The 144,179-nt window shown below is 39.7% G+C and overlaps 2 pseudogenes; both read left to right on the top strand.

Moving 5' to 3' along the window:
* The first annotated feature begins 12,120 nt into the window (after positions 1-12,120).
* On the top strand, positions 12,121-13,250 carry LOC133754924 (protein GOLM2-like; annotated as a pseudogene).
* A 3,882-nt stretch (positions 13,251-17,132) lies between these two features.
* LOC133754925 (zinc finger protein 658B-like) lies at positions 17,133-114,746 on the top strand (annotated as a pseudogene).
* The last annotated feature ends 29,433 nt before the right edge of the window (positions 114,747-144,179 follow it).

A 144,179-nucleotide genomic window follows, 5' to 3' on the forward strand; every position in this document is an offset into this window, starting at 1 on the left:
TTTTTTTATCGGGGAACATTTAATTTTGTGCTTGGAAACACTAATTGGTTCTACATGGAGACACCAGCTCTACACATTCGTATTTCCTAGGGAGAAAGCTAGAGGAACTGCGACAAACAAACATGATATTTCTGTTTGTGTCGATGACATTTTATGCACTTGCCTAATGAAAAGACTTTGCTTTTCTCCAAAACCATTTTCACTGTGATTTTCTCGGTCCATTGCATACGAATTCTAAACCACTTTGTCCGGATATAACTGGATGAAACCGGAAATATGCGGTATTGTTTTGGATTATTCAATCCCAGATATTGTTACAGCCCCTGTGTTTCTGTTTTCTGGATATTATCAACGGACTTTTTTGTTTTGAATGTTTTTTATCGGGGAACATTTTATTTTGAGCTTGGATATAGTAATTGGTTCCACATGGAGACACCAGCTCTACATATTCATATTTTCTAGGGAGAAATCTAGAGGAACTGCGGCAAAGAAACATGATATTTCTCTTTGTATAGATGACATTTTATGCACTTGCCTAAAGAAAAGACTGCTTTTCTCCAAAACCATTTTTACTGTTATTCTCTCAGTCCATTGCATACGAATTCCTCACCAGTTTGTCCAGATACGACTGGATGAAACCAGAAATATCCGGTTGTGTTTTGGCTAACTCAATTCGAAATATTGTGAAAGCCGCTGTGTTTGTGTTTTCTGGATATTATCAATGGACTTTATTGTTTTTAATATTTTTATCAGGGAACATTTAATTTAGTACCGTAGAAACACTGATTGGTTCATCAAGGAGACTCCAGCTCTACAGATTCATATTTTGTAGGGAGAATGCTATACGATCTGCTGCGAACAAACATGATATTTCTGTTTGTATAGATGAGATTTTATGCACTGGCCGAAGGAAAAGACTTTGCTTTTCTTCAAAACCATTTTTACTGTGATTTTCTCGGTCCATTGCATACGAATTCCACAGCAGTTTGTCCGGATATGACTGGATGCAACCGGAAATATCCGGTTTTGTTTTGGCTAACTCAATCCCAGATATTGCTACAGCCTCTCTGTTTGTGTATTCCTGATATTATCCATGGACTTTATTGTTTTGAATGTTTTTATCAGGGAACATTTAATTTTGTACTGTTGAAACACTAATTGGTTCATCATGGGAACACCAGCTCTACACATTCGTATTTTCTATGGAGAAAGCTAGAGGAAGTGCGGCAGACAAACATGATATTTCTGTTTGTATAGATGACATTTCATGCACTTGCAAAACGAATATACGTTGCTTTTCTCCAAAACCATTATTACTGTGATTTTCTCGGACCATTGCATACGAATTTGACACCATTTTGTCCAGATATGACTGGATGAAACCGGAAATATCCGGTTTTGTGTTGGCTAACTCAATCCCAGATATAGCTACAGCCTCTGTGTTTGTGTTTTCTGGATATTATCCATGGACTTTATTTTTTTCAATGTTTTTTATCAGGGAACATTTAATTTTTTGCTTGGAAACACTAATTGGTTCCACATGAAGACACCAGCTCTGCACATTCGTATTTTCTAGGGTGAAAGCTAGAGGAACTGCGACAAAGAAACATGATATTTCTGTTTGTATCGATGACATTTTATGCACTTGCCTAACGAAAAGACATTGCTTTTCTCCAAAACCATTTTTACTCTGATTTTCTCGGTCCACTGCATATGAATTCCACTACATTTTTTCCGGATATGACTGGATGAAACCAGAAATATCCGGTGGTGTTTTGGCTAACTCAATCCAAATATGGTGAAATACTCTGTGTTTGTGTTTTCTGGATATTATCGATGGACTTTATTGTTTTGAATGTTTTTATCAGGAAACACTTAATTTTGTACCGTTGAAACACTAATTGGTTCATCAAGGGGACACCAGCTCTACACATTCGTATTTTCTAGAGAGAAAATGAAAGGAACTGCGGCAAACAAACATGATATTTCTGTTTGTATAGATGACATTTTACACACTTGCGTAATGAAAATACGTTGCTTTTCTTCAAAAGCAACGTAACTGTGATTTTCTCGGTCCATTGCATGCGAATTCCACACCGGTTTGTCCGGATATGACTGGATGAAACCGGAAATATCCGGTTTTGTTTTGGCTAACTCAATCCCAGATATTGCTACAGCCTCTGTGTTTGTGTTTTCTGGATATTATCAACGGACTTTATTGCTTTTAATGTATTTTATCGGGGAACATTTAATTTTGAGCTTGGATACAGTAATTGGTTCCACATGGGACACCAGCTCTATATATTCATATTTTCTAGGAAGAAACATCAGGAAATGCGGCAAACAAAGATGATATTTCTGTTTGTATACATGAGATTGTATGCACTTGCCTAAGGAAAAGACTGCTTTTCTCCAAAACCATTTTTACTCTGATTTTCTCGGTCCACTGCATATGAATTCCACTGCATTTTTTCCGGATATGACTGGTTGAAAACAGAAATATACGGTTGTGTTTTGGCTAACTCAATCCAAATATGGTGAAATACTCTGTGTTTGTGTTTTCTGGATATTATCGATGGACTTTATTGTTTTGAATATTTTTATCAGGAAACACTTAATTTTGTACCGTTGAAACACTAATTGGATCGTCAAGGGGACAGCAGCTCTACACATTCGTATTTTCTAGGGAGAAAGCTAGAGGAACTGCGGCAAACAAACATGATATTTCTGTTTGTATCAATGACATTTTATGCACTTGCCTAACGAAAAGACATTGCTTTTCTCCAAAACCATTTTTACTCTGATTTTCTCGGTCCACTGCATATGAATTCCACTCCATTTTTTCCGGATATGACTGGATGAAAACAGAAATATACGGTTGTGTTTTGGCTAACTCAATCCAAATATGGTGAAATACTCTGTGTTTGTGTTTTCTGGATATTATCGATGGACTTTATTGTTTTGAATGTTTTTATCAGGAACCACTTAATTTTGTACCGTTGAAACACTAATTGGTTCGTCAAGGGGACACCTCCTCTACACATTCGTATTTTCTAGGGAGAAAGCTAGAGGAACTGCGGCAAACAAACATGATATTTCTGTTTGTATAGATGACATTTTACACACTTGCGTAACTAAAATACGTTGCTTTTCTTCAAAAGCAACGTAACTGTGATTTTCTCGGTCCATTGCATACGAATTCCACACCAGTTTGTCCAGATATGACTGGATGTAACCGGAAATATCCGGTTTTTTTTTTTTTGCTAACTCAATCCCAGATATAGCTAAAGCATCTGTGTTTGTGCTTTCTGGATATTATCGACGGACTTTTTTGTTTTGAATGTTTTTATCAGGGAACATTTCATTTTGTACCGTAGAAACACTAATTGGTTCATCATGGAGACACCACCTCTACATATTCGTATTTTCTAGGGAGAAAGCTAGAAGAACTGTGGCAAACAAACATGATATTTCTGTTTGTATAGATTACAATTTTTGCACTTGCCTAAAGAAAAGACTTTGCTTTTCTCCAAAACAATTTTTACTGTGATTTTCTGGGTCCATTGCATATGAATTCCAACCCACTTTCTCCGGATATGACTGGATGATACCAGAAATATCCGGTTGTGTTTCGGCTTAGTATATCCCAGATATTGCTACAGCCTCTGTGTTTGTGTTTTCTGGATATTATCAACGGAGTTTATGGTTTTGAATATTTTTCATCAGGGAACATTTAATTTTGTACCGTAGATTCACTAATTGGTTTCATATGGATATACCAGTCTACACATTCGTATTTTCTAGGGAGAAAGCTAGAGGAACTGCGACAAACAAACATGATATTTCTGTTTGTATAGATGACATTTTATGCACTTGCCTAACCTAAAGATGTTGCTTTTCTAAAAAATCATTTTGACTGGGATTTTCTCAGTCCATTGCATGGAATTCAACCCCATTTTGTGCAGATATGACAGGGCCTAGAACAAAGGACAGAGTCATTATTAGAGGAGCTAAGAAAGGTGCTGTCTAAGCTACAATTAAGTTTTCTGATTGAGAGGCAAATAGAACCTGATAGAAGGGGCTTGATAATAATCTGTTGGGCTTCAGGCCTTGAAAGTTAATAGGCCCAGACATATCTATCTCTTCACATGGGGTATATCCTAAGGGAGGTGTGAACCTCCTAGGGGAAGGCACTCTGTTGACTTTCATTACTTGGCTGGCCTGGGAGGAGAGCTGGCCAGGTAAATGCAGGTGGCATCTCTAACAAGCAATTTACAGTTCTGCCTGCAATGTTGCTTACCCTACTTGACCATACCCTCAGCTGCAGTGGTCACTTTGGAAGTTGGGCTGAGTGAAGGGCTTTTCAGCTTAGAGCCAATAAGTTCTGTGGCTCTGACCTGGGCATCCTTCGACTCCAGGGCAGGTCCATTTCCAGTGATCCAACTCTTGGCAGAGCTGCCAGTGCTCTTCGCAAGCTGACTTCTGCTGAAGCCCAGGCTTACCACACTGAAAGCCACTGCAGTGGACTGGCCTGTTGGGTCTCCTTGAGGGCAGATCACTGTACAGATCAGCCATTAATAGGCCTGCCACCCATTGCTTCTGATGCCTAGCTTTATTTTCCTCCTGGTTTGTGTTAAAGCAGACCAGAGGATGCAAGTCAAGGGAGTGCCCAAGTCCCATCTCTAATCTTTGGTGGCCTGAACTACAAGTCTATAGTCACAGGCATGTTCTGTAGTAGTTTTTCCAAGGTAGACAATGCCCATGAGGAAAATTATATTCTCACTTTAAAACTTTCTTTCCCTTTGGTCTGAAAGGGAGGTTTTTTTCTACTTACTGCTTACTTCGCTGATGGCGAAGTGAATCTAGCTATGAGATTATTATTTAAATTCTTATTTTGGCTATGCTATTACAGAAAAATGTTAGCCATCTCTTTTATAAGGTCTAAAGATTAAATTGTGCATCCTACAGATTCCTTCATAATAGAATTAGTTTCCTAGCTTGAAGAGAATAGAGAAATGAAAGAATAAGTTGGGCTTATTAGTTTCATTAAAGACAAAGGATCATATCTTGTGTACCTAAACTTGTTCAGCCAGTTCTCTATTTTGTTTTTATGTGTTTGTCAGAAGAGAACAAACTGTTAGTGTATCACCAAAAACCAATATACTTAGTGTAAATGAAAGCTTAACCCCAAACAATCTTATCAGAGATGCTCATGTTCAAGCACTATTCCTTCTGCATGGTCCTTCCTGTCCCTTTTCAAGAGTCAAAGGAACATGCCCTCCTTTGAAAGTTGTTTTTGTATCTGAAGTGATGAGAGTTTTAGGCAGGTAAATATAGGATTATAAGGACCAGTTATCTCATGATCCCTTTTCTCTTTCCTTCCTCCAGCTGAATCTTCACACTTATGTATATTCTTCTAGGGGAAAAAAATGAGCACATACCAGGTGAGTTCACGTTTTAATAACCAGTGTGTTTTACAGTAAATTTCATAAGAGTTTCTATGTCAGTATATTTACATGGACAAGTAGAATAGAAATGGACCAGACACATACATAGAAGATACTCTTATAGAAACACACAGGTGACTAGAAGAGCAAGGGTGGCATGCAAGTAGATGCAGGGTTTTATATCTGCATTACAAATTTTACCAAATCAAACTCCAAATTATTTCTGACATTTTTGATAGTCTTAGCAGAATGGCAGACTGGAAATGATATGGGAAAAAGTTAAAAGGTTTACATTGATGAGAAAGATAAAGCAAACCTCTTCCTCATGAGATATAATCATGAACACAAATGTGTTTGTTGTTCTTCAAGTGGTTGTTTAAATTAACTTGCTGAAATAACAGAATGTAACATCTACTTGTTCTTCATAGAAATAGAAAATGTAATGTTAAATGCAAACTTGCTCAGTACTGTTTTTCAAGAACTGAAACACAGTAATTAAATTAGATTTGTTTCCTTCGAATCAACTGACTGTCCTGAAAATTACTCTCCATAAACATTTTTCTTTTTGACAGGCAGAGTGGACAGTGAGAGAGAGAGAGACAGAGAAAAAGGTCTCCCTTTGCCGTTGGTTCACCCTCCAATGGCCGCCGTGGCTGGCGCACTGCGGCCGGCGCAGCACGCCGATCCGATGGCAGGAGCCAGGTGCTTCTCCTGGTCTCCCATGGGGTGCAGGGCCCAAGGACTTGGGCCATCCTCCACTGCACTCCCTGGCCATAGCAGAGAGCTGGCCTGGAAGAAGGGCAACCGGGACAGAATCCAGCGCCCCGACCGGGACTAGAACCTGGTGTGCCGGCGCCACTAGGCAGAGGATTAGCCTAGTGAGCCGCAGTGCCGGCCATAAACATTTTGAGTACCCATGATACTCAGACTGTTTAGCAGATGATTTATAATTCTGGCTTTTTCAAATGTTCCCACAATTTTCATTCAACTTCAAATATCTCTGATGCCTTGGTGTCTTTTCACACTTGCCTAGAATCTCCAGTGACCCAAACTAGATTACAATCAAATCAAGTGAATGTTGTCTTGTCCTTTCTTTACTTGACTTTACTATAACACTAGCCTGTACTTCTCACTCTGCCCTTCTGGAAAGTTCTCTGAGAGTGACACTATCAGCCCTTATCTTCTTTTATCATTTCACTTAAATCATCCTGTTTTCATCCTTGGCCCTTTGTCTTCTTTACTTTGACTGATTTCATCCTCTCACTTTTTTTTTCTACAGCTTTATTGGGTTTCAATTCACCCATTTAAAGTATAAAGTTCAGTGATATTTTTTAGTAAATTCACAAATATGGGCAAAAATCATCAGAGTCAAATCTAGAACATTTTTATTTCCTTAAAAAGAAACTATATACTTTAACTAACATTCCATTGTGTTGTATCTCCAAGAAGTCAATAAACTCCTTTCTTTAGATTTGCTGAACCATTTCATTAGTTCTTGTAGGACAGTTTTCTTGTGATTAATTCTCTATTTTGTAATTCTCTATTAATTTCTCTGTTCTTGCTGAATATAGAGGATTGTGGGCTAATAATCCTTTTCTTTCAGCACTTTGAATATGTCATCCCGCTGCCTTCTACTTTCTATGCTTTTTCATTAGAAACCATTTTTTTATTTTTATTTTATTTTTTTAACTTTTATTTAATGAATAAAAATTTCCAGTGTACAGCTTATGGATTACAATGGCTTCCCCCTCCCATAACTTCCTTCCCACCCGCAACCCTCCCCTCTCCCTCTCCTTCTCCGCTTCCATTCACATCAAGATTCATTTTTAATTCTCTTTATATACAGAAGATCAATTTAGTATAAAGATTTCAACAGTTTGCACCCACATAGAAACACAAAGTGAAACATACTGTTTGAGTACTAGTTATAGCATTAAATCACAATGTACAGCACATTAAGGACAGAAATCCCACATGAGGAGCAAGTGCACAGTGGCTCTTGTTGTTGACCCAACAAATTGACACTCTAGTTTATGGCTCCAGTAACCACCCTAGGGTGTCGTCATGAGTTGCCAAGGCTATGGAAGCCTTCCAAGTTTGCTGACTCTGATCATATTTAGACAAGGTCATAAAAGACAGGGTGAGGATAGTAACCAATGATCCTAAGAGTGGCATTTACCAGGTTTGAACAATTATACAGCATTAAGTGGGGAAGAGGACCATCAGTACACACAGGTTGGGAGTAGAGCCATTGGTGGTAGAGTAGAGGTTATGATTACAAAGGAATGAGGCCCAAGTGCACTAGACAGGGCCTAGAACAAAGGACAGAGTCATTATTAGAGGAGCTAAGAACGGTGCTGTCTAAGCTACAATTAAGTTTTCTGATTGAGAGGCAAATAGAACCTGATAGAAGGGCTTGATAATAATCTGTTGGGCTTTAGGCCTTGTAAGTGAAGAGGCCCAGACCTATCTATCTCTTCACATGGGGTATATCCTAAGGGAGGTGTGAACCTCCTAGGGGAAGGCACTCTGTTGACTTTCATTACTTGGCTGTCCTGGGAGGAGAGCTGGCCAGGTAAAGGCAGGTGGCATCTCTAGCAAGAAATTTACAGTTCTGCCTGCAATGTTGCTTACCCTACTTGACCATACCCTCAGCTGCAGTGGTCACTTTGGAAGTTGGGCTGAGTGTAGGGCTTTTCAGCTTAGAGCCAATAAGTTCTGTGGCTCTGACCTGGGCATCCTTCGACTCCAGGGCAGGTCCATTTCCAGTGATCCAACTCTTGGCAGAGCTGCCAGCGCTCTTCACAAACTGACTTCTGCTGAAGCCCAGGCTTACCACATTGAAAGCACTGCAGTGGACTGGCCTGTTGGATCTCCTTGAGGGCAGATCACTGTACAGAACAGCCATTAATAGGCCTGCCACCCATTGCTTCTGATGCCTAGCTTTATTTTCCTCCTGGTTTGTGTTAAAGCAGACCAGAGGATGCAAGTCAAGGGAGTGCCCAAGTCCCATCTCTAATCTTTGGTGGCCTGAACTACAAGTCTATAGTCACAGGCATGTTCTGTAGTAGTTTTTCTAAGGCAGACAATGCCCTTGAGGAAAATTATATTCTCACTTTAAAATTTTCTTTCCCTTTGGTCTGAAAGGGAGGTTTTTTCTACTTACTGTATACTTCACTGATGGCGAAATGAATCTAGCTATGAGATTATTAGTTAAGTTCTTATTTTGGCTATGCTATTACAGAAAAATGTTAGCCATCTCTTTTGTAAGGTCTAAAGATTAAATTGTGCGTCCTACAGATTCCTTCATAATAGAATTAGTTTCCTAGCTTGAAGAGAATAGAGAAATGAAAGAACAAGTTGGGCTTAGAATAGAGAAATGAGGGAGCAAGTCCTAGATCGCTTGCTGAAAATAGCAATATGACATGAATACTTAGCAAACAATTAGAAACCATTTTTTAAAAATTTGATGTCATTTCTCTCTTGCTGCTTTTAAGAGTATCTGTTTGTCTTTGACTTTTTAACACTTTATCATGTGCCTAATTGTAGTTATCTTAACTCCAAGATTATCCCACTAGAGATTTATTGAGCTTTGTGAGTATATAATCATGTTCATCAAATTTAGGAACTTCTTTTTTTTAATCTAAAGATTTTTTTAAAACTTTTATTTAGTACATATAAATTTCCAAAGTACAGTTTATGGATTACAATGGCTGTCCCCCCTCCCCATAACTTCCCTCCCACTTGTACCCCTTCCATCTCCCGCTCCCTCTCCCATTCCATTTACATCAAGATTCATTTTCAATTATCTTTATATACAGAAGATCGATTTAGTATATATTAAGTAAAGATTTCATCAGTTTGCACCCACACAGAACATAAAGTGTAAAATACTATTTCAGTACTAGTTATAGCATTAATTCACATTGGACAAATAATTAAGGACAGAGATCCCACATGAGGAGTAAGTGCACAGTGACTCCTGTTGTTGACTTAACAATTTGACACTCTTGTTTATGGTGTCTGTAATCTCCCTAGGCTCTAGTCATGAGTTGCCAAAGCTATGGAAGCCTTTAGGGTTCACCGACTTCGATCATATTCAGACAAGGTCACAGTCAAAGTGGAAGTTCTCTCCTCCCTTCAGAGAAAGCTACCTCCTTCTTTCATGGCCCCATTCTTTCTACTGGGATCTCACTCACAGAGATCTTTCATTTATGCCCTCTTCCTTTTTTTGCCAGAGTTTCTTGACTTTCCATGCCTAAAATACTCTCATGGGATCTTCAGCCAGATCCAAATGCCTTAAGGGCTGATTCTGAGGCCAGAGTGCTGTTTAGGACATCTGCCATTCTATGAGTCTGCTGTGTATCCCGCTTCCCATGTTGGATCATTCTCTCCCTTTTTAATTCTATCAGTATTAGCAGACACTAGTCATGTTTGTGTGATCTCTTTGACTCTTAGACCTATCAGTGTGATCAATTCTTAACCATTATTTGCCCACTGCCAGACCTTTTATCACTCCCTCTCCGATGTGCTCATTATTCTATCCACAGCTCTTTTTTTTTACCTTTTTTTCCCAATCTGTTTCTCAGGCTGCATAATCTCACTGACTGTTTTATCTAGTTATTCATCCTTTTAGTACTCAAACCTGTTGACAGATTTTTTTGTTGTATGAGATTTTTTTTGTTTCAGTTATTATCCTTTTCAACTCTAAATTTTCTGTTTAGTTCCTTTTTATAATTTCTGTCTGCTAATTGATACCTTTATTGAATGAAATACTGATCTCATACTGTGCTTTAGCCCTGACATATCATTTCCTCTAAGTCTTTGAGCAATATAAAAGAGCTGAATTAAAGTCCTTGTATAGTTAAGTCTATTGTCTGCTTCTTCAGAAGCAGTGTCTATTGATTACCCTTTCTTTTCCTGCATGTAGGTTATAATTACTTATTTACTTTTAAAATAATTTTTGTTGCAAACTAGATATTTTAAATAAAATCATGTGGCTATAGTCACCATACTGTGCAACAGAATATCAGAACTTATTTATTCTTTTTAATTTTCTTAGATTTATTTTATTTATTTGAAAGACAGCAAGACAGAGAGAAGGAGAGACAGAGAGAAGAGATCTTCCTTCTGCTGGTTCACTCTCCAAATGACTGCAATGCCCAGGTGGGCTAGATCAAGGCCAGGAGCCAAGAATTCTATCCAGGTCTCCCATGTGGGTGGCAGGGGCCCAAGTGCTTAGGCTATCCTCTTTCCCAGCTGTATTAGCAGGGAGCTGGATTGAAAATGAAGCAACCAGGACTCAAACTGTTACTCTTATATGGGATGCTGGCATCGCAGGTTGCGATGTAACCTGTTGTGCCACAATGCCTGACTTTATTTCCCTTTTCCAACTGTAACAGTATCCTCATTGACCAGAAAGGTTGTTGTTGAATAATTTTTAAAACTAACTCTGTAGAACCTATATTTCTTGTTATTTTTAGTAGCTGAAGTCTCTATAGAAATTTCCTGAAATGCTTGAACCAGTAAGTCTCCTAGTCTATGTTAGGGGGCTTTCTGCAAGTTGGGCATTCCTTCAGCAGTCATCCAGGCAATTTACTACTTTGCTGGCCTTGATTTCCTGCTTACTTCAAACCTTGAGGTCACCCAGAGGTGACAGCTTCAAGCTTTCTCACATCTTTCCTGAGCAAGCTGACAGCTCTGGGCGTTATGTTCAGTGCTGTTCATTTAGGTGGCCATCTACAGTCTCAGGAGTGTATCAGAACTATTCAGAACCTTTATGAATATCTCACTCCTCAGATTTTCCTTTTAGTTTTTTTTTTTTTGGACAGGCAGAGTGGATAGAGAGACAGAGAGAAAGGTCTTCCTTTTCGCCATTGGTTCACCCTCCAATGGCCGCTGCAGCCGGCGCATCGTGCTGATCCGAAGCCAGGAGCCAGGTGCTTTTCCTGGTCTCTCATGTGGGTGCAGGGCCCAAGGACTTGGGCCATCCTCCACTGCCTTCCCGGGCCATAGCAGAGAACTGGCCTGGAAGAGGGGCAACTGGGATAGAATCCAGTGCCCCAACCGGGACTAGAACCCTGTGTGCCGGTGCTGCAAGGTGGAGGATTAGCCTGTTAAGCCACGGCACCGGCCCCTTTTAGTTTTTGATGAGCTGTTTTTTGTTATCCACCACCTCAGGTTGCTGGTTGCTCAGTTAAACAATTACCTTTAAATGTTTTGAACAAATGCCTCTAAGGAATGGGCCTCTTCATACCAAGTGAGCTCTGATTAGTTCAAATAGTCTTATAGGTAAAGTCCTCCAAAGAACCATCATCCACGTCAGATAATGACAGTGTTCTGGGGCTAAAGCTTTGACAGAACCATAACCCAGTTGACTTATTTCACAGTGTGGTTTTTCAAAGCTACCATGCAGTTGGAGAGAGAGGGATGGGTATAGGACAATTTAAAATGCCATTGAGGCACTTTGACCATTTTGAGTAGCTATTTTTCTGGTGTATATATGTTCCATAGATTGTACAGGCCTTTAGTTAGCTTCATGTGTTCTGAAAAAGTTGATTCTATAATTATTGTAAATTTTTCACTGATATGTGGGACAGAGAATTTTCTCAGAGACCTGAGCTTCTGCTTGCAAATTGCTGTGAAGCCTTAGGGTACAGCCCAGTTTGACCCCATGCTGGGTTTTGAGGCCAACCCAAGGGCTGGCTGTCCGCCCTCCTTTATGCTGCTGGTGCTTCTGGTAGTGATTGTTTTCCTGGCCTTTACTACTAGAGCACTTCTTCCTGACACATCTTGCTTCCAGAGAAGGAGATGGAGCCGCAGGGCCAGGTTCAGTGCACAGAGATGGCCCGCAGGCATCTGAAGAAGTATATCTGAATATCTCTTGCTCTTGGTGGGCAGGCATAAGAAACAGATGTACCAGAGGGGCCAAATTATGGTCACCTCACCAGCAACCTACTGGCTGGGAGGGTCTGGGGAAGAGATGCGAAGATGACAAGGTTAAACTACAGAACAGCATTTCATATCAGGTAGCAGACCTACATCATTTAAAGGGGTAACTTGTTGAGCTTAATCAGGAGTTTCTTCCACAAGAAGATCAGCTTCAGCACTACAGACAGAAAAGTACTTTCCTTGTGCAGTGGTTAGCATATGAGACTTTTCAGTGTGGACAGCAGGTCAAGGAATTAAGAGCATGATATGAAGAAAAATTAGCAGACCAATTTTTTCAACAAAATCAAGAGACTCACAAAGTTCAAGCAAATGATGGAGAATAATCAGGTGTGAATGATCATGTAGTAGCTAAAAATATTCCAAAAGTAGCTGAGAATGAAGAACCCCCAAGTTATACTACATATGGGAAAGAACAAATCAAAGAGGTGGTGATGTGGGATGGCTGGAATAGAAGAGAATGACCTAGTGATGATCTTCCCACTGCTTTAAAGAGGACTTCTATTTCAGTTTCTGAACATGGAACTCATCAAACAATTTCCCATCTTCCAAGTAGACAACCTCTGTCCACAAATTTGGCTGAAGATGCACAGGTGAACCACAATGCAAACCTTGGTACTCAAAACAGAACCCTTCTAACATTCTTCAGCATTTAACTAGAGGCCCAAACTTGGAGAGTGAACCCAGAATTCTAACAGCTGTACTAAACAGACTTCCAAGGATAAATTTGGTGTCTTCCATAAATTGAAGCAAAACAATGAAGAATGAGAGCTTCAGGTGGACTTTGCAAACTGTGAAAAGCAGCATTTCAATGATGTCCTTTCAATCCTAAGGAAAAACTTAAAAAAAACATAAAGTACTGTAAAATGAAATTTGTACTCCATCATGTTTACTTTTTCTTAAATAAAGATCAGTTCTATGGGTTGTAAAGATACATTGAGATAGATTTAAGGAATATTTTAATGAATCAATATATCCATGTATATATGTGAACCTTTTCCTATTATATTCTCTAAGTAGACACTTTATTTGTTATGTTACGGTTGAGCCAAAACAGTTAATCTTTGCATTTAAAGCAAACTACTGTGTTTTTCACATTTTATTGAGCCCAATAATTCTTTTCACAAGTAGACAAGCAAGGAAAAATTGTTGTACATTTTATGTTTCACATAGTTTAATCAGAGTGAGAACAGTTACTCAGTTGAAAACTTTTTATGTAGTAATGTATTGTTAGCCCAACAGATGTTCTATATCTATCCCTTATTTCATGATCTTCAAGGAGTTATACCTATAATAATTACATAAAAAAGGGGAAATGGAAAATAAACACTGGACAACATGTGTACAAAATTCCCTCCCTACTCCTGTTATTTTACATGAGTGCTAATGTGTTTTGGCAAATAAGTTTTCAGTTGGGGCCTGCTAAGACATGACACTATTTATGAGTTATATCTTATATCTTACTTGGTTCTTGAACTTGTGGAATGCAGGATTCATATGTATTTTCAGTTTTTATTTTTTCCTCAAGTAACACCAGTACTGCTTCACTATGGCCATCACTAGCTAATTTTTTTATATTTTCATAGTTCAGACTGGTGAAGATATTTGTGATTGAAATGTCAGATCCTGAAAGGGGCTAAATCTACTTTGAAATGAATCTGCAATCAGGATTTCAAAGCTTTTCTGATCATTTTAGTGATCTTTTATGACTAGACTTTTTCAGAAGTACTACATAAAGAATTTTAGCATGTTTTTATAAATGCACAAATAAATGTAAGTACAGTGAGGTCCCCTACTATTTTATTAAAATAGCTTAAAATTTATAACAAAAATGAATCATTGTCATTAATATGTTAGTTAAGAACACATAAAGCTCATATTTGTTAGACTTACAAAATTATTTAAATGTATTTGCCTTTTATTTAACTCTATTTAATAAAATGTATAAGCTAGCTAATCCCTGTTCTCTGATTTAAATCATTTTAAAAATCTTATCCCACCTCCTAAAACAAAAAGTTTTAATCATAAATAGAAATTTAAGATTGTCAACCCTGTTTTTCAGAAGGATGACTGTTAATTGCACACAAACAACATGAAATGCATTTCCCCCTAGTACTAATATTTCAGTCAAAATTCAGACTAACAGTGGCTAAGAGATAGGTCATTCACTTGCTGAGGTGCTCCAATTCTTAAACTTCAGCTTCAAATTAATTAATGACCATGAAAAGATGCAATAATCTACTGTTTTTCCCACATTGTCAAACAATCCATGACTTTATCGTAATTAGAATCAGGCCATATTTAAGAAGTATTATGGTTCACAGAATTTTTTAAATGTAATTAAAGGGAAGTGACATACATCTTTTGGGCCTTAGTGTGAGGAGATGAATCTAAAAATACTCCTAGTTGTACTTCTTTCTATTTAATTTTGTAAAATCTGTACAAAAGAAAATCATGAAATTACCTTAGTTGCTTTGTCATAAAAACCATTTGGTTGTATGGTAGCTATTACATAGCAAAATTTCTTCAATTAACAACTAAGAATTTTTTTAAGTTTTATTTATTTATTTGAAAGGCAGAGTTACAGAGAGAATGGAAGAGACAGAGAGAGAGAGAGGTCTTCCATTTACTGGTTCACTCCCCAAATGGCCACAATGGCCAGAGCAAGGCTGAGCCAGGCTAAAGCTAGGAGCCAGGAGCTTCATCCTGCACTACCATTTGGCTGTCAAGGGCCCAAGTACGTGAGCCCTCTTATGTTGCATTTCACAGACCATTAGCAAGGAGTTAGATTGGAGCTAGAGCTGCTGCCAGGGGGTTGAATTGGTGGCCATGTGGGTGCTGGTGTCACAGGTGGCAGCTTTACTACACTACAACACCAGCACCAGCAGCCTAGATATTTCATAACTGGAGAAATCCCAGACTAATTGATAATATTTTTGACCGTATTAACTATGTGAATCTTTTAAAAATATTTGTTTATTTGAAAAGCAGAGTTAGAGATGGAGGAGGCAGAGAAAGATCTTCCATCTGTTCACTCCCCATTTGGCCACAACCACTGGGGCTGGGCCAGGCCAAAGCCAAGAGCTTCTTCTAGGTCTCCCATATGGGTGTCAGGGGCCTGGATCAGAAGTAGAGCAGCTGGGACACTTACTGGCACCCATATGGGATGCCAGTGTCACAGAGGATTGCTTAATCTCCTATGCGACAACAACTACCCTATGTGAATGAACATTCTACAATCTGTTTTAGACATACTGTTTTTATGTTTTACTTCTGCCTTAAGCTTTCAGGTTTTCTTGATGTATTTTTTTGCCCTAATTTAGTGTTAAGTTGATGGAAATCATCTCTTGCTGGGTTCTGATAAATTAAAAATTGAAAAAAGAGGCTATTTATCTCTTTATGAAAGACAGAATCTTCCATCCACTGGTTCATTCCTCAAATGGTTGCAACAGCCAGGAGCCAGGAACTCCATCCTGGTTGCCCACATGGATGGCAGGGACCCAAGTGCTTGAGCCATTGTCTTCTCTCTTCTAGGTGCATTAGCAGGAAGCTGGATCAGAAGCAGAATACCCAGCACTCAAACCTGAACTCCAGTATGGAGTGTAGGCATCCTAAGTAGCGGCTTAACCTGATGGACCACAACATCCACCCCTGAAGTCATCTGGAATCTTTTCCTTTTATCAGTTTCCAAGTCTACTAGTTTTCATAGAATTTTTCTTTAATTTGTGGCTTGTAATTTTTTCTTCCAGCGTCTTTAATATTCATGATTCCTTGAATGGTGTTTTGCTACTTTTCTTTTCTCAATCCCCTTGTGTTCAAGGAAGTTTCTGTCTCTAATAACTTCAATTTCCACCCAGATGGGCAATGATTCTCAAATTCTGTCCTCATCCTAGAGCTTCCTTCTGCATTCTGAAATAATGTTTCCTGGCAATTCTGCCTTATTTTCCAGAGAATCTTAATGTTTCCACATGAACAGTTCTGTCTCACTAAAACTTTTTTTTAAAAAAAATGTAAAATGTCATCCTACTTTAAAACATATTTTATTTACTTAAAAGGCAGGGTGACAAAGAGAAAGGGAGAGACAAAGAGAGAAAGAGATCTTCCGTTCACTGGTTCACTCTCTCAAATGGCCGCTACAGCCAGGGATAGGCCAGGCTGAAGCCAGGAGCCTCAGACTGAGTCTCCCGTGTCGGTGGCAAGAGTCCAACCAAGTATGTGGGCCATCATCTAGTGCTTTTCCAGGCACATTAGTAGGGAGCTGGATTAGAAGCAGAACTAGGCCAGCACCGTGGCTTAACAGGCTAATCCTCCACCTTGCGGTACCAGCACACCAGGTTCTAGTCCCGGTTGGGGCGCCGGATTCTATCCCGGTTGCCCCTCTTCCAGGCCAGCTCTCTGCTATGGCCCGGGAAGGCCTTGGAGGATGGCCCAAGTCCTTGGGCCCTGCACCCGCATGGGAGACCAGGAGAAGCACCTGGCTCCTGGCTTCGGATAAGCGAGATGCGCCGGCCTCAGCAGCCATTGGAGGGTGAACCAACGGTAAAGGAAGACCTTTCTCCCTCCCTCTCTCTCTCTCTCACTGTCTAACTCTGCCTGTCAAAAAAAAAGAGTACATAGGAAAAGTAGTGATTTTTCAAAGATTTCTAATTCTAAATGTTTGAAATAAATTTGTTGTCACAGGGATTGGTGTCATTTGAGGATGTGAGTGTGGACTTCAGTCAGGAAGAATGGCATAAAATGAACCCTGCTCAGAAGACCCTGTACAGAGATTTCATGCTGGACACCTACAGCCATCTCGTCTCAGTAGGTAAGCAGACCTTATTACGTGTCTCCTTGTAGAATATATATCCTTTCTTTTTCTGTTAACTTTTTTTAAAAAATATTATTTATTTATTCGAAAGGTAAAATTGGAGAGAGGGAGAGGCAGAGGCAGAGAGCAAGAAGTCTTCCATCTGCTGATTCACTCCTAAAATGGCCACAAAGGCCAGGGCTGGGCCAGTGCAAAGCCAGGAGTCAAGATCTTTGTCCTAGCATCACACATGTGTGCAGGGGCCTAAGCACTTTTCCAGGCACATTAACACAGAGCTGTATCAGAAGTGGAGCAGCCAGGACTAGTTCTAGTACCCATATGGGATGCCAGCACTTTAAGCGACAGCTTAACCTGCTATGCCACAATGTTGGCCCCAATATACATCCTTTTTAAAAATTATCATGACATATGGGCCCTTATAGAGATGAATATTGTACTGGCTTTGAATTAAGAGGTCTAAGGTTAAGAGACAAAAATGATGGTTTTATCCCATTGAAAACTTTGCCATGTTTTTGAATCTTCAGAATCCCAAAAGCCCATGAATCTCATCTATATATATTCTCAATTATTCTGTTTATAGGATATTGTGTTACCAAACCTGATGTGATATTCAAATTGGAACAAGGTGAAAAGCTGTGGTCCTTGGAGGACAAATTGCTAAACCAGCAGGAACCAGGTGAGTGAACACTGACAGAAAGAGATCTGGGGTTGTTTGACCTTAGAAGAACACTTTTGTTAGTTTATTTTTTTAATTATTGAAATAGTTATTGAAATATAATGCATGTATCATATACTTCCTTATTTAAAGTGCAAAGTTCAGTGACTTGGCATATGCACAAATTTATACAAACATCACCACAGTCAATTTTCATCACTTCCGAAAGAAACCTGTATCTTTCAGTTATCACCCTTCTAACCCCTAGCCTCTCTGGTCCTAAGCAATTACTAATGTCCTTCTGTCTCTACATTTGCCTATTCTGGACATTTCATATAAATGGAATTATATAACATTTGATCATTTATTACTGGTTTCTTTTGCTTAGTTTACAAGATTGATATGTATCAGTACTTCATCCTTTTGTGGCCAGATAATATAACACTGTATGGACATACCACATTTTGTTTGCCTATTCATTAGTGATTTGCCTTTGGGCTGTTGTGAATAAAGCTGATATAAACATTCATTTACATGTTTCTATATGGATATATGTTTTTATTTTTCTTAAGTATATACTTAGGATGAAACTGCTGGGTGATACAGCACCTCTTTGCTTATATCTTTGAGGACCTAATTTTTCTGATTTATACACATCCTCACCATAGTAGGAGATTTTATTCTAACCATTCTTATGGATATGAAGTGGTCCCCTTGTGGTTTTGATTTATATTTCTGTTAGTCTGCTGGAGCTTTCATAATAAAATACCATAAGCTGAGTGGCTTAAACAACAAAAATGTATTTCTTACAGTTGTATAGGCTGAAATTCCAAGATTAAGGTGCCAGTAGGTTGATTTCTGATAAGGCCTCTCTTTTTCTTTTCTTTTTGAAAGATTTTATTTATATATTTGAGAGGCAGAGTTACAGATGGTGAGAGGGAGAGACAGAGAGGAAGGTCCTCCATCCATTGGTTCACTCCCCAAGGGGCTGCAATGGCCAGAGCTGAGCCAATCCAAAGCCAAGAACCAGGATCTTCCTCCAGGTTTCCCATGTAGGTGCAAGGGCCCAAGTGCTTGGGCCATCTCCCACTGCTTTTCCAGGCCATAGCAGGGAGCTGGATCAGAAGAGGAGCAGCTGGGACTAGATCCGGCGCCCATATGGGATGCTGATGCTGCAGGTGGAGGATTAACCTACTGTACCATAGCACCAGCCCCAGGCCTCTTTTTCAATTCTACAGTCACCTTCAGACTGTGCCTTCATATGGCCTTTTCCTTATGCACATGCAGTTGAAGAGAAAGAATATCCTAGTGTTTCTTCCTTTACTTACAAGAACTCCTGTCCTGTAAGATAAAGCCCCACGCTTATGACCTCATTTAAAACCATACTTCCTCATTACACATGAGGGTTAGGGCAATAACATGAAATTGGGGAGGAGACATAGTTCAGTCCATAAAAATCTACTGGATCAGCCAGTGCCATGGCTCACTTGGCTAGTCCTCTGCCTGCGACACTGGCACCCTGGGTTCTAGTCCCGGTTGGGGCGCCAGATTCTGTCCTGGTTGCTCCTCTTCCAGTCCAGCTCTCTGCTATGGCCCAGGAAGGCAGTGGAGGATGGCCCAAGTGCTTGGGCCCTGCACCTGCATGGGAGACCAGGAGGAAGCACCTGGCTCCTGGCTCGGATCAGCGCAGCACATTGGCCGTAATGGCCATTTGGGGAGTGAACCAACGGAAGGAAGACCTTTTTCTCTGTCTCTCTCTCTCTCACTGTCTAACTCTGCCTGTCAAAAAAAAATCTACCTGATCACTTAGGACAGCAGTGACCTTTTTATATGCATATTAGCCTTTGTCTATGCTATTAAGCAATCTTGGGAATTTTCAAGTTACATTTTTAAATTATTTATTAAAAGAAAGTAAAATTATCAGAATTATTAGGAATAAAGCATACTTACGGAACATTTTTGTTATGGAGAAATATAAATAAAGGGCATAACATAAAGGTTGACATAATTTACATCAAGTCTATCTTCCAGTCAATGCAAATAATTGGATTAGTTGAAAACAATATCTCTAAATAAGTGACTTAGAAAAATTGTAATGAAAGATGTTGAATTAATAAAATAATTTAGGACTCATGTCCTGTTATTAAGATTTTAACTTAGGGAATAAGTGCATTAAATGAAAAGAGTCCCTTTTAGCTCAAGAGCACAGATTATAGAAAACCTTTAAGTATTTTAATGACTAAACCGAAAAGTATGTCAGTGTTCATAAAATAATGGAAAGAGAATTGGAATGAAAAAAAAAAACTGGTGTTAAATTGGAAATGGCATATAAAATTAATTAATTAAAAAAATTATGTAGGATCTCTGTCTTTAATGTGCTGCACACTGTTATTTAATGCTATAACTAGTACTCCAACAGTATTTTTTAAATTTTGTGTTGCTATATGGGAGCAAACTGTTGAAATCTTTACCTAATATATACTAAACTGATCTTCTTTATATAAAGAGAATTGAAAGTGAATCTTGATGTGAATGGAAGGGGAGAGGGAGCTGGACAGGGGAGGGTTGCCAGTGGGAGGGAAGTTATGGGAGGGGGGAAGCCATTGTAACCCATAAGCTGTACTTTGGAAATTTGTATTCATTAAATAAAAGTTTAATAAATAAAAAAAAATAATGGAATTCTAACGACCTAAAACTCAGTAGAATTAGGAACTCATACTGTCTCCTCAAATAAGGAACTCATAACTCTGTCTCACCTGAACATTAAATAAACACCCCTACAGAAGGTATTAGTGACATTTTTATTAAAGTGGACCATACATTCCATTGTATGCCATCTGCAAAAAACAAACCTTTCAAGTTCCTACAAAATAATCATACAATATTGAAAATATAAATTTTAAAGAGAGAATCACCACAAATATTACTTGAACATAGTTTGTAAAATCTAGAAATTAATAATTGAGTAAACAAAAACACATAAATAATTTTCTAAGTTATCTTTTAAACATTGTATAAAAGGAAATCAAAACCAAATTTATGTAATACTTAAGAAATTATAAATGTAACTGCAAATTAGAAACCTTCAAATGCAGCTAAATTAGTGAGCATTGATTAAGCAGGAACAGTAATAAAAGTACATTGATGAAAACAGAAGACTTTGGAAGTAGAATCAGAAATTATTACATTGTAAACTGAGAAACAGAATGTTCTTAGAATAAAAAATGAGCTGACATTGTTGTGCAGCAGTAAAAGCCACCACCTGCAACACTGGCATCCCATACAGGTGCTGGTTCATTTCTCAGCTGCTCCTCTTCCAAACCAACTCCCTACTGATAGCTTGGGAAAAGCAGTGGAAGATGGCCCAAGTGTTTGAGCCTCTGCTACCCATCCAGGTGGGAAACCCAGATGAACCTCCTGGCTCTGAGCTTCCACCTGGCCCAGCCGTCACCACTGAAAACATCTGGGGAGTGAGCCAGCAGATGGAACATGTCTCTTTCTCTGTCTCTCCCCCTTTCCTTGTAATTCTGAATTTCAAATCAGTAAATGTGCTCAAAAAAGAATAAAAAACAAAAAATAGATGACAGACAAAAAAGGAATCATCTACATATCTATCCTTAAACTATAATCTTGATTAACTTATTAATTAGAATTAGGTTTTGGAATTAGGCAGTTTTCTTATCTTCTTTATTGATTTTAAAATGACCTTTTTAATCCTCACAAAACAAGTATTGAAGCATTTTAAGGGACTATGTTGAATTTATAAATGAAATTAAGGAGAATTGTCATCTTAGAATTTAGAATTTAGTTTCCCAGTCCATAAACAAAATATACCTCCCACTTATTTAGGATTTCTTTCATTAATGTCTTGTGGTTTTCAGTATACTATACCAAGGCTTTGGTGCTATGATAAATGATACTGTTTCTCTCATTTCAGATTCCAGTTGATTTGTTCACAGGTGTAAGATTGTTTGTAGACCACATATTCTGCCCTTGTTAAAAATTCTTACTAGGGAGTAAGCATTTGACATAGCAGACCATATTAGAGACTGCTTCTGATTCCAGCCTCCTACTCATGTATACCTGGGAAGCACCAAGTGATGCCTCAAGTAGTTGAGTCTCTGCTTCCTTTATGGCAGACCTGAGTTGAGTTCTAGGCCCTTGGCTTCAGCCTGGGCCAGTCCTCGGAGCACATCAGAGAATTCACACTGGAGAGAAACCCTTTGAGTGTAATGAATGTGGGAGACCTTTTGACCATATTTCTGTACTTAGAGCACATCAAAGAATTCACACAGAGGAGAAACCATACAAATGTAATGAGTGTGGGAGATCTTTTACATATAATTCAGCCTTCAGAGCACATCTGAGAACTCACACAGGTGAGAAGCCTTATGAATGCAATAGCTGTGAGAAAACTTTTGCCCACAATTCAGCCCTAAGAGTACATCAGTGAAAACACACAGGACAGAAGCCCTATGAATGTAATGACTGTGAGAAAACATTTGCACATAATTCAACCCTCAGAGCACATCAGAAAATTCACACTAGAGAGAAACTCTATGAATGTGGTGAATGTGGAAAAACATTTTCCCAGAAGACACACATCAAAGAATTCACACAGGGGAGAAACCCTGTAAATGTAATTAAAGTGTGGGAAAACTTTCTCACAGAAGTCATACCTCACTGGACATGAGAGAATTCATGCAGGGGGAAAAAACCTTATGAATGTAACATATGTGGGAAAACTTGTGTCTGTAAGTCTGCTCTCATAGTGCATCAAAGAATTCACAAAGGGCAGAAACCCTATGAATGTAATGCATGTGGGGAAAGTTTCTCCCAAAGAATATACCTTTGTGCACATCAGAGAATTCATTCAGGGGAGAAACCCTATGAATGTAATGTCTGTGGGAAAACTTGAACAGATAATTTGGCCCTCAGGGGACATCACAGAATTCACACAGGGGAGAAACTGTATGAATGTAATGAATGTGGAAAGACTTTCTCAAAGACATCACATCTCAGCGCATCTGAGAACTCGCAGAGGGGAGAAAACCTACAAATGTAATCAATGTGGCAAAACTTTCTCAGAAAAGTCATATATTAGTGCACATCAAAGAATTCACACAGGGGAGAAACCCTATGAGTGTACTATATTTGGAAAAACATTTGCCCATAATTCAACACTCAGAGTACATCAGCGAATTCACACAGGTGTAAAGTCCTATGAATGTAGCGATTGTGGAAAAACATTCTTCCAGAATTCACACCTTAGTGCACACCAGAGAATTCACACAGGGGAGAAACCTTATGACTGTATGAATGCAGGAAAGCTTTTGCTCAAAATTCAACTCTCAGAATAAACCAGAGAAATCACACAGGAGAGAAAGCTTATGAATGTGACAGATGTGGGAAAGCCTTTGTCCATAAGGCAGCTCTCAGAATACATCGCACCAGGATGCACACCAGAGAGAAAACTAATGTGTAAAGAATTTGGGAAGTCCTGAATTAGTTCAAGTGTTATTAGGTAACAGAGAGTGGGGGAACTCATGTCATGAAGATGGATAAATGGTGCTACATAACAAACATGGTAGAATGCACAGTGAAAGAAGCTTGAGCATGGAACTGGATTCTCCATTTTACATCTTTACAAGTTGGTTTTCTTTTTTCCCATGCATTAAGTTTGTAGTCTGTTGAGCTCTTACAGCTGTAGTCTATTAAATGCATATATTTGATCAATTCTTTGTCCAAGTGGGTTGAAATCTTATGCATATATGTCCAAAAACTAGAAGGGATCAACTTACTGTATGTCAGAGACTTAATATGAGGAGAAAACTTTGTATTAACATCTTGAATAGTCAGAAGCCTTCTTTAAAAATCAGGGAGGTCTAGGGGTAGGCCTTGTCATGCAGTGGGTTAAGCACCCCATATAATAGCCTGCTCAAGTCCTGTCTGCTTGCAATCCTGCTCCCTGCTAAATCTCCTGGGAAAGCAGCAGAAGATGGCCCAAGTGTTGGGCTGCTTTCTCCTACACAGGAGACCCAGATGGAGTTCCCAGCTCCTGCCTTTGGCCTTGCCTATCCCTGGCCATTGCAGCCATCTGGGGAGTAATCCAGTGGATGGAAAAAATGTTCAATAAATATATCTTTTAAAGAATCAGGTAGGACTCAGGGAGAACAGAAGACTTTATAAAAGTGAGCTGCATTAAACATCAAGTAATTATAGTAAAATTCTATATGTTGTATAAATGACTTTTTTTCCACCTGTTTTCAGAAAATAATTTTCTGAGAAGATTTGTCAATCTCAGAATCAAGGATAAAATTACTAAGAACTGATGTACTAAAACAAGTACTTTCATATGATATCAAAAATTACAAGAAAATACTTACAGACAAATTCACTGTAAAAAGTCTTTAAAGTGAAAAAAAATCACTTGAGGGGGTGGAGCCAAGATGGCGGATAGTGAGGACGTGCGCCTTAGTTTGGGAAAATAAAGTTTCATAAAAGTGGAATTACTGTAGCCTCAGGAAAAGACTCAAGAAAAAAACTGCAGAGGAAACACTTCCGGATCTAGTGGATGTGGAACAGAGGACTTACAGGGAGCCCACCGCGTGGAAAACCAACCAAGACGAGCCGAGCAGCGGGAGACGAGCCAGAGCCACAGAATCTCACCAGCGCGGGAACCGGAGGGGGGTAAGACAAAGACCTCAGAAACCCGAGACATTGGGGGGGGGCAGAGGCCTCTCCCTTCACTCACCAAGCAAAACAAAGAGCACCGCAATGTTACATACGTAAAGCGCAGCCAAACTCAGTAACTTTAGCGAAACTCCAGAACACATTGAGGGCTGCATAAACTCTTTGTGTGGTCCCAGGGGTAGATCAAACGAATACTCACAGAGGCCAGATTTCAACTACCCTCAACTCCACTCCCAACTGAGTCAAAAAAACAAAAAGAGAGAGAGCGAGCCAGCAAGGAGCAAGTGAGTGAGCAATCTGGGAGAGTGTCTCTTTACACAGCCTTAAACCTGAAGAATCAAGCATAGCTCTCTGGCCACACCCATCACAGCCCCGAAGGCTCCAACAAAGCAGACAGATCACTTAGAGGAATAGTATAGCGAGAAAAAAAACAACACAGCAAAAAAAAAAAAACACCATAAATTATCTCCAACATGCCAAACAACAAACATAGAAGCTGAGGTAACAAGAGCAAGGAAGACACTATGACGCCCTCAAGTGAACAAGGCACGCCAATGCAAGATTATGAAGATGAAGAGATAGAGGAAATGCAAGAAGCAGATCACAAAAAATTGATAAGAACATTAAGAAGTTCTCAAAAACAAATTCTTGAACTACAGAAATCCTTAATGGACAAGATAGAAAATCTCTCGTGAAAATGAAATATTAAGGAGGAATCAAAATGAAATGAAACAACTAATGGAACAGGAAACTGAGATAGTGACAAAAAACCACAATGAAATGAAGAACTCAATAGATCAAATGGCATACACATTAGAGAGCCTTAAAAACAGAATGGGTGAGGCAGAAAAGAGAATATCAGAATTAGAAGACAGAGAACAGGAAAGGAAACAGTCAAATCAAAGAAAAGAAGAAGAAATCAGAAATCTAAAAAATACTGTCAGGAATCTACAGGATACTATTAAAAAACCCAACATTTGGGTTCTAGGAGTTCGTGAAGGCATGGAGAGGGAGAAAGGATTAGAAGGCCTTTTTAGTGAGATACTAGCAGAAAATTTCCCAGGTTTGGAGAAGGACAGAGACATCCTAGTACAGGAAGCTCATAGAACCCCTAATAAACATGATCAAAAGAGATCCTCACCACGGCACGTCGTAATCAAACTCACCACAGTGAAACACAAAGAAAAGATCCTAAAATGTGCAAGAGAGAAACGCCAGATTACTCTCAGAGGATCTCCAATTAGACTCACAGCTGACTTCTCATCAGAAACCCTACAAGCCAGGAGAGAATGGCGAGATATAGCCCAGGTACTAAGAGAGAAAAACTGCCAGCCCAGAATATTATATCCTGCAAAGCTCTCATTTGTGAATGAAGGTGAAATAAAGACCTTTCACAGCAAACAGAAACTGAAATAATTTGTCACCACTCGTCCAGCCCTGCAAAAGATGCTTAAAGATGTGTTACATACAGAAACACAGAAACACGGTAACCAATATGAAAGAAGGAAAAGGAAGGAAACCTCACAGCAAAAGATCACAGGAATCTCAAACCATATGTTAGAAAATATGTTTGGCAAATGGCAGGGCAAATTTACTCCTTCTCAATAGTCACATTGAATGTTAATGTCTTGAACTGTCCAGTTAAAAGACACTGATTGGCTGATTGGGTTAAGGAACAAAACCCATCTTTTTGCTGCTTACAAGAAACTCATCTTTCCAACAATGATCCATACAGGCTGAAAGTGAAAGGCTGGAAAAAGATATACCATTCCAACAGAAATGAAAAAAGAGCGGGCGTAGCCATCTTAATATCGGACAACATAAACTTTACCACAAAAACTGTCAGGAGAGAAAAAGAAGGGCACTATATAATGATTAAGGGATCCATTCAACAGGAAGATATAACAATTATCAATGTATAGGCACCTAATCACAGGGCACCAGCTTATTTAAAAGACTTGTTAATGGACTTAAAGGGAGACTTAGACCCCAATACAATAGTACTGGGGGACATCAATACTCCACTCTCAGAGATAGACAGATCAACAGGACAGAAGATCAAAAAGGAGACAACAGATTTAAATGACACTATAGCCCAAATGGATCTAACAGATATCTGCAGAACTTTTCATTCTACACATAAAGAATTTACATTCTTCTCAGCAGTATATGGAACCTTCTCTAGGATTGACCACATACTAGGCCATAAAGCAAGTCTCAGCAAATTCAAAAGAATTAGAATCATACCATGCAGCTTCTCAGACCACAAAGGAATGAAATTGGAAATTGGCAACTCAGGAATCCCTAGAGCACGTGCAAACACATGGAGATTGAACAACATGCTCCTGAATGAACAATGGGTCATAGAAGAAATTAAAAGAGAAATCAAAAATTTTCTGGAAGTAAATCAGGATAACAGCACAACATACCAAAACCTATGGGATACAACAAAAGCAGTGTTAAGAGGAAAGTTTATATCAATAGGTGCCTACATGAAGTAATTGGAAAGGCACCAAATAGATGAGCTTTCAAGTCATCTCAAGGATCTAGAAAATCTGCAGCAAACCAAACCCAAACCCAGTAGGAGAAGAGAAATAATTAAAATCAGAGAAGAAATTAACAGGATTGAATCCAAAAAAACATTACAAAAAATCAGCCAAACGAGGAGCTGATTTTTTGAAAAAATAAACAAAATTGACACCCCATTGGCTCAACTAACTAAAAAAAGAAAAGACCCAAATCAATAGGATCAGAGATGAAAATGGAAATATAACTACAGACACCACAGAAATAAAAAGAATCATCAGAAATTACTACAAGGACTTGTATGCCAGCAAACAGGGAAATCTATCAGAAATGGACAGATTCTTGGACACATACAACCTACCTAAATTGAGCCAGGAAGACATAGAAAACCTAAACAGACCCATAACTGACACAGAAATTGAAACAGTAATAAAGGCCCTCCCAACAAAGAAAAGCCCAGGACCAGATGGATTCACTGCTGAGTTCTACCAGACATTTAGAGAAGAACTAACTCCAATTCTTCTCAAACTATTCAGAGCAATCGAAAAAGAGGGAATCCTCCCAAATTCTTTCTATGAAGCCAGCATCACCTTAATTCCTAAGCCGGAAAAAGATGCAGCATTCAAAGAGAATTACAGACCAATATCCCTGATGAACATAGATGCAAAAATACTCAATAAAATTCTGGCCAATAGAATGCAACAACACATCAGAAAGATCATCCACCCAGACCAAGTGGGATTTATCCCTGGTATGCAAGGATGGTTCAACGTCCGCAAAACAATCAACGTAATACACTACATTAACAGGCTGCAGAAGAAAAACCATATGATTCTCTCAATAGATGCAGAGAAAGCATTTGATAAAATACAACACCCTTTCATGATGAAAACTCTAAGCAAACTGGGTATGGAAGGAACATTCCTCAATACAATCAAAGCAATATATGAAAAACCCACGGCCAACATCCTATTGAATGGGGAAAAGTTGGAAGCATTTCCACTGAAATCTGGTACCAGACAGGGATGCCCTCTCTCACCACTGCTATTCAATATAGTTCTGGAAGTTTTGGCCAGAGCTATTAGGCAAGAAAAAGAAATTAAAGGGATACAAATCGGGAAGGACGAACTCAAACTATCCCTCTTTGCAGATGATATGATTCTTTACTTAGGGGACCCAAAGAACTCTACTAAGAGACTGCTGGAACTCATTGAAGAGTTTGGCAAAGTAGCAGGATATAAAATCAATGCACGAAAATCAACAGCCTTTGTATACACAGGCAATGCCACGGCTGAGGAAGAACTTCTAAAATGAATCCCATTCACAATAGCTACAAAAACAATCAAATACCTTGGAATAAACTTAACCAAAGACGTTAAAGATATCTACAATGAAAACTACAAAACCTTACAGAAAGAAATAGAAGAGGATACCAAAAAATGGAGAAATCTTCCATGCTCATGGATTGGAAGAATCAATATCATCAAAATGTCTATTCTCCCAAAAGCAATTTATACATTCAATGCAATACCAATCAAGATCCCAAAGACCTTCTTCTCAGATCTGGAAAAAATGATGCTGAAATTCATATGGAGACACAGAAGACCTCGAATAGCCAAAGCAATCCTGTACAACAAAAACAAAGCTGGAGGCATCACAATACCTGATTTCAGAACATACTACAGGGCAGTTGTTATCAAAACAGCATGGTACTGGTACAGAAACAGGTGGATAGACCAATGGAACAGAATAGAAACACCAGAAATCAATCCAAACATCTACAGCCAACTTATAGTTTACCAAAGATCCAAATCTAATCCCTGGAATAAGGACAGTCTATTCAATAAATGGTGCTGGGAAAATTGGATATCCACGTGCAGAAGCTTGAAGCAAGACCCATACCTATCACGTTACACAAAAATTCACTCAACGTGGATTAAAGACTAAAATCTACGACCCGAAACCATCAAATTATTAGAGAGCATTGGAGAAACCCTGCAAGATATATGCACGGGCAAAGACTTCCTGGAAAATACTCCAACAGCACAGTCAGTCAAAACCAAAATTAACATTTGGGATTGCATCAAATTGAGAAGTTTCTGTACTTCAAAAGAAACAGTCAGGAAAGTGAAGAGGCAACCAACAGAATGGGGGAAAATATTCGCAAACTATACTACAGATAAAGGATTGATAACCAGAATCTACAAAGAAATCAAGAAAATCCACAACAACAAAACAAACAACCCACTGAAGAGATGGGCCAAGGACCTCAAGAGACATTTTTCGAAAGAGGAAATCCAAATGGCCAACAGACACATGAAAAAATGTTCAAGATCACTAGCAATCAGAGAAATGCAAATCAAAACCACAATGAGGTTCCATCTCACCCCGGTGAGAATGGCTCACATTCAGAAATCTACCAACAACAGATGCTGGAGAGGATGTGGGGAAAAAGGGACACTAACCCACTGTTGGTGGGAATGCAAACTGGTTAAGCCACTATGGAAGTCAGTCTGGAGATTCCTCAGAAACCTGCACATAACCCTACCATACAACCCAGCCATCCCACTCCTTGGAATTTACCCAAAGGAAATTAATTTGGCTAATAAAAAAGCCATCTGCACATTAATGTTTATTGCAGCTCAATTCACAATAGCTAAGACCTGGAACCAACCCAAATGCCCATCAACAGTAGACTGGATAAAGAAATTATGGGACATGTACTCCATAGAATACTATACAGCAGTAAGAAACAACGAAACCCAGTCATTTGCAACAAGATGGAGCAATCTGGAAAACATCATGCTGAGTGAATTAAGCCAGTCCCAAAGAGACAAATATCATTTGTTTTCCCTGATCGGTGACAACTGAGCGCCAACGGGGAAACCTGTTGAAGTGAAATGGACACTATAAGCAACAATGAACTGATCAGCTCCTGTCCTGACTTTAGATGTACAATGTAATACTTTATCCTTTTTAGTATTTGTTGTTTTTGTTGTTGTTCTAGTACTATTGGTTGAACTCAGTAATTAACACACAATTATTCTTAGGTGTTTAAATTTTAACTGAAAAGTGATCCCTGTTAAATCTAAGAGTGGAAAAAGAGAGGGAGGAGATGAACAATTTGGAACATGCTCAATCGGACTGGCCGCAAATGGTGGAGTTAGAAATGTGCCAGGGGATTCCAACACAATCCCATCAAGATGGCATGTACCAATGCCATTGCACTAGTCCAAGTGATCAATTTCAGCTCACAATTGATAGCTCTGATAGGTCTAAGAGTCAAAGAGATCACACAAACAAGACAAGTATCTGCTAATACTAACTGATAGAATCAAAAAGGGAGAGCAAGATCCAGCATGGGAAGCGGGATACACAGCAGACTCATAGAATGGCAGATGTCCTAAACAACACTCTGGCCTCAGAATCAGCCCTCAAGGCATTCGGATCTGGCGGAAGAGCCCATGAGAGTATAGCAGGCATGGAAAGCCAAGATATCATGGAAAAAAAAGACCTAAATGAATGATCTCTGTGAGTGAGATCCCAGTGGAAAGAACGGGGCCATCAAAGAAGGAGGTACCCTTCTCTGAAGGGAGGAGAGAACTTCCACTTTGACATTGACCCTATCGGAATAAGATCAAAGTCAGCGAACTCTAAAGGCTTCCATAGCCCTGGAATTGGAAATGAAAAAAAAATCCCGGTGTTAAAATGGAATTGGCATAGAAAATTAATTGATTTGAAAAAAAATTATGTGGGATCTCTGTCTTTAATGTGCTGTACATTGCTATTTAATGCTATAATTAGTAATACAATGGTAGATTTTTCACTTTATGTTGCTATATGGGCAAAATCTTGAAATCTTTATCTAATATATACTAAACTGATCTTCTGTATATAAAGAGAATTGAAAATGAATCTTTACATGAATGGAAGGGAAAAGGGAGCGGGAAAGGGGAGGGTTGTGGGCGGGAGGGAAGTTATGGGAGGGGGGAAGCCATTGTCACCCATAAGCTATACTTTGGAAATTTATGTTCATTAAATAAAAGTTTAATAACAAAAAAAAAGAAACCGGAAATATACGGCTTTGTTTTGGCTAACTCAATCCCAGATATTGATACAGCCTCTGTGTTTGTGTTTTCTGGATATTATCAATGGAGTTTATTAGTTTGAATGTTTTTTATGGGGGAATATTTTATTTTGAGCTTAGATTCACTAATGGTTCCACATAGAGACACCAGCTCTACATATTGTATTTTCTAGCGAGTAAGCTAGAGAAACTGTGGCAAACAAACATGATATTTCTGTTTGTATAGATGACATTTTATGCACTTGGCTAACGAAAATACTTTGTTTTTCTCCAAAACCATTTTTACTCTGATTTTCTCGGTATATTGCATACGAATTCCACACCACTTTGTCCAGATATGACTGGATGTAACGGGAAATATCCGGTGGTGTTTTGGCTAACTCAATCCAAAATATTGTGAGAGCCTCTGTGTTTGTGTTTTCCAGATATTAGTGATGGACTTTATTGTTTTGGATGTTTTCATCAGGGAAGATTTAATTTTGTACCGTTGAAACACTAATTGGTTCATCATGGGGACACCAGCTCTACACATTTGTATTTTCTAGGGAGAAATCTAGAGGAACTGCGGAATAAAACAAGATATTACTGTTTGTATAGATGACATTTTATGCAGTTGCCTAATGAAAAGACTTTGCTTTTCTCCAAAACCATTTTTACTCTGATTTTCTCGGTCTATTGCATACGAATTCCACACCACTTTGTCCGGATATGACTGGATTAAACCAGAAATATCCAGTTGTGTTTCGGCTAACTCAATCCGAAATATTATGAAAGCCTCTGTGTTTGTGTTTTCAGGATATTATCGATGGACTTTATTATTTTGAATATTTTTATCAGGGAACATTTAATTTTGTACCATTGAAACACTAAGTGGTTCATCATGGGGACACCAGCTCTACACATTCGTATTTTCTAGGAAGAAAGCTAGAGGCACTGCGGCAAACAAACATGATATTTCTGTTTGTATAGATGACATTTTATGCACTTGCCTAATGAAAAGACTTTGCTTTTCTCCAAAATCATTTTTACTTTGATGTTCTGGGTCCATTGCATACGAATTCCACACCAGTTTGTCCAGATATGACTGGATGAAACCATAAATATCCGGTTGTGTTTGGCTAACTCAATCCCAGACATTGCTACAGCCTCTGTGTTTGTGTATTCCTGATATTATCCTACGGACTTTATTGTTTTGAAAGTTTTTTATCGGGGAACATTTAATTTTGTGCTTGGAATCACTAAGTGGTTCCACATGAAGACAGCAGCTATACACATTCGTATAGATGACATTTTATGCACTTGCCTAATGAAAAGACTTTGCTTTTCTCCAAAACCATTTTCACTCTGACTTTCTCAGTCCATTGCATACATTCCACAACAGTTTTTCCAGATATGACTGGATGAAACCATAAGTATCCGGTTGTGTTTGGCTAACTCAATCCCAGACATTGCTACAGCCTCTGTGTTTGTGTATTCCTGATATTATCCTACGGACTTTATTGTTTTGAAAGTTTTTTATCGGGGAACATTTAATTTTGTGCTTGGAATCACTAAGTGGTTCCACATGAAGACAGCAGCTATACACATTCGTATAGATGACATTTTATGCACTTGCGTAACGAAAAGACTTTGCTTTTCTCCAAAACCATTTTCACTCTGATTTTCTCAGTCCATTGCATACGAATTCCACACCAGTTTGTCCGGATATGACTGGATGAAACTGCAAATATCCGGTTTTGTTTTGGCTAACTCAATCCCAGCTATTGCTACAGCCTCTGTGTTTGTGTTTTTATTTGGATATTATCAACGGACTTTATTGCTTTGAATGTTTTTTATCGGGGAACATTTTATTTTGAGTTTGGATACAGTAATTGGTTCCACATGGAGACACCAGCTCTACACATTCGTATTTTCTAGGGAGAAAGCTAGAGGAACTGCGGCAAACAAACATGATATTTCTGTTTGTATAGATAACATTTTATGCACTTTCCTAACTAAAAGACTTTGCTTTTCGGCAAAACCATTTTTACTGTGATTTTCTCGGTGCATTGCATACGAATTCCACACCAGTTTGTCTGGATATGACTGGATGTAAACAGAAATATCCGGTTGTGTTTTGGCTAACTCAATTCAAAATATTGTGAAAGCCGCTGTGTTTGTGTTTTCTGGATATTATCGATGGAATTTATTGTTTTGAATATTTTTGTCAGGGAAAATTTCATTTTGTACCGTTGAAGCACTAATTGGTTCATCATGGGTACATCAGCTCCAAACATTTGTATTATCTAGGGAGAAATCTAGAGGAACTACAGCAAACAAACATGATATTTCTGTTTGTATAGATGATATTTTATGCACTTACCTAATGAAAAGAATTTGCTTTTCTCCGAAACCATTTTTACTGTGATTTTCTCGGTCCATTGCATACGAATTCCACACCACTTTGTCCGGATATGAGTGGATGAAACTGAAAAACTATCCGGATTTGTTTTCGCTAACTTAATCCCAGATATTGCTACAGCCTCTGTGTTTGTGTTTTCTGGATATTATCAACGGACTTTATTGGTTTGAATGTTTTTTATCGGGGAACATTTTATTTTGAGCTGGGAAACACTAATTGGTTCCACATGGAGACACCAGCTCTACAAATTCATATTTGCTAGGGAGAATGCTAGAGAAACTGTGACAAACAAACATGATATTTCTGTTTGTATAGAGGACATTTTATGCACTTGCCTAATGAAAAGACTTTGCTTTTCTCCAAAATCACTTTTACTGTTATTCTCTTAGTCCATTGCGTATGAATTCCACAACACTTTTTCGTTATATGACTGGATGAAACCAGAAATATCTGGTTGTGATTTGGCTAACTCAATCCCAGATATTGCTACAGCCTCTGTGTTTGTGTATTCTGGATATTATCAACAGACATTATTGGTTTGAAAGTTTTTTATCGGGGAACATTTTATTTTGAGCTTGGATACAGTAATTGGTTCTACATGGAGACACCAGCTCTACACATTCGTATTTTCTAGGGAGAATGCTAGAGGACCTGCGACAAACAAACATGATATTTCTGTTTGTTTGGATGACATTTTATGCACTTGCCTAACGAAATGACTTTGCTTTTCTCCAAAACCATTTTTAATGTGATTTTCTCGGTCAATTGCTTATGAATTCAACACCACTTTGTCCGGATATGACTGGATGAAACCAGATATATCCGGTTGTGATTTGGCTAACTCAATCCCAGATATTGCTACTGCCTATGAGTTTGTGTATTCCTGATATTACCCAGGGACTTTTTGTTTTGAAATTTTTTTGTCGGGGAACATTTAATTTTGTGCTTGGAATCAATAATCGGTTCCACATGGAGACACCAACTCTACACATTCGTATTTTCTAGGGAGAAAGCTAGGGGAACTGCGGCAAACAAACATGATATTTCTGTTTGTATAGATGACATTTTATGCACTTGCCTAACGAAAAGACTTTGCTTTTCTCCAAAACAATTTTTACTGTGATTTTCTCATTCCATTGCATATGAATTCCACACCAGTTTGTCCAGATATGACTGGATGAAACCAGAATTATCCGGATGTGTTTTGGCTAACTCAATCCCAGATATTGCTACAGCTTCTGTGTTTGTGTATTCCTGACATAATCCACGGACTTTATTGGTTTGAAAGTTTTTTGTCGGGGAAAATTTAATTTTGTGCTTGGAATCACTAATTGGTTCTACATGGAGACACCAGCTCTACACATTCGTATTTTCTAAGGAGAAACCTAGAGGAACTGTGGCAAACAAACATGATATTTCTGTTTGTATAGAGGACATTTTATGCACTTCCCTAACGAAAAGACTTTGCTTTTTTCCAAAACCATTTTTACTGTGATTTTCTCGGTCCATTGCATACGAATTCCACACCAGTTTGTCCAGATATGACTGGATGAAACCAGAAATATTTGGTTTTGTTTTGGCTAACTCAATCCCAGATATTGCTACAGCCTCTGTGTTTGTGTTTTCTGGATATTATGGATGGACTGTATTGTTTTGAATGTTTTTATCAGTTAATATTTAATTTTGTACAATAGAAACACTAATTGATTACACATGGGGACACCAGCTCTACACATTCTTATTTTCTAGTGAGAAAGCTAGAGGAACTGCAGCAAACAAACATGATATTTCTATTTGTATAGAGGACATTTTATGCACTTGCCTAAGGAAAAGACTTTACTTTTCTCCAAAACCATTTTTACTCTGGTTTTCTCAGTCCATTACATACGAATTCCACACCAGTTTGTCCGGATATGACTGGATGAAACTGAGAAACTATCCGGATTTGTTTTGGCTAACTCAATCGCAGCTATTGCTACAGCCTCTGTGTTTGTGTTTTCTTGATATTATCCACGGACTTTATTGTTTTGAATGTTTTTTATCGGGGAACATTTTATTTTGAGCTTGGATACAGTAATTGGTTCCACATGGAGACACCAGCTCTACACATTTGTATTTTCTAGGGAGAAAGCTAGAGGAACTGCGGCAAACAAACATGATATTTCTGTTTGTATCGATGACATTTTATGCACTTGCCTAACTAAAAGACTTTGCTTTTCTCCAAAACCATTTTTACTGTGATTTTCTCAGTCCATTGCATACGAATTCCAAGCAAGTTTGTCCGGAAATGACTGGATGAAACCAGAAATATCCGGTTGTGTTTTGGGTAACTCAATCCGAAATATTGTGAAAGCCTCTGTGTTTGTGTATTCCTGATATTATCCACGGACTTCATTGCTTTGAAATTTTTTTATCGGGGAGTATTTAATTTTGTGCTTGGAATCACTAATTGGTTCCACATGCTGACACCAGCTCTACACATTCGTATTTTTTAGGAAGAAAGCTAGAGGCACTGCGGCAAACAAACATGATATTTCTGTCTGTATAGATGACATTTTATGCACTTGCCTAATGAAAAGACTTTGCTTTTCTCCAAAATCATTTTTACTTTGATGTTCTGGGTCCATTGCATACGAATTCCACACCAGTTTGTCCAGATATGACTGGATGAAACCGTAAATATCCGGTTGTGTTTGGCTAACTCAATCCCAGATATTGCTACAGTCTCTGTGTTTGTGTATTCCTGATATTATCCTACGGACTTTATTGTTTTGAAAGTTTTTTATCGGGGAACATTTAATTTTGTGCTTGGAATCACTAAGTGGTTCCACATGAAGACAGCAGCTATACACATTCGTATAGATGACATTTTATGCACTTGCGTAACGAAAAGACTTTGCTTTTCTCCAAAACCATTTTCACTCTGATTTTCTCAGTCCATTGCGTACATTCCACACCAGTTTTTCCAGATATGACTGGATGAAACCATAAGTATCCGGTTGTGTTTGGCTAACTCAATCCCAGATATTGCTACAGCCTCTGTGTTTGTGTATTCCTGATATTATCCTACGGACTTTATTGTTTTGAAAGTTTTTTATCGGGGAACATTTAATTTTGTGCTTGGAATCACTAAGTGGTTCCACATGAAGACAGCAGCTATACACATTCGTATAGATGACATTTTATGCACTTGCGTAACGAAAAGACTTTGCTTTTCTCCAAAACCATTTTCACTCTGATTTTCTCAGTCCATTGCATACGAATTCCACACCAGTTTGTCTGGATATGACTGGATGAAACTGCAAATATCCGGTTTTGTTTTGGCTAACTCAATCCCAGCTATTGCTACAGCCTCTGTGTTTGTGTTTTTATTTGGATATTATCAACGGACTTTATTGCTTTGAATGTTTTTTATCGGGGAACATTTTATTTTGAGTTTGGATACACTAATTGGTTCCACATGGAGACACCAGCTCTACACATTCGTATTTTCTAGGGAGAAAGCTAGAGGAACTATGGCAAACAAACATGATATTTCTGTTTGTATAGATAACATTTTATGCACTTTCCTAACTAAAAGACTTTGCTTTTCAGCAAAACCATTTTTACTGTGATTTTCTCGGTGCATTGCATACGAATTCCACACCAGTTTGTCTTGATATGACTGGATGTAAACAGAAATATCCGGTTGTGTTTTGGCTAACTCAATTCAAAATATTGTGAAAGCCGCTGTGTTTGTGTTTTCTGGATATTATCGATGGAATTTATTGTTTTGAATATTTTTGTCAGGGAAAATTTCATTTTGTACCGTTGAAGCACTAATTGGTTCATCATGGGTACATCAGCTCCAAACATTTGTATTATCTAGGGAGAAATCTAGAGGAACTACAGCAAACAAACATGATATTTCTGTTTGTATAGATGATATTTTATGCACTTACCTAATGAAAAGAATTCGCTTTTCTCCGAAACCATTTTTACTGTGATTTTCTCGGTCCATTGCATACGAATTCCACACCACTTTGTCCGGATATGAGTGGATGAAACTGAAAAACTATCCGGATTTGTTTTCGCTAACTTAATCCCAGATATTGCTACAGCCTCTGTGTTTGTGTTTTCTGGATATTATCAACGGACTTTATTGGTTTGAATGTTTTTTATCGGGGAACATTTTATTTTGAGCTGGGAAACACTAATTGGTTCCACATGGAGACACCAGCTCTACAAATTCATATTTGCTAGGGAGAATGCTAGAGAAACTGTGACAAACAAACATGATATTTCTGTTTGTATAGAGGACATTTTATGCACTTGCCTAATGAAAAGACTTTGCTTTTCTCCAAAATCACTTTTACTGTTATTCTCTTAGTCCATTGCGTATGAATTCCACAACACTTTTTCGTTATATGACTGGATGAAACCAGAAATATCCGGTTGTGATTTGGCTAACTCAATCCCAGATATTGCTACAGCCTCTGTGTTTGTGTATTCTGGATATTATCAACAGACATTATTGGTTTGAAAGTTTTTTATCGGGGAACATTTTATTTTGAGCTTGGATACAGTAATTGGTTCTACATGGAGACACCAGCTCTACACATTCGTATTTTCTAGGGAGAATGCTAGAGGACCTGCGACAAACAAACATGATATTTCTGTTTGTTTGGATGACATTTTATGCACTTGCCTAACGAAATGACTTTGCTTTTCTCCAAAACCATTTTTAATGTGATTTTCTCGGTCAATTGCTTATGAATTCAACACCACTTTGTCCGGATATGACTGGATGAAACCAGATATATCCGGTTGTGATTTGGCTAACTCAATCCCAGATATTGCTACTGCCTATGAGTTTGTGTATTCCTGATATTACCCAGGGACTTTTTGTTTTGAAATTTTTTTGTCGGGGAACATTTAATTTTGTGCTTGGAATCAATAATCGGTTCCACATGGAGACACCAACTCTACACATTCGTATTTTCTAGGGAGAAAGCTAGGGGAACTGCGGCAAACAAACATGATATTTCTGTTTGTATAGATGACATTTTATGCACTTGCCTAACGAAAAGACTTTGCTTTTCTCCAAAACAATTTTTACTGTGATTTTCTCGTTCCATTGCATATGAATTCCACACCAGTTTGTCCAGATATGACTGGATGAAACCAGAATTATCCGGATGTGTTTTGGCTAACTCAATCCCAGATATTGCTACAGCTTCTGTGTTTGTGTATTCCTGACATAATCCACGGACTTTATTGGTTTGAAAGTTTTTTGTCGGGGAACATTTAATTTTGTGCTTGGAATCACTAATTGGTTCTACATGGAGACACCAGCTCTACACATTCGTATTTTCTAAGGAGAAACCTAGAGGAACTGTGGCAAACAAACATGATATTTCTGTTTGTATAGAGGACATTTTATGCACTTCCCTAACGAAAAGACTTTGCTTTTTTCCAAAACCATTTTTACTGTGATTTTCTCGGTCCATTGCATACGAATTCCACACCAGTTTGTCCAGATATGACTGGATGAAACCAGAAATATCCGGTTTTGTTTTGGCTAACTCAATCCCAGATATTGCTACAGCCTCTGTGTTTGTGTTTTCTGGATATTATGGATGGACTATATTGTTTTGAATGTTTTTATCAGTTAATATTTAATTTTGTACAATAGAAACACTAATTGATTACACATGGGGACACCAGCTCTACACATTCTTATTTTCTAGGGAGAAAGCTAGAGGAACTGCAGCAAACAAACATGATATTTCTGTTTGTATAGAGGACATTTTATGCACTTGCCTAAGGAAAAGACTTTACTTTTCTCCAAAACCATTTTTACTCTGGTTTTCTCAGTCCATTACATATGAATTCCACACCAGTTTGTCCGGATATGACTGGATGAAACTGAGAAACTATCCGGATTTGTTTTGGCTAACTCAATCGCAGCTATTGCTACAGCCTCTGTGTTTGTGTTTTCTCGATATTATCCACGGACTTTATTGTTTTGAATGTTTTTTATCGGGGAACATTTTATTTTGAGCTTGGATACAGTAATTGGTTCCACATGGAGACACCAGCTCTACACATTTGTATTTTCTAGGGAGAAAGCTAGAGGAACTGCGGCAAACAAACATGATATTTCTGTTTGTATCGATGACATTTTATGCACTTGCCTAACGAAAAGACTTTGCTTTTCTCCAAAACCATTTTTACTGTGATTTTCTCAGTCCATTGCATACGAATTCCAAGCAAGTTTGTCCGGAAATGACTGGATGAAACCAGAAATATCCGGTTGTGTTTTGGGTAACTCAATCCGAAATATTGTGAAAGCCTCTGTGTTTGTGTATTCCTGATATTAACCACGGACTTCATTGCTTTGAAATTTTTTTATCGGGGAGTATTTAATTTTGTGCTTGGAATCACTAATTGGTTCCACATGCTGACACCAGCTCTACACATTCGTATTTTTTAGGAAGAAAGCTAGAGGCACTGCAGCAAACAAACATGATATTTCTGTTTGTATAGATGACATTTTATGCACTTGCCTAATGAAAAGACTTTGCTTTTCTCCAAAATCATTTTTACTTTGATGTTCTGGGTCCATTGCATACGAATTCCACACCAGTTTGTCCAGATATGACTGGATGAAACTGTAAATATCCGGTTGTGTTTGGTTAACTCAATCCCAGATATTGCTACAGCCTCTGTGTTTGTGTATTCCTGATATTATCCTACGGACTTTATTGTTTTGAAAGTTTTTTATCGGGGAACATTTAATTTTGTGCTTGGAATCACTAAGTGGTTCCACATGAAGACAGCAGCTATACACATTCGTATAGATGACATTTTATGCACTTGCGTAACGAAAAGACTTTGCTTTTCTCCAAAACCATTTTCACTCTGATTTTCTCAGTCCATTGCGTACATTCCACACCAGTTTTTCCAGATATGACTGGATGAAACTGCAAATATCCGGTTTTGTTTTGGCTAACTCAATCCCAGCTATTGCTACAGCCTCTGTGTTTGTGTTTTTATTTGGATATTATCAACGGATTTTATTGCTTTGAATGTTTTTTATCGGGGAACATTTTATTTTGAGTTTGGATACACTAATTGGTTCCACATGGAGACACCAGCTCTACACATTCGTATTTTCTAGGGAGAAAGCTAGAGGAACTGCGGCAAACAAACATGGTATTTCTGTTTGTATAGATAACATTTTATGCACTTTCCTAACTAAAAGACTTTGCTTTTCGGCAAAACCATTTTTACTGTGATTTTCTCGGTGCATTGCATACGAATTCCACACCAGTTTGTCTGGATATGACTGGATGTAAACAGAAATATCCGGTTGTGTTTTGGCTAACTCAATTCAAAATATTGTGAAAGCCGCTGTGTTTGTGTTTTCTGGATATTATCGATGGAATTTATTGTTTTGAATATTTTTGTCAGGGAAAATTTCATTTTGTACCGTTGAAGCACTAATTGGTTCATCATGGGTACATCAGCTCCAAACATTTGTATTATCTAGGGAGAAATCTAGAGGAACTACAGCAAACAAACATGATATTTCTGTTTGTATAGATGATATTTTATGCACTTACCTAATGAAAAGAATTCGCTTTTCTCCGAAACCATTTTTACTGTGATTTTCTCGGTCCATTGCATACGAATTCCACACCACTTTGTCCGGATATGAGTGGATGAAACTGAAAAACTATCCGGATTTGTTTTCGCTAACTTAATCCCAGATATTGCTACAGCCTCTGTGTTTGTGTTTTCTGGATATTATCAACGGACTTTATTGGTTTGAATGTTTTTTATCGGGGAACATTTTATTTTGAGCTGGGAAACACTAATTGGTTCCACATGGAGACACCAGCTCTACAAATTCATATTTGCTAGGGAGAATGCTAGAGAAACTGTGACAAACAAACATGATATTTCTGTTTGTATAGAGGACATTTTATGCACTTGCCTAATGAAAAGACTTTGCTTTTCTCCAAAATCACTTTTACTGTTATTCTCTTAGTCCATTGCGTATGAATTCCACAACACTTTTTTGTTATATGACTGGATGAAACCAGAAATATCTGGTTGTGATTTGGCTAACTCAATCCCAGATATTGCTACAGCATCTGTGTTTGTGTATTCTGGATATTATCAACAGACATTATTGGTTTGAAAGTTTTTTATCGGGGAACATTTTATTTTGAGCTTGGATACAGTAATTGGTTCTACATGGAGACACCAGCTCTACACATTCGTATTTTCTAGGGAGAATGCTAGAGGACCTGCGACAAACAAACATGATATTTCTGTTTGTTTGGATGACATTTTATGCACTTGCCTAACGAAATGACTTTGCTTTTCTCCAAAACCATTTTTACTGTGATTTTCTCAGTCCATTGCATACGAATTCCAAGCAAGTTTGTCCGGAAATGACTGGATGAAACCAGAAATATCCGGTTGTGTTTTGGGTAACTCAATCCGAAATATTGTGAAAGCCTCTGTGTTTGTGTATTCCTGATATTATCCACGGACTTCATTGCTTTGAAATTTTTTTATCGGGGAGTATTTAATTTTGTGCTTGGAATCACTAATTGGTTCCACATGCTGACACCAGCTCTACACATTCGTATTTTTTAGGAAGAAAGCTAGAGGCACTGCGGCAAACAAACATGATATTTCTGTTTGTATAGATGACATTTTATGCACTTGCCTAATGAAAAGACTTTGCTTTTCTCCAAAATCATTTTTACTGTGATGTTCTCGTTCCATTGCATACGAATTCCACACCAGTTTGTCCAGATATGACTGGATGAAACCGTAAATATCCGGTTGTGTTTGGCTAACTCAATCCCAGATATTGCTACAGCCTCTGTGTTTGTGTATTCCTGATATTATCCTACGGACTTTATTGTTTTGAAAGTTTTTTATCGGGGAACATTTAATTTTGTGCTTGGAATCACTAAGTGGTTCCACATGAAGACAGCAGCTATACACATTCGTATAGATGACATTTTATGCACTTGCGTAACGAAAAGACTTTGCTTTTCTCCAAAACCATTTTCACTCTGATTTTCTCAGTCCATTGCATACATTCCACACCAGTTTTTCCAGATATGACTGGATGAAACCATAAGTATCCGGTTGTGTTTGGCTAACTCAATCCCAGATATTGCTACAGCCTCTGTGTTTGTGTATTGCTGATATTATCCTACGGACTTTATTGTTTTGAAAGTTTTTTATCGGGGAACATTTAATTTTGTGCTTGGAATCACTAAGTGGTTCCACATGAAGACAGCAGCTATACACATTCGTATAGATGACATTTTATGCACTTGCGTAACGAAAAGACTTTGCTTTTCTCCAAAACCATTTTCACTCTGATTTTCTCAGTCCATTGCATACGAATTCCACACCAGTTTGTCCGGATATGACTGGATGAAACTGCAAATATCCGGTTTTGTTTTGGCTAACTCAATCCCAGCTATTGCTACAGCTTCTGTGTTTGTGTTTTTATTTGGATATTACAACGGACTTTATTGCTTTGAATGTTTTTTATCGGGGAACATTTTATTTTGAGTTTGGATACACTAATTGGTTCCACATGGAGACACCAGCTCTACACATTCGTATTTTCTAGGGAGAAAGCTAGAGGAACTGCGGCAAACAAACATGGTATTTCTGTTTGTATAGATAACATTTTATGCACTTTCCTAACTAAAAGACTTTGCTTTTCGGCAAAACCATTTTTACTGTGATTTTCTCGGTGCATTGCATACGAATTCCACACCAGTTTGTCTGGATATGACTGGATGTAAACAGAAATATCCGGTTGTGTTTTGGCTAACTCAATTCAAAATATTGTGAAAGCCGCTGTGTTTGTGTTTTCTGGATATTATCGATGGAATTTATTGTTTTGAATATTTTTGTCAGGGAAAAAATTTCATTTTGTACCGTTGAAGCACTAATTGGTTCATCATGGGTACATCAGCTCCAAACATTTGTATTATCTAGGGAGAAATCTAGAGGAACTACAGCAAACAAACATGATATTTCTGTTTGTATAGATGATATTTTATGCACTTACCTAATGAAAAGAATTCGCTTTTCTCTGAAACCATTTTTACTGTGATTTTCTCGGTCCATTGCATACGAATTCCACACCACTTTGTCCGGATATGAGTGGATGAAACTGAAAAACTATCCGGATTTGTTTTCGCTAACTTAATCCCAGATATTGCTACAGCCTCTGTGTTTGTGTTTTCTGGATATTATCAACGGACTTTATTGGTTTGAATGTTTTTTATCGGGGAACATTTTATTTTGAGCTGGGAAACACTAATTGGTTCCACATGGAGACACCAGCTCTACAAATTCATATTTGCTAGGGAGAATGCTAGAGAAACTGTGACAAACAAACATGATATTTCTGTTTGTATAGAGGACATTTTATGCACTTGCCTAATGAAAAGACTTTGCTATTCTCCAAAATCACTTTTACTGTTATTCTCTTAGTCCATTGCGTATGAATTCCACAACACTTTTTCGTTATATGACTGGATGAAACCAGAAATATCTGGTTGTGATTTGGCTAACTCAATCCCAGATATTGCTACAGCCTCTGTGTTTGTGTATTCTGGATATTATCAACAGACATTATTGGTTTGAAAGTTTTTTATCGGGGAACATTTTATTTTGAGCTTGGGTACAGTAATTGGTTCTACATGGAGACACCAGCTCTACACATTCGTATTTTCTAGGGAGAATGCTAGAGGACCTGCGACAAACAAACATGATATTTCTGTTTGTTTGGATGACATTTTATGCACTTGCCTAACGAAATGACTTGGCTTTTCTCCAAAACCATTTTTAATGTGATTTTCTCGGTCCATTGCTTATGAATTCAACACCACTTTGTCCGGATATGACTGGATGAAACCAGATATATCCGGTTGTGATTTGGCTAACTCAATCCCAGATATTGCTACTGCCTATGAGTTTGTGTATTCCTGATATTACCCAGGGACTTTTTGTTTTGAAATTTTTTTGTCGGGGAACATTTAATTTTGTGCTTGGAATCAATAATCGGTTCCACATGGAGACACCAACTCTACACATTCGTATTTTCTAGGGAGAAAGCTAGGGGAACTGCGGCAAACAAACATGATATTTCTGTTTGTATAGATGACATTTTATGCACTTGCCTAACGAAAAGACTTTGCTTTTCTCCAAAACAATTTTTACTGTGATTTTCTCGTTCCATTGCATATGAATTCCACACCAGTTTGTCCAGATATGACTGGATGAAACCAGAATTATCCGGATGTGTTTTGGCTAACTCAATCCCAGATATTGCTACAGCTTCTGTGCTTGTGTATTCCTGACATAATCCACGGACTTTATTGGTTTGAAAGTTTTTTGTCGGGGAACATTTAATTTTGTGCTTGGAATCACTAATTGGTTCTACATGGAGACACCAGCTCTACACATTCGTATTTTCTAAGGAGAAACCTAGAGGAACTGTGGCAAACAAACATGATATTTCTGTTTGTATAGAGGACATTTTATGCACTTCCCTAACGAAAAGACTTTGCTTTTTTCCAAAACCATTTTTACTGTGATTTTCTCGGTCCATTGCATACGAATTCCACACCAGTTTGTCCAGATATGACTGGATGAAACCAGAAATATTTGGTTTTGTTTTGGCTAACTCAATCCCAGATATTGCTACAGCCTCTGTGTTTGTGTTTTCTGGATATTATGGATGGACTGTATTGTTTTGAATGTTTTTATCAGTTAATATTTAATTTTGTACAATAGAAACACTAATTGATTACACATGGGGACACCAGCTCTACACATTCTTATTTTCTAGGGAGAAAGCTAGAGGAACTGCAGCAAACAAACATGATATTTCTGTTTGTATAGAGGACATTTTATGCACTTGCCTAAGGAAAAGACTTTACTTTTCTCCAAAACCATTTTTACTCTGGTTTTCTCAGTCCATTACATACGAATTCCACACCAGTTTGTCCGGATATGACTGGATGAAACTGAGAAACTATCCGGATTTGTTTTGGCTAACTCAATCGCAGCTATTGCTACAGCCTCTGTGTTTGTGTTTTCTCGATATTATCCACGGACTTTATTGGTTTGAATGTTTTTTATCGGGGAACATTTTATTTTGAGCTTGGATACAGTAATTGGTTCCACATGGAGACACCAGCTCTACACATTTGTATTTTCTAGGGAGAAAGCTAGAGGAACTGCGGCAAACAAACATGATATTTCTGTTTGTATCGATGACATTTTATGCACTTGCCTAACGAAAAGACTTGGCTTTTCTCCAAAACCATTTTTACTGTGATTTTCTCAGTCCATTGCATACGAATTCCAAGCAAGTTTGTCCGGAAATGACTGGATGAAACCAGAAATATCCGGTTGTGTTTTGGGTAACTCAATCCGAAATATTGTGAAAGCCTCTGTGTTTGTGTATTCCTGATATTACACACGGACTTTATTGTTTTGAATGTTTTTCATCAGGAAACATTTATTTTTGTGCTTGGAATCACTGATTGGTTCCACATGGGGACACCAGCTCTACACATTCGTATTTTCTAAGGAGAAAGCTAGAGGAACTGCGGCAAACAAACATGATATTTCTTTTTGTATCGATGACATTTTATGCACTTGCCTAACGAAATGACTTTGCTTTTTTCCAAAACCTTATTTACTGTGATTTTCTCAGTCCATTGCATACGAATTCCACACCACTTTGTCCGGATATCACTGGATGAAACCGGAAATATCCGGTTTTGTTTCGGCTAACTCAATCGCAGATATTGCTACAGCCTCTGTGTTTGTGTATTCCTGATGTTACACAAGGACTTTATTGTTTTGAATGTTTTTCATCAGGTAACATTTATTTTTGTGCCTGGAATCACTGATTGGTTCCACATGGAGACACCAGCTCTACACATTCGTATTTTCTAAGGAGAAAGCTAGAGGAACAGCGACAACCAAACATGATATTTCTGTTTGTATCGATGACATTTTATGCACTTGCCTAACGAAATGACTTTGCTTTTCTCCAAAACCTTATTTACTGTGATTTTCTCAGTCCATTGCATACGAATTCCACAGCACTTTGTCAGGATATGACTGGATGAAACCGGAAATGTCCGGTTTTCTTTTGGCTAACACAATCCCAGATATTGGTACAGCCTCTGTGTGTGTGTTTTCTGCATATTATCAATTGACTTTATTGTTTTAAATGTTTTTTATCGGGGAACATTTTATTTTGAGCTTGGATACAGTAATTGATTCCACATGGCGTCACCAGCTGTACATACTCTTATTGTCTAGTTAGCAAGCAAGAGGAACTGCAACAAACAAACATGATATTTCTGTTTGTATAGATGACATTTTATCCACTTGCCTAACTAAAAGACTTTGCTTTTCTCCAAAACCATTTTTACTGTGATTTTCTCGGTCAATTGCATACGAATTCCACACCACTTTGTCCATATGTGACTGGATGAAACCGGAAATGTCCGGTTTTGTTTTGGCTAACTCAATCTGAAATATTGATACAGTCTCTGTGTTTGTGTTTTCCGGATATTATCCAGGGATTTTATTGTTTTGAATGTTTTTATCAGGGAACATTTCATTTTCTTTTTTTTTTTTTTTTTTTTTTGACAGGCAGAGTGGACAGTGAGAGAAAGGCAGAGCGAAAGGTCTTCCTTTTGCCGTTGGTTCACCCTCCAATGGCCGCCGCGGTAGCGTGCTGCGGCCGGCGCACCGCGCTGTTCCGATGGCAGGAGCCAGGTGTTTATCCTGGTCTCCCATGGGGTGCAGAGCCCAAGCACTTGGGCCATCCTCCACTGCACTCCCGGGCCACAGCAGAGAGCTGGCCTGGAAGAGGGGCAACCGGGACAGGATCGGTGCCCCGACCGGGACTAGAACCCGGTGTGCCGGCGCCGCAAGGCGGAGGATTAGCCTGTTGAGCCACGGCGCCGGCGAAACATTTCATTTTCTACCGTAGAAACACTAATTGGTTCATCATGGGGACACCAGCTCTACATATTCGTATTTTCTAGGGAATAAGCTAGAGGAACTGCAGCAAACAAACATGATATTTCTGTTTCTATAGATGACATTTTATGCACTTGCCTAACGAAAAGACTTGGCTTTTCTCCAAAACCATTTTTACTGTGATTTTCTCCATCCATTGCATACGAATTCCACACTACTTTCTCCGGATGTGATTGGATGAAACCAGAAATGTCCGGTTTTGTTTTGGCTAACTCAATCCCAGATATTGGTACAGCCTCCGTGTTTGTGTATTCCTGATATTATCCTCGGACTTTATTGTTTTGAATGTTTGTTATCAGGAAACATTTAATTTTGGGCTTGGATACAGTAATTGGCTCCACATGGAGACACCAGCTCTACATATTCGTATTTTCTAGGGACAAAGCTAGAGGGACTGCAACAAACAAACATGATATTTCTGTTAGTATAGATGACATTTTATGCAGTTTTCTAACAAAAAGACGTTGCTTTTCTCCAAAACGACTTTTACTGTGAGTTTCTTGGTCCAGTGCATACGAATTCCAGAGCAGTTTGTACGGATATGAGTGGATGAAAGCAGAAATATCTGGTTGTGTTTTGGCTAACTCAATCCCAGATATTGCTACAGCCTCTGTGTTTCTGTTTTCTGGATATTATCAATGGATTTTATGGTTTTGAATGTTTGTTATCTGGGAACATTTAATTTTGGGCTTAGATACAGTAATTGGTTCCACATGGAGACACCAGCTCTACACATTCGTATTTTCTAGGGAGAAAGCTAGAGGAACTGCGGCAAACAAACATGATATTTCTGTTTGTATCGATGACATTTTATGCACTTGCCTAACGAAAAGACTTTGCTTTTCTCCAAAACCATTTTTACTGTGAGTTTCTCGGTCCATTGCATATGAATTCCACACCAGTTTGTCCAGATATGACTGGATGAAACCAGAAATATCCGGTTGTGTTTTTGCTAACTCACTCCGAAATATTGTGAAAGAATCTGTGTTTGTGTTTTCTGGATATTATCGATGGACTTTTGTTTTGAATGTTTTGCTCGGGGAACATTTTATTTTGAGCTTGGATAAAGTAATTGGTTCCACATGGATACACCAGCTCCACATATTCGTATTTTCTAGGTAGAAAATAAGTAGAACTGTGACAAACAAACATGATATTTCTGTTTGTATAGATGACATTTTATGCACTTGCCTAACGAAAAGACTTTGCTTTTCTCCAATACCATTTGTACTGTGATTTTCTCGGTCCATTGCATACGAATTCCACTCACTTTGTCCGTATATGACTGGAAGTAACCATGAATATCCGGTTGTGTTTTGGCTAACTCAATCCCAGATATTGCTGCAGCCTCTGTGTTTGTGTATTCCTCATATTATCTACGGACTTCATTATTTTGAATGTTCGATATCGGGGAACATTTAATTTTGGGCTTGGAATCAGTAATTGGTTCCACATGGATACACCAGCTCTACATATTCGTATTTTGTAGGGAGAAAGCTAGAGGAACTGCGGCAAACATGATATTTCTGTTTGTATAGATGACATTTTATGCACTTGCCTAACAAAAATACGTTGCTTTTCTCCAAAACCACTTTTACTGTGATTTTCTTGGTCCAGTGCATACGAATTCCAGAGCAGTTTTTACGGATATGACTGGATGAAACCAGAAATATCCGGTTGTGTTTTGGCTAACTCAATCCCAGATATTACTACAGCATCTGTGTATGTGTTTTCCGGATATTATCAATGGACTTTATGGTTTTGAATGTTTGTTATCGGGGAACATTTAATTTTGGGCTTGGATACAGTAATTGGTTCCATATGGAGACACCAGCTCTATACATTCGTATTTTCTAGGGAGAAAGCTAGAGGAACTGCGACACACAAACATGATATTTCTGTTTCTATAGATGACATTATATGCACTTGCCTAACAGAAACACTTTGCTTTTCTCCAAAACTATTTTTACTCTGATTTTCTCATCCCATTGCATACGAATTCCACACCACTTTGTCCGGATTTGACTGGATGTAACCAGAAATATCCGGTTGTGTTTTGGCTAACTCAATCAGAAATATTGTGATAACTTCTGGGTTTGTGTTTTCTGGATATTATCGATGGACTTTATTGTTTTGAATGTTTTTTTTTAACTTTTATTTAATGAATATAAATTTCCAGTGTATAGTTTATGGATTACAATGCCTTCCCCTTCCCATAACTTCCCTCCCACCCACAACCCTCCCCTCTCCCGCTCCCTCTCCCCTTCCATTCACATCAAGATACTTTTGCAATTCTCTTTATATACAGAAGATCAATTTAGTATAAAGATTTCAATAGTTTGCACCCACAGAAACACAAAGTGAAACATACTGTTTGAGAACTAGTTATAGCATTAAATCAAGATGTACAGCACATTATGGATAGAGATCCCACATGAGGAGCAAGTGCACAGTGACACCTGTTGTTAACCCAACAAATTGACACTCTAGTTTATGGCTCCAGTAACCACCCTAGGGTGTCGTCATGAGTTGCCAAGGCTATGGAAGCCTTCCAAGTTTGCTGACTCTGATCATATTTAGACAAGGTCATAAAAGACAGGGTGAGCATAGTAACCAATGATCCTAACAGTGGCATTTACCAGGTTTGAACAATTATACAGCATTAAGTGGGGAAGAGGACCATCAGTACACACAGGTTGGGAGTAGAGCCATTGGTAGTAGAGTAGAGGTTATGATTACAAAGGAATGAGGCCCAAGTATGCTAGACAGGGTCTAGAACAAAGGACAGAGTCATTATTAGAGGAGCTAAGAAAGGTGCTGTCTAAGCTACAATTAAGTTTTCTGATTGAGAGGCAAGTAGAACCTGATAGAAGGGGCTTGATAATAATCTGGTGGGCTTTAGGCTTTGTAAGTTAAGAGGCCCAGACCTATCTATCTCTTCACTTGGGGTATATCCTAAGGGAGGTGTGAACCTCCTAGGGGAAGGCACTCTGTTGACTTTCATTACTTGGCTGGCCTGGGAGGAGAGCTGGCCAGGTAAAGGCAGGTGGCATCTCTAACAGGAAATTTACAGTTCTGCCTGCAATGTTGCTGACCCTACTTGGCTGTCCCCTCAGCTGCAGTGGTCACGTTGGAAGTTGGGCTGAGTGAAGGGCTTTTCAGCTTAGAGCCAATAAGATCTGTGGCTCTGACCTGGGCATCCTTCGACTCCAGGGCAGGTCCATTTCCAGTGATCCAACTCTTGGCAGAGCTGCCAGGGCTCTTCACAAGCTGATTTCTGCTGAAGCCCAGGCTTACCACCTTGAAATCCACTGCAGTGGACTGGCCTGTTGGGTCTCCTTGAGGGCAGATCACTGTACAGATCAGCCATTTATATGCCTGCCACCCATTGCTTCTGATGCCTAGCTTTCTTTTCCTCTTGGTTTGTGTTAAAGCAGACCAGAGGATGCAAGTCAAGGGAGTGCCCGTATCCCATCTCTAATCTTCGGTGGCCTGAACTAAAGTCTATAGTCACAGGCATGTGCTGTAGTAGTTTTTCTAAGGTAGACAATGCCCATGAGGAAAATTATATTCTCACTTTAAAACTTTCTTTCCCTTTGGTCTGAAAGGGAGGTTTTTTTTCTACTTACTGTATACCTCAGTGATGGCGAAGTAAATCTAGCTATGAGATTATTATTTAAATTCTTATTTTGGCTATGCTATTACAGAAAAATGTAAGCCATCTCTTTTATAAGGTCTAAAGATTAAATTGTGCATCCTACAGATTCCTTCATAATAGAATTAGTTTCCTACCTTGAGAATAGAGAAATGAAAGAACAAGTTGGGCTTAGAATAGAGAAATGAGGGAGCAAGTCCTAGATCACTTGCTGACATTAGCAATATCACATGAATACTTAGCAGTTTCAACCATTAGATAACAACTTAAGAAAACATTTACCATAAAGTCCAATGCATTCTATAAATTTTAAGAATCATGTATTTGAAAACACCTCTTAAATATCTAACATGGTGTAGTTTGTTTAACCAGTAAACTTAAGCACACTCATCTAAAATGTTTTTAGTTTCTTTCTACCAACAAGTTTAAAACATATGATACACAGATTCAGGTCACAGAAATTCAAATGTATCTTTGATTGATTTTAGCAGCTTAAATTTATGGACAATCTTATCTATAAGTCATTTAAAATAAAACTCAATAAAATTTCCCCATGTGGACATACAATATGTACACACATATAACATAGCATAGTAGTCCAATATAGCAATTTTAATAATAGCTTTTAAAATCTTTAACTCTTTTTGTAGATTGCCAATTGATTTGAATTGCTTTTTGTTTTTAGTAACTTCAGTTAACCATACTTTCTCTCAGTTGGTACTGTCAATAAATTATTGGCTTCATCTGTTTACAGAGCCATCCCAAAGTACTGAATACAATAGAAGTGGCTGGAAAAAGTCCATAGGAACCTATAGGAGGACAGCTAAACACAGAACCAACAAGGCTTTAGTTTTATGAGCAGCAAATCATATATAACTGTGGATGACAAAAAACTTTAAGTCGCCATGTTTAAAATTATAAACTCATCAACCAACAAGAGGCACTTGCTTACTTCACAGTATTTTTGAAAGCACCTGTAGGATTTTACAAGTATTTAACCCTTTAAGCCTCTGGGGCTTTCTCATTAAGATAACTATCATGTCTAGTAACACAAGATCATTAGACTTTTTAATTCTCAATCATTTGTATTAATAGCATTTTCCATTATAGAAACTTAAAATTTGGTACCATGTCACATCTTGACAGTACTTCTAATATAATCCAAATAGCCTGATTAGTTGGTGTCTCTATAAGATGAGAGACATAGGTCCTTCGATTTTTTCAGTTGGGCCCAAACTGGAAAAACCAAAGTCCAAGATTTACTGGAAATTTTAGAGTCCAGATTGTTTGGAACTTTCATTTTTTGAATGCCTGTCAAGAATGCCAAGAAGGCTCAAAATCCAAAATATCTGGTTGAAATAAGATTCCTTAAAATCATGACATAACATAGACCAAATTTGATCATTGTTACAAGGTGATTATTCAAATCTTTGAAAAGAAGCACATATTTAAATAACCCATAGCTCTTAATAAAAATTCTGCTGTTTTTGAACAATTAGAATTGAACAGACATCAAGAGAACATAATAGATTACTATAACACATTGCTGTAACAGAGCATCAGAGTTTAATTCTATGTCAAAGAGAAATTGAGCTTCCTGTGATCTTTTGCTGTGAGGTTTCCTTCCTTTACCTTCTTTCATATTGATGACCATGTTTCTGTGTTTCTGTGTGTAACACATCTTTAAGCATCTTTTGCAGGGCAGGACGAGTGGCGACAAATTCTTTCAGTTTCTGTTTGCTATGAAAAGTCTTAATTTCACCTTCATTCACAAATGAGAGCTTTGCAGGATATAATATTCTGGGCTGACAGTTTTTCTCTCTTAGTACCTGGGCTATGTCTCACCATTCCCTTCTAGCTTGTAGGGTTTCTGATGAGAAGTCTGCTGTGAGTCTAATTGGAGATCCTCTAAGAGTTATCTGACGTTTCTCTCTTGCACCTTTTAGAATCTTTTCTTTATGTTTCACTGTGGTGAGTTTGATTACAACATGTCGTGGTGAGGATCTCTTTTGGTCATGTTTATTAGGGATTCTATAAGCTTCCTGTACTAAGATGCCTCTGTCCTTCTCCAAACCTGGGAAATTTTCTGCTAGTATCTCACTGAAAATGCCTTCTAATCCTTTCTCCCTCTCCATGCCTTCAGGAACTCCTAGAACCCAGATGTTAGGTTTTTTAATAGTATCCTGTAGATTCCCAACAATATTTTTTAGATTTCTAATTTCCTCTTCTTTTCTTTCGTTTGCCTGTTTCCTTTCCTGTTCTCTGTCTTCTAAGTCTGATATTCTCTCTTCTGCTTCACCCATTCTGTTTTTAAGGCTTTCTAATGTGTTTGTCATTTGATCTATTGAATTCTTCATTTCATTATGATTTCTCATCACTATCAGAGTTTCTTGTTCTACTAGTTGTTTCATTTCATTTTGATTCCTCCTTAATATTTCATTTTCACGAGAGAGATTTTCTATCTTGTCCATTAAGGATTTCTGTAGTTCAAGAATTTGTTTTTGAGAACTTCTTAATGTTCTTATCAATTTTTTGAGATCCGCTTCTTGCATTTCTTCTATCTCATCATCTTCATAATCTTGAATTGGGGTGTCTTTTTCATTTGGGAGCGTCATAGTGTCTTGCTTGTTCTTGTTACCTTGGTTTTTGCGTTTGTTGTTTGGCATGTTGGAGATATTTGGTTTCTTCACTGTGGTGTTTTTTCTTGTTACACTATGGCTCTATATTAAGTGGACTGTCTGCTTTCAGTGGAGCCTTAGAGGCTTGAAATGAGTGTGGCCTGAGAGCTGTGTTTGGTTCCTCAGGGTTGAGGGTGTGTCAAAGAGGACACTCCCAGGTTAGGCGTGGTAAATCTCTCTTTCTTTCTTTCTTTTTTTTTTTGCTTCAAAAGGGAAGTAATTCCACACAGCTGAACGTAATTGGAGGTAGTTAGCAGGTGAATGATATACCCACAGGAGCCAGAGATCAGAAGCTCTTTCCCAAGAACCACACAGGGAATCTCTGCTGCCCTCAGTGTGGGCTCAACTCTCCTGCAGTATCCCACTGGATTGCCAAGCCAGATGCCAATCTCCTGTTATTTCACCCCTCCCCCCAGAGTCAGGCTTCTCTGCTAGGCTCAGGGCTGGCGCAGACCCGAGGTCGCCCTGCTTATGACGTATGTCCAAAATGGGGACTGCTCTTTGTCTTGTTAGCCTTTGAGAGGTGAGCGGAGAGAGAGAAACTCGTGTCCATATCGGTCACTTTTTTTTTTTCCTCTCTCTCTTCTAGTTAGCCTGGTGAACTTTTCCCCACGGAGTTTCAAGCCTCATTCCCTCTAGTCTCCTCTTTCTGCTTGCCCGCTGGTGTCTCGGGCTATTAAGGATCGGCTCACCTCGCGTTCCAGCGCTGGTGCGTTGATTCTGCCGCTGGTGTTCCGAACCTGGGCTCCCACGCTCTCCACGCAGGTCCACTGTGAATCACTAGTTCTGGAAGAGTTTCCTCTGCTGTTTCTTCCCCTACTCTTCCTTGACCCTGAAGTATCTCCACTGTTATTAACTTGTGTGTTTCCGAACTATCAATGTGCTCACTTCCTATTCCGCCATCTTGCCGCTCTCTCTGTTTTGAATGATTTTATCAGGGAACATTTCATTTTGTACCGTAGAAACACTAATTGGTTCATCATGGGGACACCAGCTCTACACATTCGTATTTTTCTAGGGAGAAAGCTAGAGGAACTGCGGCAAACAAACATGATATTTCTCTTTGTATCGATGACATTTTATGCACTTGCCTAATGAAAAGACTTTGCTTTTCTGCAAAACCATATTTACTGTGATTTTCTCGGTCCATTGCATACGAATTCCACACCAGTTTGTCCGGATATGACTGCATGAAAACAGAAATATCCAGTTGCGTTTTAGCTAACTCAATCCGAAATATTGTGAACGCCTCTTTGTTTGTGTTTTCTGGATATTATCAATGTACTTTATTGTTTTGAATGTTTTTTATCAGGGAACATTTAATTTTGTACCATTGAAACACTAATTGGTTCATCATGAGGACACCAGCTCTACACATTCGTATTTTCTAGGGAGAAAGCTAGAGGAACTGCGACAAACAAACATGATATTTCTGTTTGTATAGATGACATTTTATGCACTTGCCTAGCGATAAGACTTTGCTTTTCTCCAAAATAACTTTTACTGTGATTTTCTCAGTCCAGTTATATGAATTCCAGAGCAGTTTGTCCAGATATGACTGGATGAAAACAGAAATATCCAGTTGTGTTTTGGTTAACTCAATCTGAAATATTGTGAAAGCCTCTCTTTTTGTGCACTTGCTTAACGAAAACACTTTGCCTTCCTCCAAAACCATTTTTACTCTGATTTTCTCAGCCCGTTGCATACAAATTCCACTCCACTTTGTCCGGATATGATTGGATGAAACCAGTAATATCCGGTTGTGTTTTGGCTAACTCAATCCGAAATATTGTGAAAGCCTCTGTGTTTGTGTTTTCTGGATATTATTGTTGGACTTTATTGTTTTGAATGTTTTTATCAGGGAACATTTAATTTTGTACTGTTGAAGAACTAATTGGTTCATCATGGGGACACCAGCTCCACACATTCGTATTTTCTAGGGAGAAATCTAGAGGAACTGCGGCGAACAAACATATTTCTGTTTGTATAGATGACATTTTATGCACTTGCCTAACGAAAATACTTTGCTTTTCTCCAAAACCATTTTTACTGTGATTTTCTCTGTCCATTGCATACGAATTCCACAACACTTTGTCCGAATATTACTGGATGAAACCGCAAATATCCGGTTTTACTTTGGCTAACTCAATCCCAGATATTGCTACAGCCTCTGTGTTTGTGTATTCCTGACATTATCCACGGACTTTAATGTTTTGAATGTTTTTATCAGGGTATATTTAATTTTGTGCTTGCAAATACTAATTGTGTCCACTTGGAGACACCAGCTCTACACATTCGTATTTTCTAGGGAGAAAGCTAGAGGAACTGCGGCAAACAAACATGATATTTCTGTTTGTATCGATGACATTTTACATACTTGCGTAACGAAAATACTTTGCTTTTCTCCAAAACCATTTTTACTGTGATTTTCTCTGTCCATTGCATACGAATTCCACACCAGTTTGTCCAGATATAAATGGATGAAACCGTAAATATCCGGTTGTGTTTTGGCTAACTCAATGCCAAAAATGTGAAAGATTCTGTGATTGTGTTTTTTGGATATTAACGATGGACTTTATTTTATTGAATGTTATTATCAGGGAACATTTAATTTTGTACCGTAGAAAGACTAATTGGTTCATCATGGGGACACCAGCTCTACACATTCATAATTTCTAGGGAGAATGCTAGAGGAACTGCGGCAAACAACCATCATATTTCTGTTTTTATAGATGACATTTTATGCACTTGCCTAACGAAAAGACTGCTTCTCTCCAAAACCATTTTTACTGTGTATTTCTCGGTACATTGCATACGAATTCCACACGACTTTGTCCAGATATGACTGGATGAAACTGAAAAACTATCCGGATTTATTTTGGCTAAATCAATCCCTTCAATTGCTACATCCTCTGGGTTTGCGTTTTCTGGATATTATCAACGGACTTTATTGTTTTCAATGTTTTTTTATCGGGGAACATTTAATTTTCTGCTTGGAATCACTAATTGGTTCCACATGGAGACACCAGCTTTTCATATTCATATTTTCTAGGGACAAAGCTAGAGGAACTGCGGCAAACAAACATGATATTTCCGTTTGTATCGATGACATTTTATGCACTTTCCTAATGAAAAGACTTTGCTTTTCTCCAAAAATATTTTTACTCTGATTTTCTCGGTCCATTGCATATGAATTACACACCAGTTTGTCAGGATATGACTGGATGAAAACAGAAATATGCTGTTGTGTTTTGGCTAACTCAATTCGAAATATTGTGAAGGCCTCTGTGTTTGTGTTTTCCGGATATTATCGATGGACTTTATTGTTTGAAAGTTTATATCAGGGAACATTTAATTTTGTACCGAAGAAAGACTAATTGGTTCATCAAGGGGACACCAGCTCCACATATTCGTATTTTGTAGGGAGAAAGCTAGAGGAACTGCGGCAAACAAACATGATATTTCTGTTTGTATAGAAGACATTTTATGACTTGCCTAAGGAAAAGACTTTGCTTTTCTCCAAAACCATTTTTACTGTGATTTTCTCGGTCCATTGCATACGAATTGACAACACTTCGTCCGGATATGACTGGAAGAAACTCAAAAACTATCCGGATTTGTTTTGGCTATCTCAATCCCAGCAATTGCTACAGCATCTGTGTTTGCGTTTTCTGGATATTATCAATGCTCTTTATTGATTTGAACGTTTTTTATCGGGGAACATTTTATTTTGAGCTTGGATACAGTAATTGGTTCCACATGGAGACACCAGCTCTACACATTCGTATTATCTAGGGAGAAAGCTAGAGGAACTGTGACAAACAAACATGATATGTCTGCTTGTATCGATGACATTTTGTGCACTTGCCTAACGAAAAGACTACTTTTCTCCAAAACCATTTTTACTGTGATTTTCTCGGTCCATTGCATACGAATTCCACACCACTTTGTCCGGATATGTCTGGATGAAACCAGAAATATGCGGTTGTGTTTTGGCTAACTCAAACCGAAAAATTGCTACAGCCTCTGTGTTTGTGTATTCCTGATATTATCCATGGACTTTATTGTTTTGAATGTTTTTTATCAGGGAACATTTAATTTTGTGCTTGGAAACACTAATTGGTTCCACTTGGAGACACCAGCTCTACACATTTGAATTTTCTAGGGAGAATGCTAGAGGAACTGCGACAAACAAATATGATATTTCTGTTTGTATAGATGACATTTTATGCACTTTCCTAACGAAAAGACTTTGCTTTTCTCCAAAACCATTTTTACTCTGATTTTCTCGGTCCATTGCATATGAATTCCACAGAAGTTTACCGGATATGATTGGATGAAACCGGAAATATCCGGTATTGTTTTAGCTTACTCAGTCCGGATATTGCTACAGCCTCTGTGTTTGTGTCTTCCGGATATTATCAACAGACTTTATTGTTTTGAATATTTTTATCAGGGAAAATTTATTTTTGTGCTTGGAAACAGTAATAGGTTCCACATGGAGACTCCAGCTCTACATATTTGTATTTTCTAGGGAGAAAGCTAGAATAACTGCGGCAACCAAACATGATATTTCTGTTTGTACAGATGACATTGTATGTACTTGCCTAATGAAAAGACTTTGCTTTTCTCCAAAACCATTTTTACTGTGATTTTCTCGGTCCATTCCATACGAATTCCTCAACAGTTTACCGGATTTGACTGGATGAATCCGGAAATATCCGGTTTTGTTTTGGCTAACTCAACCCGAAATATTGTGAAAGCCTCTGTGTTTGTGTATTTCTCATATTATCCATGCACTTTATTGTTTTGAATTTTTTTTTATCAGGGAACCTTAATTTTGTGCTTGGAAACACTAATTGGTGCCACATGGAGACACCAGTTCTACACATTCGTATTTTCTAGGGAGAAAGCGAGAGGAACTGTGGCAAACAAACATGATTTTTCTGTTTCTATAGATGACAGTTTATGCACTTGCCTAATGAAAAGACTTCGCTTTTCTCCAAAACCATTTTTACTGTGATTTCCTCGGTCCATTGCATACGAATTCCACACCAGTTTGTCCGGATATGACTGGATGAAACCAGAAATATCCGGGTTTTTTTGGCTAACTCAATCCGAAATATTGTGCCAGACTCTGTGTTTGTGTTTTCTGGATATTATCGATGGATTTTATGGTTTTGAAAGTTTTTTATCAGGGAACATTTAATTTCATACTGTTGAAACACTAATTGGTTCATCATGGGAACACCAGCTCTACACATTTGTAATTTCTAGGGAGAAAGCTAGAGGAATTGCGGTAAACAAGCACTATATTTCTGTTTGTATAGATGACATTTTATGCACTTGCATAACGAAAAGACTTTGCTTTTCTCCAGAACGATTTTTACTGTGATTTTCTGGGTCCATTGCATTCGAATTCCATACCAGTTTGTCCGGGTATGACTGCATGATACCGAAAATCTCCCGTTTTGTTTTGGCTAACTCAATTCGAAATATTGCTACAGCCTGTGTTTTTGTGTTTTCAGGTATTATCAACGGACTTTATTGTTTTGAATGTTTTTTATCGGGGAACATTAATTTTGAGCTTAGATACACTAATTGGTTCCACATGGTGACAACAGCTCTACACATTCGTATTTTCTAGGGAGTAAACTAGAGGAACTGCCGCAAACAAACATGACATTTCTGTTTGTATAGATGACATTTTATGCCCTGGCCTAACGAAAAGACTTTGCTTTTCCCCAAAACCAATTTTACTGTGATTTCCTCGGTCCATTGCATATGAATTCCAGACTAGTTTGTCCAGATATGACTGGATGAAACCAGAAATATCCGGTTGTGCTTTGGCCATTTCAATCCGAAATGTTGTGAAGCCTCTGTCTTTGTGTTTTCTGGATATTATCGATGGACTTCATTGTTTTGAATGTTTTTATCAGGGAACTTTAATTCTGTACCATTGAAACAGTAATTGGTTGATCACGGGGACACCAGCTCTACACATCTGTATTTTCTAGGGAGAAAGCTAGAGGAACCACGGCAAGGAGACATGATATTTCTGTTTGTATAGATGAGAATTTATGCACTTGCCTAACGAAAAAACTTTGCTTTTCTCCAAAACCATTTTTACTGTGATTTTCTCGGTCCATTGCATACGAATTCCACACCACTTTGTCCGGATAAGACCGGATGAAACCGGAAATATCCGGTTTTATTTTGGATAACACAATCCCAGATATTGCTACAGCATCTGTGTTTGTGTATTCCTGATATTATCCACAGACTTTATTGTTTTGAATGTTTTTTATCGGGGAACATTTAATTTTATTTTGTGCTTGGAATCACTAATTGGTTCCACATGGAGACACCAGCTCTACACATTCGTATTTTCTAGGGAGAAAGCTAGAGGAACTGTGGCAAACAAACATGATATATCTGTTTGTATCGATGACAGTTTATGCACTTTCCTAACGAAAAGACTTTGCTTTTCTCCAAAAACATTTTTACTCTGATTTTCTCGGTCCATTGCATATGAATTACACACCAGTTTGTCAGGATATGACTGGGTGAAAACAGAAATATCCGGTTCTGTTTTGGGTAACTCAATCCGAAATATTGTGAAAGCCTCTGTGTTTGTGTTTTCTGGATATAAACGATGGACTGTATTGTTTTGAATATTTTTATCAGGGAACATTTAATTTTGTACCGTGGAAACACTAATTGGTTCACCATGGGGAAACCAGTTCTAAATATTTGTATTTTCTAGGGAGAAAGTTAAATCAACTGCGGCAAACAAACATGATATTTCTGTTTGTATAGAGGATATTTTATGCACTTGCCTAACGAAAAGACTTTGCTTTTCTCCAAAACCATTTTTACTGTGATTTCCTCGATGCATTGCATACGAATTCCACAGCAGTTTCTCTGGATATGACTGGATGCAACCGGAAATATCCGGTTTTGTTTTGGTTAACTCAATCCCAGATACTGCTACAGCCTCTGTGTTTTTGTTTTCTGGATGTTATCAATGGACTTTATTGTTTTGGATGTTTTTTTATCGGGGAACATTTAAGTTTGTGCTTGGAATCATTAATTGGTTCCACATGGAGACACCAGCTCTACACAATCATATTTTCTAGGGAGAAAGCTAGAGGAACTGTGACAAACCAACATGATATTTCTGTTTGTATAGATGACATTTGATGCACTTGCCTAACGAAAAGACTTTGCTTTTCTCCAAAACCATTCTTACTGTGATTTTCTCGGTCCATTGCTTACGAATTCCACACCAGTTTGTCTGGATATGACTGGATGCAACCAGAATTATCCGGTTGTGTATTGGCTAACTCAATCAGAAATATTGTGAAAGACTCTGTGTTTGTGTATTCCGGATATTATCCATGGACTTTATTGTTTTGAGTGTTTTTATCAGGAAACATTAAATATTGTACCGTGGAAACACTAATTGGTTCATCATGGGGAGTTCAGCTCCTCACATTCGTATTTTCTAGGGAGAAAACTAGAGGAACTGCGGCAAACAAACATGACATTTCTGTTTGTATAGATGACATTTTATGCAGTTGCCTAAAGAAAAGACTTTGCTTTTCTCCAAAACCATTCTTACTGTGATTTTCTCGGTCCATTCATACGATTTCCACACCAGTTTGTCCAGGAATGACTGGATGAAACCGGAAATATCCGGTTTTGTTTTGGCTAACTCAACCCCAGATATTGGGACAGCCTCTGTGTTTGTGATTTCTGGATATTATCCACGGACTTTATTGTTTTGAATGTTTTTATCAGGGAACGTTTAATTTTGTACCGTTGAAACACTTATTGGTTCATCATGGGAACACCAGCTCTACATATTCGTATTTTCTAGGGAGAAAGCTAGAGGAACTGCTACAAACAAACATGATATTTGTGTTTGTATCACTGGCATTTTATGCACTTGCCTAATGAAAAGAATTTGCTTTTCTCCAAAACCATTTTTACTGTGATTTTCTCGGTCCAATGCATACGAATTCCACACCACTTTCTCTGGATATGACTGGATGTAACCGGAAATATCTGGTTGTGTTTTGGCTAACTCAATCCGAAATATGGTGAATGCCTCTGTGTTTGGGTGTTCTGGGTGTTATCGATGGACTTTACTGTTTTGAATGGTATTATCAGGGAATATTTAATTTTGTTCTTGGAAACACTGATTGGTTCATCCAGGGGACACCAGCTGCACACATTCGTATTTTCTAGGGAGAAAGCGAGAGGAACTGTGGCAAACAAACATGATATTTCTGTTTGTATCGATGACATTTTCTGCACTTGCCTAATGAAAAGAATTTGCTTTTCTCCAAAACCATTTTTAATGTGATTTTCTCAGTCCATTGCATATGAATTCCACAGAAGTTTGTCCGATTTTGTTTTGGCTAACTCAATCTCAGATAATGCTAGAGCCTCTGTGTTTGTGTTTTCTGGATATTATCAATGGACTTCATTGTTTAAATGTTTATCGGGGAAGATTTAATTTTGGGCTTGCATGCAGTAATTGGTTCCACATGGAGACACCAGCTCTACACATTCGTATTTTCTAGGGAGAAAGCTAGAGGAACTGCGACAAACAAACATGATATTTCTGTTTGTCTAGATGACATTTGATGCACTTGCCTAACGAAAAGACTTTGCTTTTCTCCAAAACCATTCTTACTGTGATTTTCTCGGTCCCTTGCATAAAAATCCTACACAAGTTTGTCTGGATATGACTGGATGAAACCAGAAATATCCGGTTGTGTATTGGCTAACTCAATCAGAAATATTGTGCAAGACTCTGTGTTTGTGTATTCCGGATATTATCCATGGACTTTATTGTTTTGAATGTTTTTATCAGGAAACATTAAATATTGTACCATGGAAACACTAATTGGTTCATCATGGGGAGTTCAGCTCCTCACATTCGTATTTTCTAGGGAGAAAGCTAGAGGAACTGCGGCAAACAAACATGACATTTCTGTTTGTATAGATGACATTTTATGCAGTTGCCTAAAGAAAAGACTTTGCTTTTCTCCAAAACCATTCTTACTGTGATTTTCTTGGTCCATTCATACGACTTCCACACCAGTTTGTCCGGATATGACTGGATGAAACCGGAAATATCTGGTTTTGTTTTGGCTAACTCAACCCCAGATATTGCTGCTGCCTCTGTGTTTGTGTATTCCTGATATTATCCACGGACTTTATTGTTTTGAATGTTTTTTATCATGGGACATTGAATTTTGTGCTTGGAAACACTAATTGGTTCCACATGGAGACACCAGCTCTACACATTCGTATTTAATAGGGAGAAAGCTAGAGGAACTGCGGCAAACATGATATTTCTGTTTGTATCGATGACATTATATGCACTTGCCTAATGAAAAGACTTTGCTTTTCTCCAAAACCATTTATACTGTGATTTTCTTGGTAAATTGTATAAGAATTCCACACCAATTTACCGGATATGACTGGATGAAACCAGGAATATCCGGTTTTATTGTGCTTACTCAATCCCAGATATTGCTACAGCCTCTGTGTTTGTTTTTTCTGAATATTATCAACGGACTATATTGTTTTGAATATTTTTTATCGGGGGACATTTAATTTTGTGCTTGGAAACACTAATTGGTTCCACATGGAGACACCAGCTCTACACATTCATATTTAATAGGGAGAAAGCTAGAGGAACTGCCGCAAACAAACATGATATTTCTGTTTGTATCGATGACATTTCATGCACTTGCCTAACGAAAAGACTTTGCTTTTCTCTAAAACCATTTTTACTCTGATTTTGTCTATCCATTGCATACGAATTCCACACCAGTTTGTCCGGATATGACTGGATGAAACTGGAAATATCCGGTTTTGTTTTGGCTAACACAATCCCAGATATTGCTACTGCCTCTGTGTTTGTGTATTCCTGATATTATCCACGGACTTTATTGTTTTGAATGTTTTTTATCGGGGGACTTTTAATTTTGTGCTTGGAAACACTAATTGGTTCCACATGGAGACACCAGCTATACACATTCGTATTTTCTAGGGAGAAAGCTAGAGGAACTGCGACAAACAAACATGATATTTCTGTTTTTATCGATGACATTTTATGCACTTGCCTAACGAAAAGACTTTGCTTTTCTCCAAAACCATTTGTACTGTGATTTTCTCGGTCCATTCATACGACTTCCACACCACATTGTCAGGATATGACTGGATGAAACCAGAAATATCCGGTTGTGTTTTGCTAACTCCAACCGAAATATTGCTACAGCCTCTGTGTTTATGTTTCTGGATATTATCGTTGGACTATATGGTTTTGAATGTTTTTATCAGGGAACATTTAATTTTGTACCGTTGAAACACTACTTGGTTCGTCCTGGCAACACCAGCTGTACACTTTTTTATTTTCTAGTGAGAAAGCTAGAGGAACTGCGGCAAACAAACATGATATTTCTGTTTGTATAGATGACATTTTATGCACTTGCCTAATGAAAAGACTTCGCTTTTCTCCAAAACCATTTTTACTTTGATTTTCTCGGTCCATTGCATACGAATTCCACACCAGTTTGTCCGGATATGACTGGATGAAACAGGAAATATCCGGTTTTGTTTTGGCTAACTAAATCCCAGATATTGCTACAGCCTCTGTGTTTGTGTATTCCTCATATTATCCATGGACTTTATTGTTTTGAATATTTTTTTATCAGGCAACATTTAATTTTATGCTTGGAAACACTAATTGGTTCATCATCTTGGGCCCCTAGCTCTACACATTTGTATTTTCTAGGGAGAAAGCTAGAGGAACTGCGACAAACAAACATGATATATCTGTTTGCATAGATGACAATTTATGCACTTGCCTAAAGAAAAGACTTTGCTTTTCTCCGAAACCATTTTTATTGTGATTTTCTCGGTCCATTGCATACGAATTCCACACCACTTTGTCCGGATAGGCCTGGATGTAACCAGAAGTATCCGGTTGGGTTTTGGGTAATCCAATCCGAAATATTGTGAAAGCCTCTGCATTTGTGTTTTATGGATATTCTCGATGGACTGTATTGTTTGAAATTTTTTACCAGAGAACATTTAATTTTTACCGTAGAAACACTAATTAGTTCTACAGGGAGACACCAGCTCTACACATTCTTATATTCTAGGGAGAAATCTAGAGGAACTGCCGCAAACAAAGATGATATTTCTCTTTGAATAGATGGCATTTTATACACTTTTCTAACGAAAAGACTTTGCTTTTCTTCAAAACACTTGTTACTGGGATTTTCTCGGTCCATTGCATAGGAACTCCACACCAGTTTGTCCGGATATGACTGGGTGAAACCGGAAATATCCAGTTTTGATTTGGCTAACTCCATCCCAGATATTGCTACAGCCTCTGTGTTTGTGTTTTCCAGATATTATCCATGGACTTTACTGTTTTGAATGTTTTTTAGCAGGGAACATTTAATTTTTTGCTTGGAAACACTAATTGGTTCATCATTTGAACACCAGCTCTACACATTCGCATTTTCTAGGGAGAAAGCTAGAGAACTGCGACAAACAAACATGATATTTCTGTTTGTATAGATGACATTTATCCAGTTGTGTTTTGGATAACACAATCCGAAATATTGCTACAGCTTCTGTGTTTCTGTATTGCTGATATTATCCAGGGACTTTATTGTTTGAATTTTTTTTTGTCGGAAAACACTTTATCTTGAGCTTGGATACAGTAATTGGTTCCACATGGAGACACCAGCTCTACATATTCGTATTTTCTAGGGAGAAAGCTAGAGGAACTGCGGCAAACACACATGATATTTCTGTTTGTATCGATGACATTTTATGCACTGGCCTAACGAAAAGACTTTGCTATCTCCAAAACCATTTTTGCTGTGATTTTCTCGATCCATTGCATACGAATTTCACACCACTATATCGGATATGACTGTTGAACCGGAGATATCTGGGTTTTTTTTGCCTACCACAATCCCACATAACCTACAGCCTCTGTGTTTGTTTTTTCCAGATATTATCAATAGACTTTTGTTTTGAATGTTTTTTTTATCTGGGAACATTGAATTTTGAGCTTAGATAAAGTAATTGGTTCCACATGGAGAGACCAGCTCTACATATTTGTATATTCTAGAGAGAAAGCTAGAGGAACTGCGGCAAACAAACATGATATTTCTGTTTGTATCGATGAAATTTTCTGCACTTGCCTAACGAAAAGACTTTGCTTTTCTCAAAAACCATTTGTACTGTGATTTTCTTGGTCCATTGCAAAGGAATTCCACACCAGTTTTTCCGGATATGATGGATGAAACTAGGAATATCCGGTTTTGTTTTTGCTAACTCAATCAAAGATATTGCTACAGCCTCTGTGTTTGTGTATTCCATATATTATCCATGGACGTTATTGTTTTGAATGTTTTTTATCAGGGAACATTTAATTTTGTGCTTGGAAACACTAATTGGTTCCACTTGGAGACACCAGCTCTACACACTCGTATTTTCTAGGGAGAAAGCTAGAGGAACTGCGGCAAACAAACATGATATTTCTGTTTGTATAGATGACATTTTATGCACTTGCCTTACGAAAAGACTTTGCTTTTCTCTAAAACCATTTTTACTGTGATTTTCTCAGTCCGTTGCATACGAGTTCCACACCACTTTGTCCAGATATGACAGGATGCAACAAGAAATATCCGGTTGTGTTTTGAGTTACTCTATCCGAAATATTGCTACAGCCTCTGTGTTTGTGTTTTCCGGATATTATCATCGGACTTTATTGTTTTCAATGTTTATTATCAGGGAACATTTAATTTAGTGCTTTGAAACACTAATTGGTTCCACATGGAGACACCAGCTCTACATATTTATTTTCTAGGGAGAAAGCTAGAGGAACTGCAGCAAACAAACATGATATTTCTGTTTGTATCAATGACATTTTATGCACTTTCCTAACAAAAGACTTTGCTTTTCTCCAAAATCATTTTTACTGTGATTTTCTCGGTCCATTACGTACGAATTCCACACCCGTTTGTCCAGATATGATTGGAAGAAAACAGAAATATCCAGTTTTGTTTTGGATAACTCAATCCGAAATATTGCTACAGCTTCTGTGTTTCTGTACTGCTGATATTATCCAGGGACTTTATTGTTTGAATTTTTTTTATCGGAAATCATTTTATCTTGAGTTGGATACAGTAATTGGTTCCACATGGAGACACCAGCTCTACATATTCGTATTTTCTAGGGAGAAAGTTAGAGGAACTGCGGCAAACACACATGATATTTCTGTTTGTATCGATGACATTTTATGCACTGGCCTAACGAAAAGACTTTGCTATCTCCAAAACCATTTTTGCTGTGATTTTCTCGATCAATTGCATACGAATTCCACACCACTTTATCCGGATATGACTGTTGAAACCGGAGATATCTGGTTTTTTTTTTGCCTACCACAATCCCACATAACCTACAGCCTCTGTGTTGTTTTTTCCAGATATTATCAATAGACTTTTGTTTTGAATGTTTTTTTTTATCTGGGAACATTGAATTTTGAGCTTAGATAAAGTAATTGGTTCCACATGGAGACACCAGCTCTACATATTTGTATATTCTAGAGAGAAAGCTAGAGGAACTGCGGCAAACAAACATGATATTTCTGTTTGTATCGATGAAATTTTCTGCACTTGCCTAACGAAAAGACTTTGCTTTTCTCCAAAACCATTTGTACTGTGATTTTCTTGGTCCATTGCATAGGAATTCCACACCAGTTTTTCCGGATATGATGGATGAATCCAGAAATATCCGGTTTTGTTTTTGCTAACTCAATCCCAGATATTGCTACAGCCTCTGTGTTTGTGTATTCCAGATATTATCCATGGACGTTATTGTTTTGAATGTTTTTTATCAGGGAACATTTAATTTTGGGCTTGGAAACACTAATTGGTTCCACTTGGAGACACCAGCTCTACACACTCGTATTTTCTAGGGAGAAAGCTAGAGGAACTGCGACAAACAAACATGATATTTCGGTTTGTATAGATGACATTTTATGCACTTGCCTTACGAAAAGACTTTGCTTTTCTCCAAAACCGTTTTTACTGTGATTTTCTCGGTCCATTGCATACGAATGCCTCTCCACTTTATCCGGATATGACTGGATGAAACCAGAAATATTGGGTTGTGTTTTGGGTAACTAAATCCAAAATATTGAGAAAGCCTCTGTGTTTGTGTGTTCTGGATATTATCGATGTAGTTTATTGTTTTGAATATTTTTATCAGGGAGCATTTATTTTTCTACCGTAGAAACACTAATTGGTTCATCATGGGAACACCAGCTGTACACATTCGTATTTTCTAGGGAGAAAGCTAGAGGAACTGTGGCAAACAAACATGATATTTCTGTTAGTTTCGATGACATTTTATGCACTTTCCTAACAAAAAGACTTCGCTTTTCTCCAAAACCATTTTTACTGTGATTTTCTCGGTCCATTGCATATGAGTTCCACACCACTTTGTCCAGATATGACAGGATGCAACAAGAAATATCCGGTTGTGTTTTGGGTTACTCTATCCGAAATATTGCTACAGCCTCTGTGTTTGTGTTTTCCGGATATTATCATCGGACTTTATTGTTTTCAATGTTTATTATCAGGGAACATTTAATTTAGTGCTTCGAAACACTAATTGGTTCCACATGGAGACACCAGTTCTAAATATTTGTATTTTCTAGGGAGAAAGCTAAAGGAACCGCAGCAAACAAACATGATATTTCTGTTTGTATAGATGACATTTTATTCACTTGCCTAACGAAATGACTTTGCTTTTCTCCAATACCATTTGTACTGTGATTTTCACGGTCCATTGCATACGAATTGCACACAACTTTGTCCAGATATGACTGGATGAAACCAGAAATATCCGGTTGTGTTTTGACTAACTCAATCCGAAATATTGCTACAGCCTCTGTGTTTGTGTTTTATGGATATTATAGATGGACTTTATTATTTTGAATGTTTTTATCAGGGAACATTTAATTTTGTACCATAGAAACACTAATTGGTTCATCATGGGGACACCAGCTCTACACATTCACATATTCTAGGGAGAAAGCTAGAGGAACTACGGCAAAGAAACATGATATTTCTGTTTGTATAAATGACCTTTTATTCACTTGCCTAATGAAAAGACTTTGCTTTTCTCCAAAACCATTTTTACTGTTTTTCTTGGTGCATAGCATATGAGTTCCACCCCAGTTTACCTGATATGACTGGATGAAACCAGAAATATCCGGTTTTGTTGTGGCTATCTCAATCCCATATATGGCTACAGCCTCTGTGTTTGTGTTTTCTGGATATTATCAAAGGTCTTTACTGTTTTGAATATTTTTATCAGGGAACATTTAATTTTCTGCTTGGAAACACTAATTGGTTCCACATGGAGACACCAGCTCTACACACTCGTATTTTCTAGGGAGAAAGCTAGAGGAAATGTGGCAAAGAAACACGATCTTGCTGCTTGTATGGATGACATTTTATGCACTTGCCTAACGAAAAGACTTTGCTTTTCTCCAAAACCATTTTTACTGTGATTTTCTCGGTCCATTGCATACGAATTCCACACCACTTTGTCCGGATAAGACTGGATGACACCGGAAGTATCCGGTTTTTTTGTGGATTACTCAATTCCAGATATTGCTACAGCCTTTGTGTTTGTGTTTTCTGGATATTATCAACGGACTCTATTGTTTTGAATGTTTTTTATCGGGGAATATTTAGTTTTCTACTTGGAAACACTAATTGCTTCCACATGGAGACACCAGCTTGACATATTTGTATTTTCTAGGGAGAAAGCTAGAGGAACTGTGACAAACAAACATGATATTTCTGTTTGTATAGATGACATTTTATGCACTTGCCATTCGAAAAGACTTTGCTTTTCTCCAAAACCATTTTTACTGTGATTTTCTCGCTCCATTGCATATGAGTTCCACACCACGTTGTCCAGATATGACAGGATGCAACAACAAATATCCGGTTGAGTTTTGGGTTACTCTATCCGAAATATTGCTACAGCCTCTGTGTTTGTGTTTTCCGGATATTATCATCGGACTTTATTGTTTTCAATGTTTATTATCAGGGAACATTTAATTTAGTGCTTCGAAACACTAATTGGTTCCACATGGAGACACCAGCTCTAAATATTTGTATTTTCTAGGGAGAAAGCTAAAGGAACCGCAGCAAACAAACATGATATTTCTGTTTGTATAGATGATATTTTATTCACTTGCCTAACGAAAAGACTTTGCTTTTCTCCAATACCATTTGTACTGTGATTTTCACGGTCCATTGCATACGAATTGCACACAACTTTGTCCAGATATGACTGGATGAAACCAGAAATATCCGGTTGTGTTTTGACTAACTCAATCCGAAATATTGCTACAGCCTCTGTGTTTGTGTTCTATGGATATTATAGATGGACTTTATTATTTTGAATGTTTTTATCAGGGAACATTTAATTTTGTACCGTAGAAACACTAATTGTTTCATCATTGGCACACCAGCTCTACACACTCGTATTTTCTAGGAAGAAAGCTAGAGGAACTGCAGCAAACAAACATGATATTTCTGTTTGTATAAATGACATTTTATTCACTTGCCTAATGAAAAGACTTTGCTTTTCTCCAAAACCATTTCTACTGTGATTTTCTCGGTGCATTGCATGCGAGTTCCACCCCAGTTTAAATGATATGACTGGATGAAACCGGAAATATCCGGTTTTGTTGTGGCTTTCTCAATCCCATATATTGCTACAGCCTCTGTGTTTGTGTTTTCTGGATATTATCAACGGTCTTTATTGTTTTCAATATTTTTATCAGGGAACATTTAATTTTCTGCTTGGAAACACTAATTGGTTCCACATGGAGACACCAGCTCTATACACTAGTATTTTCTAGGGAGAAAGCTAGAGGAACAGCGACAAACAAACATGAAATTTCTGTTTGTATCAATGATATTTTATGCACTTGCCTTACGAAAAGACTTTGCTTTTCTCCAAAAGCATTTGTACTGTGATTTTCTCGGTCCATTGCATACGAATGCCTCACCACTTTATCCGGATATGACTGGATGAAACCAGAAATATCGGGTTGTGTTTTGGCTGACTCCATCCGAAATATTTTGAAAGCATCTGTGTTTGTGTTTTCTGGATATTTTCGATGAACTTTATGGTTTTGAATGTTTTTATAAGGGAACATTTATTTTTGTACCATGGAAACACCAATTGGTTCATCATGGGGACACCAGCTCAACATATTCGTATTTTCTAGGGAGAAAGCTAGAGGAACTGTGGCAAAGAAACACGATCTTACTGCTTGTATGGATGACATTTTATGCACTTGCCTAACGAAAAGACTTTGCTTTTCTCCAAAACCATTTTTACTGTGATTTTCTCGGGCCATTGCAATCGAATTCCACACCACTTTGTCCGGATAAGACTGGATGACACCGGAAGTATCCGGTTTTTTTGTGGATTACTCAATTCCAGATATTGCTACAGCCTCTGTGCTTGTGTTTTCTGGATATTATCAACGGACTCTATTGTTTTGAATGTTTTTTATCAGGGAACCTTAATTTTGTGCTTGGAAACACTAATTGTGTCCACATGGAGACACCAGCTCTACACATTTGTATTTTCTAGGGAGAAAGCTAGAGGAACTGCGGAAAACAAACTTGATATTTCTGTTTGTATAGATGACATTTTATGCACTTGCCTAACGAAAAGACTTTGCTTTTCTCCAAAACAATTTTTACTGTGATTTTCTCGGTCCATTACATATGAATTCCACACCACTTTGTCCGGATAAGAATGTATGAAACCGGAAATGTCCAGTTGTGTTTTGGCTAACTCAATCCCAGATAATGCTACAGCATCTGTGTTTGTGTATTCCTGACATTATCCACGAACTCTATTATTTTGAATCTTTTTTCCAGGGAATATTTAATTTTGTACCGTTGAAACACTAATTGGTTCATCATGGGGACACCAGCTCCACACATTCGTATTTTCTAGAAAGAAACCTAGAGGAACTGCGGCAAAGAAACATGGCTTTTCTGTTTGTATAGATGACATTTTATGCACTTGCCTAACGAAAAAACTTTGGTTTTCTCTAAAACCATTTTTACTGTGATTTTCTTGGTCCATTGCATACAAATTCCACAACACTTTGTCCGGAAATGACTGGATGAAACCAGAAATATCCGGTTGTGTTTTTTGGCTAACTGAATCCGAAATATTGCTACAGCCTCTGTGTTTGTGTTTTCTGGATATTATCCATGGACTTTATTTCTTTGAATGTTTTTATCAGGGAACATTTAATTTTGTACCGTTGAAACTCTAATTGGTTTATCATGGGAACACAAGCTCTACACATTCGTATTTTCTAGGGTTAAAGCGAGAGACACTGCAGCAAACAAACACGATATTTCTGTTTGAATAGATGACATTTTATGCACTTACCTAATGAAATGACTTTGCTTTTCTCCAAAACCATTTTTACTGTGATTTTCTCGGTCCATTGCATTCGAATTCCACACCACTTTGTCCGGATATGACTGGATGAAACCCGAAATACCCGGTTGTGTTTTGGCTAACTCAATCTGAAATATTGTGAAAGCCTATGTGTTTGTTTTTTTCTTATATTATCGATGGACTTTACTGTTTTGAATGTTTTTATCAGGGAGCATTTATTTTTGTACTGTAGAAACACTAATTGGTTCATCATGGGGACACCAGCTCTACACATTCGTATTTTCTAGGGAGAATGCTGGAGGAACTGTGGCAAACAAACATGATATTTCTGTTTGTATAGATAACATTTTATGCACTTGCCTAACAAAAAAACTTTGCTTTTCTCCAAAACCATTTTTACTGTGATTTTCTCTGTCCATTGCATATGAATTCCCCACCAGTTTTTCCGGATATGACAGGTTGAAAACCATCCCCGGTATTGCTGCAGCCTCTGTGTTTGTGTTTTCTGGATATTATTGATGGACTTTATTGTTTTGAATGTTTTAATCAGGGAACATTTATTTTTGTACCATAGAAACACTAATTGGTTCATCGTGGGGACACCAGCTCTACACATTCGTATTTTCTCGGGAGAATGCTAGTGGAACTGCGGCAAACAAACATGATATTTCTGTTTGTATCGATGACATTTTATGCACTTGCCTAACGAAAAGACTTGGCTTTTCTCCATAACCATTTTTAGGATGATTTTCTCAGTCCATTGCATGCTAATTCCACACCAGTTTACCGGATATGACTGGATGAATCAAGAAATATTCGGTTGTGTTTTGGCTAACTCAATCCCTGATATTGCTACAGACTCTGTGTTTGTGTTTTCCTGATATTATCAATGGACTTTATTGTTTTGAATGTTTTTTATCGGGGAACATTTAATTTTGAGCTCAGATAAACTAATTGGTTCCGCAAGGAGACACCAGCTCCACATGTTCGTATTTTCTAGGGAGAAAGCTAGAGGAACTGCGGCAAACGAACATGATATTTCTTTTAGTTTTGATTACATTTTATGCACTTGCCTAACAAAAAACTTTGCTTTTCTCCAAAACCATTTTTACTCTGATTTTCTCGGACCATTGCATACGAATTCCACAACACTTTGTCTGGATATGACTGGATGAAACCAGAAATATCCGGTTGTGTTTTGGGTAACTCAATCCGAAATATTGTGAAAGCCTCTGTGTTTGTGTTTTCCGGATATTATCGATGGACTTTATTGTTTTGAATGTTTTTATCAGGGAACATTTAATTTTGTAGCATAGAAACACGAATTGGATCATCATGGGGACACCAGCTCTACATATTGGTATTTTCTAGGGAGAAAGCTGGAGGAACTGCGGCAAACAAACTTGATATTTCTGTTTGTATAGATCACAATTTATGCACTGGCCTAACGAAAAGACTTTGGTGTTCTCCAAAACCATTTTTACTGTGATTTTCTTGGTCCATTGCATACGAATTCCACACCAACTTTTCTGAATACGACTGGATGAAACCAGAAATATCCATTTGTGTTTTGGCTAACACAATCCTAAATATTGCTACAGCCTCTGGGTTTATGTTTCTGAATATTGTCCGTGGAATTTATTGTTTTGAATGTTTTTTATCAGGGAAAATTTAATTTTGTACCGTTGAAGAACTAATTGGTTCATCATGGGAACACCAGCTCTACACATTCGTATTTTCTAGGGAGATAGCTAGAGGAACCGCATCAAACAAACATAATATTTCTGTTTGTATCGATGATATTTTATGCACTGGCCTAACAAAAAGACTTTTGTTTTCTCCAAAACCATTTTTACTGTGATTTTCTCTGTCCTTTGCATACGAATTCCACACCACTTTGTCCAGAAGAGACTGGATTAAACCAGAAATATCTGGTTATGTTTTGGCTAACTCAATCCCAGATATTGCTATAGCCTCTGTGTTTGTGTATTCCTCATATTTTCCAGGGACTTTATTGTTTTGAATGTTTTTTATCAGGGAACCTTTAATTTTGTGCTTGGAAACACTAATTGGTTCCACATGGAGACTACAGCTCTATGCATTCGTATTTTCTAGGGAGAAATCCAGAGGAACTGCGACAAAAAAACCATGATATTTCTGTTTGTATCGATGACATTTTATGCACTTGCGTAAGGAAAAGACTTTTCTTTTCTCCAACACAATTTTACTGTGATTTTCTCGGTCCATTGCATATGAATTCCCCACCACTTGGTCCTGATATGACTGGAATAAACCAGAAATATCCGTTTTTTTTTTTTTTTGCTAACTCAATCCGAAATATTGTGAAAGCCTCTGTTTTTGTGTTTTCCGGATATTATGGATGGACTTTATTGTTTTGAATGTTTTATCAGGGAACATTTATTTTTCTACCGTAGAAACACTAATTGGTTGATCATGGGGACACCAGCTCTACACATTTGTATTTTCTAAGGAGAAAGCTGGAGGAACTGCAACAAACAAACATGATATTTCTGTTTATATAGATGACATTTTATGCACTGGCCTAATGAAAAGACTTTGCTTTTCCCCAAAACCGTTTTCACTGTGATTTTCTCGGTCCATTGCATACGAATTCCAAACCATTTTTTCCGGATATGACTGGATGAAACCGGAAATATCCTTTTCTGTTTTGGCTAACTCAATCCAAAATATTGGTACAGCCTCTGTGTTTGTGTTTACTGGATATTATCAATGGAATTTATTGTTTTGAATGTTTTTTATCGGTGAACATTTTATTTTGAGCTTGGATACAGTAATTAGTTCCACATGGAGACACCAGCTCTACACATTCATATATTCTAGGGAGAAAGCTAGAAAAACTGCTGCGAAAAAACATGATATTTCTGTTTGTATAGATGACATTTTATGCACTTGCCTAACGAAAAGACTTTGCTTTTCTACATAACCATTTTTACTGTGATTTTCTCAGTCCATTGCATACGAATTCCACACCACTTTGTCCGGATATGACTGGATGAAACCAGAAATATCCAGTTGTGTTTTGGCTAACTCAATCAGAAATATTGTGAAAGCCCCTCTGTTTGTGTTTTCTGAATATTATCAACGGACTTTATTGTTTTGAATGTTTTTATCAGGGAACATTTATTTTTCTACCGTAGAAACACTAATTGTTTCATCATGGGGACACCAACTCTACACATTCGTATTTTCTAGGGAGAAAGCTAGAGGAACTGCGGCAAACCAATATGATATTTCTGACATTTTATGCACTTGCCTAACGAAAAGACTTTGCTTTTCTCCAAAACCATTTTTACTGTGATTTTCTCAGTCCATTGCATACGAATTCCACACCAGTTTGTCCTGTTATGACTGGTGAAACCAGAAATATCCGGTTGTGTTTTGGCTAACGTAATCTGAAATATTGCTATAGACTTTGGTTTTATGTATCTGCATATTATCCTTGGACTTTATCGTTTTGAATATTTTTATCAGGGAACATTTCATTTTGTACCATTGAAACTCTAATTGCTTCATCATGGGAACACCAGCTCTAGAGATTCATATTTTCTAGGGAGAAAGCTAGAGGAAATGTGGCAAACAAACATGATATTTCTGTTTGTATAGATGACATTTTATGCACTTGTCTAATGAACAGCCTTTGCTTTTCTCCAAAACCATTCTTACTATGATTTTCTCGGTCCATTGCATACGAATTCCACACCCATTTACCGGATATGACTGGATGAAATTGGAAATATCTGGTTTTGTGTTGGCTAACTTAATCCCAGAGATTGCTACAGCCTCGGTGTTTGTTTTTTCCGGATATTATCAACGGACTTTATTATTTTGAATGTTTTTTATCAGGGAACATTTGATTTTTTGCTTGTAAACATTAATTGGTTCCACATGGAGACACCAGCTCTACATATTTGTATTTTCTAGGGAGATAGCTAGAGGAACTGCGACAACAAACATGATATTTCTGTTTGTATTGATGACATTTTATGCACTTGCCTAATGAAAAGACTTTGCTTTTATCACAAACATTTTTTTCTCTGATTTTCTCGGTCCATTGCATACGAATTCCACACTACTTTTTCCGGATATGACTGGATGAAAGCAGAAATATCCGGTTGTGTTTTGGCTAACTCAATCCCAGATATTGCTACAGCTTCTGTGTTTGTGTATTCCTGATATTATCCATGGAGTTGATTGTTTTGAATGTTTTTTATCAGGGAACATTTAATTTTGTGCTTTTTAAAACTAATTGTTTCCACATGGAGACACCAGCTCTACACATTCATATTTTCTAGGGAGAAAGCTAGAGGAACTGCGGCAAACAAACTTGATCTTTCTGTTGTATAGATGACATTTTATGCACTTGCCTAATGAAAAGACTTTGCTTTTCTCCAAAACCATTTGTACTGTGATTTTCTCGGTCCATTGCATATGAATTCCACACCACTTTGTCCGGATATGTCTAAATGAAACCAGACATATACGGTTGTGTATTGGCTAACTGTATCCCAGATATCTACAGCCTCTGTGTTTGTGTATTCCTGATATTATCCATGGACTTTATTGTTTTGAATGTTTTCATCAGGGAACATTTAATATTGTGCTTGGAAACACTAATGGGTTCCCCATGGAGACACCAGCTCTACATATTTGTATTTTCCAGGGAGAAAGCTAGAGGAACTGCGGCAAACAAACTTGATATTTCTGTTTGTATAGATGACATTTTATCTACTTGCCTAATGAAAAGACTTTGCTTATCTCCAAAACCATTTTTACTCTGATTTTCTTGGTCCACTGCATACGAATTCCACCCCATTGTGTCCAGATATGACTGGATGAAACCAGAAATATTAGGTTGTGTTATGTCTAACTCAATCCGAAATATTGTGAAATCCTTTGTGTTTGTGTTTTCTGGATATTATCGATGGACTTTATTGTTTTGAATGTTTTTATCAGGGAACATTTATTTTTCTACCGTAGAAACACTAATTGGTTGATCATGGGGACACCAGCTCTACATATTCGTATTTTCTAGGGAGAAATCTAGAGGAACTGCGACACACAAACATGATAATTCTGTTAATTTCAATGACATTTTATGCACTTTGCTAACAAAAAGACATTGCTTTTCTCCAAAACCATTTTTACTGTGATTTTCTCGGTCCATTGCTTACGACTTCCCCACAAGCTTTCCGGAAATGACTGGATGAAACGAGAAATATCCGGTAGTGTTTTGGCTAACTCAATCCGAAATATTGTGAAAGCCTCTGTGTTTGTGTTTTCTGTATATTATAGATAGGGTTTATTGTTTTGAATGTTTTTATCAGGGAACATTTAATTTCTTACCATTGAAATACTAATTGGTTCATCATGGGAACACCAGCGCTTTGCATTCGTATTTTCTAGGTAGAAAGCTAGAGGAACTGTGAGAAACAAACATGATATTTCTGTTTGTATAGATGACATTTTATGCACTGGCCTAACGAAAAGCCTTTGCTTTTCTCCAAAACCATTTGTACTGTGATTTTCTCGGTCCATTGCATACGAATTCCATACCACTTTGTCCGGATATGACTGGATGAAACCGGAAATATCCGGTATTGTTTTGGATAACTCAATCCCAGAAATTGCTACAGCTTCTGTATTTGTGTTTTCCGGATATTATACATGGACTTTATTTTTTTGAATGTTTTTTTATAGGGGAACATTTAATTTTGAGCTTAGATACAATAATTGGTTCCACATGGAGACACCAGCTCTACATATTCGTATTTTCTAGGGAGAAATCTAGAGGAACTGTGGCAAACAAACATGATATTTCTGTTTGTATAGTTGACATTTTATGCACTTGCCTAAAGAAAAGACTATGCTTTTCTCCAAAACCATTTTTACTGTGATTTTTTCAGTCCAGTGCATACGAATTCCACACTAGTTTAGCGGAATTGACTGCATGAAACCAGAAATATCCTGTTTTGTTTTGCCTAACTCAATCCCAGATATTGCTACAGCCTCTGTGTTTGTGTTTTCCAGATATTATTGATGGACTTTATTGTGTTGAATGTTTTTATCAGGGAACATTTAATTTTGTGCTGGGAAACACTAATTGGTTCCACATGGAGACTCCAGCTCTACACATTTGTATTTTTCAGACAGAAAGCTAGAGGAATTGTGACAAACAAACATGATATTTCTTTTTGTATAGATGACATTTTGTGCACTTGCCTAATGAAAAGACTTTGCTTTTCTCCAGAACCATTTTTACTGTGATTTTCTCGGTCCATTGCTTAAGAATTCCATACCAGTTTGTCCGGATATGACTGGATGCAACCAGAAATATCCGGTTGTGTTTTGGCTAACTCAATCCCTGATATTGCTACAGCCACTGTGTTTGTGTTTTCTGGACATTATCGATGGACTTTATTGTTTTGAATGCTTTGATCAGGGAACATTTAATTTTGTACTGTTGGAACACTAATTGATTCCACATGGAGTCACAATCTCTACACATTCGTATTTTCTAGGGAGAAAGCCAGAGGAACAGTGGGAAACAAACATGATATTTCTGTTTGCATAGATGACATTTTATGCACTTGCCTGACGAAAGGACTTTGCTTTTCTCCAAAACCGTATTTACTGTGATTTTCTCGGTCCATTGCATAGGCATTCCGGAGCAGTTTGTCCGGATATGACTGGATGAAACCAGAAATATCCCGTTGTGTTTTGGCTAACTCAATCGAAATATTTTGAAAGACTTTGTGTTTGTGTTTTTAGGATATTATCAACGGACTTTATTGTTTTGAATGTTTTTTATCAGGGAAAATTTAATTTTGTGCTGGGAAACACTAATTGGTTCCACAGGGAGACACCAGCTCTACACACTCGTATTTTCTAGGGAGAAAGCTTGAGGAACTGCGGCAATCAAACATGATATTTTTGTTTGTATAGCTGATATTTAATGCACTTTCCTAATGAAAAGACATTGCTTTTCTCCAAAACCATTTTACACTTATGTTCTCAGTCTATTGCATACGAATTCCACACCACTTCGTTTGCATATGGCTGGATGAAACCAGAAATATCCAGTTGTGTTTTGCCTAACTCAATCCCAGATATTGCTACAGCCTCTGTGTTTGTGTTTTCCAGATATTATTGATGGACTTTATTGTGTTGAATGTTTTTATCAGGGAACATTTAATTTTGTGCTGGGAAACACTAATTGGATCCACATGGAGAAACCAGCTCTACACATTTGTATTTTCCAGGCAGAAAGCTAGAGGAACTGTGGCATACAAACATGATATTTCTGTTTGTATAGATGACATTTTATGCACTTGCCTAAGGAAAAGACTTTGCTTTTCTCCACAACCATTTTGACTATGATTTTCTCAGTCCATTGCATATGAATTCCACCAAACTTTTTCCGGATATGACTGGATGAAATCAGAAATATCCGGTTGTTTTGGCTAACTCAATCCCAGATATTGCTACAGCCACTGTGTTTTTGTTTTCTGGATAATATGGATGGACTTTATTGTTTTCAATGTTTTTTATCAGAGAACATTTAATTTTGTACCATTGGAACACTAATTGGTTCCACATGGAGACACCAGCTCTACACATTCTTATTTTCTAGGGAGAAAGCTAGAGGAACTGCGGCAAACAAACATGATATATCTGTTTTCATAGATGACATTTTATGCACTTGCCTAAAGAAAAGACTTTGCTTTTCCCCGAAACCATTTTTATTGTGATTTTCTCAGTCCATTGCTTTCGAATTCCACACCACTTTGTCCGGATATGCCTGGATGAAACAAGAATTATCCCGTTGTATTTTGGCTAACTCAGTCCGAAATATTGTGAAAGCCTATGTGTTTGTGTTTTCTTATATTGTCGACGTGCTATATTGTTTTGAATATTTTTATCAGGGAACATTTAATTTTCTACCATAGAAACACTAATAGGATCCACATGGAGACACCAGCTCTAGACATTCGAATTTTCTAGGGAGAAAGCTAGAGGAACTGCGGCAAACAAACATGATATTTCTGTTTGTATAGATGAAAATTTATGCACTTCTCTAACGAAAAGACTTTGCTTTTCTCCAAAACCATTTTTACTGTGATTTTCTCGGTCCATTGCATACGAATTCTACACCATTTTGTCTGGATATGCCTGGATGAAAGCAGAAATATCAAGCTGTGCTTCCGCTAACTCAATCTCAGATATTGCTATAGCCTCTTTGTGTTTTCAGGATATTATCGATGGAATTTATTGTTTTGAATGATTTTATCAGGGAACATTTAATTTTGTACCGTAAACACTAATTGGTTCCACAAATAAGACACCAGGTCTACACATTCGTATATTCGAGGGAGAAATCTAGAGGAACTGAGGCAAACAAACATGATATTTCTTTTGTATAGATGACATTTTTTGCACTTGCATAAAGAAAAGACTTTGCTTTTCTCAAAAACCATTTTTACTGTGATTTTCTCGGTCCATTGCATAGGAATTCCAACCCATTTTGTGCGGATATGCCTGGATGATACCAGAAATATCCGGTTGTGTTTTGACTTCCTATATCCCAGATATTGCTACAGCCTCTGTGTTTGTGTTTTCAGGATATTATCTATGGAGTTTATTTTTTTGAATGTTTTTTAGCAGGGAACATTTAATTTTGTACCTTAGAAACACTAATTGGTTCCACATGCAGACACCAGCTCTACACATTCGTATATTCTAGGGAAAAATCTAGAGCAACTGAGGCAAACAAACATGATATTTCTGTTTGTACAGATGACATTTTATGCACTTGCCTAAAGAAAAGATTTTGCTTTTCTCCAAAACCATTTTTACTGTGATTTTCTCGGTCCATTGCATAGGAATTCCACCCCATTTTGTGTGGATATGACTAGATGAAACCACAAATATCCGGTTGTGTTTTGGCTAACTGCATCCCAGATATTGCTACAGCCTCTGTGTTTGTGTTTATTGGATATTATTGACGTGCTTTATAGATTTGAATGTTTTTATCACGGAACATATAATTTTGTACCGTAGATACAGTAATTGGTTCCACATGGAGACACCAGCTCTACACATTCGTATTTTCTAGGGAGAAAGCTAGAGGAACTGAGGAAAACAAACATGATATTTCTGTTTGTATAGATGACATTTTATGCACTTGCCTAACGAAAAGACTTTGCTTTACTCCAAAAACATTTTTACTGTGATTTTCTTGGTCCATTACAACCGAATTCCACCAAACATTTTCAGGATATTACTGGATGATGCCAGAAATATCCGGTTGTGTTGTGGCTTACTATATCCCAGATATTGCGACAGCCTCTGTGTTTGTGATTTCTGGATATTATTGATGGACTTGATGGTTTAGAATGTTTTTTATCAGGGAACATTTAATTTTGTGCTGGGAAACACTAATTGGTTCCACATGGAGACACCAGCTCTACATATTCGTATTTACTAGGGAGAAAGCTAGAGGAACTGCGGCAAACAATCATGATATTTCTTTTGTATTGATGACATTTTATGCACTTGCCTAACGAAAAGACTTTGCTTTTCTCCAAAACCATTTTTACTGAGATTTTGTCCATTGATTGCATACGAATTCCACCCCATTTTGTCCGTATATGACTGGATGAAACCAGAAATATCCGGTTGTGTTTTGGCTAACTCCATCCCAGATACTGCTACAGCATCTGTGTTTGTATTTTCTGGACATTATCGACGGACTTTATGGTTTTGAATGGTTTTTATCAGGGAACATTTAATTTTGAACCGTACATTCACTAATTGGTTCCACATGGAGACACCAGCTCTACACATTCGTATTTTCTAGGGAGAAAGCTAGAGGAACTGCGGCAAACAAACATGATATTTCTGTTTGTATAGATGCCATTTTATGCACTTGCCTAAGGAAAAGACTTTGCTTTTCTCAAAACAATTTTTACTGTGATTTTCTCCATCAATTACATAAGAATTCCACACCACTTTGTCCGGATATGACTGGATGAAAAAAGAAATATCTGGTAGTGTTTTTCCTGACTATATCCTGGATATTGCTACACCCTCAGTGTCTCTATTTTCTGGATATTATCGATGGATTATACTGTTTTGAAAGTTTTTATTGGGGAATATTTAATTTTTTGCTGGGAAACACTAATTGGTTCCACATGGAGACACCAGCTCTACACATTTGTATTTTCTAGGGAGAAAGCTAGAGGAACTGCGGCAAACAAACATGATATTTCTGTTTGTATAGATGACATTTTATGCACTTGCCTAAAGAAAAGACTGCTTTTCTCCAATACCATTTTTACTCTGATTTTCTCGGTACATTACAAAGGATTTCCACACCACTTTGTCCGGATATGACTGGATGAAACCAGAAATATCCGGTTTTGTTTTGGCTAACTCAATCCCAGATATTGCGACAGCCTCTGTGTTTGTGTTTTCTGGATTTTATTGATGTGCATTATTGTTTTGAATGATTTATCAGGGAACATTTAATTTTCTACCATAGAAACAATATTTGGTTCCATAGGGAGACACCAGTCTACACATTCCTATTTTCTAGGGAGAAAGCTAGAGGAACTGCGGCAAACAAACATGATATTTCTGTTTGTATAGATGACATTTTATGCACTTTCCTAACGAAAAGACTTTGCTTTTCTCCAAAATCATTTTTACTGTGATTTTCTCGGTCCATTGCATAGGAAATCCACCCCATTTTGTTTGGATATGACTGGATGAAACCAGAAATATCCGGTTGTGTTTTGGCTAACTGCATCCCAGATATTGCTACAGCCTCTGTGTTTGTGTTTATTGGATATTATTGACATGCTTTATAGATTTGAATGTTTTTATCACGGAACATTTAATTTTGTACCGTAGATACACTAATTGGTTCCACATGGAGACACCAGCTTTACACATTCGTATTTTCTAGGGAGAAAACTAGTGGAACTGTGGCAAACAAACATGGCATTTCTGTTTGTATAGATGACATTTTGGGCACCTACCTACTGAAACGAATTTGCTTTTCTCCAAAACGATTTTCACTGTGATTTTCTCGGTCCATTACATACGAATTCCACCATACATTGTCTGGATATGACTGGATGAAGCCAGAAATATCCGGTTGTGTTGTGGCTTACTATATCCCAGATATTGCTACAGCCTCAATGTCTGAGTTTTCTGGATATTATCAATGGATTTTATTGTTTGAATATTTTTATCAGGGAACATTTAATTTTGTGCTGGGAAACAGTAATTTTTTCCACAAGGAGACTCCAGCTCTACACATTCGTATTTTCTAGCGATTAAGCGAGAGGAACTACGGCAAACAAACATGATATTTCTGTTTGTATAGATGACATTTTATGCACTTGCCTAAAGAAAAGACTTTGCTTTTCTCCAAAACCATTTTTACTGCGATTTTCTCGGTCCATTGCATACGAATTCCACACAAGTTTGTCCCGATATGATTGGATGAAACCGGAAATATCCGATTGTGTTGTCGCTTACTATATCCCAGAGATTGCTACAGCCTCTGTGTTTGTGTTTTCTGGATATTATCGATGGACTTTATTGTTTCGAATTATATTATCAGGGAACATTTATTTTTGTACCGTAGAAACACAAATAGTTTTAACATGGGGACACCAGCTCTACACATTCGTGTTTTCTCGGAAGAAAGCTAGAGGAACTGCAGCAAACAAACATGATATTTCTGTTTGTATAGATGACATTTTATGCACTTGCCTAACAAAAATACTTTGCTTTTCTCCAAAACCATTTTTACTGTGATTTTCTCGGTCCATTGCACACTAATTCCACCCCATTTTGTTTGGATATGACTGGATGAAACCAGAAATATCCGGTTGTGTTTTGGCTAACTGAATCCCAGATATTGGTACAGCCTCTGTGTTTGTGTTTCCTGGATATTTTCGATGGACTTCATTGTTTTGAATGTTTTTATCAGGGAACATTTAATTTTGTACCGTGGAAACACTAATTGGTTCCACATGGAGACACTTGTCTACACATTCGTATTTTCTAGGGAGAAAGCTAGAGGAACTGCGGCAAACAAACATGATATATCTGTTTGTATAGATGACATTTTGGGCACCTACCTACTGAAACGAATTTGCTTTTCTCCAAAACGATTTTTACTGTGATTTTCTCGGTCCATTACATCCGAATTCCACCAAAGTTTGTCTGGATATGATTTGATGAAACCAGAAATATCCGATTGTGTTTTGGCTAACTCAATCCCAGATATTGCTACAGCCTCTTTGTTTGTGATTTCTGGATATTATCAATGGACTTTATGGTTTTGAATGTTTTATTGTCTAGGAACATTTAATTTTCTACCGTAGAAACACTAATAGGATCCACATGGAGACACCAGCTCTACATATTTGTATTTTCTAGGGAGAAATCTAGAGGGACTGCGGCAAACAAACATGATATTTCTGTTTGTATAGATGACATTTTATGCACTTGCCTAAAAAAAGACTTTGCTTTTCTCCAAAACAATTTTTACTGTGATTTTCTCAGTCCATTACATACAAATTCCACACCACTTTGTCCAGATATGACTGTATGAAACCAGAAATATCTGCTTGTGTTTGGCCTTACTATACCCCAGATATTGCTACAGCCTCATTGTCTGTGTTTTCTGGATATTATCGATGGATTTTAATGTTTTGAATGTATTTATCGGGGAATATTTATTGTTGTGCTGGGAAACACTAATTGCTTCCACATGGAGACACCAGCTCTACACATTCATGTTTTCTCGGGAGAAAGGTAGAGGAACTGTGGCAAACAAACATGATATTTCTGTTTGTATAAATGACATTTTATGCACTTGCCTAAAGAAAATACTTTGCTTTTCTCCAAAACCATTTTTACTGTGATTTTCTCGGTCCATTACATACGAATTCCACCCCATTTTGTGCAGATATGACTGGATGAAACCAGAAATATCCGGATCTGTTTTGGCTAACTCAATCCCAGATATAGCTAAAGCTTCTTTCTTTGTGCTTACTGGATATTATCGATGGACTTTATTGTTTTTAAAGTTTTTGTCAGGGAACATTTAATTTTGTACCGTAGAAACACTAATTGGTTCCACATGGAGACACCAGCTCTACACATTCGTATTTTCTAGGGAGAAAGCTAGAAGAACTGTGGCAAACAAACATGATATTTCTGTTTGTATAGATGACATTTTTTGCACTTGCCTAAAGAAAAGACTTTGCTTTTCTCCAAAATCATTTTTACTGTGATTTTCTCGGTCCATTGCATGGAATTCCACTCCATTTTGTGCGGACATGACTGGATGAAACTAGAAATATCCGGTTGTGTTTTTGCTAACTCCATCCCAGATATTGCTACAGCCTCTGTGTTTGTGTTTATTGGATATTATGGACGTGCTTTATAGTTTTGAATGTTATATCAGGGAACATTGAATTTTCTACCATAGAAACACTAATGGGTTCCACATGGAGACACCAGCTCTACACATTCGTATTTTCCAGGGAGAAAGCGAGAGGAACTGCGGCAAAGAAACACGGTATTTCTGTTTGTATAGATGACATTGTATGCACCTACCATCCAAAACGCCTTTGCTTTTCTCCAAAACCATTTTTACTCTGATTTTCTCAGTCCATTACATCCGAATTCCACCAAACTTTGTCTGGATATGACTGGATGAAACCAGAAATATCCGGTTGTGTTGTGTCTTACTATATCCCTGATATTGCTACAGCCTCAGTGTCTGAGTTTTCTGGATATTTTCAATGGACTTTATTGTTTTGAATGTTTTTATCAGGGAACATTTAATTTTGTACCGTATATACATTAATTGGTTCCACATGCAGACACCAGTCTACACATTCGTATTTTCTAGGGAGTAAGCTAGAGGAACTGCGGCAAAGAAACATGATATTTCTTTTTGTATAAATGACATTTTATGCACTTGCTTAACGAAAAGACTTTGCTTTTCTCAAAAACCATTTTTACTGTGATTTTCTTGGTCCATTACCTATGAATTCCACCCCACTTTGTCCGGATATTGATGGATGAAACCAGAAATATCCGGTTGTGTTTTGGCTAACTCAATCCCAGATATTGCTACAGCCTCTGTGTTTGTGTTTTCTGGATATTTTCGTTGGATTGTATTGTTTTGAATGTTTTTATCAGGGAACATTTAATTTTGTACCGTAGATACACAAATAGGTTCAACATGGGGACACCAGCTCTACATATTCCTGTATTCCAGGGAGAAATCTTTAGGAACTGCGGCAAAAAAACATGAAATGTCTGTTTGTATAGATGACATTTTATGCACTTGCCTAAGGAAAAGACTTTGCTTTTCTCCAATAACATTTTTACTGTGAGTTTCTCGGTCTATTGCATACGAATTCCACCCCACTTAACCGGATATGACTGGATGAAACCGGAAATATCCCGTTGTGTTTGGCTAACTCCAAGCCAGTTATTGGTACAGCCTCTGTGTTTGTGTTTTCTGCATATTATCAATGGACTTGATGGTTTTCAATGTTTTTATCAGGGAACATTTAATTTTGTGCTGGGAAACACTAATTGGTTCCACATGGGGACACCAGCTCTACACATTCGTATATTCTAAGGAGAAAGCTAGAGGAACTGTGGCAAACAAACATGATATTTCTTTTGTATAGATGACATTTTATGCACTTGCCTAACGAAAAGACTTTGCTTTTTTCCAAAACCATTTTTACTGTGATTTTCTCGGTCCATTACTTATGAATTCCACACCACTTTCTCAGGATATGGATGGATGAAACCAGAAATATGCGGTTGTGTTTGGCTAACTCAATCCCAGATGTTGCTACAGCCTCTGTGTTTGTGTTTTGTGGATATTTTCCATGGACTTTATTATTTTGAATGTTTTTATCATGGAACATTTAATTTTGTACCATAGAAACACAAATAGGTTCAACATGGGGACACCAGCTCTACCCATTCCTGTATTCCAGGGAGAAATCTAGAGGAACTGCGGCAAACAAACATGATATTTCTGTTTGTATAGATGACATTTTATGCACTTGCCTAAAGAAAAGACTTTGCTTTTCTCCAAAACCATTTTTACTGGGATTTTCTCAGTCCATTACTTATGAATTCCACACCACTTTGTCCGGATATGACTGGATGAAACTGAAAATATCCGGTTGTGTTGTGGCTTACTATATCAAAGATATTGCTACAGCCTCAGTGTCTGAGTTTTCTGGATATTTTCAATGGACTTTATTGTTTTGAACATTTTTATCAGGGAACATTTAATTTTGTGCTGGGAAACACTAATTGGTTCCACATGTAGACACCAGCTCTACACATTCGCATTTTCTAGGGAGAAAGCGAGAGGAACTGCGGCAAACAAACACGGTATTTCTGTTTGTATAGATGACATTTTATGCACCTGCCTAAAGAAAATACTTTGCTATTCTCCAATACCATTTTTAGTGCGATTTTCTCTGTCCATTACCTACGAATTCCACACCACTTTGTCTGGATATGACTGGATAAAACCAGAAATATCTGGTTGTGTTTTTGCTTACTATATCCCGGGTATTGCTACAAACTCAGTGTCGGTGTTTTCTGGATATTATCGATGGATTTTACTGTTTTGAATGTTTTTATCGGGGAATATTTAATTTTGTGCTGGGAAACACTAATTGGTTCCACATGGAGACACCAGCTATACACATTCCTATTTAATAGGGAGAAAGCTGGAGGAACTGCGGCAAACAAACATGATATTTCTGTGTGTATAAATGACATTTTATGCACCTACCTACTGAAACGACTTTGCTTTTCTCCAAAACGATTTTTACTGTGATTTTCTTGGTCCATTACAAACGATTTCCACACCACTTTGTCCGGATATGCCTGGATAAAACCAAAAATATCCGGTTGTGTTTTGCCTCACTCAATCCCAGATATTGCTACAGCCTCTGTGTTTGTGTTTTCTGGATTTTGTCGCTGTGCTTTATTGTTTGGAATGTTTTCATCAGGGAATATTTAATTTTGTACCGTAGAAACACTAATTGGTTCCATAGGGAGATACCAGTCTACACATTCGTATTTTCCAGGGAGAAAGCTAGAGGAACTGCGGCAAACAAACATGATATTTCCGTTTGTATACATGATATTTTTTGCACTTACCTACCGAAACGGCTTAGCTTTTCTCCGAAAACATTTTTACTGTGATTTTCTCAGTGCATTACATCCGAATTCCACCAAACTTTTTCTCGATATGACTGGATGAAACCAGAAATATCCGGTTTTATTTTGGCTAATTCTATCCCAGATATTGCTACAGCCTCTGTGTTTGTGATTTCTGGATATTATTAATGGACTTGATGGTTTTGAATATTTTTTATCAGGGAACATTTAATTTTGTGCTGGTAAACACTAATTGGTTCCACTTGGAGTCACCAGCTCTACATATTTGTATTTTCTAAGGAGAAAGCTAGAGCAACTGCGGCAAACAAACATGATTTTTCTGTGTGTATAGATGACATTTTATGCACTGGCCGAAGGAAAAATCTTTGCTTTTCACCAAAACCATTTCTACTGTGATTTTCTCAGTCCATTACATACGAATTCCACCGAATATTTTCTAGATATGACTGGATGAAACCAGAAATATCCGGTTGTGTTTTGGCTAATTCCATCCCAGATATTGCTACAGGCTCTGTGTTTGTGATTTCTGGATATTATCAATGGACTTGATGGTTTTGAATGTTTTTTATCAGGGAACATTTAATTTTGTGCTGGGAAACACTAATTGGTTCCACATGGAGACACCAGTCTACACATTCGTATTTTCTAGGGAGAAAGCTAGAGGAACTACGGCAAACAAACATGATATTTCTGTTTGTACAGATGACATTTTATGCACTTGCCTAACGAAAATGCTTTGCTTTTCTCCAAAACCATTTTTACTGTGATTTTCTGGGTCCATTACTTATGAATTCCACACCACTTTCTCAGGATATGGATGGATGAAACCTGAAATATCCGGTTTTGTTTTGGCTAACTCAATCCCAGATGTTGCTACAGCATCTGTGTTTGTTTTTTCTGGATATTTTCCATGGACTTTATTGTTTTGAATGTTTTTTTCATAGAACATTTAATTTTGTACCGTAGAAACAAAAATAGGTTCAACATGGGGACACCAGCTCTACACATTCCTGTATTTCAGGGAGAAATCTAGAGGAACTGCAGCAAACAAACATGATATTTCTGTTTGTATAGATGACATTTTATGCACTTGCCTGAAGAAAAGACTTTGCTTTTCTCCAAAACCATTTTTACTGGGTTTTTCTCAGTCCATTCCATACGAATTCCACACCACTTTTTCCGGATATGACTGGATGAAACCGGAAATATCTGGTTGTGTAGTGGCTTACTATATCCCAGATATTGCTACAGCCTCAGTGTCTGAGTTTTCTGGTAATTTTCAATGGACTTTATTGTTTTGAACATTTTTATCAGGGAACATTTAATTTTTTGCTGGGAAACACTAATTGGTTCCACATGCAGACACCAGCTCTACACATTGGTATTTTCTAGGGAGAAAGCGAGAGGAACTGCGGCAAACAAACACGATATTTCTGTTTGTATACATGACATTTTATGCACTTGCCTAAAGAAAAGACTTAGCTTTTCTCCACAAACATTTTTACTGTGATTTTCTCGGTCAATTACATACAAATTCCACACCACTTTGTCCGGATATGACTGAGTGAAACCAGAAATATCCGGTTTTGCTGTGGCTTACTATATCCTAGAGATTGCTACAGCCTCAGTATCTGAGTTTTCTGGATATTATCAATGGACTTTATTGTTTTGAATATTTTTATCAGGGAACATTTAATTTTGTGCTGGGAAACACTAATTGGTTCCACATGGAGACACCAGCTCTACACATTCGTATTTTCTAGGGAGAAAGTGAGAGGAACTGCGGCAAACAAACATGATATTTCTGTTTGTATAGATGACATTTTATGCACTTGCCTAAAGAAAAGATTTTGCTTTTCTCCAAAACAATTTTTACTGCGATTTTCTCGGTCCATTACATACGAATTCCACAACACTTTGTCCGGATATGACTGGATGAAACCAGAAGTATCCGGTTGTGTTTTGGCTAACTCAATCCCAGATATTGCTACAGCCTCTGTGTATGTGTTTTCTGGATATTATCAATGGACTTTATGGTTTTGAATGTTTTTTATCAGGGAACAGTTAATTTTGTACCGTAGATACAATAATTGGTTCCATATGGAGACACCAGCTCTACACATTCATATTTTCTAGCGAGAAAGCTAGAGGAACTGCCGCAAACAAACACGATATTGTGTCGGAGGCCACCCGACAAACCACATGGAGACACACAGCACTCAGTCAATTCATCACCACGTTTATTGCCTCATTGCGTTCCAAGCCATAGTAGGGGGCCCGGCGATGAGGGAGTGGAGGCAGTCTCCCTAAGGAAACCCTTCATTCTCCAGCAGCAAGCACCAAGAAACACAAGGATATATACCCCAGGCCCCATACAGATAACATTCATTGTGTGCAAACATGCATAGCACAGGAACAGAGCAAGTTTACAAAGTAGCAATGATCAGGGTACAAGCTCTGCAGATAGTGCAAAGAACATCATAAACCTTCATCAGAAGTCACATCCTGCCTGCAGGAATATGGGACGAAAAGTCTTGGAAACAGGATTAGATAAGGGACAGCCTCAGCCTGCTGCATCTCATTTCGGGCCAGGGCCACTGGCCCCGACATCTCCCCCTTCTTGTTTGTACAAGAGTGGCCTGGTGTTTATGGTAACCGGTGTCTACACTGTCCAGAGGGCCGCGGGGGAGGATCCATCCCCCACAAGTCCCTCGCGTTAAATGCTGAATGGCGTGGACTCATGCCTGTCTTAGGTGCCCCACAGCGCTTACTCTGCTTACCCGTCATCAAGGATATAGGAAGCATGTCCTGCCCTCTGTCTTAGGTTGCTAGAGAAGCCTGCGAGTGCTTACCCGTCGTTGACTACCGGTCCACCCTAAGAACAGTGTAGGAGCAAGCGGTCAATGAGGCAGTTAGGAAGAGAGAGACAGGCTTTCACGGCATATCACATACTGCAGCCCCCTGTTTTAGAGTGTCCTAGAGGGTATGTACTGTCCTTTTGATAGCCTCTCTGTTTGCACACATTGGAACGGTGGGAACGTTTGGTTGTATTACTTCACATCAGTCTACAGGCAGGCAGAAGACAGAGGTTGTGGGGGCTGGCTCCCCACAGCTCCCCCTTTTTTTACTTTAGGACCAGTGCCTGTCTTAGGCGCCCCTGAGCGGAGTGGCAGCTTACCCGTCTTTGCCAGAGGGTCGACTTGCATGAGCAGTCTCAGCCCTCCGCTGTCTTAGGTTGCATGCCATCCCTCAAGGCACTTACCTGTCTCTGGCTACTGGTCCAAGAAACCAAGAAACACCTGCTGTATTGCAGAGGAGGGGGGTTTTGTAGCGATGACTTCGAATGGGGACCAAATATCTGTGTCCAGTTGTGTTAAGAACCCAATCTCTTGCCGTAGTTCACGCAGCAAACGAGTGAAATTACTATCCCAGGTATGGTTTAAGGTGGCACCTAAAGAGCGAGACAAATTACAAGACGAGTATAGTTATGCCAGGTAAACGGAGTAGCGCAAAGCACGACAGATTGAACCAAGCAGGGGGTTCCCCACATCCCCGTCTAAGATTCAGTTCTTCCTGGAGAACGTTGACCCATTGGTTTAGTAATAAGATTCCTGAATGGATATGCTGATCCACTGCCACTCGGAGCGTTCTTGTTTGATCATTCTTCTGGAGCATGGGAATAGGTGACCTTTTTTCCTTTTAGGAATTTCACAAGCCAAGACTGACCTTGACTTGTCTATGACTTGTTTATGGGCTGCCTACATCTCCCCCTTTTTTATTTAACTGAGAATGGCCTCTGTCTTAGGTTGCCCTCAGTCATCTCTGTCCTTACCCGTCATTGGTAACTCTGGCAGCTTGGCCTAGAGCCCTGTCTTAGGTTGGTACAGGATGCTGAGCGTCTTACCCGTCTCTGAGTACCATTCCAGCCCAACATTAGGTGAGAGATGAAACATACAGCCAAATATTAATTATTTGTGATTACAAATAATGATGAATGTCAGTTCATACAGACTGTAGCGAAGTCAGCATAAAATGCAGAACACACAGAAAACATCCCATACCAAGTAGGAAAAGCAGTAGTGGTCCAGTCAACATTAATAACCAATGAATCCATTGAAACCCTCCAAATGTTAGGGGGTTAGTAATAAACATGTTTTGTATTTTACTCTTAAGTTTTTCAATAACAGACTCTATATATGGCACATTGTTAGTAATGTTAAAACAACATTTTCCTGTTACAGATTTACAACTTATATGATCTTTTAACATCAAGTAATTGTTAGCTGCATGGTTTAAAAGTACTCCTGAGTGAACTTGATCCAATGTTTCGGCTATATTGGACAGTCCAGCAGCAGTAAGATTAATTGTTTTGGTCACTGAATATGCAAGCCTTCGCAGTCCATGGTTATTTCCAAAGGCCAGTCCAGGAACACTTACTACTGGTACAGCCATGGCCAGGGCAATGTCCTCTCCTATTAGGATGACATTGCCATTACAGTCTTTAGGTGAAGCATGTTGCCGATGCGCTCTATCCGCCACTGTAAATACAGATGTCAGCATCGGGGCCACACAGTCCAGGGAGCAATTGCAGAAGTTATCAGAGGCTAACGATGTGAAGGCATATTTGCTACATAAAAAAACCCACCCCTTAGGAGTCCATGTCCCATACCAGTATTGGATTAGGTGTATATCATTGATTGGCGATAGGATCCCTTTATTGTACCGATTGTAAAACCTTAATAACTTGTGCAGGCTGTGCACTCCGTAACTTGTCATTTTAATTTTTACTCAATCCTGAGCAGAGAGCCCATTCATTTGCCAAAGAGGCGAACTGAGGGTCTTTCCAGCCAGAAACTTTACAGGTTACACATTCGACTTTAGTTTTCCTTTTAAAGAAAGGCATTGTTTTGTATACTTGTAGATTCTGTTGACTATACCAATTTGCGACAGCAAATTGTTTTTTAGCTGTCTGCTGTGCACAGACTTAGTTACTTTTAGTTTAATCTGCAAGAAATACGCTGCAAGCCTTATAGTGCACACTAAAGTTATTTAGAGGAAAGATGGTAAAGGAGTATAGATTAACAGAATGTTGCAATAAACATGGCTCCATTGCTTTAATAATACTATAGCAAGACAGTCCACTGATTCCTGTTGGGAGGGCCTGAGGCTGGCCCTGCTTCCAGTTTTCTAAACTCTGTTTTTTAATGAATTACCTTTTTTATCAGTTTTGGAGTGACATTTATTGGCCCAATGCCTTCCCCTTTAGCACTGGGGGAATATACCAGGAGGAGCCTTATTTTGATTTTTGACTTTTGGACAATTTTTGTACATGTCCCTGCTGTCCACATTTATAGTACCCTCATTTATTAGGTAGTCCTCCTTGATGATTTTTGTAATGATGTACCATGTAGAGCGGCAGGTTCTGAATGTCCTGTTTTTAAGTGAATCCATTTTGCTAATCCCTCATCAAAGGAACTGTCACAGAACACCTCAGTCATAGTAGCCAATTGATTCATGTTTACATTGTACTCACGTTTAGCAGAATTTATAGTGCCGTGGGCATCACTAAGCAATCTTCACAAAGCACCGGAAAAGAATCCATACTGAGAATCAGACATTATTAGTAATCATTACAGGCATGTTTAACATTTAGCTTGACTGTGTGTTCCCCTGGGATGAAGCAGCAGCAGCAGAGGCTTGCTCCAGCTCCCTCTCAAAGCCCCAAGGACAAGGGTGGCTCATTGCCAAGATTTTAGGCAAGCAGTGCATCCCGTCCCAGATCTTGGCCAGAGAGCCAAGACATGAAGCATGCCCACCTGTTTATCAGAAACATTCCTTTATCCTCCTCCCCGGGAACTGGCCAGGCTCCCAAGGAGCAGGAGAAGGTCATTTGGCAACAAAGTTACTTGTCCACCAGAGCTGAACCTAGATACAAGCCTCTTTATTTTAAAAATTTGTCCTTACATTTGGCCCTAGGGCTGCATTGAGAGGTAGACATAATTAACACATTATAAGAATACAATACAAATTTTTCATACAAGTATATATCCAGCAATCAAACACAATAATACTCAATGTGTTTTAAGGGTAAATTGAAACATAACTGAGGGAGAATAGCTTCTTGGGCACCCATGTCAAGGACATAAAAAACAGTACCATTCCAATACAACAACTCAAGCTGCTGCAGACAGCCTGAGAACTGGCTAGACAATCCCATGGCATGGAGATCTGAGGCATTGATACTTGTTAAACAGACATGTTGAGGCGCACACAGTCCAATTAACAAATGCGCTAACATTTTGCATTACTCTGAAATTAGTGATTTAGGTTTCATTAAATATTTGTAACATCTCTTTTTGATAAGACAACAAATTTTTTAGCGGATGGAACACGGTGGGTAACCATTTAGCCATAATGATAGTAGCCTCTTACTATCTGTAATTGTTACATTTTTGTAGGTTTGTGCAATCTTAACTACTTGTGGCATATTTTGATTTACATTTTTTAAAGCCAACCACACATAATCTGCCCAAGCATTCCTATCAATAATAAGGGTAGAGTTAGTACATAATACAAAAATAGAATGGGTAGTCTGGACACTTTGACACTGCTTGCTTTGTTTCTTTAAATGCACATTTTCCATAGTTATGGCTTAGAGGGGCTCCTGAGAAATTTTTTGTCTTTTAAGTCCTACATGTGCCAATTGCTCCCTCCTTTCTCCTGCAACCGGCGTCCCGGGAGCTTTTTAACAAGGCCTTTATATCCTTGTCACATTTAGATGTGACTGTATATTCCCCATGGGCAATAGGAGAGGCTCCCCGGGCAAGCCCTAGTCTGCCACGCCCTACTCGTGCTTATGTGCCTCCCTTTTAATCCCTACGGCCTGCTACCACCGCAGCCTTCCCTCTTACAGAGGCTTACCTGTGGATGAGATGAATCCGAGTCACGGCACCAGCTGTCGGAGGCCACCCAACAAACCACATGGAGACACACAGCACTCAGTCAATTCATCACCACGTTTATTGCCTCATCGCGTTCCAAGCCAAAGTAGGGGGCCTGGCGATGAGGGACTGGAGGCAGTCTCCCTAAGGAAACCCTTCAGTCTCCAGCAGCAAGCACCAAGAAACACAAGGATATACACCCCAGGCCCCATACAGATAACATTCATTGTGTGCAATCATGCATAGCACAGGAACAGAGCAAGTTTACAAAGTAGCAATGATCAGGGTACAAGCTCTGCAGATAGTTCAAAGAACATCATAAACCTTCATCAGAAGTCACATCCTGCCTGCAGGAATATGGGATGAAAAGTCTTGGAAACAGGATTAGATAAGGGACAGCCTCAGCCTGCTGCATCTCATGTTGGGCCAGGGCCACTGGCCCCGACAATATTGCTGTTTGTATAGATGACATTTTATGCACTTGTCTAACGAAAAGACATTGCTTTTCTCTTCCAGGATCCAGAGCAGGAGGAGCAGGTCCTGATTTGCTCCAAGCAGAGGTAGTTCTTGATTCCCTGTGTAGTAGGAGTCAAACCTTGTTAGGTTGTCACATCCAGAAGCCATCACAGAGGGACTGTGGGTGCTGCGGAGTAACCTGCAGAGGCATGTAACCAAAGGTTGAGAGGACTGAGTGGCCATCAAGCTATATAGACACTTCACTTGAGGACTAATGAGGGCTTGATTTCCAGGGAAGACAAAACAGCTGATAAAATCTTAAACAGCATCCAGTTTCTTTCATTCTCTCCACACAATAATCTGAACTGCTCTCACACCATATCCATTAACACATGTGGCATTAGAGCTCTGCTAATGCTTTTTCCTGAACACAGAGTAACAAAATAATAGTAAAAACCTTTCTATCCTGGAAACCAATACTGGGCCTAAAATGAATGATTTTTGTAGTGTAATCCAGGGCAGAACCAGGGGCTAAACACAGTGCTGGTCACCTACAAAGGTCTTTTGTTAGAAGTGACAACCAGTTTAGAACAAAAAGTTAAAAAATATATCCCTTACATAAAACATCCCATCTGTGTTTCAGAGCTTTCTGTAGAAGTCCTAACTCAGTGTGTAAAAATGGGTAAGACCTTGATTAACAAGCCAGCTTGCATAATTTTCTATTAGTTTCATTGAAGACAAAGGATCATCTCTTGTGTACCTAAACTTGTTCAGCCAGTTCTCTATTTTGTTTTTATGTGTTTGTCAGAAGAGAACAAACTGTTAGTGTATCACCAAAGAAACCAATATACTTAGTGTAAATGAAAGCTTAACCCCAAACAATCTTATCAGAGATGCTCATGTTCAAGCACTATTCCTTCTGCATGGTCCTTCCTGCCCCTTTTCAAGAGTCAAAGGAACATGCCCTCCTTTGAAAGTTGTTTTGTATCTGAAGTGATGAGAGTTTTAGGCAGGTAAATATAGGATTATAAGGACCAGTTATCTCATGATCCCTTTTCTCTTTCCTTCCTCCAGCTGAATCTTCCCACTTATGTATATTCTTCTAGGGGAAAAAATGAGCACATACCAGGTGAGTTCACCTTTTAATAACCAGTGTGTTTTACAGTAAATTTCATAAGAGTTTCTATGTCAGTATATTTACATGGACAAGTAGAATAGAAATGGACCAGACACATACATAGAAGATACTCTTATAGAAACACACAGGTGACTAGAAGAGCAAGGGTGGCATGCAAGTAGATGCAGGGTTTTATATCTGCATTACAAATTTTACCAAATCAAACTCCAAATTATTTCTGACATTTTTGATAGTCTTAGCAGAATGGCAGACTGGAAATGATATGGGAAAAAGTTAAAAGGTTTACATTGATGAGAAAGATAAAGCAAACCTCTTCCTCATGAGATATAATCATGAACACAAACGTGTTTGTTGTTCTTCAAGTGGTTGTTTAAATTAACTTGCTGAAATAACAGAATGTAACATCTACTTGTTCTTCATAGAAATAGAAAATGTAATGTTAAATGCAAACTTGCTCAGTACTGTTTTTCAAGAACTGAAACACAGTAATTAAATTAGATTTGTTTCCTTCGAATCAACTGACTGTCCTGAAAATTACTCTCCATAAACATTTTTCTTTTTGACAGGCAGAGTGGACAGTGAGAGAGAGAGAGACAGAGAGAAAGGTCTCCCTTTGCTGTTGGTTCACCCTCCAATGGCCGCCGTGGCTGGCGCACTGCGGCCGGCGCAGCACGCCGATCCGATGGCAGGAGCCAGGTGCTTCTCCTGGTCTCCCATGGGGTGCAGGGCCCAAGGACTTGGGCCATCCTCCACTGCACTCCCTGGCCATAGCAGAGAGCTGGCCTGGAAGAAGGGCAACCTGGACAGAATCCAGCGCCCCGACCGGGACTAGAACCTGGTGTGCCGGCGCCACTAGGCAGAGGATTAGCCTAGTGAGCCGCGGCGCTGGCCATAAACATTTTGAGTACCCATGATACTCAGACTGTTCAGCAGATGATCTATAATTCTGGCTTTTTCAAATGTTCCCACAATTTTCATTCAACTTCAAATATCTCTGATGCCTTGGTGTCTTTTCACACTTGCCTAGAATCTCCAGTGACCCAAACTAGATTACAATCAAATCAAGTGAATGTTGTCTTGTCCTTTCTTTACTTGACTTTACTATAACACTAGCCTGTACTTCTCACTCTGCCCTTCTGGAAAGTTCTCTGAGAATGACACTATCAGCCCTTATCTTCTTTTATCATTTCACTTAAATCATCCTGTTTTCATCCTTGGCCCTTTGTCTTCTTTATTTTGACTGATTTCATCCTCTCACTTTTTTCTACAGCTTTATTGGGTTTCAATTCACCCATTTAAAGTAAAAAGTTCAGTGATATTTTTTAGTATATTCACAAATATGGGCAAAAATCATCAGAGTCAAATCTAGAACATTTTTATTTCCTTAAAAAGAAACTATATACTTTAACTAACATTCCATTGTGTTGTAGCTCCAAGAAGTCAATAAACTCCTTTCTTTAGATTTGCTGAACCATTTCATTAGTTCTTGTAGGACAGTTTTCTTGTGATTAATTCTCTATATTTTTCTTCATCTGAGAAGGTATTAATTTCTCTGTTCTTGCTGAATATAGAGGATTGTGGGCTAATAATCCTTTTCTTTCAGCACTTTGAATATGTCATCCTGCTGCCTTCTACTTTCTATGCTTTTTCATTAGAAACCATTTTTTTATTTTTATTTTATTTTTTTAACTTTTATTTAATGAATAAAAATTTCCAGTGTACAGCTTATGGATTACAATGGCTTCCCCCTCCCATAACTTCCCTCCCACCCGCAACCCTCCCCTCTCCCTCTCCTTTTCCCCTTCCATTCACATCAAGATTCATTTTCAATTCTCTTTATATACAGAAGATCAATTTAGTATAAAGATTTCAACAGTTTGCACCCTCATAGAAACACAAAGTGAAACATACTGTTTGAGTACTAGTTATAGCATTAAATCACAATGTACAGCACATTAAGGACAGAAATCCCACATGAGGAGCAAGTGCACAGTGGCTCTTGTTGTTGACCCAACAAATTGACACTCTAGTTTATGGCGCCAGTAACCACCCTAGGCTGTTGTCATGAGTTGCCAAGGCTATGGAAGCCTTCCAAGTTTGCTGACTCTGATCATATTTAGACAAGGTCATAAAAGACAGGGTGAGGATAGTAACCAATGATCCTAACAGTGGCATTTACCAGGTTTGAACAATTATACAGCATTAAGTGGGGAAGAGGACCATCAGTACACACAGGTTGGGAGTAGAGCCATTGGTGGTAGAGTAGAGGTTATGATTACAAAGGAATGAGGCCCAAGTGTGCTAGACAGGGTCTAGAACAAAGGACAGAGTCATTATTAGAGGAGCTAAGAAAGGTGCTGTCTAAGCTACAATTAAGTTTTCTGATTGAGAGGCAAATAGAACCTGATAGAAGAGGCTTGATAATAATCTGTTGGGCTTTAGGCCTTGAAAGTTAAGAGGCCCAGGCCTATCTATCTATTCACATGGGGTATATCCTAAGAGAGGTGTGAACCTCCTAGGGGAAGGCACTCTGTTGACTTTCATTACTTGGCTGGGCTAGGAGGAGAGCTGGCCAGGTAAAGGCAGGTGGCATCTCTAGCAAGAAATTTACAGTTCTGCCTCCAATGTTGCTGACCCTACTTGACCATACCCTCAGCTGCAGTGGTCACTTTGGAAGTTGGGCTGAGTGAAGGGCTTTTCAGCTTAGAGCCAATAAGATCTGTGGCTCTGACCTGGGCATCCTTCGACTCCAGGGCAGGTCCATTTCCAGTGATCCAACTCTTGGCAGAGCTGCCAGCGCTCTTCACAAGCTGACTTCTGCTGAAGCCCAGGCTTACCACATTGAAAGCACTGCAGTGGACTGGCCTGTTGGATCTCCTTGAAGGCAGATCACTGTACAGAACAGCCATTAATAGGCCTGCCACCCATTGCTTCTGATGCCTAGCTTTCTTTTCCTCCTGGTTTCTGTTAAAGCAGACCAGAGGATGCAAGTCAAGGGAGTGCCCGTGTCCCATCTCTAATCTTTGGTGGCCTGAACTACAAGTCTATAGTCACAGGCATGTTCTGTAGCAGTTTTTCTAAGGCAGACGATGCCCATGAGGAAAATTATATTCTCACTTTAAAATTTTCTTTCCCTTTGGTCTGAAAGGGAGGTTTTTTCTACTTACTGTATACTTCACTGATGGCGAAGTGAATCTAGCTATGAGATTATTAGTTAAGTTCTTATTTTGGCTATGCTATTACAGAAAAATGTTAGCCATCTCTTTTATAAGGTCTAAAGATTAAATTGGGCATCCTACAGATTCCTTCATAATAGAATTAGTTTCCTAGCTTGAAGAGAATAGAGAAATGAAAGAACAAGTTGGGCTTAGAATAGAGAAATGAGGGAGCAAGTCCTAAATCGCTTGCTGAAAATAGCAATATGACATGAATACTTAGCAAACAGTTAGAAACCATTTTTTAAAAATATGATGTCATTTCTCTCTTGCTGCTTTTAAGAGTATCTGTTTGCCTTTGACTTTTTAACACTTTATCATGTGCCTAATTGTAGTTATCTTAACTCCAAGATTATCCCACTAGAGATTTATTGAGCTTTGTGAGTATATAATCATGTTCATCAAATTTAGGAACCTCTTTTTTTTAATCTAAAGATTTTTTAAAAAACTTTTATTTAGTACATATAAATTTCCAAAGTACAGTTTATGGATTACAATGGCTGTCCCCCCTCCCCATTACTTCCCTCCCACTTGTACCCCTTCCATCTCCCGCTCCCTCTCCCATTCCATTTACATCAAGATTCATTTTCAATTATCTTTATATACAGAAGATCGATTTAGTATATATTAAGTAAAGATTTCATCAGTTTGCACCCACACAGAACATAAAGTGTAAAATACTATTTCAGTACTAGTTATAGCATTAATTCACATTGGACAAATAATTAAGGACAGAGATCCCACATGAGGAGTAAGTGCACAGTGACTCCTGTTGTTGACTTAACAATTTGACACTCTTGTTTATGGCGTCTGTAATCTCCCTAGGCTCTAGTCATGAGTTGCTAAAGCTATGGAAGCCTTTAGGGTTCACCGACTTCGATCATATTCAGACAAGGTCACAGTCAAAGTGGAAGTTCTCTCCTCCCTTCAGAGAAAGGTACCTCCTTCTTTCATGGCCCCATTCTTTCTACTGGGATCTCACTCACAGAGATCTTTCATTTATGTCCTCTTTTTTTTTTGGCCAGAGTTTCTTGACTTTCCATGCCTAAAATACTCTCATGGGATCTTCAGCCAGATCCAAATGCCTTAAGGGCTGATTCTGAGGCCAGAGTGCTGTTTAGGACATCTGCCATTCTATGAGTCTGCTGTGTATCCCGCTTCCCATGTTGGATCATTCTCTCCCTTTTTAATTCTATCAGTTAGTATTAGCAGACACTAGTCATGTTTGTGTGATTCCTTTGACTCTTAGACCTATCAGTGTGATCAATTCTTAACCATTATTTGCCCACTGCCAGACCTTTTCTCACTCCTCTCCGATGTGCTCATTATGCTATCCACAGCTCTATTTTTTTTGACCTTTTTTTCCCAATCTGTTTCTCAGGCTGCATAATCTCACTGACTGTTTTATCTAGTTATTCATCCTTTTAGTACTCAAACCTGTTGACAGATTTTTTTGTTGTATGAGATTTTTTTTGTTTCAGTTATTATCCTTTTCAACTCTAAATTTTCTGTTTAGTTCCTTTTTATAATTTCTGTCTGCTAATTGATACCTTTTATTGAATGAAATACTGATCTCATACTGTGCTTTAGCCCTGACATATCATTTCCTCTAAGTCTTTGAGCAATATAAAAGAGCTGAATTAAAGTCCTTGTATAGTTAAGTCTATTGTCTGCTTCTTCAGAAGCAGTGTCTATTGATTACCCTTTCTTTTCCTGCATGTAGGTTATAATTACTTATTTACTTTTAAAATAATTTTTGTTGCAAACTAGATATTTTAAATAAAATCATGTGGCTATAGTCACCATACTGTGCAACAGAATATCAGAACTTATTTATTCTTTTTAATTTTCTTAGATTTATTTTATTTATTTGAAAGACAGCAAGACAGAGAGAAGGAGAGACAGAGAGAAGAGATCTTCCTTCTGCTGGTTCACTCTCCAAATGGCTGCAATGCCCAGGTGGGCTAGATCAAGGCCAGGAGCCAAGAATTCTATCCAGGTCTCCCATGTGGGTGGCAGGGGCCCAAGTGCTTAGGCTATCCTCTTTCCCAGCTGTATTAGCAGGGAGCTGGATTGAAAATGAAGCAACCAGGACTCAAACTGTTACTCTTATATGGGATGCTGGCATCGCAGGTTGCGATGTAACCTGTTGTGCCACAATGCCTGACTTTATTTCCCTTTTCCAACTGTAACAGTATCCTCATTGACCAGAAAGGTTGTTGTTGAATAATTTTTAAAACTAACTCTGTAGAACCTATATTTCTTGTTATTTTTAGTAGCTGAAGTCTCTATAGAAATTTCCTGAAATGCTTGAACCAGTAAGTCTCCTAGTCTATGTTAGGGGGCTTTCTGCAAGTTGGGCATTCCTTCAGCAGTCATCCAGGCAATTTACTACTTTGCTGGCCTTGATTTCCTGCTTACTTCAAACCTTGAGGTCACCCAGAGGTGACAGCTTCAAGCTTTCTCACATCTTTCCTGAGCAAGCTGACAGCTCTGGGCGTTATGTTCAGTGCTGTTCATTTAGGTGGCCATCTACAGTCTCAGGAGTGTATCAGAACTATTCAGAACCTTTATTAATATCTCACTCCTCAGATTTTCCTTTTAGTTTTTTTTTTTTTGGACAGGCAGAGTGGATAGAGAGACAGAGAGAAAGGTCTTCCTTTTCGCCATTGGTTCACCCTCCAATGGCCGCTGCAGCCGGCGCATCGTGCTGATCCGAAGCCAGGAGCCAGGTGCTTTTCCTGGTCTCTCATGTGGGTGCAGGGCCCAAGGACTTGGGCCATCCTCCACTGCCTTCCCGGGCCATAGCAGAGAACTGGCCTGGAAGAGGGGCAACTGGGATAGAATCCAGTGCCCCAACCGGGACTAGAACCCTGTGTGCCGGTGCTGCAAGGCGGAGGATTAGCCTGTTAAGCCACGGCACCGGCCCCTTTTAGTTTTTGATGAGCTGTTTTTTGTTATCCACCACCTCAGGTTGCTGGTTGCTCAGTTAAACAATTACCTTTAAATGTTTTGAACAAATGCCTCTAAGGAATGGGCCTCTTCATACCAAGTGAGCTCTGATTAGTTCAAATAGTCTTATAGGTAAAGTCCTCCAAAGAACCATCATCCACGTCAGATAATGACAGTGTTCTGGGGCTAAAGCTTTGACAGAACCATAACCCAGTTGACTTATTTCACAGTGTGGTTTTTCAAAGCTACCATGCAGTTGGAGAGAGAGGGATGGGTATAGGACAATTTAAAATGCCATTGAGGCACTTTGACCATTTTGAGTAGCTATTTTTCTGGTGTATATATGTTCCATAGATTGTACAGGCCTTTAGTTAGCTTCATGTGTTCTGAAAAAGTTGATTCTATAATTATTGTAAATTTTTCACTGATATGTGGGACAGAGAATTTTCTCAGAGACCTGAGCTTCTGCTTGCAAATTGCTGTGAAGCCTTAGGGTACAGCCCAGTTTGACCCCATGCTGGGTTTTGAGGCCAACCCAAGGGCTGGCTGTCCGCCCTCCTTTATGCTGCTGGTGCTTCTGGTAGTGATTGTTTTCCTGGCCTTTACTACTAGAGCACTTCTTCCTGACACATCTTGCTTCCAGAGAAGGAGATGGAGCCGCAGGGCCAGGTTCAGTGCACAGAGATGGCCCGCAGGCATCTGAAGAAGTATATCTGAATATCTCTTGCTCTTGGTGGGCAGGCATAAGAAACAGATGTACCAGAGGGGCCAAATTATGGTCACCTCACCAGCAACCTACTGGCTGGGAGGGTCTGGGGAAGAGATGCGAAGATGACAAGGTTAAACTACAGAACAGCATTTCATATCAGGTAGCAGACCTACATCATTTAAAGGGGTAACTTGTTGAGCTTAATCAGGAGTTTCTTCCACAAGAAGATCAGCTTCAGCACTACAGACAGAAAAGTACTTTCCTTGTGCAGTGGTTAGCATATGAGACTTTTCAGTGTGGACAGCAGGTCAAGGAATTAAGAGCATGATATGAAGAAAAATTAGCAGACCAATTTTTTCAACAAAATCAAGAGACTCACAAAGTTCAAGCAAATGATGGAGAATAATCAGGTGTGAATGATCATGTAGTAGCTAAAAATATTCCAAAAGTAGCTGAGAATGAAGAACCCCCAAGTTATACTACATATGGGAAAGAACAAATCAAAGAGGTGGTGATGTGGGATGGCTGGAATAGAAGAGAATGACCTAGTGATGATCTTCCCACTGCTTTAAAGAGGACTTCTATTTCAGTTTCTGAACATGGAACTCATCAAACAATTTCCCATCTTCCAAGTAGACAACCTCTGTCCACAAATTTGGCTGAAGATGCACAGGTGAACCACAATGCAAACCTTGGTACTCAAAACAGAACCCTTCTAACATTCTTCAGCATTTAACTAGAGGCCCAAACTTGGAGAGTGAACCCAGAATTCTAACAGCTGTACTAAACAGACTTCCAAGGATAAATTTGGTGTCTTCCATAAATTGAAGCAAAACAATGAAGAATGAGAGCTTCAGGTGGACTTTGCAAACTGTGAAAAGCAGCATTTCAATGATGTCCTTTCAATCCTAAGGAAAAACTTAAAAAAAACATAAAGTACTGTAAAATGAAATTTGTACTCCATCATGTTTACTTTTTCTTAAATAAAGATCAGTTCTATGGGTTGTAAAGATACATTGAGATAGATTTAAGGAATATTTTAATGAATCAATATATCCATGTATATATGTGAACCTTTTCCTATTATATTCTCTAAGTAGACACTTTATTTGTTATGTTACGGTTGAGCCAAAACAGTTAATCTTTGCATTTAAAGCAAACTACTGTGTTTTTCACATTTTATTGAGCCCAATAATTCTTTTCACAAGTAGACAAGCAAGGAAAAATTGTTGTACATTTTATGTTTCACATAGTTTAATCAGAGTGAGAACAGTTACTCAGTTGAAAACTTTTTATGTAGTAATGTATTGTTAGCCCAACAGATGTTCTATATCTATCCCTTATTTCATGATCTTCAAGGAGTTATACCTATAATAATTACATAAAAAAGGGGAAATGGAAAATAAACACTGGACAACATGTGTACAAAATTCCCTCCCTACTCCTGTTATTTTACATGAGTGCTAATGTGTTTTGGCAAATAAGTTTTCAGTTGGGGCCTGCTAAGACATGACACTATTTATGAGTTATATCTTATATCTTACTTGGTTCTTGAACTTGTGGAATGCAGGATTCATATGTATTTTCAGTTTTTATTTTTTCCTCAAGTAACACCAGTACTGCTTCACTATGGCCATCACTAGCTAATTTTTTTATATTTTCATAGTTCAGACTGGTGAAGATATTTGTGATTGAAATGCCAGATCCTGAAAGGGGCTAAATCTACTTTGAAATGAATCTGCAATCAGGATTTCAAAGCTTTTCTGATCATTTTAGTGATCTTTTATGACTAGACTTTTTCAGAAGTACTACATAAAGAATTTTAGCATGTTTTTATAAATGCACAAATAAATGTAAGTACAGTGAGGTCCCCTACTATTTTATTAAAATAGCTTAAAATTTATAACAAAAATGAATCATTGTCATTAATATGTTAGTTAAGAACACATAAAGCTCATATTTGTTAGACTTACAAAATTATTTAAATGTATTTGCCTTTTATTTAACTCTATTTAATAAAATGTATAAGCTAGCTAATCCCTGTTCTCTGATTTAAATCATTTTAAAAATCTTATCCCACCTCCTAAAACAAAAAGTTTTAATCATAAATAGAAATTTAAGATTGTCAACCCTGTTTTTCAGAAGGATGACTGTTAATTGCACACAAACAACATGAAATGCATTTCCCCCTAGTACTAATATTTCAGTCAAAATTCAGACTAACAGTGGCTAAGAGATAGGTCATTCACTTGCTGAGGTGCTCCAATTCTTAAACTTCAGCTTCAAATTAATTAATGACCATGAAAAGATGCAATAATCTACTGTTTTTCCCACATTGTCAAACAATCCATGACTTTATCATAATTAGAATCAGGCCATATTTAAGAAGTATTATGGTTCACAGAATTTTTTAAATGTAATTAAAGGGAAGTGACATACATCTTTTGGGCCTTAGTGTGAGGAGATGAATCTAAAAATACTCCTAGTTGTACTTCTTTCTATTTAATTTTGTAAAATCTGTACAAAAGAAAATCATGAAATTACCTTAGTTGCTTTGTCATAAAAACCATTTGGTTGTATGGTAGCTATTACATAGCAAAATTTCTTCAATTAACAACTAAGAATTTTTTTTTAAGTTTTATTTATTTATTTGAAAGGCAGAGTTACAGAGAGAATGGAAGAGACAGAGAGAGAGAGAGAGGTCTTCCATTTACTGGTTCACTCCCCAAATGGCCACAATGGCCAGAGCAAGGCTGAGCCAGGCTAAAGCTAGGAGCCAGGAGCTTCATCCTGCACTACCATTTGGCTGTCAAGGGCCCAAGTACGTGAGCCCTCTTATGTTGCATTTCACAGACCATTAGCAAGGAGTTAGATTGGAGCTAGAGCTGCTGCCAGGGGGTTGAATTGGTGGCCATGTGGGTGCTGGTGTCACAGGTGGCAGCTTTACTACACTACAACACCAGCACCAGCAGCCTAGATATTTCATAACTGGAGAAATCCCAGACTAATTGATAATATTTTTGACCGTATTAACTATGTGAATCTTTTAAAAATATTTGTTTATTTGAAAAGCAGAGTTAGAGATGGAGGAGGCAGAGAAAGATCTTCCATCTGTTCACTCCCCATTTGGCCACAACCACTGGGGCTGGGCCAGGCCAAAGCCAAGAGCTTCTTCTAGGTCTCCCATATGGGTGTCAGGGGCCTGGATCAGAAGTAGAGCAGCTGGGACACTTACTGGCACCCATATGGGATGCCAGTGTCACAGAGGATTGCTTAATCTCCTATGCGACAACAACTACCCTATGTGAATGAACATTCTACAATCTGTTTTAGACATACTGTTTTTATGTTTTACTTCTGCCTTAAGCTTTCAGGTTTTCTTGATGTATTTTTTGCCCTAATTTAGTGTTAAGTTGATGGAAATCATCTCTTGCTGGGTTCTGATAAATTAAAAATTGAAAAAAGAGGCTATTTATCTCTTTATGAAAGACAGAATCTTCCATCCACTGGTTCATTCCTCAAATGGTTGCAACAGCCAGGAGCCAGGAACTCCATCCTGGTTGCCCACATGGATGGCAGGGACCCAAGTGCTTGAGCCATTGTCTTCTCTCTTCTAGGTGCATTAGCAGGAAGCTGGATCAGAAGCAGAATACCCAGCACTCAAACCTGAACTCTAGTATGGAGTGTAGGCATCCTAAGTAGCGGCTTAACCTGATGGACCACAACATCCACCCCTGAAGTCATCTGGAATCTTTTCCTTTTATCAGTTTCCAAGTCTACTAGTTTTCATAGAATTTTTCTTTAATTTGTGGCTTGTAATTTTTTCTTCCAGCGTCTTTAATATTCATGATTCCTTGAATGGTGTTTTGCTACTTTTCTTTTCTCAATCCCCTTGTGTTCAAGGAAGTTTCTGTCTCTAATAACTTCAATTTCCACCCAGATGGGCAATGATTCTCAAATTCTGCCCTCATCCTAGAGCTTCCTTCTGCATTCTGAAATAATGTTTCCTGGCAATTCTGCCTTATTTTCCAGAGAATCTTAATGTTTCCACATGAACAGTTCTGTCTCACTAAAACTTTTTTTTAAAAAAAATGTAAAATGTCATCCTACTTTAAAACATATTTTATTTACTTAAAAGGCAGGGTGACAAAGAGAAAGGGAGAGACAAAGAGAGAAAGAGATCTTCCGTTCACTGGTTCACTCTCTCAAATGGCCGCTACAGCCAGGGATAGGCCAGGCTGAAGCCAGGAGCCTCAGACTGAGTCTCCCGTGTCGGTGGCAAGAGTCCAACCAAGTATGTGGGCCATCATCTAGTGCTTTTCCAGGCACATTAGTAGGGAGCTGGATTAGAAGCAGAACTAGGCCAGCACCGTGGCTTAACAGGCTAATCCTCCACCTTGCGGTACCAGCACACCAGGTTCTAGTCCCGGTTGGGGCGCCGGATTCTATCCCGGTTGCCCCTCTTCCAGGCCAGCTCTCTGCTATGGCCCGGGAAGGCCTTGGAGGATGGCCCAAGTCCTTGGGCCCTGCACCCGCATGGGAGACCAGGAGAAGCACCTGGCTCCTGGCTTCGGATAAGCGAGATGCGCCGGCCTCAGCAGCCATTGGAGGGTGAACCAACGGTAAAGGAAGACCTTTCTCCCTCCCTCTCTCTCTCTCTCACTGTCTAACTCTGCCTGTCAAAAAAAAAAGAGTACATAGGAAAAGTAGTGATTTTTCAAAGATTTCTAATTCTAAATGTTTGAAATAAATTTGTTGTCACAGGGATTGGTGTCATTTGAGGATGTGAGTGTGGACTTCAGTCAGGAAGAATGGCATAAAATGAACCCTGCTCAGAAGACCCTGTACAGAGATTTCATGCTGGACACCTACAGCCATCTCGTCTCAGTAGGTAAGCAGACCTTATTACGTGTCTCCTTGTAGAATATATATCCTTTCTTTTTCTGTTAACTTTTTTTAAAAAAATATTATTTATTTATTCGAAAGGTAAAATTGGAGAGAGGGAGAGGCAGAGGCAGAGAGCAAGAAGTCTTCCATCTGCTGATTCACTCCTAAAATGGCCACAAAGGCCAGGGCTGGGCCAGTGCAAAGCCAGGAGTCAAGATCTTTGTCCTAGCATCACACATGGGTGCAGGGGCCTAAGCACTTTTCCAGGCACATTAGCACAGAGCTGGATCAGAAGTGGAGCAGCCAGGACTAGTTCTAGTACCCATATGGGATGCCAGCACTTTAAGCGACAGCTTAACCTGCTATGCCACAATGTTGGCCCCAATATACATCCTTTTAAAAAATTATCATGACATATGGGCCCTTATAGAGATGAATATTGTACTGGCTTTGAATTAAGAGGTCTAAGGTTAAGAGACAAAAATGATGGTTTTATCCCATTGAAAACTTTGCCATGTTTTTGAATCTTCAGAATCCCAAAAGCCCATGAATCTCATCTATATATATTCTCAATTATTCTGTTTATAGGATATTGTGTTACCAAACCTGATGTGATATTCAAATTGGAACAAGGTGAAAAGCTGTGGTCCTTGGAGGACAAATTGCTAAACCAGCAGGAACCAGGTGAGTGAACACTGACAGAAAGAGATCTGGGGTTGTTTGACCTTAGAAGAACACTTTTGTTAGTTTATTTTTTTAATTATTGAAATAGTTATTGAAATATAATGCATGTATCATATACTTCCTTATTTAAAGTGCAAAGTTCAGTGACTTGGCATATGCACAAATTTATACAAACATCACCACAGTCAATTTTCATCACTTCCGAAAGAAACCTGTATCTTTCAGTTATCACCCTTCTAACCCCTAGCCTCTCTGGTCCTAAGCAATTACTAATGTCCTTCTGTCTCTACATTTGCCTATTCTGGACATTTCATATAAATGGAATTATATAACATTTGATCATTTATTACTGGTTTCTTTTGCTTAGTTTACAAGATTGATATGTATCAGTACTTCATCCTTTTGTGGCCAGATAATATAACACTGTATGGACATACCACATTTTGTTTGCCTATTCATTAGTGATTTGCCTTTGGGCTGTTGTGAATAAAGCTGATATAAACATTCATTTACATGTTTCTATATGGATATATGTTTTTATTTTTCTTAAGTATATACTTAGGATGAAACTGCTGGGTGATACAGCACCTCTTTGCTTATATCTTTGAGGACCTAATTTTTCTGATTTATACACATCCTCACCATAGTAGGAGATTTTATTCTAACCATTCTTATGGATATGAAGTGGTCCCCTTGTGGTTTTGATTTATATTTCTGTTAGTCTGCTGGAGCTTTCATAATAAAATACCATAAGCTGAGTGGCTTAAACAACAGAAATGTATTTCTTACAGTTGTATAGGCTGAAATTCCAAGATTAAGGTGCCAGTAGGTTGATTTCTGATAAGGCCTCTCTTTTTCTTTTCTTTTTGAAAGATTTTATTTATATATTTGAGAGGCAGAGTTACAGATGGTGAGAGGGAGAGACAGAGAGGAAGGTCCTCCATCCATTGGTTCACTCCCCAAGGGGCTGCAATGGCCAGAGCTGAGCCAATCCAAAGCCAAGAACCAGGATCTTCCTCCAGGTTTCCCATGTAGGTGCAAGGGCCCAAGTGCTTGGGCCATCTCCCACTGCTTTTCCAGGCCATAGCAGGGAGCTGGATCAGAAGAGGAGCAGCTGGGACTAGATCCGGCGCCCATATGGGATGCTGATGCTGCAGGTGGAGGATTAACCTACTGTACCATAGCACCAGCCCCAGGCCTCTTTTTCAATTCTACAGTCACCTTCAGACTGTGCCTTCATATGGCCTTTTCCTTATGCACATGCAGTTGAAGAGAAAGAATATCCTAGTGTTTCTTCCTTTACTTACAAGAACTCCTGTCCTGTAAGATAAAGCCCCACGCTTATGACCTCATTTAAAACCATACTTCCTCATTACACATGAGGGTTAGGGCAATAACATGAAATTGGGGAGGAGACATAGTTCAGTCCATAAGAATCTACTGGATCAGCCAGTGCCATGGCTCACTTGGCTAGTCCTCTGCCTGCGACACCGGCACCCTGGGTTCTAGTCCCGGTTGGGGCGCCAGATTCTGTCCTGGTTGCTCCTCTTCCAGTCCAGCTCTCTGCTATGGCCCAGGAAGGCAGTGGAGGATGGCCCAAGTGCTTGGGCCCTGCACCTGCATGGGAGACCAGGAGGAAGCACCTGGCTCCTGGCTCGGATCAGCGCAGCACATTGGCCGTAATGGCCATTTGGGGAGTGAACCAACGGAAGGAAGACCTTTTTCTCTGTCTCTCTCTCTCTCACTGTCTAACTCTGCCTGTCAAAAAAAAAATCTACCTGATAACTTAGGACAGCAGTGACCTTTTTATATGCATATTAGCCTTTGTCTATGCTATTAAGCAATCTTGGGAATTTTCAAGTTACATTTTTAAATTATTTATTAAAAGAAAGTAAAATTATCAGAATTATTAGGAATAAAGCATACTTACGGAACATTTTTGTTATGGAGAAATATAAATAAAGGGCATAACATAAAGGTTGACATAATTTACATCAAGTCTATCTTCCAGTCAATGCAAATAATTGGATTAGTTGAAAACAATATCTCTAAATAAGTGACTTAGAAAAATTGTAATGAAAGATGTTGAATTAATAAAATAATTTAGGACTCATGTCCTGTTATTAAGATTTTAACTTAGGGAATAAGTGCATTAAATGAAAAGAGTCCCTTTTAGCTCAAGAGCACAGATTAGAGAAAACCTTTAAGTATTTTAATGACTAAACCGAAAAGTATGTCAGTGTTCATAAAATAATGGAAAGAGAATTGGAAATGAAAAAAAAAACTGGTGTTAAATTGGAAATGGCATAGAAAATTAATTAATTAAAAAATTATGTAGGATCTCTGTATTTAATGTGCTGCACACTATTATTTAATGCTATAACTAGTACTCCAACAGTATTTTTTAAATTTTGTGTTGCTATATGGGAGCAAACTGTTGAAATCTTTACCTAATATATACTAAACTGATCTTCTGTATATAAAGAGAATCGAAAATGAATCTTGATGTGAATGGAAGGGGAGAGGGAGCGGGAACGGGGAGGGTTGCCAGTGGGAGGGAAATTATGGGAGGGGGGAAGCCATTGTAACCCATAAGCTGTACTTTGGTAATTTGTATTCATTAAATAAAAGTTTAATAAATAAAAAAATAATGGAATTCTAACGACCTAAAACTCAGTAGAATTAGGAACTCATACTGTCTCCTCAAATAAGGAACTCATAACTCTGTCTCACCTGAACATTAAATAAACACCCCTACAGAAGGTATTAGTGACATTTTTATTAAAGTGGACCATACATTCCATTGTATGCCATCTGCAAAAAACAAACCTTTCAAGTTCCTACAAAATAATCATACAATATTGAAAATATAAATTTTAAAGAGAATCACCACAAATCTTACTTGAACATAGTTTGTAAAATCTAGAAATTAATAATTGAGTAAACAAAAACACATGAAACATTTTCTAAGTTATCTTTTAAACATTGTATAAAAGGAAATCAAAACCAAATTTATATAATACTTAAGAAATTATAAATGTAACTGCAAATTAGAAACCTTCAAATGCAGCCAAATTAGTGAGCATTGATTAAGCAGGAACAGTAACAAAAGTACATTGATGAAAACAGAAGACTTTGAAAGTAGAATCAGAAATTATTACATTGTAAACTGAGAAACAGAATGTTCTTAGAATAAAAAATGAGCTGACATTGTTGTGCAGCAGTAAAAGCCACCACCTGCAACACTGGCATCCCATACAGGTGCTGGTTCATTTCTCAGCTGCTCCTCTTCCAAACCAACTCCCTACTAATAGCTTGGGAAAAGCAGTGGAAGATGGCCCAAGTGTTTGAGCCTCTGCTACCCATCCAGGTGGGAAACCCAGATGAACCTCCTGGCTCTGAGCTTCCACCTGGCCCAGCCGTCACCACTGAAACCATCTGGGGAGTGAGCCAGCAGATGGAACATGTCTCTTTCTCTGTCTCTCCCCCTTTCCTTGTAATTCTGAATTTCAAATCAGTAAATGTGTTCAAAAAAGAATAAAAAACAAAAAATAGATGACAGACAAAAAAAGGAATCATCTACATATCTATCCTTAAACTATAATCTTGATTAACTTATTAATTAGAATTAGGTTTTGGAATTAGGCACTTTTCTTATCTTCTTTATTGATTTTAAAATGACCTTTTTAATCCTCACAAAACAAGTATTGAAGCATTTTAAGGGACTATGTTGAATTTATAAATCAAATTAAGGAGAATTGTCATCTTAGAATTTAGAATTTAGTTTCCCAGTCCATAAACAAAATATACCTCCCACTTATTTAGGATTTCTTTCATTAATGTCTTGTGGTTTTCAGTATACTATACCAAGGCTTTGGTGCTATGATAAATGATACTGTTTCTCTCATTTCAGATTCCAGTTGATTTGTTCACAGGTGTAAGATTGTTTGTAGACCACATATTCTGCCCTTGTTAAAAATTCTTACTAGGGAGTAAGCATTTGACATAGCAGACCATATTAGAGACCTGCTTCTGATTCCAGCCTCCTACTCATGTATACCTGGGAAGCACCAAGTGATGCCTCAAGTAGTTGAGTCTCTGCTTCCTTTATGGCAGACCTGAGTTGAGTTCTAGGCCCTTGGCTTCAGCCTGGGCCAGTCCTCGGAGCACATCAGAGAATTCACACTGGAGAGAAACCCTTTGAGTGTAATGAATGTGGGAGACCTTTTGACCATATTTCTGTACTTAGAGCACATCAAAGAATTCACACAGAGGAGAGACCATACAAATGTAATGAGTGTGGGAGATCTTTTACATATAATTCAGCCTTCAGAGCACATCTGAGAACTCACACAGGTGAGAAGCCTTATGAATGCAATAGCTGTGAGAAAACTTTTGCCCACAATTCAGCCCTAAGAGTACATCAGTGAAAACACACAGGACAGAAGCCCTATGAATGTAATGACTGTGAGAAAACATTTGCACATAATTCAACCCTCAGAGCACATCAGAAAATTCACACTAGAGAGAAACTCTATGAATGTGGTGAATGTGGAAAAACATTTTCCCAGAAGACACACATCAAAGAATTCACACAGGGGAGAAACCCTGTAAATGTAATTAAAGTGTGGGAAAACTTTCTCACAGAAGTCATACCTCACTGGACATGAGAGAATTCATGCAGGGGGAAAAAACCTTATGAATGTAACATATGTGGGAAAACTTGTGTCTGTAAGTCTGCTCTCATAGTGCATCAAAGAATTCACAAAGGGCAGAAACCCTATGAATGTAATGCATGTGGGGAAAGTTTCTCCCAAAGAATATACCTTTGTGCACATCAGAGAATTCATTCAGGGGAGAAACCCTATGAATGTAATGTCTGTGGGAAAACTTGAACAGATAATTTGGCCCTCAGGGGACATCACAGAATTCACACAGGGGAGAAACTGTATGAATGTAATGAATGTGGAAAGACTTTCTCAAAGACATCACATCTCAGCGCATCTGAGAACTCGCAGAGGGGAGAAAACCTACAAATGTAATCAATGTGGCAAAACTTTCTCAGAAAAGTCATATATTAGTGCACATCAAAGAATTCACACAGGGGAGAAACCCTATGAGTGTACTATATTTGGAAAAACATTTGCCCATAATTCAACACTCAGAGTACATCAGCGAATTCACACAGGTGTAAAGTCCTATGAATGTAGCGATTGTGGAAAAACATTCTTCCAGAATTCACACCTTAGTGCACACCAGAGAATTCACACAGGGGAGAAACCTTATGACTGTATGAATGCAGGAAAGCTTTTGCTCAAAATTCAACTCTCAGAATAAACCAGAGAAATCACACAGGAGAGAAAGCTTATGAATGTGACAGATGTGGGAAAGCCTTTGTCCATAAGGCAGCTCTCAGAATACATCGCACCAGGATGCACACCAGAGAGAAAACTAATGTGTAAAGAATTTGGGAAGTCCTGAATTAGTTCAAGTGTTATTAGGTAACAGAGAGTGGGGGAACTCATGTCATGAAGATGGATAAATGGTGCTACATAACAAACATGGTAGAATGCACAGTGAAAGAAGCTTGAGCACAGAACTGGATTCTCCATTTTACATCTTTACAAGTTGGTTTTCTTTTTTCCCATGCAATAAGTTTGTAGTCTGTTGAGCTCTTACAGCTGTAGTCTATTAAATGCATATATTTGATCAATTCTTTGTCCAAGTAGGTTGAAATCTTATGCATATATGTCCAAAAACTAGAAGGGATCAACTTACTGTATGTCAGAGACTTAACATGAGGAGAAAACTTTGTATTAACATCTTGAATAGTCAGAAGCCTTCTTTAAAAATCAGGGAGGTCTAGGGGTAGGCCTTGTCATGCAGTGGGTTAAGCCACTGCGTGGGATCCTGGCACCCCATATAATAGCCTGCTCAAGTCCTGTCTGCTTGCAATCCTGCTCCCTGCTAAATCTCCTGGGAAAGCAGCAGAAGATGGCCCAAGTGTTGGGCTGCTTTCTCCTACACAGGAGACCCAGATGGAGTTCCCAGCTCCTGCCTTTGGCCTTGCCTATCCCTGGCCATTGCAGCCATCTGGGGAGTAATCCAGTGGATGGAAAAAATGTTCAATAAATATATCTTTTAAAGAATCAGGTAGGACTCAGGGAGAACAGAAGACTTTATAAAAGTGAGCTGCATTAAACATCAAGTAATTATAGTAAAATTCTATGTGTTGTATAAATGACTTTTTTTCCACCTGTTTTCAGAAAATAATTTTCTGAGAAGATTTGTCAATCTCAGAATCAAGGATAAAATTACTAAGAACTGATGTACTAAAACAAGTACTTTCATATGATATCAAAAATTCTATATAAAATTACAAGAAAATACTTACAGACAAATTCACTGTAAAAAGTCTTTAAAGTGAAAAAAAATCACTTGAGGGGGCGGAGCCAAGATGGCGGATAGTGAGGACGTGCACCTTAGTTTGAGAAAATAAAGTTTCATAAAAGTGGAATTACTGTAGCCTCAGGAAAAGACTCAAGAAAAAAACTGCAGAGGAAACGCTTCTGGATCTAGTGGATGTGGAACAGAGGACTTACAGGGAGCCCACCGCGTGGAAAACCAACCAAGACGAGCCGAGCGGCGGGAGAGGAGCCAGAGCCACAGAATCTCGCCAGCGCGGGAACCGGAGGGGGGTAAGACAAAGACCTCAGAAACCCGAGACATTGGGGGGGGGGACAGAGGCCTCTCCCTTCACTCACCAAGCAAAACAAAGAGCACCGCAATGTTACATATGTAAAGCGCAGCCAAACTCAGTAACTTTAGCGAAACTCGAGAACACATTGAGGGCTGCATAAACTCTTTGTGTGGTCCCAGGGGTAGATAAAACAAATACTCACAGAGGCCAGATTTCAACTACCCTCAACTCCACTCCCAACTGAGTCAAAAAAAAAAAGAGAGAGAGAGCGAGCCAGCAAGGAGCAAGTGAGTGAGCAATCTGGGAGAGTGTCTCTTTACACAGCCTTAAACCTGAAGAATCAAGCATAGCTCTCTGGCCACACCCATCACAGCCACTAAGGCTCCAACAAAGCAGACAGCTCACTTAGAGGAATAGTATAATGAGAAAAAAAAAACACCACAGCAAAAAAAAAAAAAAAACACACCATAAATTATCTCCAACATGCCAAACAACAAACATAGAAGCTGAGGTAACAAGAGCAAGGAAGACACTATGACGCCCCCAAGTGAACAAGATATGCCAATGCAAGATTACAAAGATAATGAGATAGAAGAAATGCAAGAAGCAGATCTCAAAAAATTGATAAGAACATTAAGAAGTTCTCAAAAACAAATTCTTGAACTACAGAAATCCTTAATGGACAAGATAGAAAATCTCTCGTGTAAATGAAATATTAAGGAGGAATCAAAATGAACTGAAACAACTAGTAGAACATGAAACTGTGATAGTGACAAAAAACCACAATGAAATGAAAAATTCAATAGATCAAATGGCAAACACATTAGAGAGCCTTAAGAACGGAATGGGTGAAGTGGAAGAGAGAATATCGGAATTAGAAGACAGAGCACAGGAAAGGAAACAGTCTAATCAAAGAAAAGAAGAAGAAATCAGAAATCTAAAAAATACTATCAGGAATCTACAGGATACTATTAAAAAATCCAACATTCGGGTTCTAGGAGTTCCTGAAGGCATGAAGAGGGAGAAAGGATTAGAAGGCCTTTTTAATGAGATACTAGCAGAAAATTTCCCAGGTTTGGAGAAGGACAGAGGCATCTTAGTACAGGAAGCACATAGAACCCCCAATAAACGTAACCAAAAAAGATCCTCACCACGACACGTCATAATCAAACTCACCACAGTGAAACATAAAGAAAAGATCCTAAAATGTGCGAGAGAAACTCCAGATTACTCTCAGAGGATCTCCAATTAGACTCACAGCTGACTTCTCATCAGAAACCCTACAAGCCAGGAGAGAATGGCGAGATATAGCCCAGGTACTAAGAGAGAAAAACTGCCAGCCCAGAATAGTATATCCTGCAAAGCTCTAATTTATGAATGAAGGTGAAATAAAGACATTTCACAGCAAACAGAAATTGAAAGAATTTGTCGCCACTCGTCCAGCCCTGCAAAAGATGCTTAAAGATGTGTTACATACAGAAACACAGAAACACGGTCACCAATATGAAAGAAGGTAAAGGTAGGAATCTTCACAGCAAAAGATCACAGGAATCTCAAACCATATATTAGAAAATATCTTTGGCAAATGGCAGGGCAAAGTTACTCCTTCTCAATAGTCACATTGAATGTTAATGGCTTGAACTGTCCAGTTAAAAGACACCGATTGGCTGATTAGGTTAAGGAACAAAACCCATCTTTTTGCTGCTTACAAGAAACTCATCTTTCCAACAATGATCCATACAGACTGAAAGTGAAAGGCTGGAAAAAGATATACCATGCCAACAGAAATGAAAAAAGAGCAGGTGTAGCCATCTTAATATTGGACAACATAAACTTTATCACAAAAACTGTTAGGAGAGACAAAGAGGGGCACTATATAATGATTAAGGGATCAACTCCACAGGAAGATATAATGATTATCAATGAATATGCACCTAATTACAGGGCACCAGTTTATTTCAAAGACTTGTTAAGGAACTTAAAGGGAGACTTAGACCCCAATACAATAGTTCTGGGGGACTTCAATACTCCACTCTCAGAGATAGATCAACAGCACAGAAGATCAACAAGCAGACAATAGATTTAAATGACACTATAGCCCAAATGGATCTAACAGATATCTGCAGAACTTTTCATTCTACACATAAAGAATTTACATTCTTCTCAGCAGTACATGGAACCTTCTCTAGGATTGACCACATACTAGGCCATAAAGCAAGTCTCAGCAAATTCAAAACAATTAGAATCATACCATGCAGCTTCTCAGACCACAAAGGAATGAAATTGGAAATTAGCAACTCGGGAATCCCCAGAGCACGTGCAAACACATGAAGATTGAACAACATGCTCCTGAATGAACAATGGGTCATAGAAGAAATTAAAAGAGAAATCAAAAATTTTCTGGAAGTAAATGAGGATAACAGCACATCATACCGAAACCTATGGGATACAACAAAAGCAGTGTAAGAGGAAAGTTTATAGTAATGGGTGCCTACATCAAGAAATTGGAAAGGCACCAAATAGATGAACTTTCAAGTCATCTCAAGGATCTAGAAAATCTGCAGCAAACCAAACCCAAACCAAGTAGGAGAAGAGAAATTATTAAAATCAAAGAAGAAATCAACAGGATTGAATCCAAAAAAAAAAACCATTACAAAAAATCAGCCAAACGAGGAGCTGGTTTTTTTTTTTTTTAATTAAACAAAATTGACACCCCATTGGCTCAACTAACTAAAAAAAGAAAAGACCCAAATCAATAGGATCAGAGATGAAAATGGAAATATAACTACAGACACCACAGAAATAAAAAGAATCATCAGAAATTACTACAAGGACTTGTATGCCAGCAAACAGGGAAATCTATCAGAAATGGACAGATTCTTGGACACATACAACCTACCTAAATTGAGCCAGGAAGACATAGAAAACCTAAACAGACCCATAACTGACACAGAAATTGAAACAGTAATAAAGGCCCTCCCAACAAAGAAAAGCCCAGGACCAGATGGATTCACTGCTGAGTTCTACCAGACATTTAGAGAAGAACTAACTCCAATTCTTCTCAAACTATTCAGAGCAATCGAAAAAGAGGGAATCCTCCCAAATTCTTTCTATGAAGCCAGCATCACCTTAATTCCTAAGCCGGAAAAAGATGCAGCATTGAAAGAGAATTAGAGACCAATATCCCTGAAGAACATAGATGCAAAAATACTCAATAAAATTCTGGCCAATAGAATGCAACAACACATCAGAAAAATCATCCACCCAGACCAAGTGGGATTTATCCCTGGTATGCAGGGATGGTTCAACGTTCACAAACAATCAACGTGATACACCACATTAACAGACTGCAGAAGAAAAACCATATGATTCTCTCAATAGACACAGAGAAAGCATTTGATAAAATACAATACCCTTTCATGATGAAAACTCTAAGCAAACTGGGTATAGAAGGAACATTCCTCAATACAATCAAAGCAATATATGAAAAGCCCACGGCCAACATCCTATTGAATGGGGAAAAGTTGGAAGCATTTCCACTGAGATCTGGTACCAGACAGGGATGCCCACTCTCACCACTGCTATTCAATATAGTTCTGGAAGACTTAGCCAGAGCTACTAGGCAAGAAAAAGAAATTAAAGGGATACAAATCGGGAAGGAAGAACTCAAACTATCCCTCTTTGCAGATGATATGATTCTTTATTTAGGGGACCCAAAGAACTCTACTAAGAGACTACTGAAACTCATAGAAGAGTTTGGCAAAGTAGCAGGATATAAAATCAATCCACAAAAATCAACAGCCTTTGTATACACAGGCATTTCACGGCTGAGGAAGAACTGCTAAGATCAATCCCATTCACAATAGCTACAAAAACAATCAAATACCTTGGAATAAACTTAACCAAGGACGTTAAAGATCTCTACGATGAGAATTACAAAACCTTAAAGAAAGAAATAGAAGAGGATACCAAAAAATGAAAAAATCTTCCATGCTCATGGAATGGGAGGATCAATATCATCAAAATGTCCATTCTCCCAAAATCAATTTATACATTCAATGCAATACCAATCAAGATACCGAAGACATTCTTCTCAGATCTGGAAAAATTGATGCTGAAATCATATGGGGAGACAGAAGACCTCGAAGAGCCAAAGCAATCTTGTACAACAAAAACAAATCCGGAGGCATCACAATACCAGATTTCAGGGCATACTACAGGGCAGTTGTTATCAAAACAGCATGGTACTGGTACAGAAACAAACGGATAGACCAATGGAACAGAATAGAAACACCAGAAATCAATCCAAACATCTACAGCCAACTTATATTTGATCCAAGATCCAAAACTAATCCCTGGAATAAGGACAGTCTATTCAATAAATGGTGCTGGGAAAATTGGATTTCCACGTGCAGAAGCTTGAAGCAAGACCCATACCTATCACCTTACACAAAAATCCACTCAACATAGATTAAAGACTTAAATCTACGAACCGAAACCATCAAATTATTAGAGAGCATTGGAGAAACCCTGGAAGATATAGGTACTGGCAAAGACTTCTTGGAAAAGAACCTGGAAGCACAGGCAGTCAAAACCAAAATTAACATTTGGGATTGCATCAAATTGAGAAGTTTCTGTACTTCAAAAGAAACAGTCAGGAAAGTGAAGAGGCAACCCAGAGAATGGGAAAAATATTTGCAAACTATACTACAGATAAAGGGTTGATAACCAGAATCTACAAAGAAATCAAGAAAATCCACAACAACAAAACAAACAACCCACTTAAGAGATGGGCCAAGGTCCTCAATAGACATTTTTAGAAAGAGGAAATCCAAATGACCAACAGACACAAGAAAAAATGTCCAGCATCCCTAGCAATCAGAGAAATGCAAATCAAGACCTCAATGAGGTTTCACCTCACCCCAGTTAAAATGGCTCACATTCAGAAATCCACCAACAATAGATGCTGGAGAGGAGGTGGGGAAAAATGGACAGTAACCCACTGTTGGTGGGAATGCAAACTGGTTAAGCCACTATGGAAGTCAGTCTGGAGATTCCTCAGAAACCTGAACATAACCCTACCATCCCACTCCAACCCAGCCATCCCACTCCTTGGAATTTACCCAAAGGAAATTAATTTGGCTAATAAAAAAAACCATCTGCACATTAATGTTTATTGCAGCTCAATTCACAATAGCTGAGACCTGGAATCAACTCAAATGCCCATCATCAGTAGACTGGATAAAGAGATTATGGGACATGTACTCCATAGAATACTATACAGCAGTAGGAAACAATGAAACCCAGTCATTTGCAACAAGATGGAGGAATCTGGAAAACATCATGCTGAGTGAATTAAGCCAATCCCAAAGAGACAAATATCATTTGTTTTCCCTGATCGGCGACAACTGAGCACCAAAGGGGAAACCTGTTGAAGTGAAATGGACACTATAAGAAACAATGACCTGATCAGCTCTTGTCCTGACTCTAGATGTACAATGTAATACTTTATCCTTTTTAGTATTTGTTGTTGTTGTTGTTGTTGTTGTTCTAGTACTAGTGGTTGAACTCTGTAATTAACACACAATTATTCTTAGGTGTTTAAATTTTCACTGAAAAGTGATCCCTGTTAAATATAAGAGTGGAAAAAGAGAGGGAGGAGATGTACAATTTGGGACATGCACAATCAGTCTTGCCCCAAATGATGGAGTTAGAAATGTGCCAGGGGATTCCAATGCAGTCCCCTCAGGGTGGCATGTACTGATACCATCTCACTGGTCCAAGTGATGGGTTTCAGTTCACAATTGATGGCTCTGATAGGTCTGGGAGTCAAAGGGATCACACAGGCAAGACAAGTGTCTGCTAATACTAACTGATAGAATCAAAAAGGGAGAGAAGGATCCAGCATGGGAAGTGGGATACACAGCAGACTCATAGAATGGCAGATGTCCTAAGCAGCACTCTGGCCTCAGAATCAGCCCTTAAGGCATTTGCATCTGGCTGAAGAGCCCATGAGAGTATTGTAGGCATGGAAAGCTAAGATACCATGGAAAAGAAAAAAAAGAAGACCTAAATGAAAGATCTCTGCGAGTGAGATCCCAGTGGAAAGAATGGGGCCATCAAAGAAGGAGGTACCTTTCTCTGAAGGGAGGAGAGAACTTCCATTTTGACTATGACCCTGTCGGAATAAGATCAAAGTCAGAGAATTCTAAAGGCTTCCATAGCCTTGGCAACTCATGACTAGAGCCTAGGGAGATTACTGACGCCATAAACAAGAGTGCCAAATTGTTAAGTCAGCAACAGGAGTCATTGTGTACTTACCTCTCATATGGGAGCTGTCCTTAATGTGTTGTCTAATGTGCAGTGATGCTATAACTAGTACTGAAACAGTATTTTTACACTTTGTGTTTCTCTGTGGGTGTAAACTGATGAAATCTTTACTAATTTTATACAGAATCGATCTTCTGTATATAAAGATAATTGGAAATGAGAAAAACAAACAAACAAACCTGGTGTTAAATTAGAAATGGCATAGAAAATTAATTAATTTAAAAATATTATGTAGGATCTCTGTCTTTAATGTGCTGTACACTGTTATTTAATGCTATAACTAGTACTCCAACAGTATTTTTTTTCACTTTGTGTTGCTATATGGGGCAAACTGTTGAAATCTTTACTTAATATATACTAAACTGATCTTCTGTATATAAAGAGAATTGAAAATGAATCTTGATGTGAATGGAAGGGGAGAGGGAGCGGGAAAGGGGAGGGTTGCGGGTGGGAGGGAGGTTACTTTGGAAATTTATATTCATTAAATAAAAGTTTAATAAATGAAAAGAAAAAAAATAACCTGAGTCTTGATGGACAGTATCCCTGGACAATAAGAAGTTTTGAAGATGACACAGCTGTGCACTTAACTCTAAGTCAGGCTCATACACTCAGAGAAGACCAGGGTGACAGGGACACTGGACACTGCAGCCTTCGTGCCAGGCCTAAATAAATGGGCAGAGCAGCAAAGAAACAGGCCCTTGAAGGGAAAAGACAGAATGTGGCAGCAAGGTGGCAGCCTAGGGGCAGTGTGGGATGCAGGGCTAAGGAAGTGCTAGGTGAGGGCTGAGCGACTTTCCCAGGAAGACCAGGCCTTGGGAAGCCCTGGGCTCCTCCATGTGTTTTGAGCAGGGGAAAACTCATCGCTGAGGAGCCATGTATCTGATCCCAGGCTGTGGATGGGTCTTAGGTTGTTGCTGCCATGGCCAGGGTGGAACGGGCAAGAGAGGCATATCCTGGAGCCTGAGGCAGGGAGGGGCTGTAGGGGCAGGCACATCTTCTGTTCTTCCTTGTTCACCTCCCGGGTCACAGCAGATGGCAGAGTTGGAAAGAACTGATAGGTGGGGCCACCACCTAACACGGAGGGAAGAAGCCATTTCCCAGAGAGTCTTTGCTCTCCCGGGCTTCCTCAAACCCAGACCAGGTCATTAGGGGCTGTATAGCCAGCTGCCTTGTGATCCAGAGCAGGGGTTAATCCGGGCTACTTCTGTCCCCATCATCATGGGGCCATTGTCTCAACCTCACCCATGAGTGCTGCACTGAGGGCCACAAGAGTACATGAAGGGGTGTGGATTCCTGTCCTGCCAGGCTCACACACCTCATGTAACCTGTGTGCCTGCTAGTATGAGTGAGCTGCCCCATGGGCTGGGCTCTCTGCATTCTTCCACTCTCACCACCAAAACAGCCCAGCAATGTATGGTGGGAAAATTGAGGGACACCTGGTGGCATCTCAGTGCAGCAGGCATGCCATGAGGTGACAGTGACAAAGACACGAACTAGTATTTTGTGCTTCAGATGAGGAGTTTCTAGTCCTGGGGGTCTTGGAGCATGTGCATCTGGGGCACACAAGTGTAATGCAACAGAAGAACACGTGAGCATCCTAAAGCAGAAGAGAGCTCACCCTCCCCTGTGTGTGCAGTGAGGAGGCAGCCTGAGCTGGAGCCCATGAGTCTGGGCATAAGCTGCTGGGTCCCTAACTTCTGCTGAGCCAGTGGTGACCACAACAGGCCAAGGTGCTGGAAGGGCTGAGCTGCTGCTAAGAGTGACCCCTGCATCCCTCAGGAGTGGGTGTCCTTGCGATTGGCACTATGGGCAGCTGCAGGCTCCTGACCCACATGTGCTGTCCCTGTACTTTTTGTCAGCAGCAGCCAGTGTTACCAGCATGTGGACCAGGTGCCGGTGCAGAGGATTTCCCAGTGCTTTGTGCCTGAACCTCTTGTCAGTGGCCAGGACAGAGTCCTTGTTCCTGCTCTGGACAGTCTGGGTTCTGACAACTTAGACTCCTACACTGGTGGCAGTCAGCTGTGCTCCACTGCCCATTGGCAAGGATGACTGCCTGTGCCCGACACCTAAAGCACCATTGAGGAGTAGCAGGAACAGAGCAAGAAGGGACAGCTGGGTCAGCAATGCTGGTATGGGGCCTGTCAAAGGACAGGAGGTTGCACCCCCAGGCGTCCCAGTTCAAGTCATTGCAGGGGCGGCAGTGGAGTTGGGGACCTCAGGAAGATGGACAGGCAGGTAGGGGGTTCCCGGTGCCACCTTGTATTCAAATAAAGAGGCCTTCACAGCTGTTCTATAATAAAATTACATCGTAGGAAAAGGAGGAGGGACAGGAAGTACAGGTTTCCTGGGACTTTGGACCTTTCCAGTAAGTGGTAGAAGGCACCTGCACCACTGGTTCATGGCACCCCTCCAAGCCCTGCCATCTCTACCTGGGCCCCAGCCCCACTTCTGGTGCCCTTTAATGAAGCCAGGGCTGACTACCCTGACTGCTCCCACAGCAGAGCACTAATTGTGACTGGTTGGCAGGATTCTGTGATGTCACAGTCACTGAGGACTGCACATCTGGGGTGTGGGGCAACCAGTGGCCAGTAGTGCATCTACTGCCAAACTGACTTGTTGTTGGTAGCATAGGCAAGAGGCATGCTTGGTAGAAGTGAACGGATTTGCAACAGAGGTCAGTGGGACTTATTCTCTGCTTGTGCTGTAATGTGGGGAAGGTTGTTCCCAAGAGGATGGCACTGGTTTCAACCAACTGTTTTCCATGTGTGATGTCACTGAGCTCTCAGTGGTACCCCTGTATGCACAACATGTACAGTCATCTCAGTCCTCACCATCTGCTGGTCACGAGTTGTGAATGTGCCTTTGTGTGAGTCCATGTTGACAACAGGTCAAAGACTAGGTTCTGATTAGCTGTTATCTATGGTAGGGACAATGAGGCTGGATCTAAGAGCTCCAGAGATGTGGGAGCCACGAATGGGGCAGGCAGACCCCTGTGCTTGTGCTCCCTGGAGGAGCATCCTTCTTAAAAGCAGGGGAGGTGAGACAGGGATTATCCCTGCCTCATCTTCCCTAGTCCTTGTGCTCTGTTTGAGTCATCCTCCTAGGACCTGGCCACCAGGTTCTCACCTGTCTGTGGGGTTGTCTCCCCCACCCATGGGGAAGGATCTCGGGGGCAGCACTTCCTGTGGGCTCTCCTGTACTGAGGCACTATCATGTCTGTGTTTGACAGGAAGGATGTGAATGCCCTGAGGATCCAGAGGGCCAGAATTAGCACTGATCATCGTCCAGTATGAGCAGGGTGCTGGGAAAAGGCAGGTCTCTGCCTTGGGTGTTGTGCTTGTGAGAGCAGGACCCATCCCTCCCTGGAAACTAAGAGGAGGGAGGGTGGCTCAGCTCTCCCAGTTACTGAGCACCCTGGGCTTCTCACATGGGTCCCCTGGTGGCTCAGGGATGCATAGAAGCGGCACTGTTTGAACCTGAAGAAGAGGACAATGAGAGCTGTTGCCTCGTCCCAGACAGGCTTGGATTCCTGCAGTGAGTCCTCCACATCCCAGCTCACCCAAGGGCAGAGATTGGTTTTAGAACCCTCACCATGAGGCAGCACACCTGTCCCCAGGTCCTGCCCTGAGCCAAGCAGCTTTCACAAGTAAGGTTAGCATTTGCTAGAACTGAATGACCCAGCGAGTGACTTAGGACAACAGGCAAGGATGGAGTTGGATGTGGGGCTGGCACTGGGCATTCATTCTGAGGCCTGTTTCTGCTAAGTAGAGGAGGCAGTCTGAGAGTCTGGCCCTGCTCCAGGGGATACAACCTGGACAGAGCTGTGTCCACAGGGTCAGAGCACCAGCCTGGCAGGTGAGCCATTGTCCAGCAGGTGTGTGAATCTCAATGGCTGTGGTAAAGGCTTATTGAGGCTGGGCCTGAGGGACAGCCAGGGGTGTGGCCCCTGGGGTTATGATCCCACAGTACAGACTAGGGTAGGGTGGATTGTAGCTATGGGCCCTCCCCCCAGGTCATTGCAGGGTGGAGTGGGACCTGGGGGCAGAGGCCAGGCTTGAAGACTGTTCCCACAGTGGTCTAGAACAGCAGAGATGCCCTGTGGTTGGAAGGTGGGCTTCAGTGACCAGGAAAGAAGAAGCTCCGGACTGTCTCTGGTCATGTCTCAGCAGTATGCCTTAGAACTGGGATTAGGGGGTTCTGGCTCCACATTGTGACAGAACCGGGAGATAAAGAAGGGACCGACTGATGAAGAGATGGCCACGATCTCGGCTGACAGAGGGGTGAGGTGGGGAGCAGGCACATCAGGAGGCTGTGCACAAGGGAAGAGGGTGGGTGAGGGGGAATTCTGGGGCAAGGGTGTTGGTCCCAGATGCCATGAACCAGAGTGCAAGCTCACAGAACTAAGCAGCCCTCAGGCAGGCCAGCCAGGCTCAGTTAATTCCAGGGTGACCTTTTTGGAGAGCTGATGTCAGAAGACAGCTTCCTCACCCCTGGGCAGCCTGTCTCTTCTCAGGAGAGCAACCGCACAGTAGCTGCTACACACCCAGGAAGATGTGCCTATGACAGGCCTGGAGACCCCTACTGACAGGAAAGTCATGTGCCTGGCCCTGGGCTCCCTGTGCTCAATGTCACCAGCCCTTCTAGGTGTCTGCTGGCTTGATGGCCACAGCCTCCTTTCCCTTCTCAATCCCCTGGGCTGAGATGATCTTGTTGGTTTTACCCACTAGGGAGGTAGAAATATCTGATCTTGTCACCTGTCCTCAAGTCTACTGCCCTTGCTTTCCAGTGAGCAAAAGCTGCCTGGGACAGCACCCAGGAGGCAAACGTAAGACCAAATCCTTTCTGTGGGACAGTCATCCTGGAAGCAGAGCTGGGCAGGGGGAACGTGGGTCTCAGCAGTTGTTACATGAAGAGACATAAGATCTGTACATGCAGAATTTACACAGCCCCTGCTGAAATCTTAACACACTCATCTGTCCCTAAACTGAGCCACAGCTCTGGGTTCTCTGCCTGTTGACTACCATAACCAATTAACATGATTGGGATTGCCTGACTGTAGCTCAGGGGCTCTGCCCTGAGGACAAGGTGTGCTTGGGTCAGAGGTCAGGGCACTGCTGTACTCACAGAAGATCTGGGGCTCATGGCTTGTGCCTTTTCCAGTTCCTTCCATTTGAGTGCCCACACATTCCTGAGCTTCATCCAAAGGCCACTCTCAGAGGCCTGCACCTGAAATCACACTATTTTCTTTCCTTTTCCAGTGTAAACGTTATGAGTTCTACAGACTCCAAAAGTAGGTGAAAATGCTGAAAAATTATAGCAAATATTGCAGCAGTGAGAAGGTACCATGGAGATGAAGGCTCCTTGGGACCACTGTGAGCAGAGTTGAGATGACTGGTGCTATTGCCGTGCTAGGCACCTCCTGCATCTCAGATGCCCAGAGGAAACTGTCCAGCCCCTAAGTACACAGGTCATCCACACCCCTTTCCCATACGTGAAGGACATGGTAAAAAATCTGATGTCACTGCTGAAGGCAGTTCTAGATGCAGGGCCTGGTGCCTGGTATGGAGCAGTCAGTGCACCACAGAGCCTGTGCCTCTGAGACTTCAGCCCTCTTGTCACTATAGGTCTCACAGATCCCCTGGCTGCTAAGACAGCATGGAGCTCCTGGCTTCCCACTCCTAATGCCACATCCTGTATAGCCTCCTCAGAGAGGGCATGTCACCACCCACCAGAGGTTCCTCTTTCCTCTACTTTCATCATAGATTCTACAAAGGAATCCCTGCCCAGGCTGGAGGGAAGGTGTGGGTCCTGATTTTGGATGTGCACAACAACAAGGCCCAGAATTTGGGCAAATACATGGTATGGCTCTGACTCACCTTAGGGAGCCCAGTCTGCTCAGGCCTTGTCGGGAGTCTGTGTCTCCCATGGTGGTGGTGGGGGTCTCTCATTAAGATCTTGGAGGCCTTCTCCCCATCCTGCCTACCTCTCCCTGGACACTCCTCAAGGTCTCTTCCATGTCGCCCCAGACCCAGCTGGGCCTGGACATCTGTGCTTCCTGTCTTTCTCCCTATTTGGCTTACCAGGGCAGCTTGGTGCAAGGCGGGCTGGGAGAAATTGCTAGGTTCATGATGGGCAATGGTCTCTTGGCAGGAGATCACAGTAGTGTGTGCTATAGACCCTCCCCATACTCTGTGCTAAGAAGGTCTGCACACACCTGGCCTGCCCTCCCCTAGGTCTGCTCTCACCTGGGCCTGCCCATATCTGGCCCTGCCTTCATGTGGCCCTTGCCATTGCTATTGCCAGGAGTGGCTGGTCCAATTGTCAGACTCAGTTCTCAGCTGCTGCTGGGATTTGTGGGTGCTAAGGCCTGAGTGAGCAGAGGGTTGGCAACTGCAGCTGGCTCTCATATTCACTGGCTACCATCAGGTAGCAGGGCACAACTGGCATGGCCAACTGCGCCCTCCACCAAATCTCAAGTTTGGTGCTGGCCCTGGAGGCTGGACCTGGAGATAGTCATTGCCCAGGATCAGCTCAAAGACAAGGGCAGCTTCTTATGTCTTGATGGGCCCCTCCAGCAGGGGCAGCATTGAGGAGTGTCAGGGCGTGACTTACTCCTGTAGGGCAGGGCCTGGGGTGCCCATGAGGAAGATCTGAGGCCTGATTGGGTCCAGGCTGAGTCTGTGCAGGGAAGTATAGTATGCAGGCAGGGGGTAGTGCACAGGGCACTTACAGAGCCCCTGAATGATGCTGACCACAGGGGGTCCTCAGTGGTCTTCTCCGCCGTGATGCTGGCACATTGTGGGGGGGGGTGGTTTGTAGGCACTAAGGTGAGTGAGGACCCATGAACCTCTCTCCTCTTGAGACCCTGAAGGGAATGAGCTTCCTGCAGAGATCTCTCTCACCAGGAAGAGCTGATGTGGATTTGGGATACATGTGTGGCAGAAGGGGTTTTATAGTTTTAAAGGTGGTTCCTCCCTCTTGGACCTGCCCTGCAGGAGATGAAGGAGCAGGCCAGGCTGTGATCAAACCAGATCCAGAAGACTGACTTGGCCATGACATCGACATTTAGAAATTACCTGATGTTCAAAAAAGATATGGAATCAAGTGATGGTATGAGTTGGAAGGGCCCCAGAGGATGGGGAGGAGCAAGAGTCCTGGGGTACGTGGGGTTCCTGGGAGAGACTTGGTTACAACCCTAAGCGCAGTTCATTTAAGACAGAAAATAATGGATCCATGGGCCTCTTTTTTATTATGTATTCTTTACAAAAGACACTTTGGAGAGAATGAAATGAAAAGAAACACAATGAGAGACAATATTAAAAATGATATCTAATAAAAAGTTATATTTCTAGAATATACAAAGAATCCTCAAACTCAATAACAAGAAAGCAGTGGACAGCCTCCCAGCACCCTAGGGATACAGGCTCAGGAGGGACACTTCGTGAAAGCACACACAATTCATCCAATCGACATATGAACACACGCTTAGTACCTAAGTCACAATCGGTACCAGTACACAGCTATTAGAAGCGATGAAATGTAACCACTGAGGATACCGGGTGCTCTTGGGAATGTGTGGTGAGCACTACTCTGGTTCATTGCTAGGAGCAGCACACAATGGTCCAGGCACTCAGCAGCACAGCAGGGCGGTTTCTCACAGATAAACACAAGCCTTCCACATTAACCCACAACACACATGTACATTTACCTGACCATTAGAAAACAGGTGCACAGAAAACCCTCATGCAAGAATCAGTGTTGTACTCACAATCAGTGCTCACAATCACAAAACACGGGAAGCATCCTGGATGATGTTCAGCAGGAAATTGTTAAGTAATCTCTGTTACATCTAAATCTTAGAATAGAATTCAGGACAAGGCACAGGGCTCTGGGCCAACCTGAATGAATCTCAAGTACATCCTGCTAGGAGAGAAGTGTCCCTCAAAGTCTACACAGGCTGCAATCCACCCATAGGACATCTGCAAGGAGCCAAGCCCAGGGCAGAGAACAAGGCATTGGTGGCCACAGGCTTGTAGGATGTGCAGAATTTGGCCACAGAGGGCCCAGAGGAACTGGTAGGCCAGATGAACTTCTCTCTGCATGACTGAACTGGCTCTTGGAAGGCTAACTCTCCATGGCACTGAGACCCGTGGAACCCTGACACTCCCACAACAGGACACTCCCCTGTGCACCTAAAGGAAATGAAATTTCACGCAACTGCACCCCTGAGATTTGTGCGTGTCATTGTAGACAGCTCTCACCTAAACAGTAGACTAACATGCAGGTTCCTTGAGGACATCATTGCTTATTTGTCAGAGAATTTCATGGACCCTGCATGTTGCTATCAGATCTTTTAGGCAGAGCTGCACTGAGAGCTTCAGCAGGAAAGCAAGAAGCATAACCTTTGTCTTCTCTCTTCCAGGCGATGGACTTTGTTTGAAATTCTAATGGCCTTCTCTGTGTACAACACTGTCAGTATTCCAGGATAATAATCCCAGGTCCTTTCCCAGGCTGAGTACCCAGGATGTCCCTTTTGAGAGAGTTCCCAGCCTGGGTTGAAGGTGCTTCTCCCAACCAAAACTCAGAGTCAGAAGCCCTAATGACTTCCTTGGACTCAACCTCAAGTTCTGGGAAGAGAGTGAAATCTGTGCTAGTCTCCAAACCTAGGAGCTTAGCAGCATTGGGATGCTCCTTGAAGTACAGGCATTCCACAAATGGAAGGATGAGATGTACAATTTGCTGTAGTCATCAAAGTTGAGTCTGGGTCCTGCTGATGCCATTGCACCCATCAGACATGTGGCAGGTGCCAAGGGCTTGAATACCACTCCACATAGTACCACTGCCATGCTGACCCACTCAGACCTTTCCAATGAGGGGAGCAGGTCCAGAACACCATGGGTGACCCCAGCAAGGCCTGTGTACCCCATCCTTCTGACCTGCCACTGTCAACCTTGCCTGGTGTCCTGGGGGATGGCACTCAGAAAGCCCAGGACTGTATACATAACAGACTCATGGCTCCCTGAACAGGCCCTTGGTAGCACTTCCTGAGTTACTTTCTCCTCACATGAGACCACCAGGACATCATCTGTAGAGCACAGGGATCCAGGGGCTGCCATGAGAATGGAACCTGGATTTCCATAGCAGACTTACCCATGCTGACATCTTGGGGGTGCATAAGTGTCCTTGCCTCTGGTCTTCCCCTTGCAATCTCTAAGCTTAGACCCTGTAGGATTCTCTCCAAGAATTTTGTTAACTGGTATGGGCTCCAATTCTTGAAGTCCTGATACCCAAGGCATCAGTGAGGCACAGTGTCTGCATTCTCAGTATTAATGGACCCTTCAGGCTGTGACAAGTCCTGCCAGAGAGCCTGGACATCCCCCGTGTGATCATCCTAGGTAGGCAGACATCACTAAAAGGTATTCTAGGTTCTTGCAGGTGGTGGACTATAGCCATGGCCTGAGCCATGTGGTGGCCCTATTGTTGATGTGGCTGAATGCAGAAGAGGCTTTTTGGGCCCTGGTCCAGCTTATGGAGAATCACAAGCATGCAATGCATGGTAGGTGGGTGGTAGTGGTGGGTCAAGTGCATATAAGTCCACAGGTGGCCACGAAGCCAAGTGACTGGGCTTTGTCCATCATTTGTTCCAGTAGGATAATCTCTCTTTGGGAGGGTTCCCTAGAAGGAATGGCTGGCAGATACCTCCTATACCGAGCCATACTCCTAATATTCCTATCATCCAAAGACCCCACATTCTGTATGTGGAAAACTACAGGCCAATGGGTCCTGTCCTTGTCTGGTTACTGATGTCCCTACTGGCCCTTCTGCCTCATTTCTCTCTACCTAGACTACCACCTACAAAGCCACTCCCAAGGAACTTCCTGAAGGCTACACCCCCCTGTCCAGTCACACCCTCCTTACAACAGAGTGTTGGAATGGCCATGAGGCACCCAGTCTGGCTGTAGTCACCCAGCAGTCACGAGGGGGCAGCCTGGACTGGACTGGACCCCATATATTATCCCACCTGTACCCAGCTTCAAATGTGGCCCCTCTGCCATGACCAGGTATATTCCCACATGCCCTTGTTAGTATCTCCCCTGACCTGAATTCTTGGGAAGACTCTGCACTATGCATTTGGTTCTCTAGCCTCCCTGGAAGAGGCTCTGATGTGAGTAGGGGAGGGAGCTGATATTCCTCAGGTTTATACAAACTGGGTTCACCAAAACCGGAGAGATTACAGAAACATGTAAAATATCGTACACTATGCATTCCCCTCACTAGAGAAACATTTGGTAAGTAAAGCATCTTCTTGCCTCCTCCCAGGGGCTGGATAAACATGGATGCAGAGGTGGGGAACGGGAGGTACACAAATGTGTCCTTATTCCTTCTTGGGTCGTGTGAGGCCATAGCCTCAACAAGGCTTTCCCTGGTTTTATTAGAGCCTACAGCAGCGTGGGCCTTTGGTTTGCTTTTCCACCACTTGGTCTGCCAGAGTTTGCATAGATTTAAGGGAGACACTCTTTCCATGGAAGAGCGGATTGATGGACATGTGTCCCTTCAGGAATCTGCATGGCTGTGAGAGTAGATGCACCTGCTGCTTGGCTTCCTACACCCTGGAGATTTTACTATAGGACTCAGATTAGTGGGAGTTCTAGGCAGGTCCTAGGCCCTGAGCTCCTCTTGAGCTCCTCTGTCTCTTCTATAGAAGAAGGAGGAAGTATGCCTTAGGGACTCCACTGCCCACTGGTTTACTCAGTGCCTTGTGGATGTAGTAAGTGTCCCCAGGGACTCATCGCACAGAGAAGTTCTTGCCCTAGTTCCTGGCTCTCCTGCCCTGGTGTCCTGTGGCCCTCAGGAGGACTGAGATCTCGCAGCCCCAGCAGACACAGAAGGGTCCCTGCTGTGTAGACAAGGCAGGCCCTGCCCAGCAGGGGGTGGCCCAAGCTGAGACTGAGTCCTGGGGCCAGCAAGGATGTGACAGGTCCCATCAGGACATGTCTGGAGGCCTGGCAAAGCCCAGAGCCTTCCAGGAAAAGGCAGGAGATCCATAAGGCCCTGAGTGTCACAGGGTGGTGTCAGGGCAACCTGAGAATTGACTCTTTGCCCAGGTCACAGGGGAGTCTGGCATCTCCAGAGTGGTTTCTAAAGTGCACAATGCAGTTTTAGTGGCCTCCAGGGTCCTGGATGTCCTGAACAGACCTCAGTGCTCCTGCTTTCTGGGTCTGTGGCACCCTGAGTGGACTAGGATGTGGCCATTACACATGGCCCCACTGACCAATGAAATGAGTCCCCCACCCCCACCCCAAGTAGGAGCTCAGGACTTCTTATTGATGCAGCCTCTGGAAAGTCCCCTTGTGCTAGGGGCAGTGACACTGCACACCCACCCCACTGTGGGCTCTGCAGAGGCCTGGGTCAGTGGAATCCTCCAATGCCTGCTCTCCCCCAGATGCTGTTCCCCATGGCAATAAGAATATGGGATATTTACATCCTGGAAGGTGAGCATGTGCTCACTACCATGGCCTGCACGGCCCTCAAGTTTCATAGAAGTAAATCTTCAGGGCCCACAGAGGCCAGGGTACTGAGAATGGAAGAGCTGGGGGTTCCCTTCATGTCTCTAGTGAGCAGGGCTTGAGGGAAGGACAAGGAGTTTTGCAAGTGCTGTGTCCCCTTGGGGAGAGCGCTGTGAATTGCCCTGTTGAATCCCCACCCCAGCAACCCACAATCCACAGGGAGGAATGGACAGGGATCCTTCTCCAGGAAGGAGCACCTAGAAATCCCTACCAGTGCTTTGCTTGACATCCAAGTGTGTCCAAGGTGGGCCTGCAGACTCTGTCCAGTGCAAGGAAAGGGATTGGAGCAGCTGCAGTTGCTGTGTCATCCCTGGGGCCCCTGCCAGCCTGACACCCACAATTATGTCTAGAGTGCTTGCTGAAGATACCTGGGGACAACCTCCAGGAGTTCCTCTGGGTGACCCTGAAGCAGACCTGGGCCCTGGATGAGGATATGACTATCAGGCAGCTCCAGGTCTCCACATGTGAGCTGGGGAAGCTCCAGTGCCTCCTTCCTCCCCAAGGTGGGCCTAGCAAACAGTTGTGAGTAATTGAATTACCCCAGCCCTGGCAGCCCCACTCCAGGGCCTTCACCTCTTCCTCATCCTCCTTGTTTTACCCCTGCTCCACAGTTCTGCTTTAAGAAGCTTCTGATAGCAAGGCCAGGTGGGGCCTTGGGCAACTTCCAGACCTGCTCCTGTTGTGGGGTTCGGGGGTGGTTTGTGGGGATGACAGCCCTCCCACCACAACTCTGGGGGCAGCACTGTGGAGCTATCCTCAAACCCCTGCTTGTGGCCATCACTCCTCAACTGACCTCCACTCTGAGTTGGAGTCCAATCCTGCCTTGAGTTTCCCCACCTGGGACTGGAGCAGGGGTTCTCGGCTCAGTGCACCCAGGAGCCCTAGCACATCTTGACCCCATTCTCCACCAAGATGAGAAATGTCTCTGCCTGCCTCAGGGACCCTTTCCCTATTGACCCAACACAGTTTCTGTGCCTGATTACCACAGCTGTCTTCAGACAGAACCCTCATACAGCTGTCTTCAGACAGAACCCTCATAGGACAGGTATGGGCAGGGTTCCTGCCTGTGTGTGGGTAGGTCTAGCGGAAGGTGGGCAGTGGAAGATCCTGTGCTATGAGTGCCAAAGTCAGTTGGGAATTCAATCCTTTGTAGCCATCTGAGGAGAACCTGGAAGCCCCAGGTACTCTGACCCCATTTGTGGGGGCCAAATTTCACCCTAGTAAATAGGGGTGGGCACAGAGGCAAGGACCCATGGCAGAATCTAGAGTTAGCTGAGTGTAAGAGTTTGCAGTCCTAGCCTTGTGCCATCAGCTTTGAGGGCACATAGAGCAGCAGGAACTGGAGCATCACCCACCTGTGGGCTCTGGTGATGAGTACCCTGTGCTCATCCCCTGCTGGGACTGCCATAAATGACTTGAGCCTGGTTCACCATGTGGAAGAGAAATTCATTTGTCAGTGTTATAGAGGCTGGCTGTGGGGACCTCAGTTGTAGGCTATTCGGGCACTGGTGAGGCACAACTCTGCTTCCAACTGTGCCTTCCACTGGGTCATCACGGGAAGAAGCAGGGAAGGCTGAGCCTCACAGTGGAAAGGGCCAGGGTTGTGCAATCAAGTAGTAGAGGCACAGGGGCAGAGGACACAGGGTATCTCTGTCACCTCTGTATAAAAAGCACTCCCCTGTCCCTGAGGGTCTGACCCAGACTTCATGTCTTCTCAAGACTCTCAGCTCATCACCTTAGTCTCAGTTCTATTCTAGCCTTTTAGGAGGGAATCAGGCACTGGTTACTCAGCCATTCCACTGTTAGGGTACAGGGAAGTCAGGTGGAGTAGGTTATGGAAACACCTCTGGGTCCTGAGTTTGATTCAGATGTCCCCAGAGATGAGTGTGTGAAGCACAAATGGTCAGGACCTGACATCTCTACTGGGCTTTCCCAAGGAGCCAGAGGTGTCTCCAAGTTCCCATGACCCAGGTTGCACAAACACTTCCCTCTGGGGTCAGCAGCCTAGAGATGTCCTTAGCATCATACTGGGTGGTAAGGATCCCAGATCAGGATGGGGCAGGCCACCCTGCAGACCAGACAGTGTCTGTGGCAAAGCAAACCATTTCTGTTCTCTTTCAGTTAAGGTGAGTGAGTATTGCACAAGATCCGTGAGGCTGGCACTTGTTTCCCAGAAGCACATTCCTGCACCCATAGCTCTGAAGGACAAGAAGACCACTCAGGACATGGGGATCCTGTGGGAGTAGACCAGGGGTCTAGCTTCCCACCCAGAGGGATACATCCTCTAGAAAGTTCTAGAATCTAAGATTCCTTGAAGAAAGACACAAAGGGGGATGACAGGAGCTGTGATGGAGGCAGTCCAGAGTCCCCTTGGCCTCGGCTCTTCTATGGGGTTCTCAGCATATCCACATGTGGCCAGTCCCTCCAAGATGCCAAGGAGTTCATGGGGGAAAGGAGGGCTGTGCCATTGGGCAAGTTTCCCAAATATCAGAATGCCTGTCAAAGATGAAGATTGCCAGCCTCCAGAGCTGGGAAACCAGCACCACCTCTGGACCCCTTCCCCACCTGCCCTGGCATCCCTGGGACCAGGTCCCATGCAGGCTGCTCCAGCCCTGGGCTAGGGCTGAAGACTCCCCACCTGCATGATATTGTCCCTGGAAGTCCCCTGCACTTTAGGGACAGTCTGTGGCTGGGGCCTGCAGGAACCAGCCCTATGCTGAGAGAACAGTACCGGGTGCTGTCTTTTGCTAGAGACCTCCTTGCCTCCCACTGCATGGGGCAACTGGATGTTTGGAGGCTCCTGGAAGAGAGGCCAAGTCCATCATGTTCTCAGCACAGGCTGGGCAGCAGCCTGCCATGTCTCCACACTGCAACTTCTATGTTAGTCTAATCTACACAAGATTAGACTCTTCTTGGAGGCTCATTTCCCCCTTCCTGAGCAGCCCTTCCCAGATTCTTCCTGGAGCACAGGACAGAGCGACATTAGTAGTGCTGTGGGTACCCCCAGAATGGAATATGACAGAGCACAGACCCATGATCCAGTGGGCTGTTCCCACCTCCACCCTCAAATCTTTAAGCCTTTATCTCTCTTTTATTAAAATTTTTATTTAGTAGATATAAATTTCCAAAGTACAGTTTATGGATTACAATGGCTTCCCCCTCCCCCATAACTTCCCACCCACCCACAACCCTCCCAGCTCCCACTCCCTCTCCCATTCCATTCACATCAAGATTCATTTTCGATTATCTTTATATACAGAAGATCAACTTAGTATACATTAAGTAAAGATTTCATCAGTTTGCCCCACACGGAAGACAAATTGCCAACTTACTCTTTGAGCACTAGTCATTTCATTAATTCACATTGAATTAAGGACAGAGATCCCACATGAGCAGTAAGTGCACAGTGACTCCTGCTGTTCACTTAACAAATTGACACTCTTATTTAAGGCATCAGCAATCTCCCCAGGCTCTAGTCATGAGTTACCAAGGCCATGGAAGCCCTCTGAGCTCACAGACTTTGATCTTATTTAGACAAGCCCATAGTCAAAGTGAAAGTTCTCTCCTCCCTTCAGAGAAAGGTACCTCCTTCTTTCATGGCCCATTCTTTCCACTGGAATCTCACTCATAGAGACCTTTCATTTAGGTCCTTTTTTTTTGCCAGAGTGTCTTGGCTTTCCATGCCTAAACTACTCGCATGGGCTCTTCAACTCTTCAGCCAGATCTGAATGCCTCAAGGGCCGATTCTGAGGCCAGAGTGCTGTTCAGGACATCTGCCATTCTATGAGTCTGCTGTGTATGCCACTTCCCATGTTGGATCATTCTTTCCGTTTTTTATTCTATATTTTAGTATTAGCAGACACAAGTCTTGTTAATGTGATCCCTTTGACTTTTAGACCTATCATTATGGTCTATTGTGACCTGAAATTGATCACTTGGACTAGTGAGGTGGCATTGGTACATGCAACATTGATGAGATTGTATTGGAATCCCCTGGCACATTTATAACTCCACCACTTGGGGAAAGTCAGCTTAAGCATGTCCCAAATTGTACATCCCCTCCCTCTCTTATTCCCACTCTTATATTTAATAGATATCACTTTTCAGTTAACTTTAAGCACCTAAGAGTAATTGTGTGTTAATTACATAGCTCAACCTATCGTATTAAGTAGAACAAACAAAAGTACTAAAAGGGGTATAGTATTAAATTATACATCAACAGTGATGATAAGGGATGATTAAGTCAATGTTACTCATTGTGTCCATTTCACTTCATCAGATTTCCTTTTTGATGCTCAGTTGGGCACTGGCTTATTTCACTCAACATGTTTTGCAGATTCCTCCATTTTGTTGCAAATGACCGGATTTCATTGTGTTTTACTGCTACATAGTATTCTATAGAGTACATGTCCCACAATTTCTTTATCCAGTCTACTGTTGATGGGCATTTGAGTTGATTCCAGGTCTTAGCTATTGTGAATTGAGCTGCAATAAACATTAAAGTGCAGATAGCTTTTGTGTTTGCCAATTTAATTTCCTTTGGGTAAATTCCAAGAAGTGGTATGGCTGGGTTGTGTGGAAGGGTTATATTCAGGTTTCTGAGGAATCTCCAGACTGACTTCCATAGTGGCTTAACCAGTTTGCCTTCCCACCAACAGTAGGTTAGTGTCCTTTTTCCCCCACCTCCTCTCCAGCATCTGTTGTTGGTAGATTTCAGAATGTGAGCCATTCTAACTGGGGTGAGGTGAAACCTCATTGTGGTTTTGATTTGCATTTCCCTGATTGCTAGGGATGCTGAACATTTTATCATGTGTCTGTTGCTCATTTGGATTTCCTCTTTTGAAAAATGTCTTCTGAGGTCCTTGTCCCATCTCTTAAGTGGGTTGTTTGTTTTGATTTTGTGGAGTATCTTGATATCTTAGTAGATTCTTGTTATTAACCCTTTATCTGTTGCATAGATTGCAAATATTTTTTTCCCATTCTGTTGGTTGCCTCTTCACTTTCCTGTTTCTTTTGAAGTACAGAAACTTCTCAATTTGATGCAATCCCAGTAGTTAATTTTGGCTTTGACTACCGGTGCTTCCAGGTTCTTTTCCAAGAAGTCTTTGCCAGTACCTATATCTTCCAGGGTTTCTCCAATACTCTCTAATAATTTGAATGCATCAGGTCATAGATTTAAGTTTTAATCTATGTTGAGTGGATTTTTGTGTAAGGTGAATGGTAGGGGTCTTGCTTCAAGCTTCTGCACATGGAAATCCAATTTTCCCAGCGACATTTATTGAATAGACTATCCTCTTCAGGGATTGGTTTTAGATCCTTGATCAAATATAAGTTGGCTGTAGATGTTTGGATTGATTTCTGGTGTTTCTATTCTGTTCCATTGGTCAATCCGTTTGTTTCTGTACCAGTACCATGCTGTTTTGATAACAACTGCCCTGTAGTATGTCCTGAAATCTGGTATTGTGATGCCTCCAGATTTGTTTTTGTTGTACAGGATTGCTTTAGCTCTTCAAGGTCTCCTGTTTCTCCATATGAATTTCAGCATCATTTTTTTCCAGATCTGAGAAGAATGTCTTCGGTATCTTGATTGGTATTGCATTGAATGTATAAATTGATTTTGGGAGAATGGACATTTTGATGATATTGATCCTCCCATTCCATGAGCATGGAAGATTTTTTCATTTTTTGGTATCCTCTTCTATTTCTTTCTTTAAGGTTTTGTAATTCTCATCGTAGAGATCTTTAACGTCCTTGGTTAAGTTTATTCCAAGGTATTTGATTGTTTTTGTAGCTATTGTGAATGGGATTGATCTTAGAAGTTCTTCCTCAGCCATGGCATTGCCTGTGTATACAAAGGCTGTTGATTTTTGTGCATGGCTTTTATATCCTGCTACTTTGCCAAACTCTTCTATGAGTTTCAGTAGTCTCTTAGTAGAGTTCTTTGGGTCCCCTAAGTAAAGAATCATATCATCTGCAAAGAGGGATAGTTTGAGTTCTTCCTTCCCAATTTGTATCCCTTTAATTTCTTTTTCTTGCCTAATAGCTCTGGCTAAGACTTCCAGAACTATATTGAATAGCAGGGGTGAGAGTGGGCAACCCTGTCTGGTACCAGATCTCAGTGGAAATGCTTCCAACTTTTCCCCACTCAATAGGATTATGACCGTGGGCTTTTCATATATTGCTTTGATTGTATTGAGGAATGTTCCTTCTATACCCAGTTTGCTTAGAGTTTTCATCATGAAAGGGTGTTGTATTTTATCAAATGCTTTCTCTGTGTCTATTGAGAGAATCACATGGTTTTTCTTCTGCAGTCTGTTAATGTGGTGTATTACGTTGATTGTTTTGCGGACGTTGAACCATCCTTGCATACCAGGGATAAATCCCACTTGGTCTGGGTGGATGATTTTTCTGATGTGTTGTTGCATTCTATTGGCCAGAATTTTATTGAGTATTTTTGCATCTATGTTCATCAGGGATATTGGTCTGTAATTCTCTTTCAATGCTGCATCATTTTCCGGCTTAGGAATTAAGGTGATGCTGGCTTCATAGAAAGAATTTGGGAGGATTCCCTCTTTTTCGATTGCTCTGAATAGTTTGAGAAGAATTGGAGTTAGTTCTTCTCTAAATGTCTGGTAGAACTCAGCAGTGAATCCATCTGGTCCTGGGCTTTTCTTTGTTGGGAGGGCCTTTATTACTGTTTCAATTTCTGTGTCAGTTATGGGTCTGTTTAGGTTTTCTATAACTTCCTGGCTCAATTTAGGTAGGGTGCATGTGTCCAGGAATGTATCTATTTCTGATAGATTTTAGTGTGCTATCATAGAAGTCCTTGTAGTAATTTCTGATGCTTCTTTTTTATTTCTGTGGTGTCTGTTGTTACATTTCCTTTTTCATGTCTGATTTTATTGATTTGGGTCTTTTCTCTTCTTTTTTTAGTTAGTTGGGCCAATGGGGTGTCAATTTTGTTTATTTTTTCAAAGAACCAACTCCTCATTTGGCTGATTTTTTGTAATGTTTATTTGGATTCAATCCTGTTGATTTCTTCTCTGATTTTAATTATTTCTTTTCTCCTACTAGCTTTGGGTCTGGTTTGTTACAGTTTTTCTAGATCCTTGAGATGACTTGAAAGCTCATTTATTTGGTGCATTTCCAATTTCTTCATGTAGGCACCCATTACTATAAACGTTCCTCTTACACTGCTTTTGTTGTGTCCCATAGGTTTTGGCATGATGTGCTTTTATCCTGATTTACTTCCAGAAAATTTTTGATTTCTCTTTTAATTTCTTCTATGACCCATTGTTCATTCAGGAGCATGTTGTTCAATCTCCATGTGTTTGCATGTGCTCTAGGGATTCCTGAGTTGCTAATTTCCACCTTCATTCCTTTATGGTCTGAGAAGCTGCGTGGTATGATTCTAATTCTTTAGAATTTGCTGAGACTTGCTTTATGTGTTCAATCCTAGAGAAGGTTCCATGTACTACTGAGAAGAATGCAAATTCTTTATGTGTAGGATGAAAAGTTCTGTAGATAATTGTTAGATCTATTTGGGCTAGAGTGTCATTTAAATCTGCTGTCTCATAGTTGATCTTCTGTCCTGTTAATCTGTCTATTTCTGAGAGTGGAGTATTGAAGTCCTGCATAACTATTGTATTGGAGTCTAAATCTCCCTTTAAGTCCCTTAACAAGTCTTTGAAATAAACTGGTGCCCTGTAATTAGGTGCATATTCATTGATAATCGCTATATCTTCCTGTGGAGTTGATCCCTTAATCATTATATAGTGCCCCTTTTTGTCTCTCCTAACAGTTTTTGCGGTAAAATTTATGTTGTCCAATATTAAGATGGCTACACCTGCTCTTTTTTCATTTCTGTTGGCATGGTATATCTTTTTCCAGCCTTTCACTTTCAGTCTGCATGCATCGTTGTTGGAAAGATGTGTTTCTTGTAAGCAGCAAATAGATGGGTTTTGTTCCTTAACCCATTCAGCCAATCTGTGTCTTTTAACTGGACAGTTCAGGCCATTAACGTTCAATGTGACTATTGAGAAGGAGTAACTTTGCCCTGCCATTTGCCAAAGATATTTCCTAATATATGCTTTGAACTTCTTGTGATCTTTTGGTATGAGGTTTCCTTCCTTTACCTTCTTTCATATTGATGACCGTGTTTCTGTGTTTCTGTGTGTAACACATCTTTTGCAGGACTGGACGAGTGGCAACAAATCCTTTCAATTTCTGTTTGCTGTGAAAGGTCTTTATTTCTTCTTCATTCACAAATGAGAGCTTTGCAAGATATAATATTCTGGGCTGGCAGTTTTTCTCTCTTAGTACCTGGGCTATGTCTCGCCATTCCCTCCTAGCCTGTATGGTTTCTGATGAGAAGTCTGCTATGACTCTAATTGGAGATCCTCTGAGAGTAATCTGACATTTCTCTGTTGCACATTTTAGAATCTTTTCTTTGTGTTTCACTGTGGTGAGTTTTTTTTACAATGTGTTGTTGTGAGGATCTCTTTTGTTCATGGTTACTAGGGGCTCTATGAGCTTCCTGTACTAGAATGTCTCTGTCCTTCCCCAAACCCGGGAATTTCTCTGCTAGTATCTCACTAAAAAGGCCTTCTAATCCTTTCTCTCTTTCCATGCCTTCAGGAAATCCTAGAACCGAAATGTTGGGTTTTCAAATAATATCCTGTAGATTCCCAACAATATTTTTTAGATTTCTAATTTCCTCTTCTTCTTTTTTTTGGTTTGACTCTATACTTTCCTGTGCTCTGTCTTCTAAGTCTGATATTCTCTCTTCTGTTTCACTGACTCTGTTTTTAAGGCTCTCTAGTGTGTTTGTCATTGGATCTATTGAGTTCTTCATTTCATTTTGATTTCTCTTCACTATCACACTTTCCTGTTCTACTAGTTTCTGCATTTCATTTTGATTCCTCCTTAAGATTTCATTTTCATGAGAGAGATTTTCTATCCTGTCCAGTAAGGATTTCTTTAGTTCAAGAAATTGGTTTTGAAAACTTCTAAATGTTCTTATCATAATTTTTTTTGAAATCTGTATCTTGCATTTCTTCCATCTCATCATCTTCATAATCTTGGCTTGTGTCTTGTTCATTTGGGGGTGTCATAATGTCTTCCTTGATCTTGTTCCTTCGGTTTCAGTGTTTGTTGCTTGGCATTGCGGAGATATTCTTTGAATTCTTCTTCCCTCGCTGTTGTGTTTTATTCTTGTTATACTATGACTGTGTTAAGTGGACTTTTTGCTTTTGGAGAAGCCTTAGAGGCTTGAGGCTTGAGATGAGTGTGGCCAGGGAGCTTTGCTTGGTTCTTCAGGGTTAAGGATTTGCCAAAGGTGACACACTCAGGTTAGGCATGGTAAATCTCCCTCTCTCTCTCTCTCTCTCTCTCTCTCTATTTATTTATTTATAATTTTTTTATTCAGGAGGGAAGTAACACCGCACAGCTGAGCTGAGTTTAAGTTAGTCAGCTTCCGATCTCTGCCTTCTGTGGGTATATCATTTGTCTGCTTTTTCCTCAGGACCACACAAAGAATCTGTGCTGCTCAAAATCTCCTGCAGTCTCCCACTGGGTTGCCAAGTTTATCAAATTGTAGCATTCTGGAGGGTACTCACATGAACTCTGTGAGTTCTCTCACCCACTGTTTCTTTTTTCACCACCTCAGTTCATTAGCTCCACCCTTTCACTAAGTCCTAACCTCCTGTTATTCACCCCCCCACCCCCACCCA

Source organism: Lepus europaeus, unplaced genomic scaffold (genome assembly GCF_033115175.1).
Source record: "Lepus europaeus isolate LE1 unplaced genomic scaffold, mLepTim1.pri SCAFFOLD_32, whole genome shotgun sequence".
Lineage (NCBI taxonomy): Eukaryota > Metazoa > Chordata > Mammalia > Lagomorpha > Leporidae > Lepus > Lepus europaeus.